This window comes from Eptatretus burgeri, chromosome 2 (assembly GCF_056783735.1).
Source record: "Eptatretus burgeri isolate ZD-2024b chromosome 2, Ebu_testis_v1, whole genome shotgun sequence".
Taxonomy (NCBI): Eukaryota; Metazoa; Chordata; class Myxini; order Myxiniformes; family Myxinidae; genus Eptatretus; species Eptatretus burgeri.
Genome location: NC_140962.1, coordinates 117,775,784 through 117,919,962, shown reverse-complemented (window position 1 = coordinate 117,919,962; position 144,179 = coordinate 117,775,784). Strand labels below are relative to the sequence as shown.

Genomic DNA, 144,179 nt, shown 5'->3' with positions numbered 1-144,179 from the left:
AATTATCCTGAAATCCTACCTAATTAACACAGCACTACCCCCGTGTGGTGACACGTAACACTTAAGCCGACAGTTTCCCGACTTAAGTTGCATCAAAATGTCTCTTACACGTCCGCGGACCAAGATACTCCATACAATCCTACCTTTTCAATGAAATTCCTCCATCTACCCCACAAACATAACAATATTCTTCTTTTGCGTTTTTAATTTATTTTCTGAAATTTGTAGAATTTGTTTTTCATTTGCTTGGAAGTTGTGGGTTACGATATATAAATAAAGGTGTAAAAAGTGATCCTTGGAAATTTAATGCAATTTCACTCCAGGCTATAAGGCAACAAAAGGTGATAATTTTGAAAGGGGGTGAAGACTTTCTTTTTCTATAAGCACTGTATATACATAATGTCACGGTCATGCATCTTCAACAACGATCACATCTCAAGGTGGGTATGGGTAGAAAAGATCTCCATGTCTGCTGGGTTAATTTGGCTCAAATCGTTGTTTCCAAACACAATGACTGCTGTGGAAGTAAGACAGGAATAGCCGAATTGAGCTTGTTGGGGATCCACATTGAGGCTCGTGTGTGCTTCCCCAATCTGTCCACCTAATTGGTTAATAATCCAATTTATGAAGCATTGTGGAGCCTGCTCCTGGTCACCGCACAAGTCCTCATCAAAACGAGGATTTATCACAGGGCAAAAATGGGAGGAGAAAGAACATGGCCAAACAATGGCAATCACAGTCAGTGACAAGAATAAATTATACCCACACACCCAGTAACCATGATGACCTGAACTCGTACGGCTTATTCGTTCACTTGGGGAATCATGGGACAGAGAAAGGAGGTGACGAGACAAAGGGAAACCTGTTCCACATGGCAATGCTTGTGCATGCAGTATGGGTCCTTGTCTGGATGCACAGTGGACTGGTGGAGACTTGTCCTCGCTGTACCTTACGTGTCAGAAGCAACCACGTTCTCAGTGCACGAACTCCTCAATGAACCATGAATTGTGACATTAACTCGAACCTCTCGGAACTCTTTTAACCATTAAGAGCAACAAGCCACCGACCAACCGTGGTCTAAGGCCAGAGGAAGGATAAGCAGGACAGAAGAAGCACCATGAACTGAAAGAACCACCATGAGCCACAACCCACGCAGTGTGTGTGTGCTTTTATTACCTCCCGCAGGTAATCATCCATCAACCATCTGCAGCACACCCTCAGGGCCGATGCAGCCACAAGGCAAGCTAGGTGGTCGCTTAGAGTGGAAAGATTTGGGGGTGGCAAAAATGAATGAAAAAATGATTCAATAAATTTCATAAGTGAACAGGCAGAATATCTCTGTGTTTTTCCTTCAATACAATGTCTGAATGGCCAGCTCCAGGCAAGTCAGGTGAAGCCCCCACCCCACCCTGGTCCCCTCCTTCAGAGGTAAGCCCTTTGGTTGTGCTTGGAAGTAATAACCGGAACGCCGCCTGAAAAGTGCTTGTAATGGTGGGCATGTTGCGGCTTAAGAGTCCCGGAGGAGAACCAATTGGTGCACAATTGTAAGGTAAAAATAGTGAGGGGTGAGGTTACCTGGCGGAGAGCAAGCTCGGCACATTCAGCATAAGAATTTGTTGGGGACTTGTTTGGAGTGGAAAGTTGGTGTCGGGAGTGGAGATGGGCAGCCGAGAGCTCAGGACCTTGGTGAGAGATATCCCAGGGGGCCAGCAGGAGAGACAACAGCACCGGACAAAATGATCATCGACAGAGCAACCATGCGGCCTGGAGTCAACGCCACCAGATCTATGTCCTCTCGCCAAGAGCACTGCCATCTTTAGCTCCTTTCAGCGAAAACAGTACCGACCTAAAACAGACATTGTGTGGGGATGAGGCAAATGGTTCTCTGCTTTGTCTCGTCATGTTTCCCCCCAGTCTTTAGTATCTGTGGTATGAACCATGTTAACCATATTAATTCTGTACATTAACTGCATTAGCTGTGGTAATCACGTTTAACTGCCATAACCGCATCAAGCCAATTGAGTTGTCGTAGGCACTGTGGGTTGGTACAGCTGTATTGTTGAAATACTGTGACATACATGCACTTTGCTCTCTTCCTTGTCTTCCATTCCCCTCGGTTATTATCATAAAACGTGATTTTCACTGTCGGGAGTTGTACGCAGTTCATTATAGGAATTGTAACCACACCATGAGTAACCCCATGACCATTGGGAATTGACGCTAAACCTCGATTGAAGGTCAGTTACTTGACCAGTAGATGTATTATATCATTGGTTTCCTCAATGACGCAAAATATATACTTGTTGTGCTATCCACCTTGTCAATAGAACAGGAAATTGCACAAAACTTTGACCCAAAGGAACTTGGTTCTAGATTTGGTGAACTCAAAGCACAGGAAATAAAATTCAAGTTCTAATGATCAAATTTGTTGCAGGAACACATAGTATCACACCACGTGATCCATATTACTCAATATAATGTACATTTCTGCAAGTACATATCCTGTGAAAAGTATAGAACAATGAGATTGTGCAATTAGCAGTTTCATGTTCTCCTTCTTCATGTAAAATAAATCTGTAATTTTAAATGTAGAAGTTTTATTCACACCAATGCATAATATTCATCTTCAAAAGTTAATTGTTGGGATCATGGCCGCTTCAACCGGAGTGATCGCAGGTTCGATGGGGCACGTTTCAGAGCCCATACTTTCTGTGTATAATTTCTCCTGCTAATTTATTTGTATTTTAATTTCTCCCTCCATTTTCTCTCTGAATTCTCCTAATAATTCCTCCAGTCAATCCTCGCTCTTTTGTTTCTCTGCAGTATAAATAAATCCATGTAACTGTTGAATGTGTCTTGATTTATCCGACTTGAGGTTGGTCCAAAGTAGCATTCCAGGGGTCGATTGGTCCGAGTTTACAATTGTAATGGGAGACTACATAATGTGGCATATGCTGTTAGTTCATGCCTGGTGTTGGCTTAATAGTTAGGATGATGGGCTTGGGATCCTAGGATCCTGAGTTCAAATCACACTCGGCTGTTGAATTAATACCAGGTGGGGTTAACTCAGCCTGTCATCCTTCCGAGGTTGGCAAAATGAATGCTAGCTTGCTGGTATCCTGTGTTGGAGTGGTGACCTGTCCAAGATTGTGCCCAATAGTCAAGGAGCCTGCTGAGGCAGCACCAACGCTCTGCATCGAGTATGGTCCTGATGGACGTATGTTGGTTTGCTCGGCCAATTAATTAACTGCCCCATAGTCACTGGCAGGGTTCCTCTTTTACCTAGCTTAACTCACTGGCATGGTAAACCAACCTTCGGCGTGAATATCCCGCCAGTGTTGAGAGTTGCAAACAGTGTCTGTGGTCTCTCGAAGAATTGCCATATTCTTGGAATTATCCAATATTTTCCTGGAATCGTAGCTTCAGGTTACACCAGTACATGAAATTTCAGCTTTCTAGCACACCAAGAAAGTACCAAACATTTATATCAGTCAGTGAGTCAGTCAGTGAGTCAGCTGCTATACTGTCGTCTGTGGGTCAGTCAACTTTAATGGCAATGCCAGCACGTCCTTGTTAACCTATCCCAGTGAGATGGGTTGAAAATACGGATCAATTCCCAAGGGATGTTCTGGCATTGCTAAAACTGTTGGCCAACTGACTTGTGGGCTGCAGTGGAGCAGCTGACACAGCACACTGCACATATTGTTTGTCGTGCGTGGTGCTTGTTCAAAGACTATAGCTCAAACCAGAAGTTCTCCATCAATCAAAGTATTCCTTGGAAAATTAGAGATACTCACAATCTGCAAGACCTTTGTCCATAGCTCAATGGAGCACTGCTCTCCACTATGAGTTGGCACCCAGCATCATTTCTGTCTCCCCTACATTGTATGGAATCTAAAGCTCTCATAATTATTGGAATCTCCCATGATGAGACAAAACACAAAGTCTGTTGCTCTCACATCGGTGATCGGCAAGTTAGTAAGCTCTCTCTGTTTTCTACTAGCTATTCTCCAGCATTGCTCCCTCTGCTCCTTTAGCCCTCTGACCCTCCCCATCTCCTCCATGATGCACACATTCTTTCAGTAATTTCCTCCCAGTTATATTTCAAACATCCAGGCTTTTTACCCACCTCCACCCTTTTGTCATATCTTCTTCCATGTGTGGAACTGCCTTCTGGAGACAATTCAACCACACGACATATTCCCTCCAGCACTTTAAGCAAACAGTGCACCATCATCTCATATCACCCCCCCCCCATCTCTACCTATGACCTTCCCTAGCCCCATTAATCCCACCTAACCCAACCCTTTTACTTGCACTCTCTTTTTTTCCTGGTCATTCATTCCCTTGCTTGTTGTGTCCCACTGTTGTATCACTGCCCTTTTGTTTGATCGTTACCTTTTTATCACCAGTCACCTTGCTTTTCCATTCGCATGTATTTTCAATTCAAAACCATTTACCATCTCCACTACCAACACGCAACTTTGAATTATTTATTTATTCATATGCACTTTATCATTACCGTTACTGACAACAGCCTGAATTATGTATTTATTTACATGCACTTTATCATCATGTTATACAGAGTTTGAGGCTTCAACAAAATAAGGGACTGGGTGGGGAGGTAGAGGGGAAAGGGGGTGGGAGTGTTGATAAATCACAAACAAGGCAGAAAAGGGAAATACAAACAAACAATATCAGAGTGAGTTGATGAAGCTTCAGGTGAAGATATGGAGTAGAAGAGCAACAAAGGAACAGACCAGGTATGAAAGAGCAGATTGAGCTGTTGATGGGTCACCACCATGAAAAAATGGAAAGAAAAAGTACGATTGGAAGGACGAGGGAAGGCAATTTCTCAGGTGACAGAAAATTGAGCTGTGCAAATTTACTTGCTAAAAATTAGATATCAGGACCAGTTTTTGAATTATGACCAAAATTGCAATTACTGTGATGGTGAGAGGGATGAAAAATGAATGTGTATTTGAAAATATTGTTGCTGAAAATACAGGTGGCCAACGAGTTGCATGGAGATGAAGTCTCTTGGATTGCAGCACAAGAGCAAAGTGGTGTGAGATGTACACTCGGCAGTGGGAGGAATGGGCAATGGTAATAAGGTGTGAGTAGTGGGTTGGGAGCGAGGTGAGGTGTAGTCAGGAAGTGTTTCCTCGGGTTTAAAATGGGGAAAAATTATATGGTAGTGAAGATGTGTATAAGAGGGTGCCACTCGCCTCTTAGCTATCTCGCTTGGGTTCGACTCCTGACCCAGCTACAAACTGTCATTCGGGTGTTTCACGGGCAGGGTGGTTCATCAATGTGTGTGCCGTCCATCGGATTGGTGTTCAACTGGGCGTCCGTCTACCAGCATTAGTTGATTGAAGTTAAGATCCCCGGGTGTCCTTCGCGAAGAGTGGATGAGCTATCGCCAGCACCTTGAAAAAATTACAAATTCCTGCCTGGACTGCGGTTATTAAGGGATCTGGTTTTCTTGGAGGTTCCTTGACACCAGGTTACACTGCTTGCTATCTTAGAGTGTGGTTTATGTCTGCGCAGCAACTTCTGCACCATAAACAAATAACCCAGGTGGTTCATATGTTTTATGTGAAATGCATTCTTTGGATACAAAGAATAACTAACACTAGTAGTGTATTAACCCATCGTAACCAGTAAAATCACCGGCTCTGTCTGAAGTCAAGTCCTGGTTTGTCTGATGTCTCTACCTGCAGTGGTGTGCCTAATTTGTGACAGCTCTTCCATGAGCCATATACCTTTCAAAGAAAATCCATTTTTTTATTTTCAATCACAATTTCAAGCGTTTTATATATAATTGGCCACCCAACAAGGACCTAACAAATTCGTGTAAATTCACTTTCTTATTCCAACCGATCCCCATGACCAATCTGACGTGCAATGCAGCACCTGTAAATCCAATTTGAACCCACATGGATTTATGAAAGCCAGCACTGACTGTACAAGCAACTCACTCCGGGGAGTGAGGCAAGGAGAGGCGGTGGGCATCAGGGGACCGCTGAGCCAGCAGCTAAAGGTGATTATATGATCAGAAGAATCCTTGCAGGGTGGGATGGTCATTCCAACTCTTGGGGATTCTATCTAAAAGCGGTTCCTCACAATATGCCCCACTATGACGTCAATCTGGGTATCGGTTTGAAGGAATATGCTTTATTAATTTGAATGAATATTCTTAAATAGGTTTTCCCCCAACGTAGGTGAGATAATCAGAGATTTAGAAATTCTATCCAGAAAGCGTGAAGGTTTTTTTTTTTCTTTAAAGAAAATGCTATTTTTGCAATGAGTGTCGTTTCATGGATTTATAGGTTTTACACTCCTAAATCATACAAAATTGATTTTAGGATTATCAATCAATCAATCAATCAATGAATGCAGCATATTCCGAACAGAGCAGTGGTGATGTTCCTTGGCACGGGATTTGGTGGATTGATTTGCCATTGCATTTGCAGCAGTCGGGGCTCGAATTTGGAATTTGTTCAGGATGCCGGTGATAGCTGGGATCTTTAACATCCATCCACTTATACTGGCAGACGGAGCACCCATCCGAGAAACGGCACACAGATCGATGAATCACCTGTATGTGAGAATCACCTACATGCGAGAATCACCTGGCTGCGAGACAGCGGGATGACAGTTTATAGCTGAGCCAAGATTCGAACCTCTGCTGGACAGCTCAGAGGCGAGTGTGTATACATGAAGACCATCCTGCCAGCCCAGAATACTGAAACTATTTTTGAACTCTGAAGTTTATCAATAGAAAGTTGATAGGAGCATGTTGACCTCTGTGGGAAGAGAGGGGCAGCTGAGGTTTGGAGTGTTCGTCCATCATCAGAGCAAGAGGGAAGGTCCAACACTGAAATGCCGCTCGCTTGCAAACTTGTATTTTTCGACACTTGTACAAATACCTTTGAAAACCCTTTAAAACGCCGTAATGGTACCAGCCAAATGTTTACTTCTATTTTCAGTTTTGGCTGCTATTATTGTTGTTATTACCCCGCATACGTGAAGCGAAAAGAGAGTTATGAAATTGGTTCATTCATGTCCATCCGTCTGTCTGTTCGTCTGATCAGTTTATGATCGAGGAACAAATTATTTGAATCGAATGTTATATTTTGAACACGAATCGGAACATCAATTGGAAGACAAGTTTGCCATTTTACAGTACTATGGCTCTGGATTCGTCCCGGCCGCACATTCCAGCGAGATAACATTTTGACTCTGTCTGGCAGTCAAACAAAATGCAAAAACCACGTCTTCCGCTGCGTGGGGGACGGGCTAATAATTCCAAACTGGAAACTTACTGTTTTTAAGGACGTTATAAAGGACACAAACAACAGGCAAGAAGAACTAATATAACGTGTGAGATCAGATGATGCGATAGACTCTGAATAAAACGACATTGAAACTCAGAATTTATTGATTTATTCACCTTTAAACCTTTTTTTAAATTGAATTATAAGCTTGAACACTGGAGAACACAAATTGCCTTCATAAAACTTCCAAGAACCATGCTATATATTGATATATAGCATGAGAGGGCATGGCATGTGAGAGGGTGCAGTATTGGGGTGAAGAAGAGGCCGCTGATACGCCGATGTACGATGCCGGCTGATGCTGTTGATTTAATTTTTTTCAATGCATTGTGTATTGCCTTGGCTAACACACAGAACGTGTTATAACGGGAGCAGGAGATAAGAGGGACAGGAGAGGGAAGCACAAAACAGTGGGGAACAGAGACATTAGGAGACCTGTGGAAGGGAGAGGGATGGGGTGGGATACACTGGGTAAACAATATGGACACTGCAGGGACTTTCAGGTTCTTACACGACAGGGACTTTCAGGAAGGAAAACAGGGAATTTGAAGGAGGAAGGTTTGGGGTGGATCAACAGGTGTAGAAAAGATTGTAGTTTTGGATGGGGGAAGATAAGAGATGGGGGTGAACATCTGTTTTGAAGACTTGGATGGTGGATGGAAGAGTGGGATTGAAGAGAGTGTGGGAGTTTGTTCCAGAGATGAGAAAAAAAAATAGAGTGAAAGAGTGAAGGTGAGCAGTGATTCTTAATTTTGGTAGTTTTACCAGAAGGGTGTTGCTGGCAGACCTTGAGCGCCTTGTGGAAAAAATGTGGGGCACAGAATACAAACAGAACAGGAGGGGGCAAGGCCAGAGAGGAGATGATAGAAGACAGAAAGACCACCTCGCTGCGATGAGAGAGTGAGAGGCCCAAAGACTCAGCGTCATCTTGAGAGATACCAATGATCCAAAATGCCTTGGTTTCCACAGCATGAAGCTGAGAAAGGTGAGAGGCAGGAACACCACCCCAGAGGGGAGAGCAGTACTCCTTCATACTGTGGATTAAATCTTTGTAAGTGGTTGGAAGTGCAGGTGTGCCAAGAAAGGACTTTGTATGACGTAGATGTCCAGTCGGTCACTGGCTTTGTAGGCCAAATTGGAGATGTGGCTTTCCCAGGAAAGGTCATGGCAGATAGTGAGACCCAAAAGTTTGAATGACAGGACTTATTTTAGAGGATTGTTGAGAAAGTAGATGAGGGGTTGGGGGGGCGAGGGGGGGTTCCAGATGGTTCTTTTGGAGAGATATAGTGAGAGTGTGAGATTTGTCAGGATTGTCAAGATTGATTTGTCAGGCTGCGTGTCTTGTGCATTGATCCTCAACCTGAGCCTGTGTTTCCTCTTGAGTCTCAAGTGATATGAAGATTGCCATTCTCTTTCCATCGGATTTATTTCTGTCTATCATCGGTCTTTTTTGGTGACATGTGGCAGCATTTATAATGCAAGTCAGATATTTCTTCAAAGAAGTGTTCCCTTAGGAGGTCCATAAGTGCTCCGGTGGGCATCTTATTATGCAGATATTCGTGAGGATCAACATGCAACACAAGCAGTCTCCAGGTCATCTGAGACTACAGAACAGACACAGGTTTGGGTTGAGGATCAACGTGCAAGATAAGCAGCCTCCAGGGCAGCATGTTGGGCATCCTTCGAAGGTAAAGCTTTTCAATACAAGTCCAAGCGCATTTTACAATGCCCAAGATTGGTAATTCATACAAAACCATAAGGCTAACATTCCCAAATTTGTCATCCAGGAAATATTTAAACACATATTACATTGAATTTACCCTGGAAACGTTGGGCACTTTCGCTGGTATAAAATAAAGGCAACTTCTTCTTCTGTAGCCCTTGTGGCCATTTTACCAGCCGCTAATCAAACCTCCATATACCCAAGCGGCCAGATTTTTCTCCATAGAGCCCAGGGTGGGGCAGCCAAAGTCCAAGGAGCTCAGGGTTCAAAGGGTTAAAGACCATAATTATTCCTACATTATTGTAGGGTGGGCCAGGGAAGTTTGACCAAAGTCTTTCATGAACTGGAAGGCTTGACATTCCATTCCACTAAGATTCATGCAGGAATTTGGGATTTGGCCAGGGTGCTGGCAATAGCTTGCCCACTCTTCATAATGGACACCATTGGATCTTTATCATACACCATCTGAGGTCAGCAGACAGGACACCCAGTTTAACATCCATCCAAGGAAAAGCACACACATTGATGAATCGCCATGCCTGTGAAACAGTATAATGACAGTTTATAGCTGGGTCAGGATTCGAACCCAGGCTCGGCAACTTAGAGGCAAGTTTGCAATCCTCTACAGTCTACACTATCCTGTCAGCCATGGTATTGCTAATCTGTAGGTTCGTGTTCTGATTCGAGTTCAAAATGTAACATTCAATTGAAATGAAGTCGTTCCTCGATCATAAACTGACGTATGTAGACAGACAGACAGACAGACAGACAGACAGACAGACAAAGTGAACCAATTGCTTAACCCCGCCTTTCGCTTTGTGTGTGCAGGGTAACAATAATATAACTATAATATATAGAGATTGGAATATGTACAACCACATGCCATGCGCTGAAGGAAGCATGGAGACGAGACATCGACCTGGGCCCCTTGACGTCACATCGCCATCTAGCGAGGGACAACTGTGGCTGTGCCATCGATTGATGCCGAAATGTCTACTTTTCTCACAATCAATGAATAATATAATTATGGAGCCACAGTGTAAAAAATGAAAATGAACCCACATCATTTTGACTGAACAACTCGTCAGCCAATCATTTTTTTAACCTCCGGGCGATGTATTTCGATTCGGAGATTCGTTCACAAACCTATCCAGCTGGGCTGTTTTGAAAGCAAAAACTATGGGGTTAGGGGTGTGGGGGAATAAAACTTAATAATGTGAGAAAACCCGTGAAAAAGTTCAAATACATTTCAACACTTTCAGCTTTTAGGTCGACCTGTTTAACGATGGGCAATCCCATATCCAAACCGAGTCATGATCTTTGGATCACAGGTTCAATTCCAGCAGACCATCTGAATTTGTCCATCGTCTGAGGTCGCATACTTACCTTTGAGCTGTCGGATCTGGGTTTGATTCCCGACCTGGCTACAAGCCGCTTGGAATGGTGCTTCCCAGACAGGGCTTCGCACATTGTGTGCACCTTCCCTCGGACAGACGTTAAACCGGGCGTCCAATCTGCAAGTACGAGTTGGTAGATGTTAACGATCCCATGGTGTCTTTTGAAAACAGGAGGCGAGTTATCACCCGGTACCCTGAAAAAGATCCTGCTCAAATCAGTTCCAGTCGAACGTCAAGCCTGGCTCGCCTCTTTCGTTAAAGACGTGGGCCAGAAATTTTCCACGGTCGACCGACCACACAAGAAGGTGGAATGAATTTGAGCCCTTTAATGTGGTAGCAGATTTTAATGTGATAGTAGATTTGTCCGTTGTCTATTAATGTGCTTGCACTTAACATTGAAGCACACCGATGTCTACTAATGTCTTTGTCCTGAATGTGATCGAGGTACAAGATACGGGAATGAGCCTTGAAGGTCCTGACCAGTTGGTGACTCCCGGGGTGGACACTGCGACCAGGTGCTGAGTGCTGAGCGCCGCATGCGGACATCATGTGCTGAGACTGACTCACCCATGGAGTCATTAACAGGAGCGGAGCGGGTTCCATATCCCCCAGCAAGCGGCGATAAAGCTATCAGATTATTGCCGCAGGCAATCTTGTCAAGTCTTAATGAGAGCGCTGATCCTCTTTGCCTGGCCCGCCGCTCCCATGCTGTATGCTGCTGAGACCAATTAAAAGGGGCCATGGCGACAGCTGACGAACTCCCCCACACCACTCCATCCACCCAGCTTCACCCTCCCCTCTTGTCCTCCCTCCTCCCTCGCACTCTTCTCCAGTCGCCTGCTTGGGGGCGGTCTCGGGGTTCAGGTTCAGGTGTTTTGCTCACGCATTTGATTTCGGAGGAGAGTGAGACACCATATCTCAATGGACACCGTCGCGGTGTGTACCTCTCAGTATCAGAGACGATTTCAATGGTGGACCCAAATGAGACTGATTCACTCCACAAAGGGAGAACAATCAGAATCTTGAACACATCGATCTCACTTCGCTGAGTACTCAAAGGAATCTTACAAATGGCTGTGAATACATCATTTTTACCTGAGATTGGTGGGGATAGTATATAACGCAGGTGAGAATCGATCACAACCACCAAACGGGGAAATCAATGATGGTGGTTCGTGATTGTGTACCACAAAGGAAAAAACCAAATAGGAAAAAAACAAATATGTGTGCACATTATTCATGACTACAAATAACAATGCATCGTCTGCTGAGAATGAGTGATCTTGCTTGCGAAGTGCCCTGCGTCGTGTGAATGTCTATAAGTAGAATAGCGACAAGCCGGTAGGCGACATGGGTGGTTGCTATATAATTGCATACGAGTCATACAGGTTTTGACGGATCGGGCTGAAATTTTTTGATGAAGAGGATGATTATAGTGCGCATAAAAGCGCGGAAGCCGATTTTTGATTTTCGAAAAAAAACATATATAAATATTTTTCGGATTTTTTTCAAAAAATTCAAAGTCCCTTTGCTAGGCAATGGTGGCGTCCATAGCAATGGTGCTCAAAAGCATACAACTATATCCTGGTATAAACCTACCAGTCAAGTTTCATCAAAATCAGTTGAATCCTCAGGCCTCCAGAGCGGTCCATTACATACAAACAGACAGACGGAAAACCTGAGAATAACGGTAGTCCAGCGACCACCCAAAAGACAAGGATTTTCATGTGGCTATTTATGAGAGCCAGTGTATCACATAAAACGTGTGTGTGTGTGTGTGTGTGTGTGTGTGTGTGTGTGTGTGTGTGTGTGTGTGTGTGTGTGTGTGTGTGTGTGTGTGTGTGTGTGTGTTGTTGGCTGTTATCTCCATATGCTGCTTTCAGAAGGTGGAGCGGAGTACTCCCAGGTGTCAAAGTATCCACCTTTGTGTGTGTGTGTGTGAATATATTCACACTTATTTATTATACACGCATATATGTGCGTGTATCAATAAATGCGTGTGTGTATATATATATATATATATATATATATATATATATATATATATATATATATATATATATATATATATATATATATATATATATATATATATATATATATATATATATATATACTCTGGGAAGTGTTCGAAACAGCATAGCACTTACCTTGCAAAGGCCTTCTTCGGTTGCTTTAAGCAACTTCTTTGAATCGAGGAGTGTGGGAGGGGTCAATTGTTTTGTATAATCCCAGCCACCTGGGTTTAATTGATTAGGTGAGATCTGATTGGTTATTCCCTCCATTCACAGGTGAGAGATGTGTGTGGGTCTATATACATATCTGTATATATATATATATATATATATATATATATATATATATATATATATATATATATATATATATATATATAGATATATATATATATATATATATATACATATATATATATATATATATATATATATATATATATATATATATATATATATATATATATATATATATATATACATACATATATATATATATATATATATATATATCTATATATATATATATATATATATATATGCAGTATATGGGCAGAGTACCAGTCACCGACAGGCTGGTCGACATCTCATCCCTGAGTTTGTATTGGTCGAAAAGGGATATCAGTGTAAATATTCAGTGTGCGGATCTCGCAGTCGGTTGAGCTTGTAACCTTGACAATCCCGTTCCATTCCACCAGTGAAAATTTCTAATCCATGCTTGTTGTACTTCCGAAGTACTAGATGGGAGTGAGGGTGATATTATGAAAGCTTGGCTGGGAAGCAAATGTCGGCACATTTGGGGCCTACCAACTGATGGAAGATCACCAACATTCTTTCCATGCCAACCGACCACCTACAGGCATCTCTCCCTTTCCACATTGCTTCTTCAGTCCTCATCTTGCCCCCTCTCTCTATATTCCCCAGAGCTTTGCTTTCGGCAATTTCCATTCAGCATTTCTCACAGCATTTCATTCTGGTTTCCCATGCGAAGATCAATAGATCAGTCGTTCCAGTTTCACTTTTCTACGTCAGTTTCACTTTGGAATGTCAGTTTCGAGTCATCACAACTTGTGATGCAATACGAATGGTGTACGAAAAACGTCCCCAAAAATGATTTTCGGGGGAATGTTTTTCACTTTTCTGAAGTGTGTGGAGTGGTCAAAAGTGCGTTAAGGGTCTTAAGGCCTCGTCACACCTTGACGATTTAGCCAGCGTATGCCGACAAATGAAAAATTTGTCTAAAACGCTGGCACACGTCGAATACGTTATGGGTAAGTTTGGGAAACATTGAGAGCACGCTGAAAAACACTGCCATACGTCGTAGTACACTGGCTTTCATCGTTGTACTTTGCGATTGTCCTCAAATTTTAACATGCTTGAAATTTTACGACGTATGCCAGCGTATGACTCACATGTTCCGCTATGCTTGCCATAAGTTGTCGGCACGTTGTGCGATCGTTGACACACGTCGACACACGTTACTTGTAAGTTACTCATAAGTCGAAACACGTCGAGGTAATGCTTAGCGTACCCAAAACTTATTTCTAACCTATGAGTAACGTGCTTTGAACCTATGTGTAACGTACCTCCAACGCATATTGACGTATGTAGACGTATTTGATTGACGTCTTCCGGACGACTACAGAACTTACTGAACGTGTTTCTAATTTACAGCTACCGTATAATGGCGTATTGGCAGCGTTTAAAAAAAACAACAACAATAACTTCCGATATTTCGTCACGTGCCGTTACATCATGTCCGATTGCCTCTTCAGTTTGCTCACGTCTTATTCTTAGTTCCTCCTCTGTGAATATTTTCTGTTTGAGGATATTGTCACGTCGACGTCGAAACTTAAAAGCAAATGTCCGAATATATTTTAAATTTCGTGATGGACTAAAAAAAAAATTAATAATAAAAAAATAACAACAACAACTTCAGATATTTCGTCACGTGCCTTCAGAGTCAAGGAGAAAAAAGAAAACGTGCCTTGATGGAGAAAATAAGTTTCGGGTATGCTAAACATTACCTCGACGTGTTTTGACTTCTGAGTAACTTACAAGGAGCTTGTGTCGACGTGTGTCAACGATCGCATATCGTGCCTACAACTTATTCCCAGCATAGCGGAACGTGTGAGCCATACGGCGAGAGAAAAAAAAATAAGCATGCTTGAAATTTCACGACGTACTAGACGTACTACGACGTATGACAGCGTACTTCATCATTTTTCAGCGTGCTCTTCACATAAACCAAACTTACCCAAAACGAACATTTTTCAGAGGTCGGCATACGCTGGCTAAATCGTCAAGGTGTGACTGCGATGTTGACACTTCCAATGCTCAGGCAGTTATGATTTGAATCAGCGAGCGGAAGCTTTGTAATAGGCTACACCACGTGATCGTCGGCGATACGTGCAGTGCGCTGTGCCTAAGTTAGACTATCGTTGGGCATAGGTTGTGAACGCCGACAACACGCTCAGCATTCGTTGGTATAAGTTATCTATATGTGATTGAAACGTTCTCTGTACGTTACTAATACGTTATGCATACGTCCAACACGTTATGAATATGCCAAAAACTAAAAAAAAAAAAAAAAAAAAAATTTCAGCATACGCCAATGTTTTACATCCATTTTTATACGTTGCCATTGCTGGCTAAATCGTCAAGGTGTGACAGCGCCTTTAAAGGGGTCTAAAATGTTTAAAGGGTCTAAGGGTCTGAAATGGGTATAAATATATAGAGGGTGTTAGGGCAAAAGACCAAAAGTGGTCTGAGGTGTCCCTATGGTCAGAAATTGTCCAAAGAGTCTTAAAAGGTCGATAGATCTGAAAAGTGTTGAAAGGGTCGAATATGGTCTATACATCTCAAAAAGGGTCTAAGTGGGTAATGGAGGGTCTAAGGGGTGTGAAGTGTTTCAAACAGTATGATATATGGGGTCTACAGGCCGTACAGGGTGTAAAGGAGTGAAGCAGTCATAAAGAAATTACCTCATGTTAGTAAATAAATTCTGGAGTGCAACACGGCAATAATGGGCCAAATGACCTCCTCATGACTGTTTAAGCTGTAGATTTAGGTGCAACATGGTTAAAAATCTGATCGTAGAAAGTTTCATCATGAATTAACTTTGGGAGCTCAAAGCAGTAAGGTAACAAACCAAAAACATTTCGGTTTTAAACATGGAGATGGACAACCTATGATCCTGTTGCAGCCTCTTCTTCCTCTTCTCTGGGAGGTGGCGTCACTTTTTTTTCTTCCATCCACCAGCTTACAAGTGAGATCCCTTAGCAAAACCACGGCTAATAGAGAAATGCTCCATCAGAACCTCATTCAAGGTTATGAGAAAGCTCACCAAGAAATGTCCAAAAAGTCCTTTTACAGCTCGTTTTGATATGTAACAAAAAAGGTCATCACATAACGCCTCTGGATACACATCCCAACGACCTGTAAGTGTAAAACAATAAGGTTTGGCCAAACACCCACCCCCAATAAACTCCAAACCCCAACCGCCACACGTTACGTATTTGATTTTTGAATGGCCCCTCAGATAACACATCATTAAGAGGTTGGAGATGTCGACATTGTCAGAAATGAAATATATCTTACCTGTGATTTAATACAACTGTGATAGTGACCAGAAACCATTTGAAAATTAAATAAAATGAACGGTTGCCAGGGTTACAGGCTCCACCCACTACGATATTTCACCACTGAATTTTCACCCTGAATTCCCGTTTCTACCAATGATACACACTCCAAAAAATTTCTCATTTGAGGTGAGACATCTACGAAGAAACTAATCAAACATCTACGATCAAGTTACGATCAAAAATCAAAGCACGATGTTAACTTGGTTCTTTTAAACGATACGATACATGCAAATTTGGGGAAGTTAGGTGAGATGGCAACCTTTTTTCTCCAAACTCTTCACCCTTGAGAGTTATGTCTTTGGATGAGCAGGAAAATTACCTTGAAATCGATGTATAGGTGAAACTTCACAATTATTATCTAGTACTGATGGGGAATATATCGTGTGAATTTCAACCTGATCGCAGGTCTGGTCTGGCAGCCAGAAGTATTTAACTTTTTCAATTTGTGTTCTTTTTTATTTTATTTTTTTGAATGAGGTTCACTGGATGGGTTTGAGGGTAGAGGAGTCGCAGCTGAATCCCGAATCCTATCCAGGTTCCTCCTGATGACTAAATCTTTGCTTTTTTGCTTGTTTGGATTTGTTCTGATGACTCCAATGCAGGACTGTGCCTATTTTATTTGGTCTTCCATTTTGATTTGAATTTAATTTTTTATATTACAAATTTGCCACCAGAATAGTTTGGCTTACACCAAGTCCTTCTCAAGACTGGGCAGGGCAAGTATTCTATGAATAACATCTCGTTCGTTTCTTTTATCTCTTTGACTCTTTATTTCTCTCTTTCGTTATATATCTCTCCAAGGAGAAGTGAATGATTGCAGAATTTTTTTCTGCAAGGCTCACTTGGCTACACCTGGATGGGTTTGAAGGTGGTGGAGTACCGACTGAAACCCGAATCCTATCCAGGTTCATCCTGATGACTCCATCTTGCACTTTACTCATTCGGGTTCCTTCTGAGGACTCCATTGCAGTATTTGGTCTTCTGTTTGATTGGAACTGATAAAGACGAATTGATTCGATTTTAGTGAAGATCAGGATTCTGGAATTATTTGAGATTCTTCACCATTGAGAGAGAGGGCCAAAATAGATATGTAGCATGATATCTCAAACAGCTAATGACCGATTTTGGCAAAACTTGGTGGTTGAGTTGGGTAGGTGACTAGAACAAGCCAATTAGATTTTGGTTCAGGTTCGGATCGGAATCCAGCCTATAAATGGGGTACAAAATGTCAACTGTTCAGCCTGGCAAAGGTATGTGGTCCACCAAGTGCCGTTCAGTTAATTTTAATGTTCTGCATCAACATTAATGAGCACATATATTTTATGTTAATCTAGCAGACGTTTGGACCTTCCATTCTGCAAACATCATGATGTACACTGCTCCAAACTCCACATTCCACAACTATCAGGGATGCCCCTTCACAGTGGTTCCACTCCCCAATGCAAGTCGGGGGCCAAATCTTTCCCATTCTTCCCTGCTGTGCGGATTTGTCAGGGCAACACAGTCACGGTCAGAATGCCGATCGGTCTTCATGCACTGGCCCTTTTTCTCTCTCTCTCTGTCTGTCTGTCTGTCTGTCTGTCTGTCTGTCTCTCTCTCCCTCTAACTCTCTCGGTCGAACTCTTATTCTCTCTCTCTCTTTCTCTCTCTGTATCTCTCGCTCCCTCTCTCTAACTCTCTCAGTCTCCAACTGAGACTATTTCTAACTAACTCTCTCAGTCTCTCTTTAACAATATATATATATATATATATATATATATATATATATATATATATATATATATATATATATATATATATATATATATATATATATATATGAGCCTGGTGTTGGCACAGTGGTTAGGGCAGCAGCTTGGGATCCAAAAGGTCCTGAGTTCAAGCCCCGTTGAGCCACTGAATTAATACACCAGGGGGTTGACTCAGCCTGTCATCCTTCCGAGGTCAGCGAAATGAGTACCAGTATACTGGGCCGGTGTATACCCCAGTTAAAATAGGAGTACCATATCGCTGTGTCGTAAGAGGCGACCAGGGTTGCGTCAGGAAGGGCATCCGGCGTAAAACCTGTGCCAAATCACTATGCGGATCATACGGATGATCCGCTGTGGCGACCCCGAACGGGAGCAGCCGAAAGAAGAAGAAGATATATATATATATATATATATATATATATATATATATATATATATATATATATATATATATATATATATATATATCATTCTCTCTCTCTCTCTCTCTCTCTCTCTCTCTCTCTCTCTCTCTCTCTCTCTCTCTCTCTCTCTCTCTCTCTCTCTCTCTCTCTCTCTCTCTCTCTCTCTCTCTCTCTCTCTCTCTCTCTCTCTCTCTCTCTCTCCAACTCTCTCTAACTCTCTCTAACAATATCTCCAACTCCCACTCTATCTCAAACTCTCCCCCCACCTCTCTCTCTCTCTCTCTCTCTCTCTCTCTCTCTCTCTCTCTCTCTCTCTCTCTCTCTCTCTCTCTCGAACTTTTATTCTCTCCCTTTCTCTCTCTGTATCTCTCACTCCCTCTCTCTAACTCTATCTCTATCTAACTCTCTCAGTCTCCAACTGAGGCTATTTCTAACTAACTCTCTCAGCCTCTCTTTTACACTCTCTCTTTCTAACTCTCTCTCTCTCCATCTCTCTCTCTCTCTCTCTCTCTCTCTCTCTCTCTCTCTCTCTCTCTCTCTCTCTCTCTGTCTCTCTGTCTCTCTGTCTCTCTGTCTCTCTCTCTCTCTCTCTCTCTCTCTCTCTCTCTCTCTCTCTCTCTCTCTCTCTGTCTCTCTCTCTCTCTCTTTCTCTCTCTGTCTCTCTCTCGTTAACTCTCCCTCTCTCGAACATTATCTCTAACTCCCTCTCTCTCTCTCTAACTCTCTCTCACACTCTCTCTTCCACTCTCTCTGTCTCTCGCCCCCTGCTGGTCGTTTGTTTTCTGGGCATGTTGTCATGGCCGCCATGGGCTGCTGCTCTGTGTTGTGGTGAGTTTTCAGTGTCGTTTTCGTCCCTTCCCTCCCCTTCCCTCTTCCCTTTTTCCTTCCTGTTGTGTTCTGTGGTGTTTTATTCGTGTTTTCTCTCCTTTCTTATCTTTGAGAGAGAGAAATAGTGAGAGCTGGCCGATTTGGGTGTGGCCTAGCTGATTTTTGTTTTGGAGGGCTTATCAGTACCTTGTTGCTCATAATGCATTTGATTTTTAATTTATTTCGATTCATTTAGTTTGACCTTCTTGTCTGGTTAGGGCAAAGAGGTGATAAACTCCCATCATGATGAATGTACGCCCTCAGAATGAGGCGTTTGAAAATTTAACTCAGAAACAAGCGGTTGTTTGTGTTCCACCAGAGGGTGTCCTCACTGAGGATGTTGTATTAGCAGTCAGGGATGTAATCGGATGTGAACATGTCCGAGCTGCGTCCCGAATGAGTCAAAAAGTCATTGTTTTCGTGTCAGACGAAAACTTGGTGCAAGATATAGTGAGTGCAGGTTTAACCACAGAGAGTGGCGTTTTTATGTTAGCGTCCCCTATGGATACCCCTGCGATGAAAATTGTAATATCAAATGTTCCACCTTTCATACCAAACGATAAAATTATGTTTTGTCGCGATATGGGACGGTTGTGTCAAGAATGTCTATGATTCCACTGAGAAGCCGAGTCGAGCGGATAAAACATGTAATGAGTTTTCGTCGACAGATTTTCATGGTTCTTCCTGATCGTGGTGATGACACGGGACTTAATATTTCGTTCAAAGTAAAGTTCAATGATCGTGAATATCAAATGTATGCTTCATCAGCTTCATTGACGTGTTTTCTCTGTGGAGTCCTTGGTCATGTCAAACGATTTTGTCCCAAGGTTTCCTGTTCAAAGTGTGGTAAAAATGGCCATGGAGACATGGATTACAAAAAGGATATCAACACTGCAGATCCTATAAAACGGGCTGATGTTAATCTCAATAGTTTACCGATTCCTGTTGTTCCTGATGTTCCTGCTGTTCCCTCCTATAGTGAGACGGATGTTAACAATACCCTTGTTTCCAATCCCAGCGTCGAAAATAATGGTACATCACTCCCGATTACTGAAAATGAAGTAACCTCAAATTGTACAACCTGTCCTGATGCTCTTTCATGTCGTGAAGTAATGGACGAGGATCCTGTAATTACCCCGAAAAAAACGAAGAGCAACAGATGCTAGTTTTTCTCTCAATACTGCAAAGAAAGTAGTATTGGAGAAGGAAAGTGTCGCTGAAAATGCAGCCCAATTTGTTTTTCATGATTCGACCCTTTTTGAAGAGGAGGAAAGAAAATTAGATTCAAAAATTGAGGAAAATTAATCTCAAAGGATGCGGTTCATCTCTGTAGATAAAAATCGTTGTTCAACGGAAATAGGGGGGGGGAATGCTGAGGACGTTAGTAAACCCTCAATTGAACCATTACCACCACTGGTTACTAATGAGCAGATCGTGATTGACTCAGACCTCGACAGTGGCCCTCTACCCATACAGATGGAAAAATGTATTGCCGAGTCTCCGACTGATTCCATAGATAACACGACACATGAGGGAGAAACTGGAGTTTCGGCTCAGTTTGTGCCAAACGAACATCAGGGTAATGTAGTTTGTACCATAGAGCTCTCCAGCACATCTCTGGAGACACTCAAGATTCCAATAGTGACTAAAGAGGCTCATATTCTCGATCCTGGAGGAACCTTGTCAGCGTTGTCAGAAACGTCAGAGTCGGATGAAGATGTTGAGGTGCCTGAGTTGTCTCAGTCTCCGATGAGTCAGTCAACGATAGCTCCTCAACTTGTACTTTCTTTTCTAAATGAAGCCTATAGACAGCGAAAAGTGGTTATCAAAGATACATTTCCTAATTTCGTTTCATTTCTTCAAACTGCGAAAAAAATAATAACAAAGCCCATTGATTTCCCATTAACAAAGTCACAGTTTCACCGTCTTCGGAAATTCATCACGAAAGCAGGTCTTGAAATTGCGCAACAGTCGATAAAGCCTTTTGATAAAGAATGAAGAAAATAACTTTTGTCACTTTAAACATAAATGGTGGAGGTTCAAGTCACAATCGCCAAGTTCAAGTGCAAAGTTTATTTAAGTGCAAAAAAATAGACATACTTTTATTGCAAGAAACACATATCACTCAGAATGTGGAGTATGATTGGTGTCACCTTTTTGGGGGGCAGTGTTATTTTAGTAACCTGTCTTCTCTTTCGGCAGGTCTTGCTTTAATACTTAGACCAGGGCTAACACCCGAGTTATGTGTCTTCCTGGAGATTGTAAAAGGCCGATTCATTTCTCTTGAACTAGTGATTAACAATTTTTATTTTACATTATTTAATGTATGCACCTTGCAAGAGTGCAGAACGAAGAGCTTTCTTTGCTTCTGTGATCAACCACTTACAGACAGTTGATCCAAATCACTGTGTCTGCATTGGGGGTGATTTTAACTGCACATTTGATCCCAAAATAGACAGGAACACAGCAGAACCCCATCCGGAATCTTGTATGGATTTATCGCTTTACTTCTCTCACGTTGGGTTACTAGGTATATGGAGGGAAATTTACCCTAATTAACTTGTGTTTACATGGAGCCGTATTACTGGAGGAAGAGTTTCCTTGGCGAGACTTGACCGATGGTATATAAATTCTCGTTTTAGAAACATTGTGGTCTCTCCACATTTTTTTCCATCAATATTTTCAGACCATCATTTACTAACCAATGGGGTTTCTTTGTCCTCAGTCAATACGTAAAAGTGCATATTGGAAATTTAATACGAGTCTTCTCGAAGATGGGCTATTTGAAGAAGCCTTAAAAAGTGTTCTGGGTTAACCAAATCCAAAGGAAACCCTCATATTCTACAGTAAATTTATGGTGGGACAATACAAAAACCCATATTCGGGTATTTTGTCAGCAATTTAGAGCAAATGTCACAAACGTTAAGAATGTAACAATGACTTGCTTAGAAGCTGACATTTTACAACTAGAAGGAAAACTGGTTAAAGATAATAATGCAAGAAACTATCAGTTATAACAAGAAAAGAAGACTCGACTACAGGAGTTAATCCAAGAGAAAGCAGCAGGGTTGCTACTCAGACTAAGGGTCAGGAACTTATAGGATTTTGATACCCCCAGTAAGGCTTTCTTTCGTTGGGACTCTGTTAGTAAATCACCCAAGAATATTTTTTCAGTTTTTGACTCCAACAGAACTGTTATAGCAAATCCCAAGGATATAAGGTTGTGTGTTAAAGATTTTTTTTCTCCAAAATTGTTTACGATAAAATGATGAGACAGTTAACCTCTCGCCTTCCCTCCATAACTGAGCCTCAGTGTCTGGAGTTGGACGCACCGATTACGCTCGAGGAATTAACCCAACTCAAAATGAAATGGACTCCGGAAGGGCCCCTGGAATTGATGGCCTGCCAGCTGAACTTTACGTCAAATTTTGGGACCTGTTCGGCCCAGAACTGATGTATGTCCTTGAATCATCTCTGTCACATGGAGAGCTACCTCTAAGCTTGAGAAGAGCGGTGATGTCTCTCCTTCCAAAGTCTGGTGACTTAAGACAGATGAAGAATTGGAGGCCTGTTTCTCTGCTCTGTACCGACTACAAAATATTTTCAAAAGTTTTGTCAAATCGTTAAAAAAAAAGTAATCAGCAATCTGGTTCACCATGATCAAAGTTATTGCATCCCGGGCAGATCAATATACGATTATATATATATATATATATATATATATATATATATATATATATATATATATATATATATATATATATATATTTTAGAGATTTGATAGATGGTAATTGTGTACAGAATGATTTTGGTATATTTTTCATTGATTTGGAAAAGGCTTTTGACAGCATCGATCATGGTTTCTTGCATGAAGTGTTGGGAACGTGTGTATTTGGGGTTAATTTCAGGAAATATATTGCTCTATTATATAATAACATTTTCAGCCTAGTTAAGATGAACAATGAGCTTTGTTCTCCCATACAGGTTCAAAAGGGGGTTAGGCAAGGTTGCACAGTCTCTGGCTTACTTTTTACCCTTGTGATGGAATCACTTCTAGTGTTACTGAGGAAGGATCTTTCAAGAATAGTAATATCCCGAGTACCCTTCAATTGTCTTATCAGCGTATGCTGATGATGTCTCAGTTCTTGTTAAGGATGATAAGGATAATGCTGCTCTTATCAAGTGCTTGGATTCTTTTCATTTAGCTTCCTCTTTGAAGTGCAACTGGGAAAAAGCAAAGCAGTATGGGTTCCCTTCGTGAAGAACAATCTATCTGCAATGGCACCAGCCCCGCCAGTACACCTTCCTGCAAAACTAAAGTGGGCGGATGATGGCGTTCAGTATCTTGGGGTGTTTCTTGGATCTACACAGTATGAAAAAAAATAACTGGGATGGTGTTGGTGAACGTGTCAAGAGAAGATTGAGCAGGTGGAGATGAGCTCTGCCCCATCTTTCATACAAAGGCCGAGTTCTGGTAATTAATAATTTGGTTGCGTCCTCATTATGGCACAGGTTCGTCCACCTGCAACCACCGGAAGACTTGTTGAAGGAAGTGCAAAGGCAACTCTTGGACTTCTTCTGGGGAGGCCATCATTGGTTACGACCAAATGTTGTATGCCAACCATTGGCCGAGGGTGGCCAGGGTATGGTCGACATCAAGAGCCATGTAATGGCCTTTCGGTTGTGCACAATACAAAGACATGTCGGATGAACAACTACCAAGTCATCTCTTGGCTGCTCAGATTTTGCGGCAAGCAGGTGGGCTTGGATACGGCCGTGAATGCTTCCTGATCCTGCTTCAACACGTTGACTTTTCTCCGCTCCCGGTTTTCTATCAGAGTATGTTGAATGCCTGGCAAAGCATCTCAGTGTGCCGACAGAAGGACACCTTTGTCATTCAAATGTTTGCTCAGGAACCTGTTTTATAATCATCTTTTCCCGGGTACATCCAGAAGTAGGGTTTTCTACCAGCATTTTACAATAGCCGGCATCACAAAAGTGTGGCACCTCCGGCATACCTCAAGTTTTGGGTGGAAATCGGTTCGAGAAATCTCTGATCTAACCGGAATTAGGTCTCAAAGACTGAATGGAAAAGTATTGAGAGAGGTCGTCCGGATAGGGTTCAAACTTGGAGTGAGCTGGACTCATGAGCCTGAACTATTACACAATGAGTGGATTTTTCCCGGGCTGTTGAGACAGATAAAATCAGACAACTTACCCTCCATTAGCATGGGGTTAAACCTCTTTCAAGACTAGTAGTAAGGATTTGTACAAGTCTTGTGTTAAGATACTGCTGGGAGATGCACCATTAAACGGCGTAACCCAGTAGAAGAGACTGATGCCTGTTGAGCCCCCCATTGAACTTGTATGGGACTCCATGTATAGCAAGCTCATAAGTAAAAGGTCTGGTGATCCCCAATGGAGGCTGATTCATTGGATAGTTCCTTCCAAGAAACGAATTAGTATAGTCATTTTTCTCCGACATCCACGTGTTGCCTGTTTTGCGAATATACAGAAGACGTGTTCCATGGCTTTACCGATTGTGTGAGATAAGTTTCCTTATTTCATTGGTTAAATTGTGTCAAAAAAAATGAATGTTGTGTTCTCTTTGCGTTACTTTATTTTTGGTTTTCATTGCAAACCCAATGAAGTTAATACACTTTTGAGGTTTCTCGTAGTGACGCCAAGCTGGCAATATGTCTCTCAAGGAAAGAGGAATTGAACGGAAAACCTGTCGGGCAATGTGACGTCACGTTTTTTTTTAATGTCCTTGTAATAGCGAGACTGAAACTGGACTTTTGTTTCTACCAAAACATGGAAAAACTTGATCTGTTCACCAATACCTGGTGTCATGCAGGGATCTGTGTGGTACATGAAAATCAACTGGTAATACATTTGTAGTGTGTGAATTATTATATGATTTATGTGCCTGGTAAAGTGAATTTATTTGTTTTCTTTGAAACTTGCTTGTACCAATGGTGGATATGAATATGTAAATTTTTTATATTTTGTGATAATAAAATGACGTCAAAAAACTCTCTCTCTCTCTCTCTCTCTCTCTCTCTCTCTCTCTCTCTCTCTCTCTCTCTCTCTCTCTCTCTCTCTCTCTCTCTCTCTCTCTCTCTCTCTCTCTCTCTCTCTCTCTCTCCCTAGCTCTCTCTCTCTCTCTCTCTCTCTCTCTCTCTCTCTCTCTCTCTTTCTCTCTTTCTCTCTTTCTCTCTTTCTCTCTTTCTCTCTCTCTGTCTCTCTCTCTCTCTCTCTCTCTCTCTATCTCTCTCTATCTCTCTCTATCTCTCTCTATCTCTCTCTATCTCTCTCTATCTCTCTCTATCTCTCTCTATCTCTCTCTCTCTCTCTCTCTCTCTCTCTCTCCACCTGACTTCGTGAAGGTGGGGGAACACTACCTTGGACGTGGTGGATATCTGGGTTGCTCATGTGAGATCGATCGGCTGTCTTCATACCACAGGCTTGTTTGAGAGAACCGGCGGTGGCTCTACTATGACTACTACGACTACTACTACTACTACTACTACTACTTCTTCGACAACATCATCAAATTTCCAATCGGTGTGTATCTATGTCATAATTAGATGGCTCCTAAGACCATGGACAGGGCTGACAGGATAACGGAGACGTAGAGGTACACACACTTACGTTTAAGCTGTCTATCCTGGGTTTGAATCCCAACCCAGCTATAAACTGTCATCCTGGTGTTTCACAGGCAGGGTGATTTATCAATGTGTGTGCCATCCCTCGGATGGACGATGAACCGGTATTCTGTCCAATGGGATTAATTGGTGGACGTTAAAGATCCCACGGTGTGGTGTCCTTCACGAAGAGTACGCGAGCTATTATATCGCCGCACCCTGAACAAATTCCAAATTCCTGCCCTAACCTTCAGAGAGCATTGTATCAGCAGCACAGCCATTCACCCTCAGCCAATGATGCTACCCCGCAGCCTTGTGCTGCGTTTGGATGAAGAACGAAGAAGAAATCGGGGAAAAAATGGAAGATAGAAAGGAGTATTGAGTCGGAGGGGTAGATAGATAAGGGAAATCAGTTTGGAGGAAATCGAAGTAAAGGGAGGGAAGGAATGGGGAGTGGTGGGGTTTAGGCTCAACTAATTGCATACAACTAAATTCGAGTGCAAATATATTCTGCACTGTGAACGCTGCTGGCAGTCATGAGCATCAATTGAAACACCTTAGAAAGTGTATTGCAGATGTCATCATTTTTTCTGAGAGCCATTTATTATTGTTTTTATATATTCAAAGAGCAAGGTGGCAGGGGGTGGAATTGGAAGGCAACGCAAAGATAGTGGAGGCAGTGGGGCCAACATGTTCACGCAACAATCAGGGCATGAATGAACAAATCTTCATCTTTATCTTCATCAATACAGGAACCACTTATTCCCAGTTCCCACCTTCTTGTGAGTTCGGTCAGGAAACGTTTTTGGCTCGGATAGCTAGGCGTAGCACTTGAGTGTCAGGAATTAATAAATTGTCAAGGGTGCAATGCGTTGGGGGTGGGGGTGATAACTCTTGTAATCTTCACATAAGACACCTAGAGGTCTTCAACGTCCACCAACGACGAGTGCTGGCAGATAGGTCCCCCAGCTTAACGACCTCCCCATTGATGATGCACACATTGACCAATCGTCCTGCATGCAAAACACCAGGGTGGTAGTTTACAGCTGGGCTGAGATTCAAACAAAATCAAGACAACTCAGAGACGAGCATACATACCTCTAGGCTCGGCCATTCGTACATCCATAGTGTACAAATTTGCTCATCTTGGCTGATATATAAAGTTCATTCTAACCACTGACTCACTGATGTTAATGTTCGGTACACTCAGGGTGAGTGTCTGTCATGTGCCGACGGATAGCGAAGCCGATACACTGGGGGGGAAAAAAAACACAAAATCGTCGGAAAACATCCATACATTAAAATGTAAATAAATGAAAAAAATGAATGCAGGTGAGCGACCTGAGACACAGTAATTTAATTTGCCGACGGACATTGTACATGATACACCGAAAAAAAAAAATCACAGAACTGTCAGAAAGAGCCCATAAATGAAAATATAAATAAATGAAAATAAATAAATGAAAAAAAAACAAACAAATACAGGTGAGCGACCCGAAACAATGGGGAATCACGGTTCGTGTGCTTACACAATGTGTAAGCAATGTGTAAGCACACCCCGCTAGCATAATATAAACAAAAGTCATTATATATTTGTCACCGATTTTGAAGGTTATAAAATTGATTCTTGTTGCTGCTGACACGTAGGTTTATTACCCAGTCACGGGAATGTACGTTTCATATACATCGCTGCTCGTTACGTTTTATCATACAACAGCCACGAATTTGATGTTTGCACAAAAGTGATGTCGTGTCTCATGCGGTGGTGAAAGGAAGCCAACACAATTGCAATCTGCAACGTTCAAACATCGCACAGGCAGTCTCACCTTCCATTCGAGCAACCTGGAAGTTGTGATAAATTTATAATTACATGTCTAAACATCCTTGCGAACTGATATTCGGTGGGGAGATCTGTAAGTGCTTCTTGAGGGGCCATTGCGAAGTTTGCAGATGTCCTACGTTGTTGCGCAAACTTGTTCAAAGGCGAACTTCGCTTGGCGACGTCGTTTGAATGAAACGTGAAACCCAGGAGACAAATTAATTAATTATCAATTACTAGATGCAGCCACAATATGGAGCAATTCGAAGGCTTTTGTGTTTTCAAACATCTTTTGCGGCATGGCAACCGCGCGATAGGTGTGCACGCGTGTGTTACATCCCTGTCACAAGCTCAGGTGGGAGATGTGCAGCAAACTAGGATGTTGTGTCGACTGGTGGGCCATTTCACAAGCACATTGGAAGGTGCATGCAAGGCAAACCATCCGACTTAATAAAAAGTCAAATCAAAGGCAGATCGTGGACCTTCGACTTTTGTTGTGAAGCGTTCCTCTGTAATGGCCTTCGCATGTGCAGTTTCCTTATTTGACAATGACAGATCATGGATCATTCATTTCATCTTGTAAAGAAACAAACCATTATTGGATGACAATGGGACAATATTGTGATTTCCCACTCTTGATAATTATATTCATTTACAACATGGCACCTGCAATAAACTTTTTTTTTTCTTCCTTAATTTGGACGTTTTTGTGGCAAGTTTCAATGAGTGAACAAATCTCATACGTCTGCCATGTTGGTGCTATCGTAAGACTTTATGTATTATGTTTTTGCTTTTACTGGTGATATTACCATTTTTGGGAGTTAATCACGGTTATAATCACATAAACATAAGTATAAATAAAATTTAAAATAAAACATTACCAGATATTGAAAGAAAAATAAACACCTTCCCAAGGCGGTTGAACTTGGTGGTACCTCGTCTTCTTCCTCCTTATTCAATGAACATCTTCATTTTTACCTACACCCACTAAAGGTGGACGGAGGTGATTTTTTTTTCACCACTTTTTGTCTGTTTGTATGCAGGATAGCTCAAAGCAGTTGTGGGCGGATTTGGATGAAATTTGGTGTGCAGGTTGGGTGTGTGGCAAGGATGGACTTATTAGATTTGGGTGAAGATCCCGATCCGGATTCGACTTCTCGAATTTTAAAAGTCATTCTTTACCATTGAGAGATGGGGCCAAAAATGATATACATCACAATATGTTTAAAAAAAGTTGTAGACGGATTTGGATGAAACTTAGTGGATGAGTTGGTTGGGTGACAAGAACAAGCTGATTGGATTTTGGTTCAGGTCCAAATCCAGATCCAGCCTATCAGTGGGATACAAAACGTAAACCAATCAGCCTGGCGGAGGTTTGCGCTCCACCGAGTGCCCTTCTAGATATACATGGTATGCACCGTAGTCGGAGGCAAACTTAATAACCACACGACATAAACTGCACAGTCAACAGCATCTATTTGATGAATAACATCTAATTTCACTTCTAAGGTAACACTTTCAGGCTGCTCTTAACCACTCGACAGTACAATGCAGTACATTTCTTTATGTGTGGGGCAAAGTCCAAAATAGTTCATTTGGTGATTTTGGGATCTCCCAATTTAGTACTTCAGCGATGTATTCTGGCATCTTAATCAGTCCGGTAAACTCTGAAAACGCTCAAGAACAAAAGGTGTAGCTTTTAAAATGACTTTCGTGCGAGATAAAACGACGTAATTTATGAGCTACGCAAAAATATTCGAGTACGACATGCCGGCATTGACGGGCACGGTGAGAAATATGTCAAATGGTTTCTACAACTGGGTAATGATGAACTACCAACTGTCGATGATGTTGTTGATTGGTCACACGAGATGTGCATGACCTTGGATCTTGCTGTCCTTATTCATTGAAGACTCCGCAACCTCACTTACAATTGGAGCAATCAATCCACATTGGATGGCCAAGCGAGCAATTCTGGCACCACACAATGCAATGACCAATAAGATCAACAAGCAAGTTTCTGCACGGTTTCCACGTGAAGAATGGCATTGTTCGAGTGCTGATACTGTTACGAATGCTGAAAATGTTGTATCGATCCCAGTCGAGTACCTCGATTCACTCCTTGTTTTCGGCCGAACTCCTGATGGCACATGACTTTTGGTTCAACAAGTAATCAATTGATAGAAACGATTGCAGGCACAAACTAGAGCGGCATGCAGTAGAACACATACTTCCACATGTTTTTTGGGGGTTTTTTTGTATACGTAGTCGAGGCTTGTGGAAGAGCTCACACACTGATCGCATCAGGACATAACAGAACACAAAACATTCATGTATGGAGGAGGAAACCCCAAGGAGTCAAAACTGGAAAATTAGGAGGGATTTAGGTGGGGTTAATGAGGGTAGAAAAGATCATGGTTTTGGATTGGGGACAATCTGAGATGGTGGGGAACAGCTGTCTTGGACACCTGGAGGGAAGAATGATATTGAAGAGGATGAGGAAGTAGATTCCACAGGCAGGAACAAATGAGTGGAGGTTAGCAGTGATCTTGGATTTGGGTAGTTTTATGAGAAGAGAGTTTGATCATGGACCGTGTGAGCTCTGCAGAAACCTGGGGTTGTGGGGGGGGGGGGGTGGGTGGTGGAGTGGGGGGGGGCAAAGCATGGAAAAGAGGGTGTAAGACCAGAAAGGAAGCAGTAGAAGACTGAGAGACTGCCGACCTGTCTGCGATGGCGAAGTGATAAGCCCATTGACTCAGCCTCATTGCGGGAGATTCCAATGATCTTGAATGCCTTAGTTTCCACAGAATCAAGCTGAACAAGATGTGAGGCAGGGGAGCCAGCCCAGAGGGGAGGGCAGTACTCCATCAAGCTGTGGATGAAGACCTTGAAGGGAGAAAGGAGTTCAGGTGTGCCAAGGAAGGACAGAGGATGCTCAGTTGGTGACTGGCTTTGGAGGCTGATATTGAAATGTGGCTTGCCCAAGAGAGATCGTGGCTGACAGTGAAACCCGATAAAGAGTATTATTAAATAATGCCCTTAATTATCTTCAATAGGGGGTGTTTTAATTAACTCAAACACCCGATTTTCACTCTTGCACTCCCTTGGCGTTCCCTTTGTATTCATGCAAAGTTTCAGACTACTAGGTTTCATGGTTTTGAACTTATGGAGGAGACAAATGGACAGACGGACTCACGGTTGGACTGACGGACACACACTGACATTTTTTTTGGTATACATATATGCATTTACGAGGATATACAGTGCCGATAGAAAGTGTACACCACCTTCCAAAATTTTCACCTTTTGTTGCTTTGTAGCCTGGAATTAAATTTCATTAAATCAGACTTTTCCCACCTTCATTTACATAACGTAACCTACAACTTCCAAGTGTAAAACAAATTCTACAAATTTCAGAAAATTAAATAAAAATCCAAAACTAGAATGTCTTGGTTGGATAAATGTCCAACCCCCTGAGTTAATAGCAATTGTAAATTAGTTCAGATGTTACCAATCACCTTCAAAATCACACACCAAGTAAATTGGCCTCCACCTATGTTAAATTGTAGTGATTCTGATTATTTCAGAATAAAATCAGCTGTTCCTGTAGCTTTCCTCTGCTGAGTAGTGCATTTCACAGCAAAGACTCAACAATCAGCACCAAGGAGTTTTCAAAATACCTTTGGGATAAAGTTGTAGAAAGGCACAGATCAGAGAATGGGGATAAAAAAAATATTTCAAAGGCCTTGAATATCCCGTGAAGCACAGTCAAGACAATCACTAAGAAGTGGAAGGCGAATGGTACCACCAAGACCCTGCCTTGATCAGGTTGTCCCCCCAAACTGGATGACCAAGCAAGGATGTGACTGATCAGAGAGGCCACCAAGAGGTCAATGGCAACTTTGAAAGAGCTACAGGCCTTTATGGCAAAGACTGCTCACTGTGTACATGTGACAACAATATTCCAAGCACTCCACAAGTCCGGCCTGTACGGTTGGGTGGCAAGAGGGAAGCCATTACTCAAGAAAGCCCACCTTGTGTCCCGTTTGAGGTATGCAAAAAACCACTGCAGAGATTCAGAAGCCATGTGGCAAAAAGTTTTGTGGTCTGACAAAACAAAGATGGAACTTTTTGGCCTGAATACAAAACGTTACTTTTGGCGCAAACCCAACACAGCACCTCACCCAAAGAACACCATCCTTACTGTGATGCATGGTGGTGGCAGCATCATGTTATGGGGATGTTTGTCATCAGTCATGACTGGGCACTTGTCAGGATAGAAGGAAAAATGGATGGAGAAAAATCCGAGAGGAAAACCTGCTGCCCTCTGCAAGAAAGCTGAAATTGGGAGGGAATTTACCTTTCAGCATGACGACGACCCGAAGCACACAGCCAAAGCTACACTGGAGTGGCTAAGGAACAAAAGGATAAATGTCCTTGAGTGACCCAGTCAGAGCCCCGACCTAAAGACAATGGAAAATCTGTGGCATGACTTGACGATTGCTGTCCATCAACACTCCCCATTCAACTTAACTGAGATTGAACAGTTTTAAAGAGAAGAATGGGCAAATATTGCCCAACCAAGGTGTGCAAAGTTGATGGAGACCTATCCTAATAGACACAAAACTGTAATTGCTGTCAAAGGAGCTTCCACCAAGTATTAGCTCAGGGGATGGACACTTATCTCACCAAGATATTCTATTTTTGTATTTTTAATTTGTTTATTGAAATTTGTAGAACTTGTTTTTCACTTGGAAGTTTTGGGTTACTTTGTGTAAATAAAGGTGGAAAAAGTCTGATTTAATGCAATTTAATTCCCGGCTAAAAGGCAACAAAAGTTGAATATTTCAAAAGGGGGTGTAGACTTTCTATAGGCACTGTACATACATATGTGTATGTAGATATTGTAACAGTCAGCAAACTCTCCAACGACCAGCACAGCTGCCAGGCAAATACCAACATGCGGAAGCCAAAAATGACCAATCCTCCACTATCTCCACACACAACCGCACGCTGGTCCTCGCCCTCACATAGAAACAAGCCACAGTCATGGGGACAGCCATCTCCAAAACAAGTCGCAAGGTTATTGAGGCATGGTGATTGGATGACCAGTCAATAAACAGACCTCAACCAAGCTTAGCAAACTCAACGCTAATGAAACAAGTTTACCAAACGGACACCTATGGCCCACCAAGCCACCCAAACAGACACCTATATCACCAATTTAGCGATGGATCATTGAAAGAGACCTTATGCCATCCGCTGGGAAAGCCAAATTGATCTTTTCTTTGGTTTCCGGTGCAGAGATTGCTCCAACGAGAATCTGACGCTCTGTCCAGATCACCCTATGAACAGGATGGAAGCCCGAGCAGTGGCTTGGCCGAGCTGCCAGTATAGAGCCTCCTGTGATGTAAATAACACCATTTCCCATGATCGTGATTTTAACCACACTGGGATTAATCACCAAATGATGAACCACAAACCAACCGACACAAGTGAGTTGAAGTAATCAGTTTAAATAAATGGACGAGTGGAGATGGAAGGTGAGGAAAGCACGATCAACGGCAATTACAGAATCATTGTGATTACAGAACGCGGAGGACACACACACACACACACACACACACACACACACACACACACACACACACACACACACACACACACACACACACACACACACACACACACACACACACACACACACACACACACACACACACACACACACACACACACACACACCTTAGATCACTGTTTTCAAAAAAAGCAAGATAAGCAATAACAGAAATGTTGAAGAAAGTTTTAGACCTGCTCATCAAGTGTTCTGGTTCATCCTGCACTTCAGGTGTCAGCTCACAAATCTGGTTAGCCATCATCATCACCATACAGCTCATACAGAAAAGTTGGCGAACAAGGCAATGTGTCTGCATGGATCACCTAATTATTGCTGGGCTTCACTCATGAGTTGTCCTGATTCAGCTCACATTCGAGTGTCCAGGTGGCTGCGTGTGTGTGGATGGTAGGTAGTTTGAAGGTGGATGGGTCATGAAAACTTATACTAGGGTTGGTGCAGCGCAGGAATGATGGGCCAAATGGCCTCCAAGTGCACATCGCATGTGAACTCATTCTGCATGAGTATGACCCCTTAATTGGCGCAAAGGAGAACCTGATAATCGACAACGGTTTAAGAAAAGTTTTTTTAGATCCTCGTGGAGGATCTCTAAGTGTTACTCACGTTGTTGTTCTTCATCTTCTTCTTGTGGACTTTTTTGTTTCACAGCCTACAGTTTTCATCGAAACTTCCTGAAACTTGGCGTACATATGTAAGAATACCCTGCACAGACAGTAACCATGTCCGATTTTGAAAATTCCTCCGAGAAAAAAAAGTTATGACGTCAAAATATCTCCGCTAATGGGAATCGCCTAAAAAATTATCTCCGAAACTAGGCAAGCTTTTTGAATTCTGTTTGCGGAAATCGAACGGGGCATGAGCAGAGATGAATTACCGCACATATGATACATCACTATGAGGTCATATCAATTTTTATGACGTCATTCCTATTTGTTGACTTTTTTTGTTTCACAACCCAGAGTTTTCATTGGATCTTCGTGAAACTTGCCGTGTATATGCAGAAAGCCCACGCACAGGCAGTAACCATCTCCGATTTTGGAAATTCTTCAAAGAAGAAAAGTTGACGTCATAATATCGCCGCTAATGGAAATTGCCTATACCGTTATCTCCGAAACTAGGCAAGCTGTTTGAATTTTGTTTGCGGGAATCAAGCCGGGCATTAGCACAGATAATTTAATTGCAAACCTGATACATCACAATTACGTCATATTCGTTTCTGTGACGTCATCATTAAGAAGTGGAAGGCGAATGGTACCACCAAAGACCCTGCCTTGATCAGGTTGTCCCTCCAAACTGGATGACCAAGCAAGGATGTGACTGATCAGAGAGGCCACCAAGAGGTCAATGGGAACTTTGAAAGAACTACAGGCCTTTATGGCAAAGACTGGTCACTGTGTGCATGTGACAACAATATTCCAAGCACTCCACAAGTCCGGGCTGTACGGTTGGGTGGCAAGAAGGAAGCCATTACTCAAGAAATTATTTTGATGATGTCATCGATCACATGGTTCAACAGTCTGTTTTTTTAAAACGTAAAATCCTTCATACATCTTCTTCTCAAAAAGAGCTTCACAGATTGAGGCAAAACTGTACAGGTATGATCGCCTATCCATGAGGAACAAAACGTTTTCCACCTATGACGTCATAGGTCGCACGATTTGGCGGGTATGATTTTTTGAAGAATAAACTTTAAAGAACCTTCTTCTCCAGAATGGCTTAACAGATCGAGGGGAAACTTCACCCACATGTTTCCCAAGCCTTGGGAGTGCCAGTGTTCACAATTAACAAATCACATGGTGTGACAGCCATATTGGATTGAACGAAAATCTTAAGAAAAATTATTTCTCTTGAACCGCTTCATCAATCGCCGTGAAACGGCACAATAATGATCTGGTTGTCATGTGGAATATATCTATCTATAATTCCAGCAATCTCTATGTGTGTCTGTCTGTTTGTCTGTCTGTTTGTCTGTCTGTCTGCGACCGCCGTTTCTCGACGACCGCCGGTCCGATCCGATTGAAACTTGCGAGGAATATTGCTGGGGACCCGCGGATGTGCCTTTTCGAGGTTTGATATTAATCGGACGAGCGGTTCCCAAGTTACGGCCATTTATCTGTCGACCAATATCTGCAAGAGAGGGGGACGGGAGAGGGGGGGATGAGAGTGGGGGCGAGAGAGAGGGGCGAGCGAGGAGGGGGAGAGAGGAAGGGCAAGACTAGGCGGGAGAGAGGTGGGCAAGAGAGGGGGTGGGAGTGGGGACGAGAGAGAGAGAGGGAGAGCGAGAGAGGGGGATGGGAGAGGCGGTGTGAGTGGGGGCGAGAGAGAGGGGGAAGAGAGGAGGGGTGAGACTAGGGGTGAGAGAGGGGGAGAGAGTGGGTGGGGAGAGAGAGGTGGAGAGAGGGGAGGGAGGGGGCAAGAGAGAGGGGCGAGAGAGGGGAGGGAGAGAGGGGGAGAGAGGGGGTGAGAGAGAGGGGGCATCACAATTCAAGAGAGGGGAGAGAGGATGTGGCGAGAGAAGGGGGTGAGAGTGGGGGCGTGAGAGGGGCGAGAGAGGAGGGGGGAGAGAGGAGGGGCGAGACTAGGGTAGCGAGGGGGCATCACAATTCTTCTTCGTTTGATATGACATCACAATTGACGCTGGGGACCTGAGTATGTTTCCCAGGTGTTTCCAAAGTTATGGCCATTTATGATACGGTTGGTCCAATCTAATTGAAATAATGCCCCAATCCAGTCATCGTTTACACACCTATGGGCCTGCCCCTACGGACCCGTACTAGTGTTTTAAATTTCAACCTGATCTGACACATGGTTTGGCAGCCAGAATTATTTAATATTTTGAATCTGGGTTCAGTGATTTATATCAAACTTGGTACAAGTATGTATAATGAGGTAATAATGTTGGTGGAGGCGTATCTTGCGATGTCACGACGACGGAGTGCCCTTCTCGTTTTTATATTGATCTAAAGTTTATGGGAAAGCTTTTGCATTAATTACAGACAGGGCAAGGTCATGAGGATATATCAGTGTACTTTTAGCATGAATGAGAAGGGAACGAGCAAACAATTCCATTCCATTGGGACCATATTCTGTTCAGAGCGTTGGAGCTGCCTCAGCAGTCACCATGGCTATTGGGCACAATCCTGGACAGGTCACCACTCCGACACAGGATACCAGCAAGCTGGCACTCATTTTGCAGACGTCAGAAGGATGACAGGCAGAGTCAACCCCACCTGGTATTAATTTAACAACCGAGTCGGATTTGAGCTCAGGATCCAAGGATCCCAAGCCCACCGCCCTAACCATTAAGCCAACACCAAGGATGAGCAACCAATTAACAAATACTATGGTTATTATGGTGGGTTACGAACCCGGGTTCACAATATCATGAGCCATCAATGAAAATGCAAATTTGAAACGAGCCAATATTAAATTTGATAACATGTGTATGATATGTTCTCCGCAAGAGTGTTTATCAAACCGTGTATTAAACATGGTCTTCTTAATGCCTCTTCCTCATGAAGATGACACTTCTTCATTTGTGTGCTGCACACACGGCTCACCGAGAGGACAATCATTATCTGAGGGCACTGTTCCACTGATCTAAGTTATGGCAGGAATTTGTTCGGGGTGCCGGCGATGGCTCGCCTACTCTTCACGAAGGACAACGGGGCATCTTAAACATCCACCAACTCATTCTGGCAGATAGGACGTCCAGTTTAACGTCCATCCGAGGATTCCGACAGACGGCACGTACATTGCTCAATCGCCCTGCCCGCGAGACACCAGGATGGCTGTTTATAGCTGAACCAAGATTCCAACCCAGGCTAGATGGCTCAGAGGCGGGTATGCATACCTCGAAGCCATCCTACCAGCACAAATATTTAGTTATTCATATGCAGCCTGTGGTTGCTTGGCTGCATCATTTGCTGGGGGTGCGGCTGTGCCCCTGATGCAATGCCCCTTGTTACCAACAAGCTGGTACTCATTTTTCCGACCGTGGAAGGATGATAGGCTGAATCAGCACGCCTGGTGTTAATTCAACCATAGGAAAGGGCTTGAACTCAAGACCCTAAGATCACAAGACAGCCGCCCTCTTGACCATTAAGCCAACACCAGGCCAAGCACTAAGATGACAAGCACAGAACGGTTTCAATTGGGAGAGAAATCAATACATTTTCCCATCGTATCGATGTGCACGGACCTGACCAAAAGACCTCATTTCATTTGAATCCAGGAGAACGCCAGAATATGTAATGGAAGAACCCCCAAAATTTCACACCTTTCCACAACAATGCAAGTAATACAATGGGCACTTGTACAGAGAATATCACAACGGAGATTCCTGAACACCAGCGGAGATGTGTAAAACTGCAATGGGCGTGTCCCCTATTGGCCACAGGTGGCCAGTTAATGCAAGCAGTGAAACAGGTACATGATGATGAAAGATTGGGTGAAAGAGCAAGCATTTGATTTCTTCTCCTTTTCCTTCTTTCGAATATCACTGGGTGGGCTCATGGCTGCGGGTAACGTCATTTTATCGGTGCCCCTGATATGTGCTTGCAATAGCAATGCCCCAGGATTAAATGTCGTTAATTAAAACCAAACCTTTCGTTGATCCTCATCTCCTTGAACAGCTTCACAAGCATATTGTGCAAACATTAGGAACTGTATCAAGGAGAAATAACACATTTTAAACATGAGCAGTGTCACATAAAACGCACAAACACAAACTTATCATTAATCCTGTCCTTCATATGATTCATTCATTTTGTCTTGAAATCATGCTTTGATGTCATTTCTTTTTCTGTTTCAAAGTGAGAAATATTTACCATTACAGTGGTAAACCCAGGGATTCCCTGGTCACCCAGAACTCCTTCTCCCACGAAAGTGTGCCACAAAAAAGGCCAGAAGCCTCAGAAAAACTGTATCAATACAGCACCTAATAAACAATAAACCACGAACTGCTCACAGTAATTTATTTGGAAAATTTATAATTTTCTGTTATTTGGAAACCCCCCCCCCTACCCAATTCCTGGATTTGCCCCTGTCCCACCAGACTCCCCCCCCCCTTTTCCCCTGCCTCCCCTGAATAGTGGAGTTTGGCTTTGGGGCTTCCCACTCTCTCTGGGGACATGTCCAGTTAAAAAATGCAAGTTATCTCCACAGCTGACTTGTAATACCCTCTGTCACCACTACCGGGTGGAGCTACACGATACACACATACATAGAGAACTTCCGTCGAGCTTCCCTACCGATCCCCCATGACTAGAGATGAAACCAAGTCCCCCATGTTCACCAGGAGGTCAAACTTGGTCCATGTACCAAGTTTGGTGGAAATTGGCCCAATAGTTTTGGCGTGATTGGTGTTACACACAGACACACAGACAGACAGACAGACAGACAGAAAATGGCATTTATTTATGAGATGAAAAACTTGTCTTTATAAAGATGACAGTCGGTTTGTAGGAGTGAAAAAATGGGAATAATGATCATTTTCTCAACCAAATGCTTAGGCGTACTCACCGCTGCAGGGAAGAAGGTGAAGTGGTGCTTCCAAGGAAGAAATCTGTTGATGTTGCTTTCACATCGCAGGCAGGTCGGTTTACTCTGTTTTTATTTACATCTTCTCCCACATTGCTCCTTCTGCTCTGTCGGTCCTCCACCCCTCCCCCCCCAAGCAACTCCAGGATGCACACATTCGAGTAATGCTCTCCTGGATAAACTTCCAAATTCCAGGCTGCCTGCTGTATGCACACCTCAACTTCTTCATTCCTAGCTTCTCCTGGCATTGGAACCGCATTCCAGAAGCTCTTCTTTGCCATTCTTCACTTTGAGGCTTCAAGCAGGTCGTGCACCACCATCTCTTGTGATCCCACATCTTGACCCATGATCTTTATTACCCCCATTAACTCTTACTAACCCAACATTCATCGATTGCTCGGTTCAGTGTTTCCTCCACTCATACCCCCACACTCCCCCCCGCCCCCATAATCTCAATTTAAAGAGGGACTCAGACCTGAATTGTCAGCGGTTAAAATACCTATCTCAACATTTGGGTATTCATCGTTCTTGCTTCACACAATTTGCTTCGTGTGTTTACTGGATAAGATGATAGTATGCTGCACTTGTCCTTTTCGTACATATAACATTTTGTCTGAATCCTACCGTGCAGAAGCTATGGGTTAAGTAAGCCTAAATGTAAACCGCAGGGAATTACAGGAATTATTGCTGCAGAAACCTCGATGGACTCCTGCACAGGATGCTAACTGAAAACGGTTACCGGCTATTGTTTTGAAGCCCTGGGGTAATTGTTTGTAAATGGCTGATTTGCATCGGGGGGGGGGGCGAACGCCAAAGGTGACCCTGCCACAGGAATGCCTCCTCCAGGAGGAGCAGATTTGTGGTCTCACACGCCATCTGCTGGACATTTGTACAATGATAGACACCTGTTCCAGGTGAGTGACAAGAGGATGTCATGGCTTGGAGAATCGTGGTGATCGAGCCGGAAGTTTACCCCCGGGTTCGAGTTCATTACATATTTTTGATCCATAAGTTTCCCTCAAACGTTATGGGGTCCTGAATTTTTATTTGTATACATAGTCGAGACTCATGGGAGAGCGAGAACACAAACGGATCAGGACACATCATAACAAAAGTAACAACAGGAGGAGAAGGGGGGAATGCCAACAGCAGGGCAGAGGGAGAAAATAGACAGAGGCGGACAAACAAGGGATGCAGGTAACGATTTGGGGTAGGGGAGAACGCAAGGGGTGGACAAGATGGATACAGAAGCAAACTTTTGGGAGGGGTGGCGGATGGTTTAAGGGGTGTAGAAAAGATGATGGTTTTGGATGGGGGATAAATTGAGATGGTGGTGGACAGCTGTCTTGAAGACCTGGAGAGAAGAATGAGTTTGAAGAGATTTTGGAAGTTGGTTCCACAAGTGGGAAAAAATAGAAAATCAAGCTGGAGGTGAGCAGTAATCTAGGATTTTGGGAGTTTCAGAAAAGAGGGTTGCAGTTGGACCATGTGCATCCTTCAGATATCACTGGGTGGGGGTAGCAAAGCATGGAGAGGGCAGAGGGTGCAAAACCAGAAGGGTGGCGGAAGAAGACAAAGAGAGCACCAACCTGTCAGCGATGACAAAGTGAAAGGACTATGGAGTCAACTTCATCATGAGAGATTCCAATGATCTTGAAGGCTTTGTATGTTTTACAATGTGCCACCTACCCCCACCCTTCCTCCCCCACATTTTCTCCCTCCGACCTCTTCTTTCACCCCAACCCCTATAACCGTTCCCTTCTTCACCAACACATGGACCTGGTTATTAACAAATCTCCGTGGCAAGACTTCTAAAACAAGAGGATATGTTTGTTGACATCATCAACGGCACAACTACAGGTCGATCAAGCATTTTTGGGTGTTTTTTAGATTCTGAACCTATTTACCTGATGAAGGCTGCTTGAGGTGTGTCCATTTTGGATTAACATTGAATGTGAAAAAGTAGTTTGTCTTCAATACAATAAAACCTGTTGGAGAACATCTCTCAATAGTGATGAATCACTTTAAAATATTCTAATATCCGGATCCAGTTCTTCACCAAAATATACTGAACAAAAATATAAACGCACCAACCTAAATATCTAAGTCAAGATTGCCATTATGGGAAAATGGTCAAACCGATGATATGTTTGAGCAATGGTTCCTTTGTTTTGCTCAAGACAGATGTTCCCATTGAAATTGACCACTCTGAGTGTGTGGACTCACACGTTGAGTAATCCTTCCCATGAGCACCATGGGGCTTGACAGAGTGATGGTCAGTGAGCGTGACCAGGACACAAACACTCCCTATAGCTTGCCCTATAAAAGGCCTCCCCAAAATGTGGACTGGTGCCAAATGTCAACATGCCACAGATGTCACAAATCTTGAGGGAGCGCGCCATTGGCATGCTGAATGCTGGGACGTCAGTACGGGCCGTTGCAGCACACTTCAATGTCCACCACTCCACCATTAGCCGCCTGAGAACGCGCCTCAGAGAGACTGGAAGCACCGTGAACCGCCCACATGCCCGGCGACCACGTGTGACCACCGCCGGTCAGGATCGTCACATGAGGATGCAACATCTCCGGGATCGACTCCGACCGGCCACGAGGACTGCCGATGAGACTGTCGGGCTGCATAACAGGCGCATTTCAGCCCAGACGGTGCGTAACCGCTTGAGGGAGGCCAACCTCCGAGCCCGCCGACCACACCGGGGACTCGACCTCACTGCAGTCCGGCGTCAGACCCGACTGAACTGGGCCAATGTTCACTTGCGCTGGACCCTCGCACGATGGAGGAGAGTGCTGTTCACCGATGAGTCGCGGTTCCAGCTGTATCGGGCTGATGGCGGACTCTGCGTCTGGCGTCGGGCTGGGGAGCGCTACACTGACGCCAATGTCCTTCGTCGGGTGTCACACGGTGGTGCCAGTGTTATGGTGTGGGCAGGCATATGCCATGGAGAGCGCACTCGGCTTCATTTCATTGAAGGCAACTTGAACGGGCAGCGGTACAGGGACGAGATACTCAGACCCATCGTCGTGCCGTTTGTGCGCCTTCACCATGTGACGTTTCAGCATGACAATGCTCGCCCCCATGTTGCCAGGATCTGCATGGACTTCCTCGGTGAAGAGGACATTGATGTCCTCGACTGGCCTCCATATTCTCCCGACATGTCGCCCTTCGAGCACCTTTGGGACGTTCTTGATCGACGCGTACAACAACATTACGCAGTCCCAGAGAACGTCCGCCAGCTCCGTGTAGCTCTCCAGGAGGAATGGGAAAACATCCCTCAGGCCACCATCGATAATCTGGTGATGTCCATGCGCCGGAGATGCACCGCTCTGCGCGACGCCAACAGTGGACACACCCGCTACTGACTGTGTGAACTCTGACAGTGACACCTCGGTTGTGTCGGCTGTTGTAGCGCAAAGACTGTCGCCAGAATTCTCAAGGAACTCTTTGAAATTTAATGCTCAATTGTCATGGATTCTATAACCAAATTGTTGTGAAGATTTAGTATTGAGTTCGAGGTAAAATAATAACAATCGCTTGGTGCGTTTATATTTTTGCGCTTGGTGCGTTTATATTTTTGTTCAGTATAGAATCGATTCATCCTTGTTGCACAGCCAACCTGTCCATAAAATTTCGTAGGAATCCGTCCATGACTTTTTTGGATGTCATGCTCACAGACAGTAAGACAAACAAACGAACAAACATGAAGACATCATGCAGAGCACGATACTTGCAAAATCCATAAAACAAATTTGACCTCAAAAATAATAGGTGGTTGAATTCAATAACTTCAAATAGCAGCTCCTCTTCAAATTTCAAGTGAATCTGATGAAAATTGATAATTTTAGAAATCCGGCCTATGTTGACATTTTGGCCAATGTGAACCTCCAAAATAATTGGCTGTTTGAATTCAATGACGAGAAATATATATCCTCTTCAAATTTCAAGTCAATCGGATTAAAATTGAGGATTTTACAAATACCACATTAGCTGTTGACCTTTGGCCTATGTTGACCCTCTGGTCCATGTTGAGCTCAAAAATAATTGGCTGGTTCAATTCAGAGACCTGAATTTTCTACCCTCTTCAAATTTCAAGTCAATCAGATGAAAATTGAGGATTTTAGAAACACCACCCAAGTTGATGACCTTTAGCCTACGTTGACCTTTTGGTCCATGTTGACCCAAAAAATAATTAGTTGGTTGAATTCAGTGACCTGAAATATAAATCGTCTTCAAATTTCAAGTCAATCAGATGAAAATTGAGGATTTTAGAAACACCACCCAAGTTGATGGCCTTTGGCCTATGTTGACCTTTTGGTCCATGTTGAGCCAAAAAATAATTAGTTAATTTAATTCAGTGACCTGAAATATAAATCGTCTTCAAATTTCAAGTCAATCAGATGAAAATTGAGGATTTTAGAAATCTTACCCAAGTTGATGACCTTTGGCCTACGTTGACCTTTTGGTCCATGTTGACCCAAAAAATAATTAGTTGGTTGAATTCAGTGACCTGAAATATAAATCGTCTTCAAATTTCAAGTCAATCAGATGAAAATTGAGGATTTTAGAAACACCACCCAAGTTGATGGCCTTTGGCCTACGTTGACGTTTTGGTCCATGTTGAGCCAAAAAATAATTAGTTAATTTAATTCAGTGACCTGAAATATAAATCGTCTTGAAATTTCAAGTCAATCAGATGAAAATTGAGGATTTTAGAAATCTTACCCAAGTTGATGACCTTTGGCCTATGTTGACCTTTTGGTCCATGTTGACCTCAAAAAGAATTGGCTTGTTGAATTCAGTGTCCTGATAAATAAATCCGATATAAATTTCAAGTCAATCGGATGAAAATTGAGGATTTTAGAAATCTCACCTTAGTTGTTGACCTTTGGCCTATGTTGACCTTTTGACCTCAAAAAGCAATCGGCTTCTTCCTAATGACAAATTCTACCATGTGGTGAAGATTCATGAACATCGGTTTAAAATTGGGACCTGTCGGCGACAAACAGACAGACAGACAGACAGACAGACAGACAGACAGACAGAATAACAAAATCGACTAACCAATATACTTGAAAAATCTTTGATTTGCACACGTAACAGAGACAGGGGTAGTGGGGCAACTTAGCTAAATATAGCATAACAATTGTGCATTTTGTGAGGAAAGCACCAAATTTGGCACACTAGTAGCCTATCATAATATGAACAGATTTGGGTATTGGGCCATCTCAAAATTTTTGATGGCAGTGGAAAATGGCTGCCACAGCCATCAGCAGCTGAATTTGAGAGGGCCCAATATCCAAATCTGTTCATAATATGATAGGCTACTAGTGTGCCAAATTTGGTGCTTTCCTCACAAAATGCACAATTGTTATGCTAAGTTGCCCTACTAGGGTAAAAAGGAAACAGCGTCTGTCCACCTTTGGTGGCAGAGGTAACCAGATGGCATCAGTCCAAGTCCCTACATGCCAAACAAGTATGGACTGCTTCAGGCAAACGGACACAGGCATTATATCGGACTGACACTCATGGTACGTACGATTGCTATGCATCCCGAAATGAGCAAAAAGAAGAACGACATGGAAAGTCGAGCTACCATGCTTTTGACGTCATATCGGAGAAAGAAGTTTAATTTAACGGCGTGGATGATCTCCATGCTATAGTTCGAAGCCGTCCTGGAATTATATAATATTGTACTAGATTCATATCACTGCCACCGAGAATTACTCATTTCCCAACACGGATTTGATGGAGCAGAATTATGAAGTTGTGCACTGACCTAGCAATATGGTAATTGATCATTTTTCTCTGCACTGCTTTGACCGAGCTTTCTTCATATCAAGTTTTGTTCGTTGTTGAACTGTGAAGTGCCTATTAATCATCATGACGCAACTCGTCCCATATAATTGATGTTCATTGTATCTAATTTATTGCATCACATATTCATTGCACTAGGAATTCACTGTCTTGCCTCATAATGCAGAGACCTCAAGATTTTATTGGTTTTTAGATTATTTTTGTCTCTGATGTTTTGTAGTCACGGATGATGATTGCCATATTGATGGTTGGGTAGAGGGAGGGAGTTGTGGTTAAAAGATTCCTCTACCCTGGTCTGCTCTCCCTGTTTTAATTCGCTTATGTAATATCATGTCATGCATTTGCCCGTTGTTTTTATAGAGCATTATTTCATGTCTAACTCTGGCACCATGTGTCGATATATTGTTATGTTTATGGAGCAAAGGGCAGTAGTCCGAATTTAAGGCTTTAATTAGTACCGTTTGTGTTTACGGAGTTTATCAGACTTTTGAACCATGCATGACGGACACATGACAGGGATAAAAGTTGACCGATGTGGCCAAGCTGGGTGGATGGGTCGACTCGTTTTAGCATAGTCAGGGTTTGGTTGTCCTATCATGTGTCACCAGAAACTGGGTCAGGGTTTGGGCCTGTTCAAAGCCTTCCAGCTTTGGGCTAGTTTCTGGCAGACAGAAAAGCACAAGTTCTGGCCGCTGACATGGGAAGATGGCTCCACCTCCACAGCGATCAATCAAAGCTGTGCTAATGCTGGCGCTGGCCATCATTGGCTGATGGCCGTTGCGAGATTCTGTTAAATGCCTCGAGGACAGAAAACTTGTGACAGTGTGGCATTGTTTAATAAAAGCTCATGCCCTGTGCTGCAGTGCTCTCTCTTGCTTGGACCTTGTTGCCTGGTCGAGCACGCTTTCCTGCTGTGTCCTTGTCCATGTGCCTGCTCGTCTTCTCCATGCCGAATTTCCTGCTGCCGTCGTTTCATTCAAATGAATGGGGAAAAGGGAAAAACTTTCTGACTCAAGCCCCAAAAGCCCAAAATAGGAGAATGATTTTTCTCCCCACCTATCCCCTCCCTCCCATACAAGCAAATGTAAAATTGAGACTGAATTTCTTCCCACCTATCCCATTCCATCACATAAAAGCAAAGGTAAAATTGAGACTATGAAAGATTGAGAATTACTGATTAAAGCACTTCTTCCCTTTCATATATTCATTCTCTCAAAGAGCGAACCAACGAATATTTGCCCATGTTCTACTTTAGGGAATAACTTAATTTTCTTATATCATTCATGTTCATCGAGTATATTCACAAAGAATAACTTGGTTCTTGGTATAAGTTCTTTGTTGAGCAGAAATGAAATGATAAACTTCCCTTAATGCTCTTATTTGACCACCACCAGAGCCACATATCATTTTGAGATTGAAGTAAATTGCTTTTCCATTGTTCAATTGAAAACCAAAGTTTTCAGTCCATTCAAGGATATTAATTTTTTTTCTTTACATCCTCCAACTTATTTGTAATTAAATTTATCCGCTTATTTATTTTATCTACTTTTACCCAGGTTATTTCTTCAATTACACTTATTTGATATTTCTCACATTCTTTATGTTTCCCATTCAAATACCAAGGCTGATTACATCTCCACTCTTTGGTTTGGTCATTGCTTGGTTCTATCATTTATAAATCAGTAAAAAGATGGCAGTAGCCTGCTAAAATTCTGAACCCAATATCTTAACACTTATACTTATAACCACAAGTGGACTATTGATTCCATTCTCTAAAATATATCTTTTATCATCAAAACTCCTAATGCTTTCTTATTTATCTCTTCTGTATATAATTGATGTTAATAACTTATTATTGTATTCATTTTTGTGTACTCTTCCTTCTTTAAGGTTAAACAGTTGTAATAATGTTTAAAGTTTATTGTTTCCTTGATTGTTTCTTTTATTTATTCCCTTTAGCTTCTTATCACACCTTTCAATGTTATTATTATCAATATACGTAAATGTATAAGACTTTGATCTCAATCCTATAAATTCACTCGTGACCTTCCCACCCAATTCATCTTCAAACTTACCAATAACCTTTATATTCTTTGATGAAAACAACACATCACCTGACTTATAAATACTTGTATCATATATATCAATATTATCAATCATATCCTCATATACATCACTTGTCTTAATTTCTAATATAAAACTATCTGTATCCATATCTAAAAATGACACCTTATCCTTATAAAGCCTGGTGTTGGCTTAGTGGTTAGGGTGGTGGCTTGGGATCCAAGGGTCCTGAGTTCAAGCCCCGTTGGCTGCTGAAGTAACACCAGGGGGTTGACTCAGCCTGTCATTCTTCCGAGGTCGGCGAAATGAGTGCCAGTGTACTGGTCCCGGTGTATGCCCTGGTTAGAATAGGTGTACCATATCCCTGTGTGTCGTAAGAGGTGACCAGGGTTGGCGTCAGGAAGGGCATCCGGCCATAAAACATTGCCTCAAGAAAAAGCCAAACCCCTGCACAGCAGGGAAAAATGGCTGTAAAAACGGTCATATATACACCTTATCCTTATACTTTGATTTTAAATTATTATAGAAATAGTCATACATTAACGACTTTGACAAGTCAAGAATTGATGTTCTGATATAAATAGGTTTATCCATTTCAATACTCTTTTTTTTTTTCAAATGAATAGCACAAAAGTTCTCTGAAAACACCTCCACTCGCTCAAAACTTGGTCTTTTAATTAAATTTGAAGCCTGTTTCCAAGATGTAGCAAGTCTTTTGTTTTGTCGATTCCTAACATTTTCCATAGCCTTTCCAAATACAGCAATATTCATTAATTTATAAAAGTTCTTCTCAAAATCTGTTTTTGCTTCTGTTCTCCTTTTTGTATTAAAATCAATATACTTCTTTAACCAATGACTTTGTTTAAATTTCAAAATCAGATGAATTTTCCTCACTCTCAACCCAGCAGATAAATATTGTCTGAAGTTCCTTTGATGCAAAACATAACTTTCTTTATTATTTAATGCTGTAAGTAGCTTTTCTGTTGATTTACCTTTTATATCAAATGACTGTTGGTAATCACTTAACCATTCTTTTCTTGGACTTTCTTTATCAATGGGCATAAGGTAGGTCTTTATGTTTGTGATGAAGTTCTGGATATTTTAAATCAACCTCAAAATAATATCCAACTTCGGCTTCATCCAATTCCTTTTGAGAGGAGACAACAATGTCTTGTAAAACCTTTTCATAATGTTTTTCTTGAACCCATTTAAGTTTTCCATAAGGTAAAGATTGAGACATCGCCCACCCATACAAATTGTCAGCATCATAATACATCAGATATGAGTTTCCCTCATTCTTATTATAATGATGAAGATATTTGTTATTTGCTTTAGCATATCTCTTGGAACACACTTGAGATATTCCTCCTCTTTTAGCCTTCTCTATGATTAAAATCATATCTATATCACTGATTAATTCCAAATTCTGTTTTGTCATTTCTAACATAGCACTCCAAGCCAAACCCAGGGCCGTGTAATAGTGAGCGGGGTCTAATCCATAAGAATTTTTATGATGACAGACTTTTCTAAAAGTTTCAAACACGTCAGCCAATAACAATACATCAGTTTTAAGATACAAATCATGATATTCTCCAAGATTCTTTATATTAAACTTCTCCCAAACATTTATAGCTTGTGTATAATCTCTATCGGAAATATGAGTTTTATTCAACTTGCAATAGAAACTTTCCTTGAAGGAAGTTGTGTTTCTTTAAACTTCTCAAATGAATCCATGTAGTCATACGGATATATTCCCTTTTGTGATAAGACATGAATCTCTTCTTGATTTGAGAAATGTGATTTAAGATTCGGTAAGTTTTTAATATTTGATACTAAGTTAGATAATGGACTTGCCATAAAAACTTGTTTGTGTCAAGAAATCTGATATGGGTTATGGGGGATGTATGAATTGTTTTTGTGAATGAGATCTATTTTTGATCTGTGTTAGGAATGGCAGAAATATCTCCAGATGTCTTTGAAAGTTAATTCATAAATAGATGTGTGTTACAGTGAGCATTGTTGTGAAGAAAGACAGGAATAAAGTTTGGGGGCTTGTAATTAAGATTACAACAGGAATCAGCTGGACCTCTATTTTCCAGTAAGATGATAATGATCCCGAACTTTGACCTCTCCCTCAATTTTCTCCGAACAATTATGACAGAAACTGTTCTTTCTAAATTCCTTTTTCTCTCCCTTTGTTAAAGACATTGGTTTATAGGTTTTAACCATTATTTCTCGTCGTCTTATGCAGTCTTTTTCCAATCATCTTACAAACTCCTTTGAGGCATCTTCTCCTCTATAAAGTTCTAACTTGTTGCATTTATCACCAACATATTATTTGATATAAGATCAGAAACCACAAGGAGTATATTTATTTGTTTATGATTTATTTGAATTTGGAGAAACAGTATCGATCTTTTCAAGGATACCTTCAAAATCAGCATATATCACAAACGGATGTTTTATAGATTTGTTAAAATCTTTGAATGACATGTTTGAACCTGCTTTTGGTAAATTGATTACGGTTGATTTATGATTACTGCAATATTTAGAATGTTGATTTAATCGTTATTTTGTATAAAAGGAGTTGAGACATCTCTTACAAGGATACGTTTTACATTTTCTCTTGTGTAGTTGTGATTTGTTTAATCTTGATAAATTTTTGATGAAAGCATAATGTGATTTTTCCTTTGATCCATATACATTAACAGATAGATTATTCATTTCTCAAATGTTGGAATATCTCTCAATGACATTGGAAACTTTAAATATTTAACATTTAATGTATTCTCGTATTTCTTATAGTGTTCAACCCTTTCAGGTTTCCATTGTGGAGGATGTAAGTGAGCAAGAACAGACCATAGAAAACATTTATTATCTTTGTTTTGAATATTAACAACCGCTTTCTTTAGTTTTATCTCTTTTGCTAAATCCATATAAGAAGCTTGAAGAGAATCTGATTTTAAGTTGTGTATATCTAAAAAGATTATTTTTTGTAATAGCAAATCCACTACCTACTATAATGTTATCAACATCTTGTTCTTGACTCTGGAGTTCATCGTAAACATCACATCTCACAAAATCTTGAAATGATGAGATAAAGTGAGGGTTTGTCCTCATATAGGGAGTAGTTTCATCGCCTTCTCTTACCATATTCAATTTTACTCCCATATAAAACTTTAAAGTTTTCATTTCACTTAATATGTTTTTAATTATAGTTTCAATACTTTGTTTAACCATATCAACAGCTTCCATGATTGAAGATGGTCCAGGGTCTTGAAAGCTAATCAATATTATTTTTATATGTCCTTTAAATGCCCCATCAGTGTTTGTAATGGAGAATTTAGTGGCGCCTTTCCTTTCTTCTTTGTTCTTGTGTTTGCGTGATTGAAGGTGTTTATTATAATTTTTTTTAAAGAATATCATTATCACATCTATCACGATGTTTTGTTTCTTGGTCAAGTGGAGATATTTGTCTGAAAAGATTGAATGTGTGTTTGTTGGTTTGAAGGTGTTTTTTTATAACATTTATATTCATGATTACAAACATCGCAGTATGTTGTATTCACCATATTTATATAACAAAACTTTGCTTAAAATAAAATTTTCTTGATGAAAATTCCATTTAATTTATAGGTGAATCTGTGCGTAAACCATTTTATCCTCCAACTTTTTTCATTTAATAAATACAATGTATCAAGACACAAAATACAAGTTTCAATCATTGTCTTCATTTGTAGAAGATACTGAGAAATATGTCGAGGATATAAAATTGAATAAAGATAAATATAACAACTATTGGATAAAAACAATTATGGTGAATAATATGAGTTCTTCAATTTCCTTCAGTGGAAGGGCTTTTAGTACATCTGGAAGAAGATCAATTAAAGTAGCTCTAACAAAAATTTCTCCTCTCCTTCTGGCAATATATTCAAAACTATAAAAAGCAATGAAACAAGAAAAAGTATCAAAAAAGAAAAACCTCATGGATGAAGCTTTCGAAAGAAGAGATAAGAACATCTGTCATATGCAAGGAGAAATTTGTATTTTTTTCCACAACCCTAAAGATGTAAACCCTGATGAAATAAAGGATGTTAATATATCAGGTGGAATGACATTTCATTCAGTAGTAGTTAAGGATCATTTTAAAATTACCTTTAATATAAAAAATGTGGTAGTTGAATCTCTTAATGAAAAAAAGTATCTGGATATAGATGGTAATGTTTTTTCTACTTATTAAATATGAGTCATTATTCAACTGAAGATTTTGAAGATCATGAGAGTGATGATAGTATCTCTGTTGGAACAGAAGAAAGTTATGATACCAAGAGTTTGTTTTCAAATGATAGTTATGAAAGTAGTTTTATAGATGATTGTGAAAGCACCAATGAAAGTACTGAAGACGAGACCAAAGATGAATTTTATTTGAAGTAAAGTTTTACTTTATAAATATGAATTGTTTCGTAGATTTTGAGCATCTTGAATTTTGTGATTCTCCACATGACAAATTTGAGAATTTTCCTGTGTGTGAAAGACGGGGATTAAACACAGAGTCAAAAGCCGATAAACAATATATGTTCTGTGATTATCTTCTAATTAATGATAATAAAAAATATAAAAGGGAATATAATTATTTGAGATTTACACCAAAAATGAATTACTTTGCAAGATTAATTCAAGAAATGAATGTAAAGTATGAGGGTGATAATGCACCTTTTCTTACAAGAGAAGAGACTGAACAAATGACGGCCATGTTTCGTGGATTGATGATTTATATTATCAACGATTGTCATTTTCAGGGAAATATCAACACAATATATTGTATAAATAAAATAATGGATTATCTTTAAATTAAACCTGAACTTTGGATAAAAAATAGAGTTTCCACAAAAGCCAATAAAAAATAAAATAAACTGTTTTCCAAATATATAAATGGATACGAAAGAAAGAGCAAGAAGATTTAAGGAGCATCAAGAGTTGGTTTCAAAAGTTGTAAAACAACAGGAAGACATGAAGAAGAAACACAGACAAAAAGAAACGGGTGAAAAAGCATTTGAAAGAAAACAAAAGAAAATTTTTAAACCACTTTTAAAAACTTCCCAAGAAAAAAAATTATAGATGCTTCCACATTTCCCACAATAGAGTATACTCCAAAAAAAAAAAAACTTCAAATGTTAAAAGATTTCAGTCAAATGACGGAGGAAGAATTAGAGCATGCAGGATAATTAGAATATGATGATGGATTATTTCAATAACTGGAAGAGATTAATCAACCCCCTGATTATATTGTGAAGGCTCTTCAAAACAATGAATATTCAGCGGATTCAAAAACCAAAGCAGGACTCATTCCAAAAGAACAACCAGTAATATTTCATCTTGTTCAAGAAAAGGGATTGATATTTAATGATGAATTAAGGTTCTTGAGTTCTGCTCAAACCCCTGTTAAACTAACTCCAAGATTAATGTTTCTTCTAACAAAAGATGGAAAACAAGGTTCAACTGCGAGGGATGAATCAAAGTATTTTGATAAACCATTGGATATGAAAAATAAACCAATGTCACCCGCAGGGTGACCCGTATCTTGCCAAAAGGTGACCACGTGTGACTTCTTTAAGGTCACACTGAGGTGAACAGAGCTACTATCCACCAGGAGCGACTCCTTGAGGAATATCTGCCACGAGAGATTCCGATGAGAATCGTTCTAGAGTAACCATGAAAAATATGCGTTTGCCTCATGTCACCAAATGACGTCATAATGTCTCAAGCTTGACAGATCGAGAAAGCACTCATCGAGGTGTTCAATTTGAGGTCCTACACGATATGGTTCCTAAAACTTGAAAATTTGACCTTGGGGTCAAATGTGTTTGAACTCAGGCGCTAACCATGAAGGTCAAGGCCAATCGCCACCAAAAATTAATCAGCTGAGCGCCAGACCATGAACTATATTCCCATGAAGATTGAAGACGATCCGATCAATATTACTCAAAAAAAGAAGGGTTTCGTCGACTCCCCTGATTTGCGACAGTGACCTTGACCTTTGACCTTGACCTTCAAAATTTTATGCGCTGAAAGGGACCTCTATAGGCCTCTGATATGCGAAGTTACAAAAATTTCCAATGATAACTGTGCTCTGCAGAATTTTTTATATGTGATTACAGACAAAAATAAAAAATAAAAAATAAAAAAAACATACAAGCTGACTAACATATCTTGCAAAAACTTCGTTTTGGCAAGATAATAAGGATGATAGAGTATATATTGATCTGCTGGACTCTCTTAATTATAGGGTTAGTTTATCTGGTAAAAGTCAGAAGAATGAGTCGGAGAAACACATTATTCAGGCTTTAAGTAGCCTTGGTTCAGGTGTTAGTTTTCTTCCAAATGACCCATCACAATTAGTTAATAGACTGTTATTGCTGTTCGGTAGTAAGATGGTTGGAAATAACAATTGTTTTAATGAAGCCTCAGCCATTTGAGACCAGTTGATGAACATGGAAATAAGAAATAAATGTCAATACAAAGACATTTTATCCCATGTTAAATAAGATGAGAAGCACAATCCTTATTTTTTTGTTTCACAACAAGCTACCACACATCTTCATTCCCATACCCACTACAACTTGGCGCAACAAAAGAATACGAGGTGTCTTTATTGTCAATGGAAACTTATAATACTTTATTTAATATCACCGAGAAAAATGACAAGTTTAGTTATAACCCGGGAAGTGGTTACAAAACGATAACAGTTTCACCCGGAGCATATGAGGTTTCTCAAATATCTTCGGAAATTGCTCGCCTTATGAAAGAACAGCGTGATGAACCAAAAAATATTGTTATAGATATTCAAAAACATACCTCAAAATCAACGATTAAAGTTAAAAATAACTACAAGGTTGATTTCACAATTGATAATTCATTTTGAGAGTTATTGGGTTTCTCCTCAAAAAAGATTGAAACTAATGGGACGTTTTACAGTGATAATGTCATTCAAGTATCCTCAGGAATAAATTCACTGTGATTTGATTGATGGCGCTTAAAATGATGCAACAAGAACAAATATAATATTTTCTTTCAGTGCATACTCAACCCCAATTGGTTATAAATTCAATATGGAACCCAAAAATCTGGTTTATCTTCCTGTGTCAGGAAAAACCATATACCGAGTAAATTTTAGGATAACCGACCAAGATCATCACATGATTTCTTTTAATGGAGAAATTATATCTATCAGAATTCACCTCAGTGAAGTTTTCCAAAAAATAAATACGATGGTTATTGTGAGGAAACACGAGTTGGGAAAATATAAAATAATTACAGGGGATGGGATGTTCCTTTCCCCATACTACAAGGGTGAAGGTATGTATCTTGGTAGAGAATACTATAAACCTAAGAGACAAAGGGGTGTCAGACATCAATTTAGAAAATAAAGGAGATGGGATAATTGATACTCTAATGTGTATAGGTTCAAGTATTGTTAAACATGAAGACTTCATTGGTTCAACTGCTTCTGCTGTGGGAAATGTAGTGGGTGCTATAAAGAGTATAAAAGTTGCTCAAAAGGAATCTCATAAATTGCAAGCAATAAAATAAATTAAGAAAGGCAAAACACAGTTGTCTCCACAAGAACGACAGAAAATAATTCAAATACTTGGGTCAGGGTTTCAAAAGTTTTAACATCTTTTTACCTAAATAAATGCAAGTGTGGAAGCAATTGATAGTATCGGTGATTTGGATGATACCATTGTCATCTCAAACTCCACTAAAAAAGAAGATCACTTCAAGGTCAATGCAATAACTGGAACAGACTGGAATGCAAATGGAACAAAAAGTTTTGAAATAAATAATCAACAAACTTATTTGAATCTAGCCGAAAGTTTCTTGTTGTGTTAATATACATTCATTAAGGCTGCGAATAACACAAACGCTCCACTCAGAAATGATTTCTTCTGGAAAATGTTTGATAGTGTTTGTTTGTACATTGGAACACAAGAAGTTGAAGTGGTTGATTATGTCTCTACTACATCTGAAATTATGAAATTTACACTATATTCATTTCGTGATGGAATGGGAAAGGGGGCTGTCAAAGGTTTTATTCCTGATATGGCAACGGCAACAAACACAGACCCTGGATATAGTCATAGGAAAGGAATGTATAATGTTGATACAAAAGCAGGGAATTGTTTTACTGTGGCAGTTCCTCTTAAAGGTATATTTTGATTTTGTGATCATGATAAAGTTCTGTATGGTCTTAAAATTAGATTTCAACTGCAAAGGAATGACAATGAAAATAGATTGCTTTTTGGTGTGGCTAATGCTTTTGCTGTTCAGAATCAATTTCTAATTGATGAAATGAGTTGGTATATTAGGAAATATGCTCCAAATCTTAAAACAGCAAAGATGTTGAATAGAAGACTTAACACAAAGAAACCACTCAATGTATCATATCTTAAAAGAAGATGCCAACACGTTAAACTGAACCAAACCACTTACACGTGGAAATTGGGTGTTCTGGATGGAAAGCCACGATGTCTGTGGCTCATTTTAAAAAAAAAAAACAGATGGTGATACTGCTACTGATAAGAATAATGCATCGGGTGATAATGCTAAGGTGAAACAATTTCGCGTTTCTCCAGATGGAACATTTTATCCACGAGATAGATTGTAAATTAATTGGGAAAAAAATGATTATGCTGAAGCATGCAAGTCTTACCAAAAGGTGTGTGAAAGTAATAGAAATAAAGAACACATTTTGGATATGACAGCATTTAAAAGTCTGTATAAAATCTTTGTGATTGACCTGAGTGCTCAAAATGAAACTATAAAGTCAAATTGAGTGGATACTTCCAATACATTGAAAGAGAACAGAGTGAAGAAGTTGATGCATGTTGTTCGCTTTTGGAAGAAACAGAATTCCAGATCAATACAGATAATGGTGTTATGATTAGTCTCACATAATATTTTGATAAATAAATGAGTCGTAAAGTGCCAACTGGGGTATATGTTAATCAAATCAATCTTCATAAACTATCATCTTGTATTCAAAATCAAAAGCATTGTATGATTAACGTTAATATAATTCAGGGAAAAGGAGCAGTAAGAATTGATGTTTTGCTCACAAGAGATCAGGTGAAAATCTCGATTGATACTGGCTCACTTAAAATTAAAATGTCAAAACCAATGTTGAAGAAATATTCAATAAGAGAGACGAGTAGAGGATTTTTCCCATTTCTAATTCCTTTATTTGCTGGTTTCAATGTGGCTGGAGCATTGACGGGCGGTATTTCAGCAGCGGTGAAAACTTCCAACGAAAGGAAAGCTCCACTCCGAGCTCAAAAAGAATTGGAAAGACATAACAAACAGTTGGAGAAACAAATTAGTGGAAGTGGTGTAATTATAGATTTTGCTGAAAAACTTGAAAGTCTGCCTGAGAAAGCGAGATTGTTAGTTGGAGATATGCTTTCTTCTCTCACACAAGCAGGTGTAAAATTAACTAAAAGGGGTAATGTTTTATAACTTTCTAATAAATAAGTGAGCATTGATGAGTGGTTTAAAGAATTTGGAAAGAATACAACATCAAATTTAGAACTTATCTAAATTGTAAGAAATTAAAAATTCATAATGTGGTTATTTGTATGAGAGATGAATTAACAAACGTGTCTGAACATACAAATAATATTATTATGAACTTAGACGATAATAATGGGAACAGTTCTCATTGGGTTTGTATTTTTAATCGTCAAGCCAAATATTATTTTGATAGTTTTGGTCTTCCACCACCTGTTGAAGTTATAAAATTCTTACAGAATGGTGTTTCTCAAATATTTCAAGTCCAATAATTAAATTCCAAGTGATGTGGTCAATTATGTCGATATGCGTTATTTCAACTCAACAAAAATAAAATTTTTAATGACATTAGTTTTTAATCTAATATAAATGAATTATGTTGGGAGAGATAAAGTGGGAGAGAGTTGGGAGAGAGATGATGGGGAAAGGGGAGGGGTCAGAGCGAGAGAGGGAGAGGGGTGAGAGGGAGGGAGATGGGAGGGGTAGAGAGGGGTGGGGAGCAAAAGTTTGGGAGAGATAGGGAGAGGGGTGGGAGAGAGTTGAAGGGAAGAGGGAGGAAGAAGGGAGAGTGTAGAGGGGGGTGAGTAAAAGTGTGGGAGAAATAGGGAGAGCAGTGGGAGAGAGAGTAAGAGGGGAGGAGAGGTAGAGTAATGGGGTGGAGAGAGAGGAAGGTGAGCGAGAGAGAGTTGGGAGAGAGCTGAAGTGGAGAGGAGAGGGGTCAGAGTGAGAGAGAGAGAGGGTGGGAGAGGGGGAGAGATGTGGGAGATGGTAGGGACGGAGAGAGGGAGGTGAGGGAGATGGTAGAGGGGAAGAGAGGGGAGAGTGAGGAGGGGGAGCACAAAAGTGTGAGAGAGATAAGGAGCGGGGTGGGAGAAAGAGGTGAGGGAGATGGGAGGAGTAGAGTGAGGAAGGGGGCACAGAAGTGTGAGAGAGACTGGGAGAGGAGTAAGAGGGGTGAGAGGGAGATAGAGAGAGGGAGGGTGGGAGAGAGAGAGAGAGAGAGAGAGAGAGAGAGAGAGAGAGAGAGAGAGAGAGAGAGAGAGAGAGAGAGAGAGAGAGAGAGAGAGAGAGAGAGAGAGAGAGAGAGAGAGAGAGAGAGAGAGATGGGTGGGAGAGAGTTGGGAGAGAGTTGAGGTGGAGAGGGGAAGGGTCAGAGTGAGAGGAGAAGAGGGGTGAGAGGGAGGGAGATGGGATGAGTAGCGAGGGAAGGGGAGAGTGAGGAAGGGGGAGAGATCAGGAGAGGTGGGATAAAAAGTAAGAGTGGGAGAAAGAGGAAGGGGAGTGAGAATAAGAGGGGTGGGAGAGAGTTGGGGTAGGTGAGGGGTCAGTGTGAGAGAGGGAGAGGGGTGGGAGAGAGAGGTTGAGAGATGAAGGGGAGAGGGGAGGGGTCAGAGCGAGAGAGGGAGAGGGGTGAGAGAGAGAGAGAGAGAGAGAGAGAGAGAGAGAGAGAGAGAGAGAGAGAGAGAGAGAGAGAGAGAGAGAGAGAGAGAGAGTGATATGGGAGGGGTAGAGAGGGGAGGGGATAGGGAGGAAGGAGGGAGAGTGAGGAAGGGGGAGAGCAAAAGTTTGGGAGAGATCAGGAGAGGTGGGATAAAAAGTAAGAGTGGGAGAAAGAGGAAGGGGAGTAAGAATAAGAGGGGTAGAGAGAGTGAGGAGGGGGGGGGCAAAAGTTTGGGAGAGATAAGGAGAGGGGTGGGAGAGAGTTGGGAGAGAGATGAAGGGGAGAGGGGAGGGGTCAGAGCGAGAGAGGGAGAGGGGTGAGAGAGAGAGAGCGAGGGGAGTGATAGAGAGGGGAGGGGAGAGGGAGGAAGGAGGGAGAGTGAGGAGGTGGGAGAGCAAAAGTTTGGGAGAGATCAGGAGAGGTGGGATAAAAAGTAAGAGCGGGAGAAAGAGGAAGGGGAGTGAGAATAAGAGGGGTGGGAGAGAGTTGGGGTAGGGGAGGGGTCAGTGTGAGAGAGGGAGTGGGGTGGGAGAGAGAGGGAGGGGAGGGAGATGGGAGAGGTAGAGAGGGAAGGGAAGAGTGAGGAGGGGGTTGAGCAAAAGTTTGGGAGACATAGGGAGGGGGGTGGGGGAAAGAGGAAGAGGGGTGGCAGAGAGAGGGGTGGGATAGAGGCGGGTGGGAGAGAGTGAGGAATGGGGGGGAGGTGAGATGGGGAGAGGGGAGGAGAGGGAGGAGAGGGAGGAGAGGGAGGAGAGGGGGGATTCTGGCAAATGTGATGCCCAGTTTAATGTCTATCCATGAGATGGCACACGTGTTGATGAATCGGTCATGTAAACACTGTGTACTGTGAGGTGCCCTGAATGTCAAGCAATGCCCGAGTTGGACAAATTACACTTTTTTAGCAGTTGAAACTGCTGCTGAGGTCAATTAAGTCGTTTAAATTTTGAAATTTGCTGAGATTAAGCAATTCTAGAGGTTATGGCATGTGCAGAAATGAAATAAAGCGATTCAGCCATGGACGCTGGCATCTCTCGGCGTTTATAAGCACTGCAATGTATCCAGCGATTCATAGGTATGATGATGATGCATTTGATGATATGTGTGAAGAAAGTGGAAAAAACTTTTTATTAAAAAACCGTTGTGGCCTGTTCCAAGTCAAGGCATGGTTGGTTGAGCAGGCCAAAAATGGCGAATTAAGACCCTGGTGAGGGACAGCGGAGTGATAAAGCCTTGATAAAGGATAATTAAGTCAGGCCACTAATTATCGTAAAAAGGGGTGCTTCAAATAACCCAAACACCCAGCTTTCACTTATGTACTACGTTATCGTTCCCTTCGTATGCATGCAAAGTTTGGGTCCGCTCGGTTTCATGGTTTTGGAGTTATGCAGGAGATGGACAGATGGACTGATTGACTGACTGACTGACTGACTGACGGGCACACACTGGCATTTATTAGTGTAGATTGTATGGGCACACACCAGCAACAACAAGCTTAATTCACTCATTGTTCCTCAAAAAAGAGCCTTGAGTAAAGTTCCTCAAAAAAGAGTAAGAATAAGAGGGGTAGAGAGAGTGAGGGTGGGAGAGAGAGAGAGAGAGAGAGAGAGAGAGAGAGAGAGAGAGAGAGAGAGAGAGAGAGAGAGAGAGAGAGAGAGAGAGAGAGAGAGAGAGAGAGAGAGAGAGAGAGATGGGTGGGAGAGAGTTGGGAGAGAGTTGAGGTGGAGAGGGGAAGGGTCAGAGTGAGAGGAGAAGAGGGGTGAGAGGGAGGGAGATGGGATGAGTAGCGAGGGAAGGGGAGAGTGCGAGAGGCACCAACATAGTGCAAGACTATCCTCCACCTATTTCGTTTTGGGATGTGATGAAGGAGTTCAGTTTGTGCCTTCTCTCATCCTCGAGACCACACTTCACCTCTTTTCATTACATTTAACACCCTGACTTTTAATGGTTTCAACAAATTGCACACAGGGATACTCATGTAAAAATATGTGCATAATCTTCTTCCCCTCAACACAAGACACACACACTTATCATAACAGATCTGTAATAATTTGTTCTTACCATACACTCGCACATCTTACTTCAGGAATACAATGAGAGTTTATGGTCCTCATTTTTGGAACACTATCAATGGAGCAGTGAAAGGCCAGCCATCCATGAAGAGATTTAAATCCTCCAACAAAAACTTCCTCATTTCCCAATATGTACGTGTATAGTACAAAATAGTCCCGTGATAATATTCAAACAATTCTTGTATTGCATTATTTTCTCCATGCTTGTGTGTGCTTTTGCTCATTGTCATTTGGTTATAGTTCTTGTCTGATAGTTGTTAGTTTGTTGTTTAACGCCTTACACCACAAACTTTAGCTTTATGGAAATGCTCCTAAACTCTGTCAAGAATGTGAATTATTATTTATTTTTACTTACCCTTGTACAGAGTAGGCAAATAAACCTTGGGAAACCTTGAGACCTTGGAGACTTTGCAACCTTGAGATGAAAGGATTCAGTTGAGAGAGATTCAGTAGAAAGGATTAAAGTTCACGTTGGCTACGAGAGTGGAGGAAGTCAGTTCACCATGTGTGAAGTTGGCCTTGGATGCCATAGGCAAAGAGTTTGTAGAGTCAGGCAGGATGCCAGATTATTAGAAAATAGTTGGGTGGATATAACTTGGGGTTACGAGTGATCGATATCATTTCACATTGGAGCGTATCTGGAAATGAGATAAATGACACTATCTTCAAAGGTTGCATGAAGAGAGTCAAGGCCAATTATCATAGCATAATATGGTGTTACTCCATTGTGCATGAGAGTGCATGGAGTGGAGGTACTTTGCTGAATTTCTCTACGTGAACCATTGTTTACCCATCTCGAAGCCCTTATTCCATAACTTTGATGAAAAAAAGTTGTTTTGAAGCATGGTAAGATATCAGGCCAAATTTGCTGTCTCTTCAATGAATACGAGACCAATAAGTCCATGGCTTGACAGCGCACCAAACTGTAATATTTTCTCATCATCCAATGGCACTCTGTGAATGTTTGTGGATCTTCAACCGATGGTTCTGTTTATAACCCAATTTTAAGTGGGTATGGGCCTCATCTGATAATGATAGGTTGTGCAAGACTTCAGGAGGTTCAGTGAAATACAGCAATTATTGATCAGCAGATTCAACCAACAAAGCTGAAAGTCTTGTGTCAATTGCTGTGCAAGATAGGTTAAAGGAGTAAAGATGTTTTAACATCTACTGAGTTGTCATCCTGGAAAGTCACATTTGCTGTTTTTACTTTCTGGCTGATGTGCTCAAACTGTTGAAAGTTCTGCAATCTTTAATGCCATACCCATTGATGGTTTTGAGGCCTCTGTTTCAAACACAGTGTCTTTCTCCTCAATATTTCTGTGAAATCAAAGAATTGTGTTCCTGAATGGTGCTCCCGTTGTGACCCTGAAGCAGCGCTGCACCAGCTGCACTCATCATCTCAGTAGCTTGACAGTGGTTAATGGAGGAGATGAATGCAGGAAACAGGTTGGTGGTTTATCATTCATCATCCGACATCCCTCCCCACCCCAGAAAGCTGTATGTATGAATATGTGGCCAACATAGTGCAAGACTATCCTCCACCTATTTCGTTTTGGGGGAATGGCATTACAAGCTGGTTTTTATCACTGTGATGGGCTCCCCTGTGTCCAGTGTGGTTAAGAATATGGTGATGAAGGAGTTGGAAATAGGAGGGAGATGCCATCCAATTGCACCATTGCCAGCCACACATTTGGTTTCCTAAAATAGACCACACTTTTGTCATCTTCCCCAGTGAGACTCTCAGCATGATTCAGAAGGTAATGGAAGGGAATGAAACATTCCTTTCCATTAAATTCACTTGTGAGAAGAAGCAAGATAGATCCCTCCTTTTTGTGGACACGGTTGTGACAAGGAGCCCTTGTGAAGTTTTAAGCACTGCAGTGCATAGAAAACCCATGCATACTGACCATTACTTCAAGCCATGGTAAAAAATACTCATCTAAAGATCATGTGACACTATCAACAATATGATTGAAACATCTGGACCAAGTTTTGAAGGACAATTGTTATCCAGAGGCTGGACTATTTTGGGGATCCCAATCTGTATGTTAACACAGCATTCAGATGCAGATCCAACAGAGGGGGTCTTCAAAACGATTGACTAGTGCAGTTGCTTTGATACGACTCACCAGATTATGACTGGGCAACTGGGATGAGTCTGAGAGCTGCAACACTGGTGTCAAGGGTAGGATAAGAACCCTGACCCTCCATGACACTGCAATACTCGTGTCAAGGCATGGGGGTTTGACCCAAGGTGTGAATTCTTCTACTTCAAAGCAAAATTGCAGAGCACATGGTAGTGTTTGATTTTAAATCATCACTATGGAGAGTCAAAACGGTCATAATCAGGAAAGGCACTACTGGACAGATGCCACTGCAGCTCCTGCAGACAGGAAGGTAGAGGGACCCACAGAGGGTGCTGTGGAGTCACCCCCACTTCCCGATAACCCAGAACCCCAATAAATTAAAGCAGCAAGCTGGTGTTGTCACAATGGCAGGGCCAACTGATGGCAATGATCACGTGGCAAATGGCTGGCATGGAGGGATAATGGCACAAAGTTAAACGCTGAGATGGAGCAAAGAATGATGCAAGCCAAGCTGACTTGTATCAAATGGTGAAAGACCTGGCGGGTATGCGAGACATGCAGCAGAGACTGGCAGTCAGTCAGGCCATGTAATAGTGAGGATTCAGGTAGCAGTATGTTGGGCCATATGGGGGAGCAACGAAAGAGAGGTACATAGGAGTAAAGGGTTAAAATAAAAAGTGCCAGTAAGGGGGATAGAGTCAAAACAGAGACAGAGCAACATGAAAATTTGATGGAGAATCACGGAGATAGTGGACAGGTCAAGAGTAGCGCCAGAGGGAGGACTTTAAAGTGAAAGGAGGTAAATGGAAGGCTGGGGTGGAGTTGTGCAGGGTGTGCATGTTCCCACAGATGGCACAGGAGGAATCCATGGCCGATGAGCTGATGGAGCAGCATGATAGCAGGGTGGAGCTGGACATTGAGGCTGCCAAGACCAGGCATGTGGATACCTATTGTAATGGTGCGAATGATGAGCCCAGCTCACGTCATCTTTCTAGGATCTCTCCACAGAGAGAGATGTGTGTGTGTGTGTGTGTGTGTGTGTGTGTGTGTGTGTGTGTGTGTGTGTGTGTGTGTGTGTGTGTGTGTGTGTGTGAGCTCTGTGTGTGAGTTGCCTGAATCCATGCCTGATCTAACGGCATGGGTTGCATTGGTGTAAAGGGAACCGGTGGTATGTGAGCCGTACACTTTGGGTGGCTTCCCCATGGTATAATGAGCACAATTCTGGCATAGGGTGAGCCAAGGGGTAAGCAGGGGGGTTCTGCACAATGCATCATGTAGGCATAAGAGGCCCTGGTCAAAGATAGGTAGAATTGGGTTCAGATGCTCCGTCCAGGTTTCATCGGAAACCCAGAATACGAAAAATAAACGTTTCAGCTTGAGCATGTTTCGTAGCCCCAGGAAGACTTATAGACAAGTATGGGACTGAAAGGCAAATTATGGGAAGGGAAGGATCCCCCAAGAGCCCTTTAGAAAGGTAAATTCGCATGGTGTCCCCAACAAGAATTGGCAGAAGGGTCGGGGCACCAAGAGGTACAGTGATGGACCACATGGGTGCCCTGTGGATCATGCACGGCGGACTGCCAGGTGTGCACAGAGGACCGTGTGGGGTGCATGGTGTGCCGTGATTGTGCAGGGGGCGCGAGCCAGGTGAGCTTGGCGAGAGCAGCTGCGAGGGATCCCAGGGGATTCAACGTTGGTCCCATGGCAGCATGAGCGTTGGTCATATGGAGGATGAGGCTGGATCCATGAGGAATCGATGTGGCCCAAAGAATAATTTAGAGGGCAGAAGACCATAAGCAGATGGGCTGATTGGCGACAAATCGAGATAGAGGGGATGTAAAGTGACATTTAAAATTGATGCACATAGTTACAATTAGGATATTAGGTTTGAAATTTTCCTTCTTCTTCTTCCCATCCTGATAGGATGAGGGATGAATAAAAGGAGGAATGAGTTCATGACTAGAGGCGAAGTGGTGCCCATGTGCAAGTGGCATTGAATGCCGTTTTTCATTGATCAGGTCAGAATGGCTTTGTTTGGGTTTGATACATATACTGTGTATATATATATATATATATATATATATATATATATATATATATATATATATATATATATATATATATATATATATATATATATATATATATATATATATATATATATATATATATATATATATATCACCAGCGAGGTGTGCTTCCCCATTGTCTCCGGTTCTTCAACTGCATTTGATTTTTCATTTAATTATTTTCAATTTTTTATACTTTCAGGAATGGATGTTGTCTGAAGATTCTGTGAATTTTTTTCCATTGTATCGGATTCGATGTCCGTTGGCACACAAAATGACTGTACTTCCCCATTGTCTCGGGTCATTCACCTTTATTTTAAAAAATTATTTATTTTTTTATTTATTTATGTTTCATTTATGAATGTTTTCTGATGATTTTGTGATGTTTTCCAGTGTACCAGCTTCGATGTTCATCGGCACACAAAATTTCAGTTTTCTCTGCCACCCAGAAGGTACTCATCTTTTTTATCAGTCAGTGGTTCGAAAAAGCTTAATATGATATATATGATATATATAAAAAGCTTAATATGATATAAAAAGCTTAATATGATATATATTACTGTATACATCGATATCTATCTATAATTCCAGCAGTGTGTGTGTGTGTGTGTGTGTGTGTGTGTGTGTGTGTGTGTGTGTGTGTGTGTGTGTGTGTGTGTGTGAGTGTGTATGTGTGTGTGAGTGTGTGTGTATGTGTGTGAGTGTGAGTGTGTGTGTGTGGTGAATTGAAGGTCGTGACGTGTGATCACATGTTGCCCGGCTCGAGCACAGAAGAGATAAAGCTGAGGTTCGGCTCGGCCGCGGGGTTTGTCCCTGGGGCATTGCCGTTTTATGTCGGCGGCTCACTTGGTGCTCATTGAATGGTGAGAATACTGATTGATATATAATACTGATTTATTTTGCGGTGATTAGTTGCGCGTGTGTACCTTACTGCTTGTACTCCATGCTGCGTCTGTATTTCCTGGTGTGCCCGTAGAAGCGGCTTCAATCAAATGGAATAAAGCCTATACTCTGAAGGTTCTTCTCTCGTCCTCATTTCAATTTATTCCATTTGGTTTTCTCGGCTCTCTCAACCAACGATGGACAAGATCTACAAATCCGAGAGGTTCGACGCAGACCCAAACGCGACTGACTCAGAAATGAAATGGTCGCATTGGTTCTGTTCCTTCTCACACTATCTGACCATCATCGAAGAGGGAGCTGACAAATTGGCCGCCCTCGTGAATCATGTCTCGCCCAGCGTATACAGGCTCTTCTCGGAGTGCGACACTTACGAAGCAGCGATCGACGTGCTGCAAGCGCTCTACGTGAAGCGCAAGAACGAGGTATACATACGACATCTTCTCAACACACGCAGGAAAGCAGCCGGGGAGACAATCGATCAGTTCCTGCAAGCTCTGAATCAGCTGGGAAAAGACTGCAGCTTCCGGGCCGTAAGCGCCGAGGAACACCGAAAGGAAGCGACCCGGGAGGCATTCATCCAAGGACTTAGATCAGCCCACATACGGCAACGCTTACTAGAGAAAGCGCAACCCACTCTTGACAAGGTAGTTGATCAGGCTCGAGCGATGGATACGGCACAGCAGCAATCTGAGTCATTTGGGACACCGATGCTGCTAATGAACGCTGCTGCGATGGGAACTCAAGGAACCCCACTGGCACAGACACAGCCAGACATAGGGGATGGAGAAACACCCGAGGAGCCGGATACACAGGCCACGTCAAACTCCTCAGCAACTACTCCGGTTGGTAAATGCTTCTTTTGTGGGTACAAAAGGCACCCCCACCAAAAATGTGCCGCCAGAGATGCCACATGCATGAACTGTGACAAGAAAGGGCATTATGCCAGGGTATGTAAATCTACTCTAAGGAGAAATAAACCCACTTCTGCGGCTCTCTACTCGCAAAATAAACTAACTGCAGCCTCCCCGGGGAATCTATCCAAGGCTATCATCAACGTACGAATTAACGGGCATATGGCTGAGGCACTGATTGATACCGGTAGCTCTGAAAGTTTCGTCAACAGCTCGCTAGTGAAGGGCAGGAAATGGAAAATCCACCCGACAGACAATACGGTATGCATGGCCGCCACATCACTACAGTCCCGCGTACGAGGGTACTGCAATGTCGAATTGGACGTAAAAGGGTACACGCATCGGGATGTAAGGGTACTGGTGCTTCGTGATTTATGCGCAGACGTAATTCTGGGTCATAATGTCCTCAAGCAGCACACGAGCATCGAAATACCCTTTGGAGGAAGCAAACCTCGTCTGATTTTAAATGCCTTGACTACCGCGGAGGTAACGTCCCCCCAGCTGTTCGCTAACCTGTCGCCGGTCTGCAAACCGATAGCGATCAAATCGCGGCGATATACCACTGCTGACATGAATTTCATCACTTCAGAAACCAAGCGATTACTGGAAGAGGGAATTATAGAACCGAGTGATTCTCCATGGCGCGCACAGGTGTTGGTAACCAGCAGTCAGAACCATAAGAAACGAATGGTTGTCGATTATTCCCAAATGGTCAATCGCTTCACCCAACTCGATGCCTACCCCCTGCCGCGCATAGACGAGATGGTCGAACGCGTGGCCAATTATAAGATATTCAGCACCATCGAATTGTGAAGCGCCTATCACCAAATTCCCATCCGAGAGGAAGACAAACCTTACACTGCATTCCAGGCAGGTAGGCGCCTCTACCAATTCAGGAGAATCCCATTCGGTGTCACGAATGGAGTAACTTGCTTCCAACGGGTTATGGACGACATCATCTCAGATGAAAACCTCAAAGACACTTTTGTTTACGTGGACAATGTCACAGTGTGCGGTAGGGATCAGGGGGAACATGACATGAATCTGGACAGATTCTTGAGCATTGCTAGAAAATATAATCTGACTCTCAACTACGAGAAATGCGTATTCTCGGCAAGGTCAATTGACCTTCTCGGCTACACGATAGCTGACGGCACGATTAAGCCTGATCCTGAACGATTGCGCCCACTCCGTGAGCTACCACCACCTCAGGACCTGCAGACAATGCGCCGGGTGATCGGCATGTTCGCTTACTATGCGAGATGGATTTCGCAATACTCCGAGAAAATACATCCCCTAGTGCATTGCAAAAACTTTCCACCAGATGCCGCTGTTGTGACAGCTTTCCACAACCTCAAAGACGATATCAGTAATTCCGTGGTATTATCGATCGATAGCTCGGTGCCCTTCGTGGTGGAGACCGACGTTTCAGATCACGCGATAGCTGCTACGCTTAATCAGTCTGGGAGACCCGTCGCGTTCTTCTCGAGAACTCTCTCTGGAAGCGAGCAGAGACACTCAGCGATAGAGAAGGAGGCGTACACCATCGTCGAAGCGCTGCGTAAATGGAGACATTATTTACTGGGAAACCACTTCACGCTCGTTACGGACCAACGATCCGTGGCATTCATGTTTGATGGGAAAAATAACGGGAAAATTAAGAATGAAAAAATTATGAGATGGCGAATAGACCTAGCCTGCTATAGTTACGACATTGTTTACCGCCCCGGGAGGGAAAACCCTGCTGCAGACACCTTCTCGCGGGTCTACTGCTCGGCGGCAATCAGTCGGGCTTTGCAAGACCTCCATGTGTCTCTTTGCCACCCGGGGGTAACCAGAATGGCACATTTCGTACGCAGACAGAACCTGCCCTATTCTATTGAAGATATTAAACAAATGAATGCTTCATGCCCTGTTTGTGCTGAACTAAAACCCAGATTCTATGGTTCGGCTTCTGGCAGACTGATCAAGGCCACTTCTCCCTTCGAGAAACTAAACATTGACTTCAAAGGGCCCCTGCCGACCGAGACAGACAACAGATACATATTCACTGTTGTTGATGAGTATTCAAGGTTCTCTTTCGCGTTTCCGTGCTCGGATATGACCTCGGGCACTGTCGTGAAATGTCTGTCTGACCTCTTCGCTATGTTTGGGAAACCTTCGTACATACATTCAGACAGAGGGCCGTGTTTCATGTCGGCCGGGCTAAAACAGTTCCTATTAGAGCACGGCATAGCAACTAGTCGAACGACGGGTTACAACCCACAGGGTAATGGTCAGGTGGAACGATATAATGGAGTTATTTGGAAAGCCGTAACTCTGGCGTTGAAATCAAGAGGACTGGGCCCCGAGCGGTGGGAGGTTACCCTTCCCGACGCTCTGAATTCCATACGCTCTTTGCTCTGCACGTCCACCAATGCGACTCCTCACGAACGAATGTTTACTCACCAACGACGTTATGTTGACGGCCAATCGGTGCCCAGCTGGCTAACCCATCCCGGAACAGTGTTCATGAAACGCCCGGTACGACAAAGCAAGTATGAACCCATGGTGGAAGAGGTCGAACTCATCGATACGAATCCAGAATACGCTCATGTCAGGCTCCCGGATGGCAGGAAGACCACTGTGTCGGTTCGTCATTTGGCTCCCTCAGGCACTCCTCCCGCAGGTACACCACCATCTGGCACACCTCCCTCTGACATCCCCTCCCCAGGTGTTCCCCCCCCCCCAGGGACTCCACCCGAGAAGGGTGACGACGGAGCTGCCACGTTCCACCCGAGAGCGATCGGGGAGTCATCTCCGGCACGAGTCGAGGCTCACCAAGAGGATCGGAAGCCTCCCTCAAGTGAAACCGCCATTTACTCCCAGAGAGGCCGGCGAATAATACCCCCTCGCCGACTCAATCTGTAAAGGGGATTATCGGCATCCTCGATGCTCATGCTCCTATATGCTCGTTACATAATATATCAATGCTCATTACCATGCTCCTACAACTCAAAATAATCCTCACTGCTTGGCATGTATGCTTCTGTAGTTTAGATAGCTCGCATTGCTTGAAATGTATACTCCTGTAGCGCTGAAGTAATCATGGTGCGTTAGCTGGGCCTCTAGTTACATTTTAAAGACGGAGAGAATGTGGTGAATTGAAGGTCGTGACGTGTGATCACATGTTGCCCGGCTCGAGCACAGAAGAGATAAAGCTGAGGTTCGGCTCGGCCGCGGGGTTTTGTCCCTGGGGCATTGCCGTTGTATGTCGGCGGCTCACTTGGTGCTCATTGAATGGTGAGAATACTGATTGATATATAATACTGATTTATTTTGCGGTGATTAGCTGCGCGTGTGTACCTTACTGCTTATGTACTCCATGCTGCGTTTGTATTTCCTGGTGTGCCCGTAGAAGCGGCTTCAATCAAATGGAATAAAGCCTAAACTCTGAAGGTTCTTCTCTCGTCCTCATTTCAGTGTGTGTGTGTGTGTGTGTGTGTGTGTGTGTGTGTGTGTGTGTGTGTGTGTGTGTGTGTGTGTGTGTCTGTGACCGCTGTTTCTCGACAACCACTGATCCGATCTAATTGAAACTTGCCAGGTATATTGCTGGGGACCTGAGGATGTGCCTTTTCAAGGTTTAATATTAATCGGACAAGTGCCTCCCAAGTTATGGCCATTTATTTACCAAACCAATGACAAGACACATTGTTGCGTGGGCGTGGCCGATGGGGAAGGGAAGCTCAGTTACGGGTTACAATGTACGGACTTCGGAGAGTGATGACTTCGTTTATTCTAATAATTTCTCGATTTCTTATGCGCATTTATAGATAAACATAATGCCCCAAGTTATGATCGTTTTCATATTAGACGCTAAATAAATTTCGGTAACATCAGAGTGAGCTGGTGTGCTCTGAACCAGGAAGTAATATTTTTTTTCTCTTCTCTTCTCTTTTTGTTTTTTCTTGCGATGACATTGCGAAAAGGCAAAACACATTGGCGCTAATTGAATATTTGGGCATCTATCTATAATTCCAGCAATCTCTGTGTGTCTGTCTGTATGTTTGTCTGTCTGTCTGTCTGCGACCGCTGTTTCTCGACGACCGCCGGTCCTACCTCATTGAAACTTGCCAGAAATATTGCCGGGGACCCGCCGATGTGCCTTTTCGAGGTTTGATATTGCTCGGACCAGCGGTTCCCAAGTTATGGCCATTTTACTGCTTTTTCAGTGTTGAAAAGGTGCATATATGGCAGCTGAAGGTGTCGTTCCACCTTCTCACCTTATCATGCCAATTTTTTCTCAGAATAATGATAACAGCATATTAATAATAATAATAGCACAATAATTGAATAAAAAGAATAACGTGATACAATGACCAATGTCTGTCAACCAATAACGACCTATATATTGTCTGTCCACCAGACAGGACACGGTGCTCTGCCATCATGAATGACGTCACAATTCATGTTAATTTATTTATTATTATTTTTTTTTTGCATGATTGACGGTCTGATCTGATTGAAACTTGCCAGGAATATTGCTGGGGACCCGTGGATGTGCCTTTTCAAGGTTTGATATTAATCAGATAAGCACTTCCCAAGTCACGGCCATTTTCTGTCGACCAATGTGAAGACATGGTGCTATGACATCACAAATGACGTCACAATTAATGTTTATTTATTTATTTATTTATTTTTTGCATGATTGACGGTCCAATCTGATTGAAAGTTGCCAGGAATATTGCTGGGACCCGCGGATGTGCCTTTTCGAGATTTGATATTAATCAGACGAGCTGTTCCCAAGTTACGGCCATTTATCTGTCGACCAATATCTGCGAGAGAGGGGGATGGGAGAGGGGGGATGAGAGTGGGGGCGAGAGAGAGGAGGGGGAGAGAGGAAGGGCGAGACTAGGGGGAGAGGGGGCAAGAGAGGGGGGAGAGAGGGGGTGGGAGTGGGGATGAGAGAGGAGGGGGAGAGAGGAAGGGTGAGACTAGGGGGGAGAGGGGGCAAGAGAGGGGGGAGAGGGGGAGAGAGGGGGAGAGTAGGGGTGAGAGAGGAGGGAGAGAGAGGCGGGGGAGAAAGAGGGGGTGAGACGGGGTGAGAGAGGGGAGCAGAGAGTGGGGGTGGGGAGGAGAGAGGGGGAGAGAAATGGGGGAGACAGGGGGGGCAAGAGAGGGGGTGAGAGAGGGGAGGGAGAGAGGGGAGTGAGAGAGGGGGGCGTCACAATTCAAGAGAGGGGGTGAGAGTGGGGGCAAGTGAGAGGGGCGAGAGAGGAGCGGGGAGAGAGGAGGGGCGAGACTAGGGGGGAGCGAGGATGGGCGAGAGAGAGGGGGCATCACAATTCTTCTTCATTTGATATGACATCACAATTGACGCTGGACACCTGAGTATGTTTCCCAAGTTATGTCCATTTATGACACGGTTGGTCCAATCTAATTGAAATAATGCCCAATCCAGTCGTCGTTTACGCACCTACAGGCCCGCCCCTACGGGCCCGTATGAGTTAAAACTAAATTGCGAATAATATGCGAGCTTCCGGGCCATGCACGTACGGGCACGCGAGAGCGAAGAAACGGCATGTGTGGTTGTCGTTTGTGGCTCACGGTTTGAATATTAACTTATTAATTTTTTATTATTATTATTTTTTTTTACGGGCACGTACTAGTATTACTAAAACTCTCATCTTGTATATATGTATGTATGTATGTTCCCGAAATATAGCCAAAATGGTACACGATAGGGCAAAAATTTTAGGGCCACCTTACTTACCATTCTCCTGCGGTGTGCAGTATCAAGTTTCGTTCAAATCGTGTACCAAAAAAATTATTAAAAAATCAATTCCCGATTCAGTCAAGTACTCTTCGGGAGTATTTGATCAATGCAAACAACCTCAGCGGTAGAGTTTGCTGGAGCTATCTTTTTTTTTTCTTGAAATGATTTTTTTCATCAACCGCTGTCACAATGGGAACCCAACTGGTTCACGGGTCGTCTTGTTCAATATAAAAGTAATCCACAGGAGGGCGACAAACAAAAATTTTGATCTTTAATTAACAGAACATGTAATCTTACGAAAAATATACAAATTAGTTTCAGACAAAACATAAAAAAGATCTCCTTATCGGTTATATTATGGAGGTGGTGGTAAATTTTGAAAAATAACATGAAAAGGAAGAGAAGGAATAATATGATTGGAGTTTGTGGGGAGTCGGAATAAGAGGTAAAGGAGTTTGGGAGGAGACAGGAGTAAGGGAGGGAATATATGAAGTATATGGGGAATGGGGGGTGGAGTTAAAAAAAATCCTCTACATTTTAAGAAGATAATAAATGGAGGTGTCATTGAAAATTTTGAGTTGAATTTTTTTTTTCCACCCTCTGTCCCATGGATCGATCTATATCTGCAAACACCGTTTTTCTGCCTGCTGATATTTTGAGCGCTATCTCTGATTCTCACCTGGTTCTCACTTTTTTACCCCAAGCAACGAAGCGAAAAGTGGGATTAAGCAATTAGTTAACGTTGTCCCTCTATCAGTCCGTTGAAATACGTCAGTCTATGATTGACGAACTACTTAATTTCAATTGAATTTTCTATTTTGAACCGGTGATGCGGGACTGAAGCTATATATTGAAGCAGTCAATCCGATGAGGTCGGAACCGGTTCCTATTCAAAAGTGAACACGACAAGGAAATTGAAAGAATAAGCTTATATTACTTCTTCATTTTATATGTTTATTTAAATTTTTTTAACACATGTAACATATAATTTATTGACAGACAATTTATAGAGAAATTTTTATTGATCTTAACGTGGAATAAATATCAAAAGCCATTTAGGTGTGAGAACAGGATTGACTCCAACAAGTCATTTTTCGTGTTGGACCGTCTCTCCCAGAGAATGAACATCAGTGCTGAGAAGAGCCGTTTAACAGATTACTGAGTCCAGATCAACACTGACACGGCACATGTAGCTTCGTGAATAACATCAGGGAAATGTGGAATTGCATCAAAGACGTTGTCAACTTTCAGTCTTCAAGTTTTCCATGGCCAAACATGCTTGATCGAAGATGGTTTGAAGTTCAGGTTATGTGCTTCTCAATATGCCACTGATGGTTTTCCTTCATTCTTGTTTATCCAGAAAAGCTTCAAACTCATCATCCTCACTCTGTTCATCTTCGCTCGTACAGCTTACAGCTGCCTCTTCTGATTTCTGATCTTTAGTTTATTTCTTGTACACTTGAAGTTTCAACAGCCAAGCAGTCATGTATTTCAATCCTTCCTTTCACCTGAGCTTCTGGTCCTCAAAAAGCAGTATTCGATAATAAGGATCAACATAGACCACAGCCAAAAATAATCGGTTTGCCATCAGAGATACCTCCCTTCTTTCCATGGAGTTTGCCATATTGCCAGACATGGGATCAGTCTTTTTTTTGTCGTATAATTTGATGGAGATTTTGAGGATGTTTCAGAAATTCTCCTGAAGTCATCAAATCCTCTGCCTGCAAACGAGAAGTCTCATCTCGGGGATGCTTTACAATGTCACATAGTTGTTTAATGTTTCTCCAGACCAATACAGTTCCTCATTTGCAACACCTCACTCCTCACACACTTATCTCAAAGCTAATAGCCTATTGAGCATTTCATGTAGACTCGACCAACTCGTCTCGTTGTTAATGATCGGTGTAAGACCAGTTCTTTTCTTCACCAAAGGAAGCAGGTTCGGTGTTCTGGGCTTGTGCACAACGTGTTGAGCTTTTAAGATCACAGCTTGTGTTTGCCTGGCCTTCAATCTATCCCTGATAGGTAATTTAAGAGTGTGAGCAATGCATCACATTGTTTCAATGCACAGATTCATCAACCGAATGGTGAGGAACAATAAAAAGGTCAAGGTATTCTGCCCAGGTGTCGGCCTCAATTTCAACTTCCATGAAAGCTTTTCCTTTTCCTGGTTGCTCAGCCTCTAAGTTCTGGTCATCTTCATATTTTTTTTCCCATGTCTTCCTCCTCGTCATTGTTCAACAGTTTAATTGTTTTCATCATATTACTCGCATTATCCACAATGAAGCTCAAAATAATTTGCCTCTGTATATTAGAGTCTGTTCGTGTTTTATGGATGAGCCGTTTCACATCTTCGCTCTTTTGTCTGCCTTCGGTGTCATTTCACCGCAATTGTCTTCACGCAGAGGCGATTCTTCTCATTCTGAGCAGTGACCTCAGGAGTGACTTCAGGTATTGCTTCTTCTCTTCAAAAAGGCAAGTGATTTGAATTCGTGTACACAGTATTCTCGGTGAGTACAGATGCCCAAACTCATTTGCCAGCTCCCCAGCAGTATTCTGGAATCCTTCCTGTTGAAAAAATGTAAGTGGCACTCCGTTACCACACACTGTCTATAGCATTCCTTTCCTGAATTATTCAGGATTGATGTCGATGGTGACCTTCTGATTTGTGAGGAACCTTGTAATCATCAACTGCTGCTGTCGATGATGTTTTGGTGATGACGAGGCTGGAGTGGGATCATCGGCTTGGCACACTGCTGAGTACTCACGGTCTCTAACCGGGGTCATGATTCCGCTTCAGGTGCTGCTCCAGGTTTCGACAGTAGATTCCTTCGAGTTTGTCTCCATAAGTTTTTCCTGCACTGTTGTTCACTGTGCAGATCAAAGACTTGTTTTCCTCATCGCCATCGTAATGAAAGTATTTGAAAGCTTTGCTTTGTTTAGTGTTGAAGGCCATAACTACTGGTCAAAAAAAGTATTTGGCTACATTATATACGTATACAATTGACACAAAGTTCTTTGCAAGAAAAACACCAGCACGAACCTGTGGTTTATCAGTACTCTGGCTCTGAATATGGCGAACTGTATGGAATCTCATCCTGAAGGCACATGCTTAGAGAGGAGTAAGGTATTTTTTTTTTTACTCTGTCTGCCTGTCTTGCAGTCAAACAAAATTGAAAATCACTCCAAACAGGAAAGTTACTGTTTTTAGGGAAGTCCTAAAGGACACAAACAACAGGCATAAAGAACTAATGTAACGGGTTAAACTAGCAGAAGCCCATGGTAAAAATAACATGACAAAAAAGCCTTAGCGTATTATGATAGAGATAATGAGTAGAGAAGATTGGGCACCCTCCCCCCAGAGAAGCAAAGTTCGCAACGACATTTTAAACTGTTGCTCAGCACAATAACGGGGCTTGAAGACCCAGAAAAGCAAAGTTGGCATTCTTAGCGATGTGGACACCGAGGACGATGGCGACGGGAAAATCAAAGAGCGGTTTGCACCCTGGGATGACATCCCGTGTCCGACTGTGGGGTCAGCTGGAAGTGCGGGCTGTCAGATAAAAAGCCTTTAGCTCCATAAGAATAAACCCCCACCCTTGATACCTGAGTGTATTATTATACACGAGCAAACACAACCCGTCGCTTCGCTGATGGGTCAATAAAGTGGGGGGAGGGGGAGAGAAAGAAGAAGGGAGAGAGAGAGAGAGGAGGCAGGTGAGGCAGAGAGGATGATGAAGAGGGAGCTAGGGGGAGGTTGGGAGAGTGACACCTCACCAAACGTTGCTATTCACTGCGGGAGGGAGGGGTGCATGAGAGATAAAGAGAAAGACACACACACACCACACAGGAAGAGACAGCGAGAGAGTGACAGAGGTGTGGGAGGAGAGTGCTGCATTTTATGAGGGGGGAGTGAGGAGGGGATAGAGAGAGAGAAAAGGGTGGGGGAGAGGAAGAAAAAAACGACAGTTGAGGGGTGGAGGTGGGGTTAGCAAAGAGAATGATAGGTGACGCTTAATGACCAAACACGAAAAAAAAAAAACACAAAAAAAATCTGCACAAGCTTTGATATTCCAGTTCCAGGAAATTCAGGGGAAAATGAACCAAAAGCAATCACTGAAAACATTGAAAACCTCACGTACAACTTTATTATCCCATCGGGCATGAACATCGAAAATAAAGCATTGCAACCAGATATCAAACTTCGGTGCAAAAAAAAAAGAAAGAGAAGAAAGCATTGCTCATTGAGGTGTTAATACCGGTGATTTGAGACTAACGATGCAGAAATCAAGAAAGTGACCGAATACCAAGACCTCGAGCATGAAGTGAAAATATCCTGAAAGCTGAAGAATGCCAAAGTTGGACCAGTGATGACGAAGAACCTCACAGAGATATTAAAAACCATCCCTGGGAATATCTCTACAAACGAACTACAGTTGGAAGCCGTCCTGGGTTCAGTAACGAGCCTTAAGAGAGTCCTTGGCACAAATCTTTGAAAACAGAAAACATTAAAGCTTGGTCCGTAAATCATGACCCCTTACTGACATGAAAGTGGATACTTTGAGCCCGCCCTGGGAGGACTCCATTCCACATTGTGAAACCCCATATGCAGACGCACGCACGCACACACACACACACACACACACACACACACACACACACACACACACACACACACCTTGAGACCTGGCAAGTCTCTGTTTGACCTCCTGAAACCCACTCACATGTGGAGATAGTAGGGAACAGCAGCAACTTGCACGTACACACGTACACACACTTCCGTTATGGTAATACAATTCATATATGGACTCACGCATAAAATACATAAAAATGACAAACACAAAGATTTACCTTTGAACAGAATTGTTTGAAAGTGGAATTCAAGTGGGGAATTAGCAAAATTCATTTAAAAATATATCAACGCTCAGAACACAAAATGTCGAACCTTGCTCTCTGCCTTCACAACCAGATCACGGCAAACACCTGGCCAGATGGACCTTATTGTTTTTATATATGTATCGAAGTCGAAGTGATGGGTGGATTACATTAGGTCTTAGGAGATCACACAAAAGGTTAAACAAAGCGATATCATGCAAAAATAAAATTGCCCATTTTCAGTAGATGAGACACTTCCCGAGGCATCAACCGCACGGCACCGCAGGGCCCAACACAGGAGGAAACGTACGTCTGTCCGATCGATGTTCCCTTGAAAGCAGAGAAACTTTTACCGAAACGAACAACCAAGCAGCTTGGAGAGCACTCGCCAAGTGGCTTAAGCACTCAAGCAAGCACTCCAACGAAACGGTTGTTAAGAAACGGTTAGTTTAACACGTGATTAGAAACACGTTAAATACACACCTCCCGGAGATGCCCGAAATGTTAAGCCATGAACACTGGCATCTCCAGGTGTATAGAAGCATTGTAATGTACCCGGTGATTCGTAGCTTTGATGAACAGGCATTCGATAATATGAGAGGAAAATGAAAACAACAACTTTGTCATTAAGAAATCATTGCGGCCTGTTCCAAGTCAAGGCATGGTTGAGCAGACCAAAAAACATGGCGGCTTCAGACCCCAGCGAGGTTACCAGGAAACGCCTTAAGACCCAGAGAGCGAGGTGGCCAAGGCTCGCCTGATGAAGGATGTAATTAAATAATGCCGTTAATTATCTTCAAAAGGGGTGTTTTAATTAACCCAAACATCCAATTTTCACTCTTACACCTCCTTCGAGTTTTCTTAGTATGCATGCAAAGTTACAAAATATTACGTTATTTTACGCCATCTCGACTCATCAAATTTGTCGCTCACGTTCTCAGCAATGGGGAATATCGAGATTTAGAGAAAATTGCGACTTGCCGGAAATATATATTGTGCTTGGAAATGCAAAGTAAGAATTCAAAACACCTTTCCCATCTCTGCACAGGGTAATGTGTTTTACGAGCTCTTTAGTTTGTATAATGTTGGGATGCTCATTTGGGAGCAGGCATGTTTGTGATACTGATGGAAAGGACTGAATGACCATTTCTCATGTTGAAGTTTCCTTTCACAAGCATTTCATTGTGCTGTTTTGCCTGTCAGTACAGACTTGGAAATCGAAACTTTAAAATCCCACCATGATAAGTTGACGGGTTATTCCACTTTTTTAGCTCACCTGTTCGAAGAACAGAGCTATAGCGATACCACCGGCATGAGCGTGAAAATGTTACAGTTTTTGGTGCAAGTTATTTTTTTCCTTTCTAATGTTTTTATCTACCACACTATTTTTTATATGCCCGATATATATGTTGTTGTTCGTCTTTCGGCTACTCCCATTAGGGGTCGCCACAGCGGATCATCCGTTATGATCCGCATACTGATTTGGCACAGGTTTTACTCCGGATGCCCTTCCTGACGCAACCCTGGTCGCCTCTTACGACACAGGGATAATGATTGGGTTTCACCATGATTCCGGGCTGCTCTACACCCTCTCATATCGCGGCCCAGCGCAGAGCTCCCGTCCTCAAGCGATCCTACAACCCAAGCCTCCGAATAGTCGGATTACAGGCGCACGCCACTATGCCTGGTTATGCCCGATATATATATATATATATATATATATATATATATATATATATATATATATATATATATATATATATATATATATATATATATATATGTCTTCTTCTTTCGGCTGCTCCCGTTAGGGGTCGCCACAGCGGATCATCAATATGATCCGCATAGTAATTTGGCACATGTTTTACACCGGATGCCCTTCCTGGTGCAACCCTGGTTGCCTCTTGCGACAGAGGGATCTGTAACACCTATTTTAACCAGGGTATACACCGGCCCAGTATACTGGTACTCATTTCGCCGACCTCGGAAGGATGACAGGCTGAGTCAACCCCCTGGTGTATTAATTCAGTGGACCAACGGGGCGTGAACTCAGGACCTTTTGGATCCCAAGCCGCTGCTCTAACCACTGCGCCAACACCAGGATATATATATATATATATATATATATATATATATATATATATATATATATATATATATATGTATATATATATATATATATATATATGTATATATATATGTATATATATATATATGTATATATGTATATGTATATATATATATATATGTGTATATATATATATATATATATATATATATATATATATATATATATATATATATATATATATATATGTACCGACTTACCAAATATGAAACGTGAAAGTTGAAAACTTTGGGAGTTAGAGTGCGGACAAGAACGGATTGATGGACGGACGGACAGACAGACAGACAGACAGACAGACAGACAGACGGCTGGTATCACAGTCTGGTATATATACATATATATATATATATATATATATATATATATATATATATATATATATATTGTTGCGGTCTTCGCGCCCGCCGGCGTGCTGACGGCCACGTAACTCGAATCGCGGCACGTCGCCCACCGGAAGGACAATCCAGTCGTGACCCTCTCGGACTAACGCCGGGAACCAGTCACGGGTGGACCTTTCGGTCTCACCGCGATCGAGCCAATCAGCCCCCGCGTGGGATAGGGTTGCTCGCCAAATTCGACCTACCTAAGTACCCACGCGGAGGGTAGACCGGGCGATCGCACCTCGCCGCAGGTCGACTTCGGACACGGGCCACTTAAGCGACCCGTTCCGTACTATCAGAATAACCGAGCGGTGTTATCGTCAACCTCGACGGTTCGATTAATTATCGGGCGTATTCAGCCCATTACCAACCCTTTACGTGAAGCAAGATGAGGGTTCAATGGGGGAAAAGACGAAGCGAAGCGGGAGAACAGTTCAACAATAAAGCACATTTATTCGCGGCACACGGGAAGCACACAAATACAATTCCACCAAAAGCACACAAAAAAAGAAAACACAATTCCATTTACACAAAAAGCAAATATAAAAGTGAAAACACAGTGCAGAGCTAATACCGACTACCGAGCACACGGCAACACTTATACAATTCTACTTCACAGACGGCGCCGACAACACATACCCAAAACCAAGGAAAAGAAATACCCTCAAGAATGAGGCAGGCCTGAGGCCGAGACCGGGTCGGGCCAACCCGTCTGGTGATGAGACGCGGAGCGGCGATGGCCCCGCAACCCGCGGGCCTCGTGGACGGTGTCTGGTAGGGGGTGGGAACGGGGCCCCCTTGGTCGCACTATCTCAGCGCGGGGGGAAACAGGAGGGGATTGCTGATGCTCGGGGTATAGAGGATCTTTATTATCCCTGGTGTGCGTCTCCACCTCGGCCAGGTCGCGCTGCCGGCCTCCCTCGGGCGTGCAGCTCCCGGCACCGACGCGAGCACCCCCTCGTCCGACTCTCTTCAGCTTCTCCAGCCACTGCAGGCTTCGGGCTCCAGACTTCCACACTCGTCCCCTCCGTTCCGACTCCTTCTCGTTTTCGTTTTCGTTTTCGTTTTCGTTTTCGTTTTCGTTTTCGTTTTCGTTTTCGTTTTCGTTTTCGTTTTCGTTTTCGTTTTCGTTTTTCGTTTTTCGTTTTTCGTTTTTCGTTTTTCGTTTTTCGTTTTTCGTTTTTCGTTTTTCGTTTTTCGTTTTTCGTTTTTCGTTTTTCGTTTTTCGTTTTTCGTTTTCCTTTTTCGTTTTTCGTTTTTCGTTTTTCGTTTTTCGTTTTTCGTTTTTCGTTTTTCGTTCTGACTGACGAACACCGTCCTTTTATCCCCCCGTAACTTCGCCTTTGACCCCCTCCCTTTGACCTTTCACCTCGCTCCCCATTGGCCCGAGAAAAAGTGGGCGTGAAGGCTTTTTGATCCACAAATTTGCATATATCGATCGCCCTGGGGGCGGGGCCAATTCGCCCCTCGCTCACCGATTGGACGGCAAAAAGTGGGCGTGTGTCGTTTTTGATCCGTTTTTGAAGCACAAAATCCGTGATTTTGTACACGCTGTTCAACGTGCGCCCTGCACGAGTCCAACACCGGTACCCACAGCGGGGCAAGAACGGTGGCGATGCTACGGTTGCGAGGTGTGACGTGAAGGTCGTGGCGGTTGTGGTGAAGCGGTGGTTGTGGTCGGTGGTTGATGTTGTGGTTGTGATGGTAATCATGGCGGTTGGTCCAAAATAAAGATAGTAAAAGAAAAACGGCTATCCTGAAGAGTCGCAGCTCGCATAAATGACATGTATTCCCACTAGACAACGGGTTTGGGCCTAACTACACATGCACTTACCGAGATACCTCACCTAAGGGACCTGAATGGTGGTTTGCGAATCTGGTAACCACAACACTATATATATATATATATATATATATATATATATATATATATATATATATATATATATATATATATATATATATATATATATATATATATATATATATATATATATATATATATATATATATATACTAGCTGAAGTACCCGGTAATACCCGGGAAATTTTCCCTATTTTCCTCACGCTAGTTAGACTGAGGCATTAGTTGTATGGAGAAAATTAAGAAGGCTTCTTTTATTCCTCAGATTTATGGAAGGAAGGCTTTATGCTGCCGTAATCCTCAGAGAGGTCATAGTTGAAGGCGGCCTTGAGCCACTCAATGTTTCGAGCAGCAGTGGCAACTGTCCTTGATGTGCTGCCAAAACCCGAACCAAGAAAGCTGGAACGTGAGTCTTGTGCTTCTCTCGCCCGTCGGTGTGATGCTCTATTTGCAGTTAGGCGACGCTCTCTCTGCAGCCGACTCTGCTTGCCTGGCTCGTTCATGAGAAGATATATCAGCAGGAAGATGACTCTTTCTCTCTTTCTCTCTCTCTCTCTCTCTCTCTCTCTCTCTCTCTCTCTCTCTCTCTCTCTCTCTCTCTCTCTCTCTCTCTCTCTCTCTCTCTCTCTCTCTCTCTCTCTCTCTCTCTCTCTCTCTCTCTCTCTCTCTCTCTCTCTCTCTCTCTCTGTCTCTCTGTCTCTCTGTCTCTCTCTCTCTCTCTCTCTCTCTCTCTCTCTCTCTCTCTCTCTCTCTCTCTCTCTCTCTCTCTGTCTCTGTCTCTGTCTCTCTGTCTCTCTCTCTCTCTCTCTCTCTCTCTCTCTCTCTCTCTCTCTGCAGCTGACTCTGCTTGCCTGGCTCTTTCATGAGCAGATCTATCAGCAGTTCGTTGCTGCCGTGCACGTGCAGTTTGAGAATTCAAATAACAGAGGAGAATGTATATGTTTAAAAAGTCAACGAATACGAACATTTTGTATTTCAAAAAACCCGAGCGTTTTTAACCATGAAGCCTTTTGTTATGATTAATAGGCCGGCGCACTATTCGAAAGCCATTTTTTTTTCTAATGGAAATTTTATTATATATATATATATATATATATATTTTTTTTTTCATTTTTATGGAGAGCCACTCAGCGCATCCTGGAGCTGAATGTTAGTTCTATATATGTGTAAAGTTTCATCAAGATTGGTTCACTGGTCTTGGAGCTTATTCGTTACAAATAAACAGACAGACAGACAGACACAGACAGGACTGCCATTTATATATATATATATATATATATATATATATATATATATATATATATATATATATATATATATATATATATATATATATATATATATATATATATATATATATATATATATATCGGGGTGTAATATGTGATACCAGTCTGTCTGTCTGTCTGTCTGTCTGTCTGTCTGTCCGTCCGTCCGTCCGTCCGTCAATCCGTTCTTGTCCGCACTCTAACTCCCAAAGTTTTCAACTTTCACGTTTCATATTTGGTACATAGGTACAGACTGTGGAGACAGTGTGTTGCGACATACGTTGGTCATATAAAGTGGTTGCCATGGCAACCAGGATGCTGTTTTCCATCCGTTCCTGTCCGCACTCTAACTCCCAAAGTTTTCAACTTTCACATTTCATATTTGGTAAGTAGGTACAGACTGTGGAGACGGTGTGTCGCGACATACGTTGGTCATCTAAAGTGGTTGCCATGGCAACCAGGATGCTGTTTTCCATCCGTTCCTGTCTGCACTCTAACTCCCAAAGTTTTCAAGATTCACGTTTCATATCTTGTACATAGGTACAGAATATGGAGACGGTGTGTCGCGACATACGTTCGTCATCTCAAGTGGTTGCCATGGTAACCAGGATGCTGTTTTCCATGTCGTAGCACAATTCTGTATATCCCTTCTTGTTCGGGCGTATATTGTGCTCACTTGCGCTCTTGTTACTGATTACAATATACAAATATATATATATATATATATATATATATATATATATATATATATATATATATATATATATATATATATATATATATATATATATTGCTTTAAAATTATTTGGATCAGACTTCACTGCAATGCTTTATAAAAAAAATATTAATTATTAGATGAGTCTTTTAAAAACGATAAATGCATAAACAGGCGAGCATTGGGTGGCTTTGACACCAACTCTGGTTTAGTTTACAGGATCAACGCTTGTGGAAAAGCTAAAACACAGCATGGATCAGGACACAACAGAACAAAAGGAACAGCAGAAAGAGAAGGGGGAAAGGCCAACAGCAGGGTGGAGAAAAAAATAGACAGAGATTGACGAGCAAGTGATGTAGGTAATGATGAGGTGAATGGAAGAATTGACAGGGGTAGAAAATATCATACTTTTGATTGGGGACAATCTGAGATGATAGTGAACAGCTGTCTTGAAGACCTGGAGGGAAGAATGATATTGAATACAATGCGGAAATTGGTTCCACAGGTTGGAAGGAAAGAGAAACAATTGAGTGGAGGTGAGCAGTGATCCTGAATTTTTGGACTTTCACCAGAAGGGGGTAGATGGTGGACTATGTGCAGCTTGCAGACATCTCAGCGGGGGGGGGGGGGACAAAGCATGGAGAGGGCAGAGGGTGCAAGATCAGAATGATTCGACCAAGGAAAGGTTCGATATGCACCGAACGTTTGACCGAAGGCCTTCGGCTCTACTTATGTGTGCCTTCGTAGGAAACCAATTCCAAAGTAGCACACAAGGGGTCAGTATTTCGCCAATGCAACAAATATTACGATGATTTGTTTGCCTTTGAAAAGATTTGTGAACTCTTTCAGATTGACTTTTTTACTGGGCCAACAAGCGTAACTTTATGGATGTGTAATGATATCCTCTTTTGCAATTACTTATTAGTCACTCACCTTCTCATACTACACAGGAAAAATGCTAACTTGTGAAATAATATAAATACAGATTGTACTCAGAATCCTGTCCATGTATTTTTTATATTATAGAGCTGTTTTATTCTGCATGCTTTGAGCTGTAACCTGTTGGCAAAGTCATGCTTGTGACAACAATATTCTCTCCCACCAAATATATCATCATTGCATCATGCATGCTCAGCAATTACTCAACCACTGTAAGCTTGAGCCTTTTATTCATGAGGATTAAGCACCCAAGGATGAGATATAGATGAAATGACTCACAAGAAAATAGTAATTGTTATAAAAAAAAAGTTTTATTTTTAATTGTTGTGCAATGTAGAGTAAGGAAGTGAGTAAAGCGATTGTTCATGCTTGGCAATATGTGGTGCAGAGCATTTTTGTTGAGGTATTTTGACAATTAGAGTAAGGCGTGTCAGGATTCCTCTGGAAGGAAAGGTAGGTCAAGATATCAGAGGCCACAAGATCTTAGAAAATACAGTGAAGCCACCAACCTGCCTGTGATGTGAGAGCAACAGCTCGGCCTTGGGCTTCTGAGAGAGAGAGAGAGAGAGAGAGAGAGAGAGAGAGAGAGAGAGAGAGAGAGAGAGAGAGAGAGAGAGAGAGAGAGAGAGAGAGAGAGAGAGAGAGAGAGAGAGAGAGAGAGAGAGAGAGAGAGAGAGAGAGAGAGAGAGAGAGAGAGAGAGAGAGAGAGAGAGAGAGAGAGAGAGAGAGAGAGAGAGAGAGAGAGAGAGAGAGAGAGAGAGAGAGAGAGAGAGAGAGAGAGAGAGAGAGAGAGAGAGAGAGAGAGAGAGAGAGAGAGAGAGAGAGAGAGAGAGAGAGAGAGAGAGAGAGAGAGAGAGAGAGAGAGAGAGAGAGAGAGAGAGAGAGAGAGAGAGAGAGAGAGAGAGAGAGAGAGAGAGAGAGAGAGAGAGAGAGAGAGAGAGAGAGAGAGAGAGAGAGAGAGAGAGAGAGAGAGAGAGAGAGAGAGAGAGAGAGAGAGAGAGAGAGAGAGAGAGAGAGAGAGAGAGAGAGAGAGAGAGAGAGAGAGAGAGAGAGAGAGAGAGAGAGAGAGAGAGAGAGAGAGAGAGAGAGAGAGAGAGAGAGAGAGAGAGAGAGAGAGAGAGAGAGAGAGAGAGAGAGAGAGAGAGAGAGAGAGAGAGAGAGAGAGAGAGAGAGAGAGAGAGAGAGAGAGAGAGAGAGAGAGAGAGAGAGAGAGAGAGAGAGAGAGAGAGAGAGAGAGAGAGAGAGAGAGAGAGAGAGAGAGAGAGAGAGAGAGAGAGAGAGAGAGAGAGAGAGAGAGAGAGAGAGAGAGAGAGAGAGAGAGAGAGAGAGAGAGAGAGAGAGAGAGAGAGAGAGAGAGAGAGAGAGAGAGAGAGAGAGAGAGAGAGAGAGAGAGAGAGAGAGAGAGAGAGAGAGAGAGAGAGAGAGAGAGAGAGAGAGAGAGAGAGAGAGAGAGAGAGAGAGAGAGAGAGAGAGAGAGAGAGAGAGAGAGAGAGAGAGAGAGAGAGAGAGAGAGAGAGAGAGAGAGAGAGAGAGAGAGAGAGAGAGAGAGAGAGAGAGAGAGAGAGAGAGAGAGAGAGAGAGAGAGAGAGAGAGAGAGAGTGCTGCTGGGGCCCAAGTCGACTGGGGAGAGCAGTTCTCTATTGAGTTCTGGATAAAGGCCCTGGAGGCTGTGAGTCGGTCTGATATTTCAATGAATGACTTCAATAATGGCAGATGGTCTGCAGCTGGTTGGCCCAGAAGAGTTCATGGCTGAGGGTGAGGCCTACAAGATCAAGCGACTGAACCTCTTCTCGTGAACGGCTATGATAATAAATCAACGGATTCATTTGACGACCCTTCTACAGTGACAAGGTGAGACTCGAATTGTCATTTGCCAATGGCTTGTGCTATTTATCAGACTATCTTCAAATCAATTCCAGATCAACAGAAAGTGATGTAGTTGCTGTTTGCCTGTCAGTCTTGAAAGCGGTCGGTGGTCCTGAAAGAATTTGAATTTGGAGTCTTCTACCAAAAGGAAGAGTAGAGAGGTTTTCAGTGCATCGGAGAGTTCGTTTATGAGGATCATGACTTGGAGACCAAGCCCCAGACTACTTTAGGGAACTCCAGTCTCCCCTGGGAGAACAGAGAACTATTTTTGCAACTCCTTCAATTCTTTTCATTATTAGCAGCATTTTCCTGTATTATTATACACTAGCAAATACCACCCGTCACTTCGCTGATGGGAACACTGAGATGGGGGAAAAAGAGGGGGGAGATAGAGAGGGGAAAGAGAGAAGAGGGAAGTGGAAAGAGGGAGGGGGAGAGGAGTGAGGAGGGGGTGGGGGAGAGAGGATGGCGGGAGAGTGAGGAAAGGGGGGGGGAGGAAAGGCAGCGAGGTGAGAGGAAGGGAAGGCAGACGTGTGGTGGAGCGTCAATAGGATTCATCCTGTCTCATCAAAATTATTCTGCATTGAATACCAGTGAAGAGGGGAACAAAATAATGTCTGAAATCTATTTTCTACCGGTAATACTGTCAATATCGCCCAGACATGTCCAGAGACAAACACAGTCCAGAGACGAACTGCCGTCTGGACATAAACATCACCAGACACATCCAGAAATAAACTCCTTTCCAGACACTTCCGGAGACAAAGTCCCATTCAGACACATCCAGAGGTAAACTCCCATCCAGACATGTCAAGAAATAAATACCATCCAGACATGTCTGGAGTCAAACCCCACCTGGACATAACCACCATCCATCCAACCAATGAGACCATACCCTGTACAGAGTGTTGGTGTGGCCGAAGCTGTCTCCTGAGCTTCTTGGGCACATTCCTGGACAGGTCACCTCTCCAACGCAGGATACCAGTAAGCTGGTACTCATTTTTGCCAACCTCAGAAGGATGACAGGCTGAGTCAACACCACCAGGAATAAATTCAACAACCAAGCAGGTCTTGAATTCAAAACCCAATGATCCCAAGCCCACCACTCTAGCCACTAACCCAACACCAAGTGTACATAACCACTGCCCAGACACATATGGAGATACACGTCTGGAGACAAACTCCCATCCCGTCATAAACACCACCCAGATATGTTTGGGGATAAACACCACTCGGATATCAATACTACCCAGCTGCATCTGAAGCCAAGCTGTCCGGAGACAAACACCACTTGGACACGTCCGGAGATAAACTCCTGTTTGGACATAAATACCGCCCAGACATGTCCGGAGGCAAACTCCTTTCTGGATATAAACACCACCCGGACACATCCGGAGACAAACTCCTGTCCAGACATAAACATCGCCCAGCCAAGTTTGGAGACAAACACCACCCAGATGCATCTGGAGGCAAGATGTCCGGAGACATACATTGCTCAGACACATCTGGGGACAAACTCTCGTCTGGACATAAACACCACCCGGACACAAACTCCCGTCCAGAAATAAACACCACCTGGACACATCTGGAGACAAACTCCCATCTGGGCGCATCCGGAGAAAACTCCCATTCAGGCACATCCGGAGATAAATGCCTTCCGGACATGTCTGGAGACAAACCCTGCCTGGATATAACCACCATCAAGACACATGTGGAGATAACCACTGTTCAGACATAACGACCATCCAGAGACAGAGAGACAGAGACAGAGACAGAGACAGACAGGGACAGAGACAGAGAGAGAGGTGTGGGGTTGGGGATAGGGGAGTTATCAGAGAGAATATGGGATCCTTTGTGAACAACACACACACACGCAAAAACAAACATTGACACACACACACACACACACACACACACACACACACACACACACACACACACACACACACACACACACACACACACACACACACACACACACACACACACACATGCTTGGCCGATATCAGCAATTTTACAGAATCAGCAGGTTGGAGTCGGTGTGATTACCAACTACAGTTCATACTGTATGCAACCCAGAAACCTTCAGTAGCTTTCACCTAAAAACAATGATACAATTATATCGACGTTTCAGGGAGATGTTCACAAACATTAATCTTTATAAACAGCTGCATGTGAAGGGTGGAAAAAAAATTGGCTCGGTAAGTTAGAAAAACCATTAATACGGCAAACGGTTTTATAAATCAGGCATTATCAAACATATTTTGCTTTGAAACTCACAAAGAGAAAGATATGACCTTTGTAAAGCAAATCCAATGACCAAATGCTTTTGAAACAGATGTGAGGACAAAAGATAACCTGATAGAAGCTCCACAAGATATGGGATGAAACTTTGCCACCTCAGCAACCGTAAAAGGCAAGGCATGTCCACACACCTGTAGAAAGTCCGTACAGATCCAAACCTACCCATACGTACCACGTCTGTGTGTGCTGTATACATTCCTCGACCATGTAGTAACTGTCGATTGTACACCCCGATCTGGGCACGAACTGCACTGTACAGCTCGGTAAGTGGCTTAATCACTCACGCAAACACTCCAATGGAACGCCTGGCTTGGCAAGCGATTACCAATTGCCATCAATGCAACTTTGCACCCGGAAACGCCGATGCAATATCCAAATTGGACAAATCAACACTTTTTTTTGTCAATTTGTCAATTTCCAAAATCATCATAAATCAAAACAGCATAAATGTCGCGGCATATTTCTTAATGGCAAAGAAAAAACAATTGTGAGCCATTGAAGCAGCAGTCTTTTGTGGAAACAACAGCCAGGTTTAATTGTGTGTTTATTTGACAAAATTACAATAACTCGTAGTTGGCAGGATTTGAACCTGCGCAGGGAAACCCTAATGGATTTCGAGTCCATCGCCTTAACCACTCGGCCACAACTACTTGGTACAAACTGTTTGTGTACATTTATTTTTACCATGATAATCATGGATGTAAAACACCAGGTTTACAGTTGAACACTGCACAGTGCAGCAGACAGTATGTCATTTTTCCTGAACACCGTTCTGAGTGCCTATTTTGCAGGTGATCTCAAAAAGTTGTAGACGGATTTGGACGAAACTCGGTGGACATCCGGATCCGGATTTGGATCTTCAGCAAAATGCAACAATTCGTCATTGGCACACCCCCAACCTGCCCCTCATATTTCGTCTGAATTTGTCCACAAGTTTTTGATATATTGTGTTCTGGTTCGATTTTCGCCCCATGTTTGAATTGTGAAGAATCACTTTCAAATTACCAGATCCTGATCTTCAGCAAAATCGAATCAATTCAAAATCGAATCAATTTTTGTCCGAATCTGTCCACAACTTTTGAGATATCCTGCTCCCACACAAAGAAATAGACTGGCAGACAAACAGACAGAGGTGAAAGAATAACATGTGTCTACCATCGGTGGTGGAGGTAATAATTGGTGTGAAAGAAGTCGTCAATTTTTGAGATTTACTTTAAGAGAATTGTGAGATTGAAACATTGGCTCAGGACATCCTTTTTCACCTCCACACATCGATTTTTGAAACTCTTAATTTATTGTTTGAAAAATCCTGATGATCTTCATGTCAGCTTCTATCCATCGGACACGTCCATTGTGATGTAAATTCAAGACATGATCGTTTCGATTCTTCACTTCATTTGGTCTCAACATTTTTTTCTGTTTTCCCACTTCTTCTCAAATGTGGAATTCCCATCCACTTCCCCCTGGACTGGCTCCCTTCTTTTCCCCAATCCTTCAAGCAGGTCAACTACTCACAGGAACTCCATCGATGTGTTTTCATTCAGCATTTCATACTTCGCAATGGCAAAGTTAGGAAGTCCTTCAAATCGAAATACTTGCCAAAATATGGAGCAAAAGTGACGTTACTCCACTTGTGAGATTGTCCTGACATAACTCCTCAGTTTATGGTGCTCTCTCAAAAGGTTTGATTGGTTTCATACACAATTTGAAAATGTTATTCTTGATCATCTCTTTCGGATGGAAGCACAGAGATGAAATGGTGAGGGAGAGATATGCACTGGGTATAAACAGAAACCACCACACAAAAAAGGAGATACTTAAAATTAAGAAAAGGAAGACAATGGGGGCACAGGAAGGGAAAGATGGATAGGGTGTGTGTAGAGTTGGAAGAGAATGAAAATAAAAGGTTGTGAAAGAAATAAAAATGATGAAAGGAGGAGAAGGAGCATCCATGGGTTAACGAACAGTGGTGGAGCAGGAGGTAAAAAAAGTCTGAGATATTTGTGTATGTAATAAATAGATGTTTTTATTTCACAACAGCAGTGGATCTGGGAACCCAACTGATAAATTGAGTTGATTGCGTCTGGGTTATATATTTGTTGGTGCCGTGATTAGTACTATTTCCCTCGCCAGAAGAGAGGGTATTGCATTTGGGCCCTGTTTGTGAATTGTGAAAATCGAACATTTTCCAAGTTTATTGGTTGGTTACAAAGGTTATTCTGTTTGTTGATTTTACAAGTATTCGTATATTGGTCAAATTGATTTGTTATCCTGGCTGTTTGTCTGTCTGTTTGTCTGTGTGTTTGTCAACCTCATACAGTTCACGATTTTAAACCGATCGTGATAAAACTTTTCCAAGTTGGCGATGTTGTCTCAACTGAGACGCCTCGTGATTTTGAAGTCAAAGGTCACCTTGACGTTAAATTTCAAATATCGTCCTTTTTCATCCGATTGACTTGAAATTTGAAAAAGATTTGCACACTGCATCACAGAATTGGGAAACCAACTCTTGTTAAGGTCAAACAATCAAAGGTCAAGTCAAGGTCAAACTTCAAAAATCATCAATTTTTATCTCAAAAATGGCCAATTTTCATTCGATTGATTTGGAAATTAAACAGCAATGGCATCATTTGTTACTGAATTGGGAAACCAACTATGTTTGAGGTTAAAAAGTGAAATTTTAACTCAAGGTCAAACTTCTAAAATCATCAACTTTCATCAGAAATATCGTTAATTTAAGTCCTGTTTACTTGAAAGTTGAAAAGGATTTGCATCGTCCATCACTTAATTGGAAAAACAACTATTTTTGAGGTCAAATGATCAAAGGTATACTCAAGGTCAAACTTCTAAAATCATGAAATTTCATCAGAAAAACCTTCAATTTTCATCCGATTAGACATTTCACAGACAGCATTTGCATTTTATTTATAAACTGCACAGACAAGTGTCGAATACCAAAATCTTGAAATTTTTAACAGCATAAATGTCTCGGTAAATTGCTCAATGACAAAGAAAAAAACCATTGAGAGCAATTGAGGAAACAGTCTCTTGCAGAAACAACAGCCGGGTTCAATTGTGTAGCGATTTGACAAAAGTACAACTCATCGTTGGCAAGATTTCAACCTGCACAAGGAAATCCGAATGGATGTCTCGTCCATTGCCATAACCACTCAAACACAACAACTTGTTCGAAGTGGTTTGTGTATATTTATCATGAGCATGATAACCATGGATGAAAAAGAGTCGGTTCACAGCTGAACACTGGACACATGTACAGTGTTGTATATACAGTATCTAATTTTTTCTGAACACCATTCTGAGTGTCGATTTTGCAAATTATCTCAAAAAGTTGTTAACGGATTCATACGAAACCTGGTGGACATATTGGGTGTGTGACAACAATGAAATGATTAGATTTTAGTGAAGATCCGGACGGGGATCCGAGAATTTTATAATTCTTCAAGTGATTCTTCATTATTGAGAAATATGTTCAAAAACGAGGTGTTGCACGATTTTCAAACGATTGAGGGTTGATGACACAAGTTGATGGATGATTTTGGGAGATGAGAAGGAAAAGCCAATTCGATTTTTGTTAAATCCGGATGCAGTTTCGGCCTATCAGTGGCAAACCAAAGGAAAACTGATGAGCCTGGTGGAGGGATGCCCCCTAAAGAGTGTCGTTCTCGGATCTACTGTGCAGATAAGTGTCGATTTCCAAAATCATCACATTTCTAACAGCAAAAATATTGCTGCATCCTTCTTAAGAACAAAGAAAAAACTTTTTTTGAACGTTTCTCGCAGCGTTCTGCTGCCGATAACCTGGCCGGCTTCAAGTTTTTTTCCCCTGAGTGAAAAATTTCATTTTAGCCGAAGGTTTTGATTAATTTGAAGCAACTTTTCCACGTAATTTTTTTTCTCTCCAAGGAGAATATCCATGTTTCTGGGGAGGACAGGTGGTGGGGGACAGACAGACAGCATTTACATTATATGTATATACCGGACAGAGAAGCGTCAATTTCCAAAATCATCATTTTTCTAAACAGCATAAATGTCGCGGCATATTTCTTAATGGCAAAGAAAAAAACAATTGCGAGCCATTGAGGGAGCAGACTTTTGGGGAAACAACATCCAGTTTTAATTGTTTGTCTACTTGACAAAATTACTATAACTCGTAGTTGGCAGGATTTGAACCTGCGCAGGGAAACCCTAATGGATTTCGAGTCCATCGCCTTAACCACTCAGCCACAACTACTTGGTACCAGCTGTTTGTGTACATTTATTATTACCCTGATAATCATGGATGTAAAACACCAGGTTTGCAGTTGAACACTGCACAGTGCAGCAGACAGTATGTCATTTTTCCTGAACACCGTTCTGAGTGCCTATTTTGCAGTTGATCTCAAAAAGTTGCGGAGGGATTTGGATGAAACTTGGTGGACATCCGGATCCGGATTTGGATCTTCAGCATAATAGAACAATTCGTCATTGGCACACCCCCAACCTGTCCCTCGAATTTTATCTGAATCTGTCCACAAGTTTTTGACTTATTGTGTTCTGGATCGATTTTTGCCCCATGTCTGAATTGTGAAGTATCACTTTCCAAATTACCAGATCCTGATGTTCACCAAAATCGAATCAATTAAAAATGGAATCAATTTTTGTCCAAATCTGTCCACAACTTTTGAGATGTCCTGCTCCCACACAAAGAAACAGACAGGCAAACAAACAGACAGACGTACAAAGAGACAGACAGAGGTGAAAGAATAACATGTGTCCACCATCGGTGGTGGAGGTAATAATTGGTGTGAAAGAAGTCGTCGATTTTTGAGATTTCATTTGAGAGAATTCTGAAATTTAAACAATGGCTCAGGACATCCTTTGCAACCTCTACATTTCTGTTTTTGAAATTCTTAATTTATTGTTTGAAAAATCCTGATGATCTTCATGTCAGCTTCTCTCCATCGGACAAGTCCATTGTGATGTAAATTCAAGACAAGGTCGTTTCCATTTTTCACTTCATTTGGTCTCAACAATTTTTCTTGTTTCCCACTTCTTCTCAAATGTGGAATTCCCATCCACTTCCCCCTGTACTGGCTCCCTTCCTTTCCCCAATCCTTCAAGCAGGTCAGATACTCACAGGAACTCCAACAATGTATTTTAATTCAGCATCTTATACTTTGCAATGGTATCATGAGAAAGTTCTTCAACAATATCCCCCTTCTGCGACGTGGCGGGGGATAAAAACCAAATACTCGCCAAAATATGGATCAAAGGTGAGGTTACTCCACTTGTGAGATTGTCCAAACATTACGACTCAGTTTATGGAAGTCTCTCAAAAGGTTTGATTGGTTTCATACACAATTTGTAAATGTTATTCTTGATCATCCCTTTATTATGTGAGCACAGAGATGAAATGGTGAGGGAGAGATATGCACTGGGTATAAACAGAAACCACTACACAAAAAGGAGGTACTTAAAATTCAGAAAAGGAAGACAATGGGGAACAGGAAGGGAAAGATGGATAGGGTGTGTGTAGAGTTGGAAGAGAATGAAAATAAAAGGTTGTGAAAGAAATAAAAATGATGAAAGGAGGAAAAGGAACATCCATGGATTAACGAACAGTGGTGGAGCAGGAGGTCAAGAAAGTCTGATATTTGTGTTTGTAATAAATGGGTTTTGATTTCACAGCAGCAGTGGCTCTGGTGACCCAACTGCATTGACTTGATTGTGTATGGGTTATATATTGTTGATGCTGTGATTAGTATTATTACCCTTGCTCGAAGAGAGGGTGTTGCATTTGGGTCCTGTTTGTGAATTGTGAAAATCCAATATTTTCAATTGTGTCGGTTGATTGTAAGTGTTATTCTGGATCTTGATTTTGCAAGTATATTGGTCATATTGATTTTGTTATCCTGGCTGTTTGTCTGTCTGTTTGTCTGTTTGTCATTCACCCACAGTGCAGAATTCTAAACCGATTGTGATAAAACTTTTCCAACTTGAAGAGGTCGTCTCAACTGAGAAGCCTTTTGATTTTGTTATCCTGGCTGTTTGTCTGTCTGTTTGTCTGTTTGTCATTCACCCACAGTGCAGAATTCTAAACTGATTGTGATAAAACTTTTCCAACTTGAAGAGGTCGTCTCAACTGAGAAGCCTTTTGATTTTGAGGTCAAAGGTCAGCTTGAGTTTAAATTTCAGCAATCGTCCTTTTTCCTCCGATTGACTTGAAATTTGAAAAATATTTGCACACTGCATCACAGAATTGGGAAACCAACTCTTGTTGAAGTCAAACGATCAAAGGTCACGTCACGGTCAAACTTCCAAAATCATCAATTTTTATCTCAAAAATCGTCAGTTTTATCAATTTTTATCTCAAAATTCGTCAATTTTCATGCAATTGACTTGGGGTTTAAACAGCAATGGCATCGTTTGTTCCTGAATTGGAAAACCAATAATGGTTGAGGTTACAAAGTGAAATTTTAACTCCAGGTCAAACTTCTAAAATCATCAACTTTCATCTGAAAAATCGTTAATTTACGTCCTCTTTACATGGGAGTTGAAAAGGATTTGCATAGTCCATCACTGAATTGGAAAAAACAACCATTTTTGAGGTCAAACGGTCAAAGGTCAAACTTCTTAAATCATGAAATTTCATCAGAAAAACCTTCAATTTTCATCCGATTCGACGTCTCACAGACAGCATTTGCATTTTATTTATTAACTGCACAGACAAGTGTCGAATAACGAAATCATGATATTTTTAACAGCATAAATGTCACGGGAAATTGCTCAATGACAAAGAAAAAAACCATTGAGAGCAATTGAGGAAAGTCTTTTGCCGGAACAACAGCCGGGTTCAGTTGTTTATCTATTAGACAAAAGTACAACAACTCATCGTTGGAAAGATTTCAACCTGCGCAGGGAAACCCGAATGGATGTCTCGTCCATTGCCATAACCACTCAACCACAACAACTTGTTCCAAATGGTTTGTGTATATTTATCATGAGCATTATAACTATGGATGAAAAAGAGTCGGTTCACAGCTGAACGCTGGACGCATGTACAGTCTTGTATATTCAGTACCTAATTTTTCCTGAACACCATTCTGAGTGTCGATTTTGCAAATTATCTCAAAAAGTTGGTATCGGATTCATACGAAACCTGGTGGACATATTTGGTGTGTGACAACAACGAAATGATTAGATATTAGTGAAGATCCGGACGGGGATACGAGAATTTTATAATTCTTCAAGTGATTCTTCATTATTGAGAAATATGGTCAAAAACGATGTGTGTTGCACGATTTTTAAACCATTGCGGGGTGATGACACAAGTTGATGGATGGTTTCGGGAGGTGAGAAGGAAAAGCCAATTCGATTTTTGTTTAAGCCCGGATGCAGATTCGGCCTATCAGTGGCAAACCAAAGGAAAACTGATGAGCCTGGTGGAGGGATGCCCCCTAAAGAGTGTCGTTCTCGGATCTACTGTGCAGATAAGTGTCGATTTCCAAAATCATCACATTTCTAACAGCAAAAATATTGCTGCATCCTTCTTAAGAACAAAGAAAAAACTTTTTTTGAACGTTTCTCGCAGCGTTCTGCTGCCGATAACCTGGCCGGCTTCAAGTTTTTTTTTCCCCTGAGTGAAAAATTTCATTTTACCCGAAGGTTTTGATTAATTTGAAGCAACTTTTCCACGTAATTTTTTTTCTCTCCAAGGAGAATATCCATGTTTCTGGGGAGGACAGGTGGTGGGGGACAGACAGACAGCATTTACATTATATGTATATACCGGACAGAGAAGTGTCAATTTCCAAAATCATCATATTTCTAAACAGCATAAATGTCGCGGCATATTTCTTAATGGCAAAGAAAAAAACAATTGCGAGCCATTGAGGTAACAGACTTTTGGGGAAACAACAGCCAGGTTTAATTGTGTGTCTACTTCACAAAATTACTATAACTCGTAGTTGGCAGGATTTGAACCTGCGCAGGGAAACCCTAATGGATTTCGAGTCCATTGCCTTAACCACTCGGCCACAACTACTTGGTACCAGCTGTTTGTGTACATTTATTTTTACCATGATAATCATGGATGTAAAACACCAGGTTTACAGTTGTACACTGCACAGTGCAGCAGACAGTATGTCATTTTTCCTGAACACCGTTCTGAGTGCCTATTTTGCAGTTGATCTCAAAAAGTTGCGGAGGGATTTGGATGAAACTTGGTGGACATCCGGATCCGGATTTGGATCTTCAGCATAATAGAACAATTCGTCATTGGCACACCCCCAATCTGTCCTCGAATTTTATCTGAATCTGTCCACAAGTTTTTGACTTATTCTGTTCTGGATCGATTTTCTCCCATGTCTGAATTGTGAAGTATCACTTTCCAAATTACCAGATCCTGATGTTCACCAAAATCGAATCAATTAAAAATGGAATCAATTTTTGTCCGAATCTGTCCACAACTTTTGAGATATCCTGCTCCCACACAAAGAAACAGACAGGCAGACAAACATACAGACGTACAAAGAGACAGACAGAGGTGAAAGAATAACATGTGTCCACCATCGGTGGTGGAGGTAATAATTGGTGTGAAAGAAGTCGTCGATTTTTGAGATTTCATTTGAGAGAATTCTGAAATTGAAACAATGGCTCAGGACATCCTTTGCAACCTCTACATTTCTGTTTTTGAAACTCTTAATTTATTGTTTGAAAAATCCTGATGATCTTCATGTCAGATTCTCTCCATCGGACACGTCCATTGTGATGTAAATTCAAGACAAGATCGTTTCCATTCTTCACTTCATTTGGTTTCAACAATTTTTCTTGTTTCCCACTTCTTCTCAAATGTGGAATTCCGATCCACTTCCCCCTGTACTGGCTCCCTTCCTTTCCCCAATCCTTCAAGCAGGTCAGATACTCACAGGAACTCCAACAATGTATTTTAATTCAGCATCTTATACTTTGCAATGGTATCATGAGAAAGTTCTTCAACAATATCCCCCTTCTGCCACGTGGCGGGGGATAAAAAGCAAATACTCGCCAAAATATGGATCAAAGGTGAGGTTACTCCACTTGTGAGATTGTCCAAACATTACGACTCCGTTTATGGAAGTCTCTCAAAAGGTTTGATTGGTTTCATACACAATTTGAAAATGTTATTCTTGATCATCTCTTTATTATGTGAGCATAGAGATGAAATGGTGAGGGAGAGATATGCACTGGGTATAAACAGAAACCATCACACAAAAAAGGAGATACTTAAAATTAAGAAAAGGAAGACAATGGGGGCACAGGAAGGGAAAGATGGATAGGGTGTGTGTAGAGTTGGAAGAGAATGAAAATAAAAGGTTGTGAAAGAAATAAAAATGATGAAAGGAGTAGAAGGAGCATCCATGGGTTAACGAACAGTGGTGGAGCAGGAGGTCAAAAAAGTCTGAGATATTTGTGTATGTAATAAATAGATGTTTTTATTTCACAACAGCAGTGGATCTGGGAACCCAACTGATAAATTGAGTTGATTGTGTATGGGTTATATATTGTTGATGCTGTGATTAGTATTATTACCCTTGCTCGAAGAGAGGGTGTTGCATTTGGGTCCTGTTTGTGAATTGTGAAAATCCAATATTTTCAATTGTGTCGGTTGGTTGTAAGTGTTATTCTGGATCTTGATTTTGCAAGTATATTGGTCATATTGATTTTGTTATCCTGTCTGTTTGTCTGTCTGTTTGTCTGTTTGTCATTCACCCACAGTGCAGAATTCTAAACCGATTGTGATAAAACTTTTCCAACTTGAAGAGGTCGTCTCAACTGAGAAGCCTTTTGATTTTGAGGTCAAAGGTCAGTTTGAGTTTAAATTTCAGCAATCGTCCTTTTTCCTCCGATTGACTTGAAATTTGAAAAATATTTGCACACTGCATCACAGAATTGGGAAACCAACTCTTGTTGAAGTCAAACGAGCAAAGGTCACGTCACGGTCAAACTTCCAAAATCATCAATTTTTATCTCAAAAATCGTCAGTTTTATCAATTTTTATCTCAAAAATCGTCAATTTTCATGCAGTTGACTTGGGGATTAAACAGCAATGGCATCGTTTGTTCCTGAATTGGGAAACCAATAATGGTTGAGGTTACAAAGTGAAATTTTAACTCCAGGTCAAACTTCTAAAATCATCAACTTTCATCTGAAAAATCGTTAATTTACGTCCTCTTTACATGGGAGTTGAAAAGGATTTGCATAGTCCATCACTGAATTGGAAAAAACAACCATTTTTGAGGTCAAAAGGTCAAAGGTCAAACTTCTTAAATCATGAAATTTCATCAGAAAAACCTTCAATTTTCATCCGATTCGACATCTCACAGACAGCATTTGCATTTTATTTATTAACTGCACAGCCAAGTGTCGAATAACGAAATCATGATATTTTTAACAGCATAAATATCACGGGAAATTGCTCAATGACAAAGAAAAAAACCATTGAGAGCAATTGAGGAAAGTCTTTTGCGGGAACAACAGCCGGGTTCAGTTGTTTATCTATTAGACAAAAGTACAACAACTCATCGTTGGAAAGATTTCAACCTGCGCAGGGAAACCCGAATGGATGTCTCGTCCATTGCCATAACCACTCAACCACAACAACTTGTTCCAAATGGTTTGTGTATATTTATCATGAGCATGATAACTCTGGATGAAAAAGAGTCGGTTCACAGCTGAACGCTGGACGCATGTACAGTCTTGTATATTCAGTACCTAATTTTTCCTGAACACCATTCTGAGTGTCGATTTTGCAAATTATCTCAAAAAGTTGGTATCGGATTCATGCGAAACCTGGTGGACATATTGGGTGTGTGACAACAACGAAATGATTAGATATTAGTGAAGATCCGGACGTGGATAAAATAATTTTATAATTCTTCAAGAGATTCTTCATTATTGAGAAATATGGTCAAAAACGATGTGTTGCACGATTTTTAAACCATTGCGGGGTGATGACACAAGTTGAAGGATGGTTTCGGGAGGTGAGAAGGAAAAGCCAATTCGATTTTTGTTAAAGCCCGGATGCAGATTCGGCCTATCAGTGGCAAACAAAAGGAAAACTGATGAGCCTGTTGGAGGGATGCCCCCTAATGAGTGTCGTTCTTGTATCTACCGTGCAGAGAAGTGTCAAATTCGATAATCATCACATTTCTAACAGCAAAAATATTGCTGCATCCTTCTTAAGAGCAAATAAAAAACTTTTTTTGAACGTTTCTCGCAGCGTTCTGCTGCCGATAACCTGGCCGGCTTCAAGTTTTTTTTTTTCCCTGAGTGAAAACTTTCATTTTACCCGAAGGTTTTGATCAATTTGAAGCAACTTTTCCACGTAATTTTTTTCTCTCCAAGGAGAATATCCATGTTTCTGGGGAGGACAGGTGGTGGGGGACAGACAGACCGCATTTACATTATATGTATATACCGGACAGAGAAGCGTCAATTTCCAAAATCATCATATTTCTAAACTGCATAAATGTCGCGGCATATTTCTTCATGGCAAAGAAAAAAACAATTGCGAGCCATTGAGGTCGCAGACTTTTGGGGAAACAACAGCCAGGTTTAATTGTGTGTCTACTTCACAAAATTACTGTAACTCGTAGTTGGCAGGATTTGAACCTGCGCAGGGAAACCCTAATGGATTTCGAGGCCATCGCCTTAACCACTCGGCCACAACTACTTGGTACAAATTGTTTGTGTACATTTATTTTTACCATGATAATCATGGATGTAAAACACCAGGTTTATAGTTGAACACTGCACAGTGCAGCAGACAGTATGTCATTTTTCCTGAACACCGTTCTGAGTGCCTATTTTGCAGTTGATCTCAAAAAGTTGCGGAGGGATTTGGATGAAACTTGGTGGACATCCGGATCCGGATTTGTATCTTCAGCATAATAGAACAATTCGTCATTGGCACACCCCCAACCTGTCCCTCGAATTTTATCTGAATCTGTCCACAAGTTTTTGACTTATTGTGTTCTGGATCGATTTTTGCCCCATGTCTGAATTGTGAAGTATCACTTTCCAAATTACCAGATCCTGATGTTCACCAAAATCGAATCAATTAAAAATGGAATCAATTTTTGTCCGAATCTGTCCACAACTTTTGAGATATCCTGCTCCCACACAAAGAAACAGACAGGCAGACAAACAGACAGACGTACAAAGAGACAGACAGAGGTGAAAGAATAACATGTGTCCACCATCGGTGGTGGAGGTAATAATTGGTGTGAAAGAAGTCGTCGATTTTTGAGATTTCATTTGAGAGAATTCTGAAATTGAAACAATGGCTCAGGACATCCTTTGCAACCTCTACATTTCTGTTTTTGAAACTCTTAATTTATTGTTTGAAAAATCCTGATGATCTTCATGTCAGCTTCTCTCCATCGGACACGTCCATTGTGATGTAAATTCAAGACAAGATCGTTTCCATTCTTCACTTCCTTTGGTCTCAACAATTTTTCTTGTTTCCCACTTCTTCTCAAATGTGGAATTCCCATCCACTTCCCCCTGTACTGGCTCCCTTCCTTTCCCCAATCCTTCAAGCAGGTCAGAGACTCACAGGAACTCCAACAATGTATTTTAATTCAGCATCTTATACTTTGCAATGGTATCATGAGAAAGTTCTTTAACAATATCCCCCTTCTGCCACGTGGCGGGGGATAAAAACCAAATACTCGCCAAAATATGGATCAAAGGTGAGGTTACTCCACTTGTGAGATTGTCCAAACATTACGACTCAGTTTATGGAAGTCTCTCAAAAGGTTTGATTGGTTTCATACACAATTTGAAAATGTTATTCTTGATCATCTCTTTATTATGTGAGCAGAGAGATGAAATGGTGAGGGAGAGATATGCACTGGGTATAAACAGAAACCACTACACAAAAAGGAGGTACTTAAAATTCAGAAAAGGAAGACAATGGGGAACAGGAAGGGAAAGATGGATAGGGTGTGTGTTAAGAGTTGGAAGAGAATGAAAATAAAAGGTTGTGAAAGAAATAAAAATGATGAAAGGAGGAAAAGGAACATCCATGGATTAACGAACAGTGGTGGAGCAGGAGGTCAAGAAAGTCTGATATTTGTGTTTGTAATAAATGGGTTTTGATTTCACAGCAGCAGTGGCTCTGGTGACCCAACTGCATCGACGTGATTGTGTTTGGGTTATATATTGTTGATGCTGTGATTAGTATTATTACCCTTGCTCGAAGAGAGGGTGTTGCATTTGGGTCCTGTTTGTGAATTGTGAAAATCCAATATTTTCAATTGTGTCGGTTGATTGTAAGTGTTATTCTGTATCTTGATTTTGCAAGTATATTGGTCATATTGATTTTGTTATCCTGGCTGTTTGTCTGTCTGTTTGTCTGTCATTCACCTTCAGTGCAGGATTCCAAACCGATCGTGATAAAACTTTTCCAACTTGAAGAGGTCATCTCAACTGAGAAGCCTTTTGATTTTGAGGTCAAAGGTCAGCTTGAGTTTAAATTTCAGCAATCGTCCTTTTTCCTCCGATTGACTTGAAATTTGAAAAATATTTGCACACTGCATCACAGAATTGGGAAACCAACTCTTGTTGAAGTCAAACGATCAAAGGTCACGTCACGGTCAAACTTCCAAAATCATCAATTTTTATCTCAAAAATCGTCAGTTTTATCAATTTTTATCTCAAAAATCGTCAATTTTCATGCAATTGACTTGGGGATTAAACAGCAATGGCATCGTTTGTTCCTGAATTGGGAAACCAATAATGGTTGAGGTTACAAAGTGAAATTTTAACTCCAGGTCAAACTTCTAAAATCATCAACTTTCATCTGAAAAATCGTTAATTTACGTCCTCTTTACATGGGAGTTGAAAAGGATTTGCATAGTCCATCACTGAATTGGAAAAACAACCATTTTTGTGGTCAAACGGTCAAAGGTCAAACTTCTTAAATCATGAAATTTCATCAGAAAAACCTTCAATTTTCATCCGATTCGACATCTCACAGGCAGCATTTGCATTTTATTTATTAACTGCACAAACAAGTGTCGAATAACGAAATCATGATATTTTTAACAGCATAAATGTCACGGGAAATTGCTCAATGACAAAGAAAAAAACCATTGAGAGCAATTGAGGAAAGTCTTTTGCCGGAACAACAGCCGGGTTCAGTTGTTTATCTATTAGACAAAAGTACAACAACTCATCGTTGGAAAGATTTCAACCTGCGCAGGGAAACCCGAATGGATGTCTCGTCCATTGCCATAACCACTCAACCACAACAACTTGTTCCAAATGGTTTGTGTATATTTATCATGAGCATGATAACTCTGGATGAAAAAGAGTCGGTTCACAGCTGAACGCTGGACGCATGTACAGTCTTGTATATTCAGTACCTAATTTTTCCTGAACACCATTCTGAGTGTCGATTTTGCAAATTATCTCAAAAAGTTGGTATCGGATTCATACGAAACCTGGTGGACATATTGGGTGTGTGACAACAACGAAATGATTAGATATTAGTGAAGATCCGGACGGGGATACGAGAATTTTATAATTCTTCAAGTGATTCTTCATTATTGAGAAATATGGTCAAAAACGATGTGTTGCACGATTTTTAAACCATTGCGGGGTGATGACACAAGTTGATGGATGGTTTCGGGAGGTGAGAAGGAAAAGCCAATTCGATTTTTGTTTAAGCCCGGATGCAGATTCGGCCTATCAGTGGCAAACCAAAGGAAAACTGATGAGACTGGTGGAGGGATGCCCCCTAAAGAGTGTCGTTCTCGGATCTACTGTGCAGATAAGTGTCGATTTCCAAAATCATCACATTTCTAACAGCAAAAATATTGCTGCATCCTTCTTAAGAACAAAGAAAAAACTTTTTTTGAACGTTTCTCGCAGCGTTCTGCTGCCGATAACCTGGCCGGCTTCAAGTTTTTTTCCCCTGAGTGAAAAATTTCATTTTAGCCGAAGGTTTTGATTAATTTGAAGCAACTTTTCCACGTAATTTTTTTTTCTCTCCAAGGAGAATATCCATGTTTCTGGGGAGGACTGGTGGTGGGGGACAGACAGACAGCATTTACATTATATGTATATACCGGACAGAGAAGCGTCAATTTCCAAAATCATCATATTTCTAAACAGCATAAATGTCGCGGCATATTTCTTAATGGCAAAGAAAAAAACAATTGCGAGCCATTGAGGTAACAGACTTTTGGGGAAACAACAGCCAGGTTTAATTGTGTGTCTACTTCACAAAATTACTATAACTCGTAGTTGGCAGGATTTGAACCTGCGCAGGGAAACCCTAATGGATTTCGAGTCCATCGCCTTAACCACTCGGCCACAACTACTTGGTACCAGCTGTTTGTGTACATTTATTTTTACCATGATAATCATGGATGTAAAACACCAGGTTTACAGTTGTACACTGCACAGTGCAGCAGACAGTATGTCATTTTTCCTGAACACCGTTCTGAGTGCCTATTTTGCAGTTGATCTCAAAAAGTTGCGGAGGGATTTGGATGAAACTTGGTGGACATCCGGATCCGGATTTGGATCTTCAGCATAATAGAACAATTCGTCATTGGCACACCCCCAATCTGTCCCTCGAATTTTATCTGAATCTGTCCACAAGTTTTTGACTTATTCTGTTCTGGATCGATTTTCTCCCCATGTCTGAATTGTGAAGTATCACTTTCCAAATTACCAGATCCTGATGTTCACCAAAATCGAATCAATTAAAAATGGAATCAATTTTTGTCCGAATCTGTCCACAACTTTTGAGATATCCTGCTCCCACACAAAGAAACAGACAGGCAGACAAACATACAGACGTACAAAGAGACAGACAGAGGTGAAAGAATAACATGTGTCCACCATCGGTGGTGGAGGTAATAATTGGTGTGAAAGAAGTCGTCGATTTTTGAGATTTCATTTGAGAGAATTCTGAAATTGAAACAATGGCTCAGGACATCCTTTGCAACCTCTACATTTCTGTTTTTGAAACTCTTAATTTATTGTTTGAAAAATCCTGATGATCTTCATGTCAGATTCTCTCCATCGGACACGTCCATTGTGATGTAAATTCAAGACAAGATCGTTTCCATTCTTCACTTCATTTGGTCTCAACAATTTTTCTTGTTTCCCACTTCTTCTCAAATGTGGAATTCCGATCCACTTCCCCCTGTACTGGCTCCCTTCCTTTCCCCAATCCTTCAAGCAGGTCAGATACTCACAGGAACTCCAACAATGTATTTTAATTCAGCATCTTATACTTTGCAATGGTATCATGAGAAAGTTCTTCAACAATATCCCCCTTCTGCCACGTGGCGGGGGATAAAAAGCAAATACTCGCCAAAATATGGATCAAAGGTGAGGTTACTCCACTTGTGAGATTGTCCAAACATTACGACTCAGTTTATGGAAGTCTCTCAAAAGGTTTGATTGGTTTCATACACAATTTGAAAATGTTATTCTTGATCATCTCTTTATTATGTGAGCATAGAGATGAAATGGTGAGGGAGAGATATGCACTGGGTATAAACAGAAACCATCACACAAAAAAGGAGATACTTAAAATTAAGAAAAGGAAGACAATGGGGGCACAGGAAGGGAAAGATGGATAGGGTGTGTGTAGAGTTGGAAGAGAATGAAAATAAAAGGTTGTGAAAGAAATAAAAATGATGAAAGGAGTAGAAGGAGCATCCATGGGTTAACGAACAGTGGTGGAGCAGGAGGTCAAAAAAGTCTGAGATATTTGTGTATGTAATAAATAGATGTTTTTATTTCACAACAGCAGTGGATCTGGGAACCCAACTGATAAATTGAGTTGATTGTGTATGGGTTATATATTGTTGATGCTGTGATTAGTATTATTACCCTTGCTCGAAGAGAGGGTGTTGCATTTGGGTCCTGTTTGTGAATTGTGAAAATCCAATATTTTCAATTGTGTCGGTTGGTTGTAAGTGTTATTCTGGATCTTGATTTTGCAAGTATATTGGTCATATTGATTTTGTTAACCTGGATGTCTGTTTGTCTGTCTGTTTGTCTGTTTGTCATTCACCCACAGTGCAGAATTCTAAACCGATTGTGATAAAACTTTTCCAACTTGAAGAGGTCGTCTCAACTGAGAAGCCTTTTGATTTTGAGGTCAAAGGTCAGTTTGAGTTTAAATTTCAGCAATCGTCCTTTTTCCTCCGATTGACTTGAAATTTGAAAAATATTTGCACACTGCATCACAGAATTGGGAAACCAACTCTTGTTGAAGTCAAACGAGCAAAGGTCACGTCACGGTCAAACTTCCAAAATCATCAATTTTTATCTCAAAAATCGTCAGTTTTATCAATTTTTATCTCAAAAATCGTCAATTTTCATGCAATTGACTTGGGGATTAAACAGCAATGGCATCGTTTGTTCCTGAATTGGGAAACCAATAATGGTTGAGGTTACAAAGTGAAATTTTAACTCCAGGTCAAACTTCTAAAATCATCAACTTTCATCTGAAAAATCGTTAATTTACGTCCTCTTTACATGGGAGTTGAAAAGGATTTGCATAGTCCATCACTGAATTGGAAAAAACAACCATTTTTGAGGTCAAACGGTCAAAGGTCAAACTTCTTAAATCATGAAATTTCATCAGAAAAACCTTCAATTTTCATCCGATTCGACATCTCACAGACAGCATTTGCATTTTATTTATTAACTGCACAAACAAGTGTCGAATAACGAAATCATGATATTTTTAACAGCATAAATGTCACGGGAAATTGCTCAATGACAAAGAAAAAAACCATTGAGAGCAATTGAGGAAAGTCTTTTGCCGGAACAACAGCCGGGTTCAGTTGTTTATCTATTAGACAAAAGTACAACAACTCATCGTTGGAAAGATTTCAACCTGCGCAGGGAAACCCGAATGGATGTCTCGTCCATTGCCATAACCACTCAACCACAACAACTTGTTCCAAATGGTTTGTGTATATTTATCATGAGCATGATAACTCTGGATGAAAAAGAGTCGGTTCACAGCTGAACGCTGGACGCATGTACAGTCTTGTATATTCAGTACCTAATTTTTCCTGAACACCATTCTGAGTGTCGATTTTGCAAATTATCTCAAAAAGTTGGTATCGGATTCATGCGAAACCTGGTGGACATATTGGGTGTGTGACAACAACGAAATGATTAGATATTAGTGAAGATCCGGACGTGGATAAAAGAATTTTATAATTCTTCAAGAGATTCTTCATTATTGAGAAATATGGTCAAAAACGATGTGTTGCACGATTTTTAAACCATTGCGGGGTGATGACACAAGTTGATGGATGGTTTCGGGAGGTGAGAAGGAAAAGCCAATTCGATTTTTGTTAAAGCCCGGATGCAGATTCGGCCTATCAGTGGCAAACCAAAGGAAAACTGATGAGCCTGTTGGAGGGATGCCCCCTAATGAGTGTCGTTCTTGTATCTACCGTGCAGAGAAGTGTCAAATTCGATAATCATCACATTTCTAACAGCAAAAATATTGCTGCATCCTTCTTAAGAGCAAAGAAAAAACTTTTTTGAACGTTTCTCGCAGCGTTCTGCTGCCGATAACCTGGCCGGCTTCAAGTTTTTTTTCCCCTGAGTGAAAACTTTCATTTTATCCGAAGGTTTTGATCAATTTGAAGCAACTTTTCCACGTAATTTTTTTCTCTCCAAGGAGAATATCCATGTTTCTGGGGAGGACAGGTGGTGGGGGACAGACAGACAGCATTCACATTATATGTATATACCGGACAGAGAAGCGTCAATTTCCAAAATCATCATATTTCTAAACAGCATAAATGTCGCGGAATATTTCTTAATGGTAAAGAAAAAAACAATTGCGAGCCATTGAGGCAACAGACTTTTGGGGAAACAACAGCCAGTTTTAATTGTGTGTCTACTTCACAAAATTACTATAACTCGTAGTTGGCAGGATTTGAACCTGCGCAGGGAAACCCTAATGGATTTCGAGTCCATCGCCTTAACCACTCGGCCACAACTACTTGCTACCAGCTGTTTGTGTACATTTATTTTTACCATGATAATCATGGATGTAAAACACCAGGTTTACAGTTGTACACTGCACAGTGCAGCAGACAGTATGTCATTTTTCCTGAACACCGTTCTGAGTGCCTATTTTGCAGTTGATCTCAAAAAGTTGCGGAGGGATTTGGATGAAACTTGGTGGACATCCGGATCCTGATTTGGATCTTCAGCATAATAGAACAATTCGTCATTGGCACACCCCCAATCTGTCCCTCGAATTTTATCTGAATCTGTCCACAAGTTTTTGACTTATTGTGTTCTGGATCGATTTTCGCCCCATGTCTGAATTGTGAAGTATCACTTTCCAAATTACCAGATCCTGATGTTCACCAAAATCGAATCAATTAAAAATGGAATCAATTTTTGTCCGAATCTGTCCACAACTTTTGAGATATCCTGCTCCCACACAAAGAAACAGACAGGCAGACAAACAGACAGACGTACAAAGAGACAGACAGAGGTGAAAGAATAACATGTGTCCACCATCGGTGGTGGAGGTAATAATTGGTGTGAAAGAAGTCGTCGATTTTTGAGATTTCATTTGAGAGAATTCTGAAATTGAAACAATGGCTCAGGACATCCTTTGCAACCTCTACATTTCTGTTTTTGAAACTCTTAATTTATTGTTTGAAAAATCCTGATGATCTTCATGTCAGCTTCTCTCCATCGGACACGTCCATTGTGATGTAAATTCAAGACAAGATCGTTTCCATTCTTCACTTCATTTGGTCTCAACAATTTTTCTTGTTTCCCACTTCTTCTCAAATGTGGAATTCCCATCCACTTCCCCCTGTACTGGCTCCCTTCCTTTCCCCAATCCTTCAAGCAGGTCAGATACTCACAGGAACTCCAACAATGTATTTTAATTCAGCATCTTATACTTTGCAATGGTATCATGAGAAAGTTCTTCAACAATATCCCCCTTCTGCCACGTGGTGGGGGATAAAAACCAAATACTCGCCAAAATATGGATCAAAGGTGAGGTTACTCCACTTGTGAGATTGTCCAAACATTACGACTCAGTTTATGGAAGTCTCTCAAAAGGTTTGATTGGTTTCATACACAATTTGAAAATGTTATTCTTGATCATCTCTTTATTATGTGAGCAGAGAGATGAAATGGTGAGGAAGAGATATGCACTGGGTATAAACAGAAACCACTACACAAAAAGGAGGTACTTAAAATTCAGAAAAGGAAGACAATGGGGAACAGGAAGGGAAAGATGGATAGGGTGTGTGTTAAGAGTTGGAAGAGAATGAAAATAAAAGGTTGTGAAAGAAATAAAAATGATGAAAGGAGGAAAAGGAACATCCATGGATTAACGAACAGTGGTGGAGCAGGAGGTCAAGAAAGTCTGATATTTGTGTTTGTAATAAATATATGTTTTTATTTCACAGCAGCAGTGGATCTGGTGACCCAACTGATAAATTGAGTTGATTGTGTTTGGGTTATATATTGTTGATGCTGTGATTAGTATTATTACCCTTGCTCGAAGAGAGGGTGTTGCATTTGGGTCCTGTTTGTGAATTGTGAAAATCCAATATTTTCAATTGTGTCGGTTGATTGTAAGTGTTATTCTGTATCTTGATTTTGCAAGTATATTGGTCATATTGATTTTGTTATCCTGGCTGTTTGTCTGTCTGTTTGTCTGTTTGTCATTCACCTTCAGTGCAGAATTCTAAACCGATTGTGATAAAACTTTTCCAACTTGAAGAGGTCGTCTCAACTGAGAAGCCTTTTGATTTTGAGGTCAAAGGTCAGCTTGAGTTTAAATTTCAGCAATCGTCCTTTTTCCTCCGATTGACTTGAAATTTGAAAAATATTTGCACACTGCATCACAGAATTGGGAAACCAACTCTTGTTGAAGTCAAACGATCAAAGGTCACGTCACGGTCAAACTTCCAAAATCATCAATTTTTATCTCAAAAATCGTCAGTTTTATCAATTTTTATCTCAAAAATCGTCAATTTTCATGCAATTGACTTGGGGATTAAACAGCAATGGCATCGTTTGTTCCTGAATTGGGAAACCAATAATGGTTGAGGTTACAAAGTGAAATTTTAACTCCAGGTCAAACTTCTAAAATCATCAACTTTCATCTGAAAAATCGTTAATTTACGTCCTCTTTACATGGGAGTTGAAAAGGATTTGCATAGTCCATCACTGAATTGGAAAAACAACCATTTTTGAGGTCAAACGGTCAAAGGTCAAACTTCTTAAATCATGAAATTTCATCAGAAAAACCTTCAATTTTCATCCGATTCGACATCTCACAGGCAGCATTTGCATTTTATTTATTAACTGCACAGACAAGTGTCGAATAACGAAATCATGATATTTTTAACAGCATAAATGTCACGGGAAATTGCTCAATGACAAAGAAAAAAACCATTGAGAGCAATTGAGGAAAGTCTTTTGCGGGAACAACAGCCGGGTTCAGTTGTTTATCTATTAGACAAAAGTACAACAACTCATCGTTGGAAAGATTTCAACCTGCGCAGGGAAACCCGAATGGATGTCTCGTCCATTGCCATAACCACTCAACCACAACAACTTGTTCCAAATGGTTTGTGTATATTTATCATGAGCATTATAACTATGGATGAAAAAGAGTCGGTTCACAGCTGAACGCTGGACGCATGTACAGTCTTGTATATTTAGTACCTAATTTTTCCTGAACACCATTCTGAGTGTCGATTTTGCAAATTATCTCAAAAAGTTGGTATCGGATTCATACGAAACCTGGTGGACATATTGGGTGTGTGACAACAACGAAATGATTAGATATTAGTGAAGATCCGGACGGGGATACGAGAATTTTATAATTCTTCAAGTGATTCTTCATTATTGAGAAATATGGTCAAAAACGATGTGTTGCACGATTTTTAAACCATTGCGGGGTGATGACACAAGTTGATGGATGGTTTCGGGAGGTGAGAAGGAAAAGCCAATTCGATTTTTGTTTAAGCCCGGATGCAGATTCGGCCTATCAGTGGCAAACCAAAGGAAAACTGATGAGACTGGTGGAGGGATGCCCCCTAAAGAGTGTCGTTCTCGGATCTACTGTGCAGATAAGTGTCGATTTCCAAAATCATCACATTTCTAAGAGCAAAAATATTGCTGCATCCTTCTTAAGAACAAAGAAAAAACTTTTTTTGAACGTTTCTCGCAGCGTTCTGCTGCCGATAACCTGGCCGGCTTCAAGTTTTTTTTTCCCCTGAGTGAAAAATTTCATTTTACCCGAAGGTTTTGATTAATTTGAAGCAACTTTTCCACGTAATTTTTTTTCTCTCCAAGGAGAATATCCATGTTTCTGGGGAGGACAGGTGGTGGGGGACAGACAGACAGCATTTACATTATATGTATATACCGGACAGAGAAGTGTCAATTTCCAAAATCATCATATTTCTAAACAGCATAAATGTCGCGGCATATTTCTTAATGGCAAAGAAAAAAACAATTGCGAGCCATTGAGGTAACAGACTTTTGGGGAAACAACAGCCAGGTTTAATTGTGTGTCTACTTCACAAAATTACTATAACTCGTAGTTGGCAGGATTTGAACCTGCGCAGGGAAACCCTAATGGATTTCGAGTCCATTGCCTTAACCACTCGGCCACAACTACTTGGTACAAACTGTTTGTGTACATTTATTTTTACCATGATAATCATGGATGTAAAACACCAGGTTTACAGTTGTACACTGCACAGTGCAGCAGACAGTATGTCATTTTTCCTGAATACCGTTCTGAGTGCCTATTTTGCAGTTGATCTCAAAAAGTTGCGGAGGGATTTGGATGAAACTTGGTGGACATCCGGATCCGGATTTGGATCTTCAGCATAATAGAACAATTCGTCATTGGCACACCCCCAATCTGTCCCTCGAATTTTATCTGAATCTGTCCACAAGTTTTTGACTTATTCTGTTCTGGATCGATTTTCTCCCCATGTCTGAATTGTGAAGTATCACTTTCCAAATTACCAGATCCTGATGTTCACCAAAATCGAATCAATTAAAAATGGAATCAATTTTTGTTCGAATCTGTCCACAACTTTTGAGATATCCTGCTCCCACACAAAGAAACAGACAGGCAGACAAACATACAGACGTACAAAGAGACAGACAGAGGTGAAAGAATAACATGTGTCCACCATCGGTGGTGGAGGTAATAATTGGTGTGAAAGAAGTCGTCGATTTTTGAGATTTCATTTGAGAGAATTCTGAAATTGAAACAATGGCTCAGGACATCCTTTGCAACCTCTACATTTCTGTTTTTGAAACTCTTAATTTATTGTTTGAAAAATCCTGATGATCTTCATGTCAGATTCTCTCCATCGGACACGTCCATTGTGATGTAAATTCAAGACAAGATCGTTTCCATTCTTCACTTCATTTGGTCTCAACAATTTTTCTTGTTTCCCACTTCTTCTCAAATGTGGAATTCCGATCCACTTCCCCCTGTACTGGCTCCCTTCCTTTCCCCAATCCTTCAAGCAGGTCAGATACTCACAGGAACTCCAACAATGTATTTTAATTCAGCATCTTATACTTTGCAATGGTATCATGAGAAAGTTCTTCAACAATATCCCCCTTCTGCCACGTGGCGGGGGATAAAAACCAAATACTCGCCAAAATATGGATCAAAGGTGAGGTTACTCCACTTGTGAGATTGTCCAAACATTACGACTCAGTTTATGGAAGTCTCTCAAAAGGTTTGATTGGTTTCATACACAATTTGAAAATGTTATTCTTGATCATCTCTTTATTATGTGAGCATAGAGATGAAATGGTGAGGGAGAGATATGCACTGGGTATAAACAGAAACCATCACACAAAAAAGGAGATACTTAAAATTAAGAAAAGGAAGACAATGGGGGCACAGGAAGGGAAAGATGGATAGGGTGTGTGTAGAGTTGGAAGAGAATGAAAATAAAAGGTTGTGAAGGAAATAAAAATGATGAAAGGAGTAGAAGGAGCATCCATGGGTTAACGAACAGTGGTGGAGCAGGAGGTCAAATAAGTCTGAGATATTTGTGTATGTAATAAATATATGTTTTTATTTCACAACAGCAGTGGATCTGGGAACCCAACTGATAAATTGAGTTGATTGTGTATGGGTTATATATTGTTGATGCTGTGATTAGTATTATTACCCTTGCTCGAAGAGAGGGTATTGCATTTGGGTCCTGTTTGTGAATTGTGAAAATCCAATATTTTCAATTGTGTCGGTTGGTTGTAAGTGTTATTCTGTATCTTGATTTTGCAAGTATATTGGTCATATTGATTTTGTTATCCTGGATGTCTGTTTGTCTGTTTGTCTGTTTGTCATTCACCCACAGTGCAGAATTCTAAACCGATTGTGATAAAACTTTTCCAACTTGAAGAGGTCGTCTCGACTGAGAAGCCTTTTGATTTTGAGGTCAAAGGTCAGCTTGAGTTTAAATTTCAGCAATCGTCCTTTTTCCTCCGATTGACTTGAAATTTGAAAAATATTTGCACACTGCATCACAGAATTGGGAAACCAACTCTTGTTGAAGTCAAACGATCAAAGGTCACGTCACGGTCAAACTTCCAAAATCATCAATTTTTATCTCAAAAATCGTCAGTTTTATCAATTTTTATCTCAAAAATCGTCAATTTTCATGCAATTGACTTGGGGATTAAACAGCAATGGCATCGTTTGTTCCTGAATTGGGAAACCAATAATGGTTGAGGTTACAAAGTGAAATTTTAACTCCAGGTCAAACTTCTAAAATCATCAACTTTCATCTGAAAAATCGTTAATTTACGTCCTCTTTACATGGGAGTTGAAAAGGATTTGCATAGTCCATCACTGAATTGGAAAAACAACCATTTTTGAGGTCAAACGGTCAAAGGTCAAACTTCTTAAATCATGAAATTTCATCAGAAAAACCTTCAATTTTCATCCGATTCGACATCTCACAGACAGCATTTGCATTTTATTTATTAACTGCACAGACAAGTGTCGAATAACGAAATCATGATATTTTTAACAGCATAAATGTCACGGGAAATTGCTCAATGACAAAGAAAAAAACCATTGAGAGCAATTGAGGAAAGTCTTTTGCGGGAACAACAGCCGGGTTCAGTTGTTTATCTATTAGACAAAAGTACAACAACTCATCGTTGGAAAGATTTCAACCTGCGCAGGGAAACCCGAATGGATGTCTCGTCCATTGCCATAACCACTCAACCACAACAACTTGTTCCAAATGGTTTGTGTATATTTATCATGAGCATGATAACTCTGGATGAAAAAGAGTCGGTTCACAGCTGAACGCTGGACGCATGTACAGTCTTGTATATTCAGTACCTAATTTTTCCTGAACACCATTCTGAGTGCGAATTTTGCAAATTATCTCAAAAAGTTGGTATCGGATTCATGCGAAACCTGGTGGACATATTGGGTGTGTGACAACAACGAAATGATTAGATATTAGTGAAGATCCGGACGTGGATAAAAGAATTTTATAATTCTTCAAGTGATACTTCATTATTGAGAAATATGGTCAAAAACTATGTGTTGCACGATTTTTAAACCATTGCGCGGTGATGACACAAGTTGATGGATGGTTTCGGGAGGTGAGAAGGAAAAGCCAATTCGATTTTTGTTAAAGCCCGGATGCAGATTCGGCCTATCAGTGGCAAACCAAAGGAAAACTGATGAGCCTGGTGGAGGGATGCCCCCTAATGAGTGTCGTTCTTGTATCTACTGTGCAGAGAAGTGTCAAATTCGATAATCATCACATTTCTAACAGCAAAAATATTGCTGCATCCTTCTTAAGAGCAAAGAAAAAACTTTTTTTGAACGTTTCTCGCAGCGTTCTGCTGCCGATAACCTGGCCGGCTTCAAGTTTTTTTTCCCCTGAGTGAAAACTTTCATTTTATCCGAAGGTTTTGATCAATTTGAAGCAACTTTTCCACGTAATTTTTTTCTCTCCAAGGAGAATATCCATGTTTCTGGGGAGGACAGGTGGTTGGGGACAGACAGACAGCATTTACATTATATGTATATACCGGACAGAGAAGCGTCAATTTCCAAAATCATCATATTTCTAAACAGCATAAATATCGCGGCATATTTCTTAATGGCAAAGAAAAAAACAATTGCAAGCCATTGAGGTCGCAGACTTTTGGGGAAACAACAGCCAGGTTTAATTGTGTGTCTACTTCACAAAATTACTGTAACTCGTAGTTGGCAGGATTCGAACCTGCGCAGGGAAACCCTAATGGATTTCGAGTCCATCGCCTTAACCACTCGGCCACAACTACATAGTACAAACTGTTTGTGTACATTTATTATTACCCTGATAATCATGGATGTAAAACACCAGGTTTACAGTTGTACACTGCACAGTGCAGCAGACAGTATGTCATTTTTCCTGAACACCGTTCTGAGTGCCTATTTTGCAGTTGATCTCAAAAAGTTGCGGAGGGATTTGGATGAAACTTGGTGGACATCCGGATCCGGATTTGTATCTTCAGCATAATAGAACAATTCGTCATTGGCACACCCCCAATCTGTCCCTCGAATTTTATCTGAATCTGTCCACAAGTTTTTGACTTATTGTGTTCTGGATCGATTTTCGCCCCATGTCTGAATTGTGAAGTATCACTTTCCAAATTACCAGATCCTGATGTTCACCAAAATCGAATCAATTAAAAATGGAATCAATTTTTGTCCGAATCTGTCCACAACTTTTGAGATATCCTGCTCCCACACAAAGAAACAGACAGGCAGACAAACAGACAGACGTACAAAGAGACAGACAGAGGTGAAAGAATAACATGTGTCCACCATCGGTGGTGGAGGTAATAATTGGTGTGAAAGAAGTCGTCGATTTTTGAGATTTCATTTGAGAGAATTCTGAAATTGAAACAATGGCTCAGGACATCCTTTGCAACCTCTACATTTCTGTTTTTGAAACTCTTAATTTATTGTTTGAAAAATCCTGATGATCTTCATGTCAGCTTCTCTCCATCGGACACGTCCATTGTGATGTAAATTCAAGACAAGATCGTTTCCATTCTTCACTTCCTTTGGTCTCAACAATTTTTCTTGTTTCCCACTTCTTCTCAAATGTGGAATTCCCATCCACTTCCCCCTGTACTGGCTCCCTTCCTTTCCCCAATCCTTCAAGCAGGTCAGAGACTCACAGGAACTCCAACAATGTATTTTAATTCAGCATCTTATACTTTGCAATGGTATCATGAGAAAGTTCTTCAACAATATCCCCCTTCTGCCACGTGGTGGGGGATAAAAACCAAATACTCGCCAAAATATGGATCAAAGGTGAGGTTACTCCACTTGTGAGATTGTCCAAACATTACGACTCAGTTTATGGAAGTCTCTCAAAAGGTTTGATTGGTTTCATACACAATTTGAAAATGTTATTCTTGATCATCTCTTTATTATGTGAGCATAGAGATGAAATGGTGAGGGAGAGATATGCACTGGGTATAAACAGAAACCACTACACAAAAAGGAGGTACTTAAAATTCAGAAAAGGAAGACAATGGGGAACAGGAAGGGAAAGATGGATAGGGTGTGTGTTAAGAGTTGGAAGAGAATGAAAATAAAAGGTTGTGAAAGAAATAAAAATGATGAAAGGAGGAAAAGGAACATCCATGGATTAACGAACAGTGGTGGAGCAGGAGGTCAAGAAAGTCTGATATTTGTGTTTGTAATAAATGGGTTTTGATTTCACAGCAGCAGTGGCTCTGGTGACCCAACTGCATCGACTTGATTGTGCATGGGTTATATATTGTTGATGCTGTGATTAGTATTATTACCCTTGCTCGAAGAGAGGGTGTTGCATTTGGGTCCTGTTTGTGAATTGTGAAAATCCAACATTTTCAATTGTGTCGGTTGGTTGCAAGTGTTATTCTGTTTCTTGATTTTGCAAGTATATTGGTCATTTTGATTTTGTTATCCTGGCTGTTTGTCTGTCTGTTTGTCTGTCATTCACCTTCAGTGCAGGATTCTAAACCGATCGTGATAAAACTTTTCCAACTTGAAGAGGTCGTCTCAACTGAGAAGCCTTTTGATTTTGAGGTCAAAGGTCAGCTTGAGTTTAAATTTCAGCAATCGTCCTTTTTCATCCGATTGACTTGAAATTTAAAAAAGATTTGCACACTGCATCACAGAATTGGGAAACCAACTCTTGTTGAGGTCAAACGATCAAAGGTCAAGTCAAGGTCAAACTTCAAAAATCATCAATTTTTATCTCAAAAATCGTCAATTTTCATCCGATTGATTTGGAAATTAAAGAGCAATGGCATCGTTTGTGACTGAATTGGGAAACCAATAATGTTTGAGGTTAAAAAGTCAAATTTTAACTCCAGGTCAAACTTCTAAAATCATCAACTTTCATCTGCAGAATCGTTAATTTACGTCCTGTTAACTTGAAAGTTGAAAAGGATTTGCATAGTCCATCACTGAATTGGAAAAACAACTATTTTTGAGGTCAAATGGTCAAAGGTCAACTCAAGGTCAAATTTCTAAAGTCATGAAATTTCATCAGAAAAACCTTCATTTTTCATCCAATTCGACATTTCACAAACAGCATTTGGATTTTATTTATAAACTGCACAGACAAGTGTCGAATAACAAAATCTTGATATTTTTAACAGCATAAATGTCTTGGTTAATTGCTGAATGACAAAGAAAAAAACCATTGACAGCAATTGAGGAAACAGTCTTTTGCGGAAACAACAGCCGGGTTCAATTGTGTATCGATTTGACAAAAGTACAACAACTCATTGTTGGCAAGATTTCAACCTGCGCAGGTAAATCCAAATGGATGTCTCGTCCATTGCCATAACCACTTAACCAAAACAACTTGTTCAAAATGGTTTGTGTATATTTATCATGAGCATGATAACTGTGGATGAAAAAGAGTCGGTTCACAGCTGAACGCTGGACGCATGTACAGTCTTGCATTACACTATCTAATTTTTCCTGAACACCATTCTGAGTGTCGATTTTGCAAATTATCTCAGAAAGTTGTTCACGGATTCATTTGAAACCTGGTGGACATATTGGGTGTGTGACAACAACGAAATGATTAGATTTTAGTGGAGATCCGGACGGGGATCCGAGAATTTTATAATTCTTCAAGTGATTCTTAATTGTTTAGAAATATGGTCAAAAACGATGTGTTGCACGATTTTTAAACCATTGCGCGGTGATGACACAAGTTGATGGATGATTTGGGGAGGTGAGAAGGAAAAGCCAATTCGATTTTTGTTGAAGCCCGGATGCAGATTCGGCCTATCAGTGGCAAACCAAAGGAAAACTGATGAGCCTGTTGGAGGGATTGCCCCTAAAGAGTGTCGTTCTTGTATCTTACATGCAGATAAGTGTCGAATTCGATAATCATCACATTTCTAACAGCAAAAATATTGCTGCATCCTTCTTAAGCTCAAAGAAAAAACCTTTTTTTGAACGTTTGAGCAGCATTCTGCTGCCGATAACCTGGCCCGCTTCAAGTTTTTTTCCCCTGAGTGAAAACTTTCATTTTTCCCGAAGGTTTTGATTAATTTGAAGCAACTTTTCCATGCAAATTTTTTTCTCTCCAAGGAGAATATCCATGTTTCTGGGGAGGACTGGTGGTGGGGGACAGACAGACCGCATTTACGTTTTATGTACATACTGGACAGAGAAGCGTCAATTTCCAAAATCATCATATATCAAAACAGCATCAATGTCGCGGCATATTTCTTAATGGAAAAGAAAAAAACAATTGCGAGCCATTGAGGCAGCAGTCTTTTGTGGAAACAACAGCCAGGTTCAATTGTGTGTCTATTTGACAAAATTACAATAACTCGTAGTTGGCAGGATTTGAACCTGCGCAGGGAAACCCTAATGGATTTCTAGTCCATCGCCTTAACCACTCGGCCACAACTACTTGGTACAAAGTGTTTGTGTACATTTATTTTTACCATCATAATCCTGGATGGAAAACACCAGGTTTACAGTTGAACACTGCACAGTGCAGCAGACAGACTATAATTTTTTCCTGAACACCGTTCTGAGTGCCTATTTTGCAGGGGATGTCAAAAAGTTGCGGAGGAATTTGGACGAAACTTGGTGGACATCCGGATCCGGATTTGGTTCTTCAGCAAAATGGAACAATTCGTTATTAGCACACCCCCAACCTGTCCCTCATATTTCGTCTGAATCTGTCCACAAGTTTTTGACATATTGTGTTCTGGATCGATTTTCGCCCCATGTTTCAATTGTGAAGAATCACTTTCAAATTACCAGATCCTGATCTTCACCAAAATCGAATCAATTCAAAATCGAATTAATTTTTGTCCGAATCTGTCCACAACTTTTGAGATATCGTGCCCCCACACAAAGAAATAGACTGGCAGACAAACAGACAGAGGTTCAAACAGCCAGACAGAGGTGAAAGAATAACATCAATCCACCATCGGTGGTGGAGGTAATAATTGGTGTGAAAGAAGTCGTCCATTTTTGAGATTTACTTTGAGAGAATTCTGAAATTGAAACATTGGCTCAGGACATCCTTTTTAATCTCCACACATCGATTTTTGAAACTCTTAATTTATTGTTTGAAAAATCCTGATGATCTTCATGTCAGATTCTCTCCATCGGACAAGTCCATTGTGATGTAAATTCAAGACATGATCGTTTCCATTCTTCACTTCATTTGGTCTCAACAATTTTTCTTGTTGCCACTTCTTCTCAAATGTGGAATTCCCATCCACTTCCCCCATGAACTGGCTCCCTTCCTTTCCCCAATCCTTCAAGCAGGTCAACTACTCACAGGAACTCCATCGATGTGTTTTCCTTCAGCATTTTATACTTTGCAATAGCAAAGTTAGGAAGTCCTTCAAATCGAAATACTTGCCAAAATGTGGAGCAAAGGTGACGTTACTCCACTAGTGAGATTGTCCTGACATAACTCCTCAGTTTATGGTGGTTTCTCAAAAGGTTTGATTGGTTTAATATACAATTTCAAAATGTTATTCTTGATCATCTCTTTGTTATGTAAGCACAGAGGTGAAATGGTGAGGAAGAGATATGCACTGCGTATAAACAGAAACCACCACACATAAAAGGAGGTACTTAAAATTAAGCAAAGGAAGACAATGGGGCACAGGATGGGAAAGATGGATAGGGTGTGTGTAGAGTTGGAAGAGAATGAAAACAAAAGGTTGTGAAAGAAATAAAAGTGATGAAAGGAGGAAAAGGAGCATCCATGGATGAACGAACAGTGGTGGAGCAGGAGGTCAAAAAAGTCTGATATTTGTGTATGTAATAAATAGATTTTTTTATTTCACAACAGCAGTGGCTCTGGTGACCCAACTGCGTCGAGTTGATTGTGTATGGGTTCTATATTATTTGTGCCGTGATTAGGATTATTACCGTTGCTCGAAGAGAGGGTATTGCATTTGGGTCCTGTTTGTGAATTGTGAAAATCCAATATTTTAAAGTGTGTCGGTTGGTTGTAAGTGTTATTTTGTTTCTTGATTTGGCAAGTATATTGATCATATTGATTTTGTTATCCTGGCTGTTTGTCTGTCTGTTTGTCTGTTTGTCTGTTTGTCATTCAGCCACAGTGCAGAATTCGAAACCGATCGTGATAAAACTTTTCCAACTTGAAGAGGTCGTCTCAACTGAGAAGCCTTTTGATTTTGAGGTCAAAGGTCAGCTTGAGTTTAAATTTCAGCAATCGTCCTTTTTCCTCCGATTGACTTGAAATTTGAAAAAGATTTGCACACTGCATCACAGAATTGGGAAACCAACTCTTGTTGAAGTCAAACGAGCAAAGGTCACGTCACGGTCAAACTTCTAAAATCATCAATTTTTATCTCAAAAATCGTCAGTTTTATCAATTTTTATCTCAAAAATCGTCAATTTTCATGCAATTGACTTGGAGATTAAACAGCAATGGCATCGTTTGTTCCTGAATTGGGAAACCAATAATGGTTGAGGTTACAAAGTGAAATTTTAACTCCAGGTCTAATTTCTAAAATCATCAACTTTGATCTGAAAAATCGTTAATTTATGTCCTCTTTACATGGGAGTTGAAAAGGATTTGCATAGTCCATCACTGAATTGAACAAACAACCATTTTTGAGGTCAAACGGTCAAAGGTCAAACTTCTTAAATCATGAAATTTCATCAGAAAAACCTTCAATTTTCATCCGATTCGACATCTCACAGACAGCATTTGCATTTTATTTATAAACTGCACAGACAAGTGGCGAATAACGAAATCATGATATTTTTAACAGCATAAATGTCACGGGAAATTGCTCAATGACAAAGAAAAAAACCATTGAGAGCAATTGAGGAAAGTCTTTTGCGGGAACAACAGCCGGGTTCAGTTGTTTATCTATTAGACAAAAGTACAACAACTCATCGTTGGAAAGATTTCAACCTGCGCAGGGAAACCCGAATGGGTGTCTCGTCCATTGCCATAACCACTCAACCACAACAACTTGTTCTAAATGGATTGTGTATATTTATCATGAGCATGATAACTATGGATGAAAAAGAGTCGGTTCACAGCTGAACACTGGACGCATGTACAGTGTCGTATATACAGTACCTAATTTTTCCTGAACACCATTCTGAGTGTCCGTTTTGCAATTTATCATGGAAAGTTGTTAACGGATTCATACGAAACCTGGTGGACATATTGGGTGTGTGACAACAACGAAATGATTAGATATTAGTGAAGATCCGGACGTGGATAAGAGAAATTTATAATTCTTCAAGTGATTCTTCATTATTGAGAAAATGGTCAAAAACGATGTGTTGCACGATTTTTAAACCATTGCAGGGTGATGACACAAGTTGATGGATGGTTTCGGGAGGTGAGAAGGAAAAGCCAATTCGATTTTTGTTAAAGCCCGGATGCAGATTCGGCCTATCAGTGGCAAACAAAAGGAAAACTGATGAGTCTGGTAGAGGGATGCGCTCGAAAGAATGTCGTTCTTGTATCTACCGTGCAGATAAGTGTCGAATTCCAAAACCATCACATTTCTAACAGCAAAAATATTGCTGCATCCTTCTTAAGAGCAAAGAAAAAACTTTTTTTGAACGTTTCGAGCAGCGTTCTGCTGCCGATAACCTGGCCCGCTTTAAGTTTTTTCCCCTGAGTGAAAAATTTAATTTTTCTCGAAGGTTTTGATTAATTTGAAGCAACTTTTCCATGTTAATTTTTTTCTCCCCAAGGAGAACATCCATGTTTCTGGGGAGGACAGGTTGTGTGGGACAGACAGAAAGCATTTACATTTTATGTATATACCGGACAGAGAAGCGTCAATTTCCAAAATCATCATATTTCAAAACAGCATAAATGTCGCGGCATATTTCTTAATGGCAAAGAAAAAAACAATTGCGAGCCATTGAGGTAGCAGTCTTTTGGGGAAAGAACAGCCAGGTTTAATTGTGTGTCTATTTGACAAAATTACAATAACTCGTAGTTGGCAGGATTCGAAACTGCACAGGGAAACCCTAATGGATTTCTCGTCCATTGCCTTAACCACTCGACCACAACTACTTAGTAAAAACTGTTTGTGTACATTTATTTTTACCATGATAATCATGGATGTAAAACACCAGGTTTGCAGTTGAACACTGCACAGTGCAGCAGATAGTATGTCATTTTTCCTGAACACCGTTCTGAGTGCCGATTTTGCAGGTGATCTCAAAAAGTTTTGGACGGATTTGGACGAAACTTGGTGAACATCCGGATCCGGATTTGGATCTTCAGCAAAATACAACAATTCGTCCTTGGCACACTCCCAACCTGTCCCTAATATTTCGACTGAATATATCCACAAGTTTTTGATATATTGTGTTCTGGTACGAATTTCGCCCCATGTCTCATTTGTGAAGAATCACTTTCAAATTACCAGATCCAGATCTTCAGCAAAAACGAATCAATTCAAAATCGAATCAATTTTTGTCTTAATCTGTCCACAATTTTTGAGATATCCTGCTCCCACACAAAGAAATAGACTGGAAGACAAATAGACAGAAGTACAAACAGACAGAGGTGAAAGAATAACATGTGTCTACCATCGGTGGTGGAGGTAATAATTGGTATGAAAGAAGTCGTCGATTTTTGAGATTTACTTTGAGAGAATTGTGAGATTGAAACATTGGCTCAGGACATCCTTTTTAACTTCCACACATCGATTTTTGAAACTCTTAATTTATTGTTTGAAAAATCCTGATGATCTTCATGTCAGATTCTCTCCATCGGACAAGTCCATTGTTATGTAAATTCAAGACAAGATCGTTTCCGTTCTTCACTTCATTTGGTCTCAACAATTTTTTTCTGTTTTCCCACTTCTTCTCAAATGTGGAATTCCCATCCACTTCCCCCTGGACTGGCTCCCTTCCTTTCCCCAATCCTTCAAGCAGGTCAGATACTCACAGGAACTCCATCGATGTGTTTTCATTCAGCATTTTCGACCTGGCAATGGCAAAGTTAGAAAGTCCTTCAAATCGAAATACTTGCCAAAATATGGAGCAAAGGTGACGTTCCTCCACTTGTGAGATTGTCCTGACATAACTCCTCAGTTTATGATGGTTTCTCAAAAGGTTTGATTGGTTTCATACGCAATTTGAAAATGTTATTCTTGATCATCTCTTTCGGATGGAAGCACAGAGATGAAATGGTGAGGAAGAGATATGCACTGGGTATAAACAGAAACCACCACACAAAAAAGGAGATACTTAAAATTAAGAAAAGGAAGACAATGGGGGCACAGGAAGGAAAAGATGGATAGGGTGTGTGTAGAGTTGGAAGAGAATGAAAATAAAAGGTTGTGAAAGAAATAAAAATGATGAAAGTAGGAGAAGGAGCATCCATGGATGAACGAACAGTGGTGGAGCAGGAGGTCAAAAAAAGTCTAAGATATTTGTGTATGTAATAAATAGATGTTTTTATTTCACAACAGCTGTGGCTCTGGTAACCCAACTGCATTGAGTTGATTGTGTACGGGTTTCATATTGTTGGTGCCATGATTAGTATTATTTCCCTCGCCAGAAGAGAGGGTATTACATTTGGGCCCTGTTTGTGAATTGTGAAAATCGAACATTTTCCAAGTTTATTGATTTGTTACAAGTGTTATTTTGTTTGTTTATTTTACAAGTATTCGTATATTGGTCATATTGATTTGTTTTCCTGGCTGTTTGTCTGTCTGTTTGTCTGTGTGTTTGTCAACCTCATACAGTTCACGATTTTAAACCGATCGTGATAAAACTTTTCCAATTTGGCGATGTTGTCTCAACTGAGACGCCCCGTGATTTTGAAGTCAAAGGTCACCTTGACGTTAAATTTCAAATATCGTCCTTTTTCATCCGATTGACTTGAAATTTGAAAAAAATTGCACACTGCATCACAGAATTTGGAAACCAACTCTTGTTGAGGTCAAACGATCAAAGGTCAAGTCAAGGTCAAACTTCTAAAATCATCAATTTTTATCTCAAAAATGGCCAATTTTCATCCGATTGATTTGGAAATTACACAGCAATGACATCATTTGTTACTGAATTGGGAAACCAACTTTGTTTGAGGTTAAAAAGTGAAATTTTAACTCCAGGTCAAACTTCTAAAATCATCAACTTTCATCAGAAATATTGTAAATTTAAGTCCTGTTCATTTGAAAGTATGCCTGGTGTTGGCTTAATGGTTAGGGTGGTGGGCTTAGGATCCGAGTATCCTGAGTTCAAATCCCACTCGGCTGTTGAATTAATACCAGGTGGGGTTGACTCTGCCTGTCATCCTTCCGAGGTCGGCAAAATGAGTGCCAGCATGCTGGTATCCTGTGTCGGAGTGGCGACCTGTCCAGGATTGTACCCAATAGCCAAGGAGACTGCTTTGGCAGCACCAACGCTCTGCACAGAGTATGGTCCCAGTGGATGGATTTGAAAGTTGAAAAGGATTTGCATGGTCCATCACTTAATTGGAAAAACAACTATTTTTGAGGTCAAATGGTGAAAGGTCAACTCAAGGTCAAACTGCTAAAATCATGAAATTTCATCAGAAAAACCTTCATTTTTCATCCGATTCGACATCTCACAGACAGCATTTGCATTTTATTTATAAACTGCACAGACAAGTGTCGAATAACAAAATCTTGATATTTTTAACAGCATAAATGTCTCGGTTAATTGCTCCATGACAAAGAAAAAAACCATTGAGAGCAATTGAGGAAATATTCTTTTGCAGAAACAACAGCCAGGTTCAATAGTGTATCTATTTGACAAAAGTACAACTCATCGTTGGCAAGATTTCAACCTGCGCAGGGAAATCCGAATGGATGTCTCGTCCATTGCCATAACCACTCAACCACAACAACTTGTCCCAAATAGTTTGTGTGCATTTCTCATGAGCTTGATAACCATGGATGAAAAAGAGTCGGTTCACAGCTAAACACTGGACGCATGTACAGTCTTGTATATACAGTATCTAATTTTTCCTGAACACCATTCTGAGTGTCGATTTTGCAAGTTATCTCAGAAAGTTGTTAACGGATTCATTTGAAACCTGGTGGACATATTGGGTGTGTGACAACAACGAAATAATTAGTTATTAGTGAAGATCCGGATGTGGACACGAGAATTTTATAATTCTTCAAGAGATTCTTCATTATTGAGAAATATGGTCAAAAACGATGTGTTGCACGATTTTTCAAACCATTGCGGGGTGATGCCACAAGTTGATGGATGATTTTGGGAGGTGAGAAGGAAAAGCCAATTCGATTTTTGTTTAAGCCCGGATGCAGATTCCGCCTATCAGTGGCAAACCAAAGGAAAACTGATGAGCCTGTTGGAGGGATGCGCCGTAATGAGTGTCGTTCTTGTATCTACCGTGCAGATAAGTGTCGAATTCGACAATCATCACATTTCTAACAGCAAAAATATTGCTGCATCCTTCTGAAGAGCAAAGAAAAAACTTCTTTTGAAGGTTTCGAGCAGCGTTCTGCTGCCGATAACCTGGCCGGCTTCAAGTTTTTTTCCCTTTGAGTGAAAACACTTCATTTTACCCGAAGGTTTTGATTAATTTGAAGCAACTTTTCAACGAAAAAAATTTTCTCTCCAAGGAGAATATCCATGTTTCTGGGGAGGACAGGTTGTGAGGCAGAGACAGACTGCATTTACATTTTATGTACAAACCGGACAGAGAAGTGTCAATTTCCAAAATCATCATATTTCAAAACAGCATAAATGTCACTGCATATTTCTTAATGGCAAAGAAAAAAACAATTGCGAGCCATTGAGGCAGCAGTCTTTTGTGGAAACAACAGCCAGGTTTAATTGTGTGTCTATTTGACAAAATTACAATAACTCGTAGTTGGCAGGATTCGAACCTGCGCAGGGAAACCCTAATGGATTTCTAGTCCATCGCCTTAACCACTCGGCCACAACTACTTGGTACAAACTGTTTGTGTACATTTTTTATTACCATGATAATCATAGATGTAAAACACCAGGTTTGCAGTTGAACACTGCACAGTGCAGCAGACAGTATGTCATTTTTCCTGAACACCGTTCTGAGTGCCGATTTTGTAGGTGATCTCAAAAAGTTGTGGACGGATTTGGACGAAACTTGGTGGACATCCGGATCCAGATTTGGATCTTCAGCAAAATACAACAATTCGTCCATGGCACACTCCCAACCTGTACCTCATATTTCGTCTGAATCTGTCCACAAGTTTTTGACATTTTGTGTTCTGGTTCGAATTTCGCCCCATGTCTCAATTGTGAAGAATCACTTTCAAATTACCAGATCCTGATCTTCAGCAAAAACGAATCAATTCAAAATCGAATCAATTTTTATCTTAATCTGTCCACAATTTTTGAGATATCCTGCTTCCACACAAAGAAATAGACTGGCAGACAAATAGACAGAAGTACAAACAAACAGAGGTGAAAGAATAACATGTGTCCACCATCGGTGGTGGAGGTAATAATTGGTATGAAAGAAGTCGCCGATTTTTGAGATTTACTTTGAGAGAATTGTGAGATTGAAACATTGGCTCAGGACATCCTTTTTAACCTCCACACATCGATTTTTGAAACTCTTAATTTATTGTTTGAAAAATCCTGATGATCTTCATGTCAGCTTCTCTCCATCGGACAAGTCCATTGTTATGTAAATTCAAGACATGATCGTTTCCATTCTTAACTTCATTTGGTCTCAACATTTTTTTCTTCCTTCCCACTTCTTCTCAAATGTGGAATTCCCATCCACTTCCCCCTGTACTGGCTCCCTTCCTTTCCCCAATCCTTCAAGCAGGTCAACGACTCACAGGAACTCCATCGATGTGTTTTCCTTCAGCATTTTCGACCTGGCAATGGCAAAGTTAGAAAGTCCTTCAAATCGAAATACTTGCCAAAATATGGAGCAAAGGTGACGTTACTCCACTTGTGAGATTGTCCTGACATAACTCCTCAGTTTATGGTGCTCTCTCAAAAGGTTTGATTGGTTTCATACACAATTTGAAAATCTTATTCTTGATCATCTCTTTAGTATGTAAGCACAGAGGTGAAATGGTGAGAGAGAGATATGCACTGGGTATAAACAGAAACCACCACACATAATAGGAGATACTTAAAATTAAGAAAAGGAAGACAATGGGGCACAGGAAGGGAAAGATGGATAGGGTGTGTGTAGAGAGTTGGAAGAGAATGAAAATAAAAGGTTGTGAAAGAAATAAAAATGATGAAAGTAGAAGGAGCATCCATTGGTTCACGAACAGTGGTGGAGCAGGAGGTCAAAAAAGTCTGATATTTGTGTATGTAATAAATAGATGTTTTTATTTCACAACAGCAGTGGCTCTGGTAACCCAACTGATAAATTGAGTTGATTGTGTCTGGGTTATATATTTGTTGGTGCCGTGATTAGTATTATTTCCCTCGCCAGAAGAGAGGGTATTGCATTTGGGCCCTTTTCGTGAATTGGGAAAATCGAACATTTTCCAAGTTTATTGGATGGTTGCAAGTGTTATTCTGTTTGTTGATTTTGCAAGTATTCGTATATTGGTCAAATTGATTTGTTATCCTGGCTGTTTGTCTGTCTGTTTGTCTGTGTGTTTGTCATTCGCATGCAGTTCACGATTTTAAACCGATCATGATAAAACTTTTCCAAGTTGGCCAGGTCGTCTCAACTGAGACGCCTCTTGATTTTGAAGTCAAAGGTCACCTTGACGTTAAATTTCAAATATCGTCCTTTTTCATCCGATTGACTTGAAATTTGAAAAAGATTTGCACACTGCGTCACAGAATTGGGAAACCAACTCTTGTTGAGGTCAAACGATCAAAGGTCAAGTCAAGGTCAAACTTCTAAAATCATCAATTTTTATCCCAAAAATCGTCAATTTTCATACAATTTACTTGGGTATTAAACAGCAATGGCATCGTTTGTTACTGAATTGGGAAACCAATTATGGTTGAGGTTAAAAAGTCAAATTCTAACTCCAGGTCAAACTTCTAAAATCATCAACTTTCATCTGAAAAATCGTTAATTTACGTCCTGTTAACTTGAAAGTTGAAAAGGATTTGCATGGTCTATCACTTAATTGGAAAAACAACTATTTTTGAGGTCAAACGGTCAAAGGTCAACTCAAGGTCAAACTTCTAAAATCAACAATTTATTTCAAAAATCATCAATTTTCAACCGATTGATTTGAAAATTAAATAGCAATTAAATAGCATGGGAAACCAACTATGTTTGAGGTTAAAACGTCAAATTTTAACTCCAGGTAAAAACTTCTAAAATCATCAACTTTCATCTGAAAAATCGTTAATTAACTTCCTATTAACTTGAGAGTTGAAAAGGATTTGCATTGTCCATCACTAAATTAGGAAACCTTTGTTTTTTTGGGGGTTTTTTTGGAAACCTTTTGGAAACCAAAACTTTTAAACCTACTTTTGAGGTAAAAAAAAATCAAATTTTAACTCGAGGTCAAACTTCTAAAATCATCAAATTTCATCTGAAAAATCATCAATTTACATCCTATTAACTTGAAAGTTAAAAGGATTTGCATAGGCCATCATTGAATTGGAAAAACAACTATTTTTGAGGTCAAACGGTCAAAGGTCAACTCAAGGTCAAATTTCTAAAATCATGTAATTTCATCTGAAAAACTATCAATTTTCATCCGATTAACTTGAAAAGTAAGCAGTAATTGCATTGTCCATCACTGAATTTGGAAACCAACTATTTTAGAGGTTAAAAGGTCAAAGGTCAACTCAAGGTTAAACTTCATGAATCATCAATTTCAATCTGAAAAATAATCAATTTTCATCCAATTGACCTGAGCTTTGATTAAGATTGTCAATTATAATTTTAATTAAATTGACAATTTGATGTATCCAGGCAACCTTTGGAGAGAGGTTGGATTTCTCAAGTTTCATGCATGCTCTGCAGTACATCTTTTTCTTGTCTATTTGTTCATCTGTTTGTTTGTTTGTTTGTTTGTTACGTGCAAAATTGAAGATTTTTCAAGTAAATTGGTCAGTCAATTTTGTTATTCTGTCTGTTTGTTCATTGAAAGTCGAATATTTGCCAAGTATATTTATCAGCAGAATTTGTTATTCTGTTTGTTTGTTATGAAATTCGAAGATTTTAAAGTATATTGGTTGGCTGCATGAGTTATTGTTTGTCTGTTTGTTTGTCTGTCTGTCTGTTTTTTATGTTTATCGCCTACAGGTCACAATTTAAAACCGATCTTCATGAAACTTTACCACGTGGTAGAGCTAGTAATAAGCAAGAAGCATATTCTTTTTTAAGGTCAAAAGGTCAACATAGGCCCAAAGGTCAACATATTTGTCAAATTTCTAAAATCCTCAATTTTCATCCAATTTACAAGAAATTTCAACAGTATTTTCAGATCAGCTTACTGAATTCAACTACCAATTATTTTTGAGGTCAGCAAAGATCAAAAGGTCAACATAGGTCAAAGGTCAACAACTAAGCTGGAACTTCTAAAATCCTCAATTTTTCTCCCATTAACTTGAAATTTGAAGAGGATTTGCACATCATGTCAATTAATTCAACCAGCCAATTACTTTTTTCAATCGACTTTAACCAAAAGGTTAACATAGGCCAAAGGTCAACAACTTAGTTGAAATTTCTAAAAAGCTCAATTTTCATCCAATTGACTTGAAATTTGAAAATGATTTATATTTCATGTCACTGAATTCAACCAGCCAATAATTTTGGAGGTCAACATTGACCAAAATGTCAACATCGGCCAAAGGTCAACGACTTAAGGTGGAATTTCTAAAATCTTCAATTTTCATTCCATTGACTTGAAATTTGAAGAGGATGTATATTTTAGGTCACTGAATTCAACCAGCCAATTACTTTTGAGATCACAAACACCAAAAGGTTAACATAGGCCAAAGGTCAACAACTTAGGTGATATTTCTAAAAAGCTCAATTTTCATCCAATTGACTTGAAATTTGCAAAGGATTTATATTTCATGTCACTGAATTCAACCAGCTAATAATTTTGGAGGTCAACATTGACCAAAATGTCAACATAGGCCAAAGGTCAACGACTTAAGGTGGAATTTCTAAAATCCTCAATTTTCATCCCATTGACTTGAAATTTGAAGAGGATGTATATTTTAGGTCACTGAATTAAACCAGCCAATTACTTTTGAGATCACAAACACCAAAAGGTTAACATAGGCCAAAGTTCAACAGCTAGAGGTGAGATTTCTAAAATCTTCAATTTTCATCCACTTGACTAGAAATTTTAAGAGGATTTATATTTCAAGCCAACATATTCAACCAACAATTATTTTTGAGGTCAACATTGGCCAAAAGGTCAATGCAGGCCGGATTTCTAAAATTGTCAATTTTCATCCGATTAACTTGGGATTTGTAGAGAAGTCGCATATTTGGTCATTGAATTCAACCAAATAATTCCTTTTGAAATCAACACGGACCAAAAGGTAAACATAGGCCCAAGGTCAACAACTAAGGTGGTATTTCTAAAATCCTCAATTTTCATCCCATTGACTTTAAATTTGAAGAGGATTTATATTTAAGGTCACTGGATTCAACCAGTGAATTATTTTTTGGTCAGAATTGACCAAAAGGTGAACATAGGCCCAATGTCAACAACTAAGGTTGTTTCTAAAATCCTCAATTTTCATCCAATTGACTGGAAATTTAAAGAGGATTTGCAGAGCATGTCACTGAACTCAACCACCAATTATTTTCAAGTCAACATAGGCCAAAAGGTCAACCTCGGCCAAATTTCTAAAATTGACGATTTTCCTCCGATTCACTTATATTTGAAGAGTCATGGCATTTTTGGTCATTGAATTCAACCAAATATTTTTGTGGTCAAAATGTCAACATAGGCCAAAGGTCAACTACTTAGGTGGAATTTCTGAAATCCTCAATTTTCATCCCATTGACTTGAAATTTTAAGAGGATCTGCATATCAAGCCACTGAATTCAATGAACAAGTATTTTTGAGGTAAACATAGGCCAAAAGGTCAATATCGGCCAAATTGTAAAATTGTGAATTTTGATCTGGCTGACTTGAAATTTATTTGAAAGAGGATTTGTTTTTTTTGTTTGTTTGTTTTGTTTGTTTCAACTGACTTGAAAGAGGAATTGTGTATTTTGTCATTGAATTCAACCACCAATTATATTATTGTTGAGGTCAAATATTTTTTATGGATTTCACAAGTATCATGCAATGCGTGACATCTTTCTTGTTTGTTTGTCTGTCTGTCCACACATAATGTGCTAATGTTGGCCACAACACCACCTGGTGGTATCCAGTATAACACATTATCGTTTTTCAACAATTACCTCGAGGAAGTATGTGCAATTAGAATGCAAGTATGCCGATACAGTATGTACGTCGAGAATGTGATGCATACCTATAAAATACATATTACTGGAATGTCAGTACATCCCAAAAATGTGTATTTTTAGAATATGAGTCTGTACATAAAGAACCTATGACTGAAATGTGAGTACATCTATAAGGTAAGCACTGCAAGTATGTAAGTGCATCTATAAATGCATCTTTGGTTTCAGACCAGGTCACTCTACCCTGGATATGCTACTTCTGCTCTCCCAGACAATGGACAGAGGAACTCAATGCCAGACATGAAATCAGAGCCATATCCGGAGACACATCGCGTGCTTTTGACAAGGTCTGGCACCCTGCTCTGCTCACGAAACTCTCTTCCAATGGTATCCAAGGCCATCTTCACTCATGGCTCACAGACTTCTTCTCCTGCCGCAGTCAACGTGTGGCCCTAAATGGAGTTCTCTCATCCCCTCTTCCTGTCCAGGCTGGAGTTCCTCAAGGCAGCGTTCTGGGCCCTGTTCTTATCATGGTTTTCATTAATAATCTCTCCGACTGTCTGGAAAATCCTCATTTTTATTTTTGTGTGCATTGTCGAGGCTCGTCTGAGAGTGAAAACACAATGCACAGAAAGGGTGGCATGAGACAAGAAGGGCAGGAGAAGGAAGGACAAAAGAGTGGGGAACAGAGATATTAGGAGATCTGTGGAAGGGAGAGGGATAGGGCAGGGAACATGGGATAGACAAGATGGACATTACAGGGTCTTTTAGAAAGAAAAGCAGGGAATTTGAAGGAGGTGGATTTGGGGTGGGTTAATGGGGGTACAAAAGATCGAGGTTTTGGATGGGGGACGATAAGAGGTGGTGGTGAATTGTTGTTTTTGAAGGCCTGGAGGGAAGAATGGGTTTGAAGAGAGAGAGGGAGTTTATTCCAAAGGCGGGGAAAAAAGAGGAATGAAAGAGTGACGGTAAGCATTGATTCATGATTTTGGTAGTTTTACCAGAGGGGGTTGTTGTTGGCAGACCATGAGTGCCCTGCATAAATATGGTGGGACATATCGCAGATACAGCAAGGGGTGCAATACCAGAGAGGAGACAGTGGAAGACAGAAAGACCACCGACCTGCCTGTGGTGAGAAAGTGAGAGGCCCAAAGACTCAGCCTCATCACAGGAAATAACAATGGTCCTAAATGCCTTGGTTTCCACAGGATGAAGTCGAGAAAGCTGAGAGGTAGGAGCACCAGCCCAGAGGAGAGAGCAGTACTCCATCAGGCTGCGGACGAAAGCTCTGTATGTGGTCAGGAGCTCAGGTGGGCTGAGGAAGGACTTTGCACAATGGAGAATTCCCAGTCGACGACTGGCTTTGGAGGTCAGCATGGAAATGTGGCTTTCCCAGGAAAAATCCTGGCAGATAGTGAGACCTAGAAGTTTGAATGAAAGTAATTCTTCCAGAGGATTGTTGAGAAAGCAGATGGGAAGGTTTTCTAAACAGTCCTTTTGGAGAGACATAGTGAGAGTGTGAGATTTGTCAGGATTGAAAGACATGTTCCACATGCTGGTCCAATTTGTGATTTTACCCAGATCTGCAGAGAGCGAAGAAGCTGCGGCTTGCCAGTCTGAGGGATGACAGATGGTACGACAGAGGGTGGAGTCATCAGCAAAGAGGAAAGAGGATTTTCCAAAGAGTTGGAGAGATCATTGATGAAAAACAGAAAAAGAACAGGGCCCAGAATGTTGCCTTGAGGAACTCCAGCCTGGACAGTTAGAGGGGGTGAGAGAATTCCATTTCGGGCCACACGTTGGCTGCGGCAGGAGAAGAAGTCTGTGAGCCATGAGTGGAGATGGCCTTGGATACCAGAGGAAGAGAGTTTGCTGAGCAGGGCAGGGTGCCAGACCAAGCCATTGGAGAAGAGGAAGGATTTAATGTCTGAATCGATGATGGATTCCATAACCTTGCTGATGATTGGGAGAAGGCTGATTGGGCTGCATTTGCAGGGATCTGTTTTTGCACCTTTTTATGCAGGGCAGTAATGTTTGCTGATTTCCAAGCAGATGGCAGATGTCCTTAAGCAAATGAGAGGGTGAACAGAACAGAGCGAAGGTGAGCAACAGCAGAGGAGTAGGTTTTTATGACACGTGGGCTGATGCTGTCTGGACCAGTTGCAGAATCTAAGTCGAGGTTTGACAGCAAACTTTCCACTTTGTCAGAAGAAAAGGACACAGAGTTCATGGACATTTGGGTGCGACTGGGTTCGGTGGTGACAGAAAGCGATGGGTTTCGAACACAAGATTTCGATGCAAACACCGAGTTTAGGCATTCAGCCTTTTCACACGTGGTATCAGCAGTGCGGCCATTTGAGGTAAGGGAGGCGATGGAGGGGGAACATACACCAGAAACAGATTTGATTGGACACCACCAGGATTTGGAGGAGGGAGAGAGGTTTGAGAGTTCAGACTAGAGCTTAGAAAGATGTTGTTTTCTGGCTCTCCTGAGGGTAGATACACACTTGTTCTGACCTTTATGGAAGAAACTGAGATTATCCTCAGTTGGGTTTGCTTTCCATGAGACAAAGGCAAGTTGTTTCAGTACAACTGCCTCACCACAAGTTTCAGTGCACCATGGGTGGGAGGAAGGATCGGACAACTGAAGACGAGAAGGGATAGATCTGTGCATGAGATTGAGCACGTTTCTTTGAAAGAATTCCCAGGACGACATGATGTTGGGGAAATTAGCGATAGGAGAATAGTCTCGAAGTTTTATGGTTGCTTGGAGACGCTGCCAGTCAGTTGGAGTGAAATGACAGACTCGACGGTGCTGAGGTGGTTCTCTGATAACAGCCAGAGAGATGTCCACTTTGACAAGCACGTGGTCAGAAGAACCGATTGGAGCAGAGGAAGAACAGCAGATATTTTCAGGGACATTTGTCAAAATCAGATCCAGAATAGATAGAGTACCATTGGTTGAGATCCATGTTGGGAAATTGACTGATTGAGTTAGTCCTAATGAGTCACAGAAGTCTTTTGCTGAAGTGCCATGACAGGTGAGAGAGGTACCCACACCCAGCCAACTGGCATGATGACAATATTGAGGTCACCACATTTGAGGAAGAGAGAGTTCGGATGAGAGGATTGAAGTTGGTCCATGTTTTCAGATAGTGAGGTGTTGATGGAGTCATCACTGTTTGGTGGACGGTACAGTACACATATAAACATGAGGTGGGAGTGGAGGGAAGCTGTAGCCAGAGGTATTCCTGGGGGTGTGGGGGAGTGAGGGCAGTGCATGGGGAGTGAGGAATAGAGTCTTCGATGAAGAGAGCAACTCCTCCACCAGGATGAGGCTCAAGTCTGTCATACCGGAGGAGGGAGTAACCAGGGAGAGATACTCGGGAGTCAGAGACGTTTTGAGGTCACAAAGTTTCTGTTTGGCAGATTATGTCTGTTTTATCAGTAGCAACCTGGATGGAAAGATCTGTCAGGTTTGAGCCAATGCCCTGGATATTTGAGGTGCACACTGTTAATGAAAATGTAGGGGAGGAGTCTTTGGGTGTAGGGGAGGGAGGGCATGGGGAGGGTAGGACAAGGGAGGAGTGGGGGGGGGTAAGTAGAGTTGTTGAAAGAGTGTGGGGGATTGCAGAAGAGCTCGGGGAGGGGGCCGGATGAGGAGGAGAAAAGGCTCCGTGGTGCTGAGTTGAGGTACAGTGGGAAGTAATAAGAGAGGGGGCAGAAGGCAGTTGAGGATTTGAGGAGATAGAGTGATGAGATGGGGTGGAGAGGGTAAGGGAAGGAGGCAGCTTTGTGGATGAGAGGGGGTGCAACTTTGAGAAGGGTGAGAGGGGGGTGAATGGTGGGAGATTGGTGAGTGTGGAGAGTTGAGGGAGAAAGGTGAGGGGGGAGTTTTTGAGAAAGGTGAGAGGGAAGCTTGGAGGGGGAAGAGTGTGATGGTTACTTTGAGAGGGAGGGGTGAGAGGGGTGAATTGGCACTGAAGTTGGAAAAAAATGACTATTGATGGAAAGCAAACATGCATAACAAACTGGGATTTAAAAAAAATTTTAGTTCAGAAATGCGACTAAAGACATTTCTTGAGGGATGCAATAAAGGCGAATAAAGAGAATGGAGAGAAGACACGACTCCACTCTTTATCTCTTTGCTGATGACTCCACCCTCTGCCATACCATCTGTCGTCCCTCAGACCGGCAAGCAGCAGCTTCTTCACTCTCTGCAGATCTGGAAAAAATCATAAACTTGTCCAACACTTGGATCATGTTGTTCAATCCTGAGAACTCTCACTCTCACGATGTCTCTCCGAAAGGACCATTTGGAAAAATCCCTCCAACTACTTTCTCAACAATCCTCTGGAAGAAATTCTTTCATTCAAGCTTCTGGGTCTCACTATCTGCCATTATTTTTTACTGGGAAAGCCACATTTCCAAGCTGACATCCAAAGCCAGTCGCCGACTGGGCATCCTCCGCCATGCAAAGTCCTTCCTCGGTCCATGTTAGCTCCTGACTGTGGTATAGCCTGCGGGCCTGCGGGGCAGGGCATGATGGTGGGGGAGTGGTCGGCGTGATCATCGTGTCTGCCAGGGATATAAAGAGTGCGCGCCGCCTGAGGCGTTGTAGTGGGTGCCGTAGTCGCCACGGCTCGTGAGTGTATTGAGTACGCAATAAAGGAGAGCTGCGGGCAAAGTACGTCCGCGCTCCCACTTGTACAACACAGCCGGGCTCGACTGTTCCTCCGCTCGTGTCTACCTTCTAAGCGCCCCTACCACAACACTACAGTTGTCTGACGAGGATGGTTGAATACGGACTTATGCCCGTTTTCGACAAGGATGTTCGGATCGGCGTGTGCAGTTGGCTGGGTTCGGAGTGGCAGCGAGTAACTCAGCGCACCCCGCGCGGTTCGAGGTTCCGGAGGAGTACGCATCGCGAAGAGCATAGCGCAGGTTCGCTCGCCGCGCGTGCAGGCTCCGGAGCCAGGAGGCTCGCCGGCGCGGCCAGCTCAGGCATGACAGGAAGTCGGGGCACGGCGCACGGACGCGTGCCCGCCTTCGTCGGAGTCGACTTCGGTCACGTCGAGTGGACATCGGCCGCGCTTGGAGTTCGTTTTATTGAGGCACGACAAATCGGGGGAATGATTTCTGCAAGGCCACGGCTAAAGAACGAGGACATGCGGTTTGGCTCGGACGCGGAGTTGGACGTCACACAAGCTCTGAGGAATGTCTGGGGTCTCGATGGTCAGTGCGCAGCAGATGATCCAGGGGTCAGCGCGATGTTCCAGGCGCGCATGGGCGCGCGCACGGTCTGCGGCACGGGTCGTGGACGAGCATTGCAATGCGATCACTCGGACGGCGGTCTGAGCACTCGGGGACGTCTACGGTGTGTGTGCCGAGAGTCATCGCCCATCATAACAGTCATAGATGGCGATGTGCGAAGCGATCCTTCCGTCCCGGGTCGAGACCTACTGCCGGTACAGTGTTCGGTGCATGGCGTACACGGTAACGCCCCGGATCGAGTTTTGCAGCCTGGGCACAGAGATCCCAGCGACCCGGAGCGGGAGATACTGCCGATGTTAAGCCTGCCTTCAATTGGTCCGGAGGTGACAAGATCGATGGCAGGGGAGGTTGAAATGGCCGGGGCACTGATGCTGCCCATGTTGAGCCTGGTTTCAGTTGGTCCGACGGTGACAGGACCGATGCCAGTGGAGGTTGAAGTGATCGGGGCACTGATCGGGTGTCGAGTTGAGTCCACTCGTGCTGCCCTCGCATCGCACACGTACACCGGCGAAGCGGTTGCACCGCGTGCGGTGGCCGACGTCTCGGGGCTCTACCGGGGTCGAAGCGCCCTACTCTCGGTGTTTGTGGTGCGAGGGGAGGGGCCCGCCCTTTTGGGTCGGGGCTGGTTGACGCACCTCGGGCTGGATCTCCAGTTCGTACCTCCAGGTGTGCCGGTGCTTCCTTCGTTGCTTCCTTCGAGACCCGAGGGCGAGGTTCTGGCGGCGGGAGCCACATCGATGCAACGGGAGCGGCCATTCGTTGCTGCCTGCACGGTGATGTGCGGTTCGGGAGCAACAGGAGCCGTGCCAGCTCTCGCGATGAGTTCTCGCGTTTCGGCGGCGCTCATGAGGCAATGCGCGCCTATGTTGTTCGGGCAGTTTCAACGGGGAGTTGCAGCGAGCCCGTCGCGTTCAAGAAAGTCACGGTTCGCAACATCGAGATGACAACCAAGAAATGGACACGTGATGTGGTTTATGGGCTGCTGTTCATTGTGTGTTTGTTTTTAATTGCTCGAGTGATGTGGTTTAATGGTATTGAAATAAATGCCGACAGTTCCTGTGTGAGAATAGAATTGGTTGAGATCAATCGATGGGATTTGCATTATGATCGATATGAGGTGGAGGCTTTGGGAGCGATGGTGGCGAATAAAGAGGTTTGGTTGGCCTCCCATTGCCCTGGGCCGCAGGTGGTTGCTTTGTCATGTGCAGGGATTTTATCGAAAGAATGCGCTGTACGGGAAAATGAGTTTGCAATTGTACCGACGATATTCTTATTGATTTATGACGAGCCTGTGGTTGAAGTGTGGTTTGAATGGAGTTGCGACCGTCTAACTGCCGTGTGGGTCTCGGAGATCGACTCGGAGCCGGGGCTGGTGCGCTGTTCAGCGTTACCCCCACCTCTGGTTTCGGCAAGGTCAGACGTGCCTGGCGCCTGGGACGCGGCTCTCTGTTTTCGCTCAAGGCCGTTTGGACATGCATTGGCATCTCAACTGATTGTGGTGCGTGGGTTGTTGTGGGGCATTGGTTGCTTCCAGCCAGCGGCGCTGTTCAGCGCCCCCACCCAAGGTCAATCGGGTCTGGCGCTGGCGCCACGGCTTCCAAACAGCGGGCTTCCGGCCTCGGAATGTTTATCTGCTTCAGGTCTGGCTGGGGGAGATGTGCCGCCTTGTGGGCCGGAGGCGTTTGATGGTGCCGGGGGAGGTTTGCTCGGGAGGTCGCTACGACCTCGCCGAAGGCCATGTAAGCATGAGCCGCCTGGGGGCGCTTTTGCTGTGTAGTGCTGCTGTGCTTCTCGTCTTGCTGCTTCATATCGGTAACGCGGTCAGAGTTTGGTAGGTGCGTTGTGCAACTCAGTCTTCGGAACCTGGCCGTTGCAGCTTCACTCGCTCGCATCGACACGTTATATGATGTGCTGTGCTTTTATGCTATGCTGCTTCTTTTTTGTACCTTGTCTGCTTTATACCGTGGTGTTTCGTGCCGCTTATGCTTATAATGATAATGATCATTTAATAATCATAGTTTTAGGAGGGAGGAGTGTGGTATAGCCTGCGGGCCTGCGGGGCAGGGCATGATGGTGGGGGAGTGGTCGGCGTGATCATCGTGTCTGCCAGGGATATAAGGAGTGCGCGCCGCCTGAGGCGTTGTAGTGGGTGCCGTAGTCGCCACGGCTCGTGAGTGTATTGAGTACGCAATAAAGGAGAGCTGCAGGCAAAGTACGTCCGCGCTCCCACTTGTACAACACAGCCGGGCTCGACTGTTCCTCCACTCGTGTCTGCCTTCTAAGCGCCCCTACCACGACACTACACTGACCACACACAAGGCTTTCATCTACAGCCTGATGGAGTACTGCTCTCCCCCCTGGGCTTGTGCTCCTGCCTCTCACCTTTCTCGGCTTCACGCTGTGGAAACCAAGACATTTAGGATCATTGGTATCTCCCGCGATGAGGCTGACTGAGTCTTTGGGCTTCTCACTTTCACCAAAGGCTTTCTACCGTCTCCTCTCTGGTCTCGCTCCCTCACTGCTCTGTCTGTGATATGTCCCCACCATATTTCCGCAGGGTGCTCAAGTTCTGCCAGCAACCCCCTTCTGGTAAAACTACTAAAATCACAAATCACTGCTCACCTTCACTCTTCCATTCCTCTTTCTTTCCACCTTTGAATTAATTTCCACACTCTCTTCAATCCCATTTTTCCCTCCAGGTCTTCAAAACAGCTGTTCACCACCACCTATCATCCCCCATCCAAATCCTCGATCTTTTCTACCCCGTTAATCCACCCCAAACCCACCTCCTTCAAATTCCCTGCTTTCCTTCCTGAAAGTCCCTGTAATGTCCATCTTGTATACCCCGTGTTCCCTTCCCCTTCCCTCTCCCGTCCACAGATCTCCTAATGTCTCTGTTCCACACTGTTTTGTCCTTCCCTCTCTCACCCCTCTTGTCTCTTGCTCCCCTTGTTGTGCGTTATGTGTTAGCTCTCATACGAGCCTCGACAATGTATACAAAAAAAAAGTACATTCTATAACAATGTAAGTACATTTATAAAGTGTATGCCATAAGAATGTGAGTACATCTCCAAAGTATATACGACGAGAATGTGAGTACATCTATAATGAACGTACAACTAGAATGTGAGTACATCTATAATGTACGTACAACTGGAATGTGAGTACATTATCAGAAGCACATACATTTTAGAATGTAATATTGCATCGATGAAGTAGATACTCTGAGAATGTGAGCACATCTATGAAGTAGATATGATTAGAATGTGAGTGCATCGATGCAGTATTTGCTACGAGAATGTGAGCACATCTATAAAGTATGTACTATGAGAATGTGAGCACATCTTTTAAGGATGTACTATTAGAATACGAGCGCATCTATAAAGTACGTAGTATTACAATGCGAGTGCATCTATAAAGTATAGTTCTAGTAGAATGTGAGAACATCTATAAAGTACATACTATTAGATTGTGAGTCCCATAAAAGTGTAAACACCACACAAAACAAAACAAGTCTTGGTGTGCATGGTGGTCGTATGGTAGCTTAGCTGCCGGGGTAGCTATCATTTATTGAAGCACAACTGTGCTGCTGATGCAGTGCCCCTCTACCAGTACACACACTGGAACTGGTACTCATTTCGCCAACTTCGGAAGGATGACAAGCTGAGTCAACCCCCTGGTGTATTAATTCAGCAGCCAATGGGGCTTGAACTCAGGACCTGAGGATCCCTACTCGGATCCCAAAGATCCCAAGCCACCATCCTAACCACTGAACCAACACCAGGCTTCTTGGTGTGCAATGTCTGATTGCTCTTTCTCGTTCATATACTGTTGTTTCAATTTGTTTGTTTTCATTTTTCCATATTCTGTACTCTGGTTTGCTGCTCATTTTACATCATGTTTGTTCAGCACTTTACTGAATAAGACGTGACAAGAAACATTCATTGATGATGATGATGATGATGATGATGATGATGATGATGATGATGATGATGATGATGATGATGATGATGATGTCCATTTTGAAATTCTTCCGATACAAACAAAATATTCCTCAATGTGTGGTGACACAAAACCAGTGCCTCACTATCTGCCATGATCTTTCCTGGGAAATCCACAATCCCAACTTGGCCTCCAATGCCAGTCACCAACTGGGAATCCTCCGTCGTGCAAAGTCCTTCCTCGGCCCACCGGAGCTTCTGACCACATACAAAGCTTTCGTCCGCAGCCTGATGGAGTACTGTGTGACATGCACCTCCATATTTCCGCAGGGCGCTCAAAATCCACCATAAACCTCCTTCAGGGTAAAACTACCAAAATCACAAATCACTGCTCACTTTCACTCTTTCATTCCTCTTTTTTTTCCCACCTTTGGAATAAAATCCCACACTCTCTTCAATCGCATTTTTCCCCACCAGGTCTTCAAAACAGCCGTTCACCACCACCTCTTATCGTCCCCCATCCAAATCCTCAATCTTTTCTCCCCCAATTAATCCACCCCAACCCCACCTCCTTCAAATTCCCTGCTTTCCTTCCTGAAAGTCCCTGTAATATCCATCTTGTATTCCCCATGCTCCCTGCCCCATCCCTCTTCCTTCCACAGATCTCCTAATGTCTCTGTTCCCCACTGTTTTGTCCTTCCCTCTCCCGCTCCTCTTGTCTCATGCCCCCTTGCTGTGTGTTGTGCGTTAGCTCTTATATGAGCCTCGACAATGTATACAAAAAAAATAGTAATAATAATGACACTTTCAGCTCAGGTCTTTACTCACCCAGCTGTTGAGCCCAAAGTTTTAATTTCTCAAATAATGAACAAGGTTATTAGGGCCAGTCTGGATATAATCTAACGATTAAAATTCTGATGAATAGTGAGGATGTTATGTGCGGGTGGAGGGAGGAGGGAAAGACTGGATTTTAACTCTCGTCATCGATCTAACTTCCTCCAACGGATCGGCCTCAAAGTGGCTTTATTTTGGCCTCACTCCAGACATCTGCGTGCAGTGTAAGGGGGAGAAGAAAAAAAAAACAACAGCTCTCAGAAATTAACACCGGCCAGTCACTAATTACCGAAACAGACACAAACACTTCAAAGAACAATGGTACTTTGTGCCAAGTCACGAGGTCACCTTACAAAAGGCTCATTCGCAGCAACTTGTGGGAGCAAACTCACAGTGTTGGCGTCTGTGGCGCATCGTGCGCCCGTCGCAGTTGACTGTACGATGCACCGACGTATCTGGTGTTATGCAAACGCGCTCTTGCGTCGCAAATCCCTGGAACTGGAAGGCGTTTTTCGGGCGGGTAAAGTATACACAGCTGCGTTTCCTGGTAACCCAAGCAGAACGGCGCATTCCGCAGGAGTAGGCCAAGAATGCGTCACACTCGATGCACATACCTTGAACTTGATCTGCGGACTAATCCGGACTCTGACGACGATGCCCCCTCCGACTCACAACCCGACATTTCCCACAAGTCTGTCTCCCTGTCCCCTCCCCTCGCATTTCCCTGCAGAGCCGGCTCAAGGCCGACTATTCACAGCATTTGACTGTTCCTCCATAATCTCGGGCTGGCACGATATCTTAGAGGAACGAATGGGCCCGTTGGTCCATTGGAACAAATATTCATTGGTCTTCACGGCCTTGTTGCCTACTTTTTTGCCTGAGCACGAGTTTGCCTTTCACCAATCTCGGCCTTGTTGCCTACCTTCCTGCTTGAGCACTAGTTTGCCTTTCACCAAGCTCGGCCTTGTTGCCTACCTTTCTGCCTGAGCACTAGTTTGCCTTTCACCAATCTCGGCCTTGTTGCCTACCTTCCTGCTTGAGCACTAGTTTGCCTTTCACCAATCTCGGCCTTGTTGCCTACCTTCCTGCTTGAGCACTAGTTTGCCTTTTCACCAATCTCGGCCTTGTTGCCTACCTTCCTGCTTGAGCACTAGTTTGCCTTTTCACCAATCACGGCCTTGTTGCCTACCTTTCTGCCTGAGCACTAGTTTGCCTTTCACCAATCTCGGCCTTGTTGCCTACCTTCCTGCTTGAGCACTAGTTTGCCTTTCACCAATCTCGGCCTTGTTGCCTACCTTCCTGCTTGAGCACTAGTTTGCCTTTCACCAATCACGACCTTGTTGCCTACCTTTCTGCCTGAGCACTAGTTTGCCTTTCACCAATCTCGGCCTTGTTGCCTACCTTTCTGCCTGAGCACTAGTTTGCCTTTCACCAATCTCGGCCTTGTTGCCTACCTTCCTGCTTGAGCACTAGTTTGCCTTTCACCAATCTCGGCCTTGTTGCCTACCTTCCTGCTTGAGCACTAGTTTGCCTTTCACCAAGCTAGGCCTTGTTGCCTACCTTCCTGCTTGAGCACTAGTTTGCCTTTTCACCAATCTCGGCCTTGTTGCCTACCTTTCTGCCTGAGCACTAGTTTGCCTTTTCACCAATCTCGGCCTTGTTGCCTACCTTCCTGCTTGAGCACTAGTTTGCCTTTTCACCAATCACGGCCTTGTTGCCTACCTTTCTGCCTGAGCACTAGTTTGCCTTTCACCAATCTCGGCCTTGTTGCCTACCTTTCTGCCTGAGCACTAGTTTGCCTTTCACCAATCTCGGCCTTGTTGCCTACCTTCCTGCGTGAGCACTAGTTTGCCTTTTCACCAATCTCGGCCTTGTTGCCTACCTTTCTGCCTGAGCACTAGTTTGCCTTTCACCAATCTCGGCCTTGTTGCCTACCTTCCTGCTTGAGCACTAATTTGCCTTTTCACCAATCTCGGCCTTGTTGCCTACCTTTCTGCCTGAGCACTAGTTTGCCTTTCACCAATCTCGGCCTTGTTGCCTACCTTTCTGCCTGAGCACTAGTTTGCCTTTCACCAATCTCGGCCTTCTTGCCTACCTTCCTGCTTGAGCACTAGTTTGCCTTTCACCAATCTCGGCCTTCTTGCCTACCTTCCTGCTTGAGCACTAGTTTGCCTTTCACCAATCTCGGCCTTGTTGCCTACCTTTCTGCCTGAACACTAGTTTGCCTTTTCACCAATCACGACCTTGTTGCCTACCTTCCTGCTTGAGCACTAGTTTGCCTTTTCACCAATCTCGGCCTTGTTGCCTACCTTTCTGCCTGAGCACTAGTTTGCCTTTTCACCAATCTCGGCCTTGTTGCCTACCTTCCTGCTTGAGCACTAGTTTGCCTTTTCACCAATCTCGGCCTTGTTGCCTACTTTTCTGCCTGAGCACTAGTTTGCCTTTTCACCAATCTCGGCCTTGTTGCCTACCTTTCTGCCTGAGCACTAGTTTGCCTTTTCACCAATCTCGGCCTTGTTGCCTACCTTTCTGCCTGAGCACTAGTTTGCCTTTTCACCAATCACGACCTTGTTGCCTACCTTCCTGCTTGAGCACTAGTTTGCCTTTTCACCAATCTCGGCCTTGTTGCCTACCTTTCTGCCTGAGCACTAGTTTGCCTTTTCACCAATCACGACCTTGTTGCCTACCTTCCTGCTTGAGCACTAGTTTGCCTTTTCACCAATCTCGGCCTTGTTGCCTACCTTTCTGCCTGAGCACTAGTTTGCCTTTCACCAATCTCGGCCTTGTTGCCTACCTTCCTTCTTGAGCATTAGTTTGCCTTTTCACCAAGCCCAGATGAGCTTGGGCCAGGTTGGGGAGTATACATTTGTTGTTACTATCACCAAATGAAACTACTATTATTACCTTTGCCAGGAGGAGAGGGTGTTGCATTTGGGTCCGTTTGTCTGTGTCTTGGCGAAAAAAAAATTCGACAGGTGTGCTTGTCTGTCTATCCTGTCTGTCTGTTTGTCACACGATTTTGACCATAGTTTTCAAGCAATCGTTCTGAATTGTTTTGCTGATGTAGGTGATGGGCCAAGGACAGCAATGCATAATTTTAGTGAAGCTCCAAATCCGGATCCGGATCTGAGAACTTTTAAAATGATTCCTCACCATTGAAAGATTTATCAAAATATTATGGATGGATTCGAACGAAACTTGGTGGACACGTCGTGTGTGTGTGACTACGACGAATTGATTCGATTTTGGTGAAGATCCAAATCCGGATCTGGATACGAGAATTATTTAATTCTTCCAGTAATTCTTCACCATTGAGAGATTGGGCCAAAAACGATGTAGTACAGTACAACATGATATTTCAAAAAT

The 144,179-nt window shown here is 41.8% G+C and overlaps 2 long non-coding RNA genes, 11 other non-coding genes and 1 pseudogene across 13 annotated transcripts; 1 reads left to right on the top strand and 13 right to left on the bottom strand.

Annotated features, from left to right (window-relative positions):
* Positions 1 to 19,743: 19,743 nt before the first annotated feature.
* On the top strand, positions 19,744 to 21,139 carry LOC147032921 (uncharacterized; annotated as a pseudogene).
* A 5,254-nt stretch (positions 21,140 to 26,393) lies between these two features.
* On the bottom strand, positions 26,394 to 88,067 carry LOC147032920 (uncharacterized). The gene is made up of 3 exons (XR_015052182.1): positions 87,990 to 88,067; positions 26,887 to 27,041; positions 26,394 to 26,801 (listed from the first exon to the last, which is right to left on the bottom strand). It is a non-coding gene; the product is annotated as an uncharacterized LOC147032920 (long non-coding RNA).
* A 318-nt stretch (positions 88,068 to 88,385) lies between these two features.
* TRNAS-CGA (transfer RNA serine (anticodon CGA)) lies at positions 88,386 to 88,467 on the bottom strand. Its single transcript has one exon. It is a non-coding gene; the product is annotated as a tRNA-Ser (tRNA).
* A 3,520-nt stretch (positions 88,468 to 91,987) lies between these two features.
* Positions 91,988 to 92,069, bottom strand: TRNAS-CGA (transfer RNA serine (anticodon CGA)). Its single transcript has one exon. It is a non-coding gene; the product is annotated as a tRNA-Ser (tRNA).
* Positions 92,070 to 95,779: 3,710 nt separating this feature from the next.
* TRNAS-CGA (transfer RNA serine (anticodon CGA)) lies at positions 95,780 to 95,861 on the bottom strand. The gene has a single exon. It is a non-coding gene; the product is annotated as a tRNA-Ser (tRNA).
* A 3,587-nt stretch (positions 95,862 to 99,448) lies between these two features.
* Positions 99,449 to 99,530, bottom strand: TRNAS-CGA (transfer RNA serine (anticodon CGA)). Its single transcript has one exon. It is a non-coding gene; the product is annotated as a tRNA-Ser (tRNA).
* A 3,576-nt stretch (positions 99,531 to 103,106) lies between these two features.
* Positions 103,107 to 103,188, bottom strand: TRNAS-CGA (transfer RNA serine (anticodon CGA)). Its single transcript has one exon. It is a non-coding gene; the product is annotated as a tRNA-Ser (tRNA).
* A 3,590-nt stretch (positions 103,189 to 106,778) lies between these two features.
* TRNAS-CGA (transfer RNA serine (anticodon CGA)) lies at positions 106,779 to 106,860 on the bottom strand. Its single transcript has one exon. It is a non-coding gene; the product is annotated as a tRNA-Ser (tRNA).
* Positions 106,861 to 110,446: 3,586 nt separating this feature from the next.
* On the bottom strand, positions 110,447 to 110,528 carry TRNAS-CGA (transfer RNA serine (anticodon CGA)). Its single transcript has one exon. It is a non-coding gene; the product is annotated as a tRNA-Ser (tRNA).
* A 3,586-nt stretch (positions 110,529 to 114,114) lies between these two features.
* Positions 114,115 to 114,196, bottom strand: TRNAS-CGA (transfer RNA serine (anticodon CGA)). Its single transcript has one exon. It is a non-coding gene; the product is annotated as a tRNA-Ser (tRNA).
* Positions 114,197 to 117,752: 3,556 nt separating this feature from the next.
* On the bottom strand, positions 117,753 to 117,834 carry TRNAS-AGA (transfer RNA serine (anticodon AGA)). The gene has a single exon. It is a non-coding gene; the product is annotated as a tRNA-Ser (tRNA).
* Positions 117,835 to 121,385: 3,551 nt separating this feature from the next.
* On the bottom strand, positions 121,386 to 121,467 carry TRNAS-AGA (transfer RNA serine (anticodon AGA)). The gene has a single exon. It is a non-coding gene; the product is annotated as a tRNA-Ser (tRNA).
* A 3,802-nt stretch (positions 121,468 to 125,269) lies between these two features.
* On the bottom strand, positions 125,270 to 125,351 carry TRNAS-AGA (transfer RNA serine (anticodon AGA)). The gene has a single exon. It is a non-coding gene; the product is annotated as a tRNA-Ser (tRNA).
* A 15,440-nt stretch (positions 125,352 to 140,791) lies between these two features.
* Positions 140,792 to 141,737, bottom strand: LOC147032908 (uncharacterized). The gene is made up of 2 exons (XR_015055401.1): positions 141,206 to 141,737; positions 140,792 to 141,026 (listed from the first exon to the last, which is right to left on the bottom strand). It is a non-coding gene; the product is annotated as an uncharacterized LOC147032908 (long non-coding RNA).
* Positions 141,738 to 144,179: the final 2,442 nt, after the last annotated feature.